Raw genomic sequence first — 144,179 nt, forward strand, 5'->3', positions numbered from 1 at the left:
TGACCGGTAAGTGAAATTATTGAAAAGGATTAAAACATAAGAGTGGTCAAAAAAATGTGTGAATGTGTTGGATGAGTTTATTTTTTAATAGTAATCACCAATTACTTTGAGATTCTCACCATTTACAAAAATGTATATTTCTCTTTGAAATGGCTCATTTTTTTCCAATTTTTTTTTAATGATCTTGAAAATTGCTTATATGAGACTTTATTCTCAAATAATTGCAAATTAATTTTTTTGAATTTACATCACACACGAGTTAGAAAATATAAAAAATAATATTTATAAATAAAATGTAATCAATCAATGTATTATAATTTATGAAAATCCAAAAATTAAAAGCTTTTCTTTTTTGAAAAATAACAACCTACTTTTAAGAATTGGTATAAAGCTAGAAAGGTCAAATATTGTTTACGATCATCAACCATGTTTTTTATGTCCACAATGTTATCTTTCATTTTGGGCTTATTCACTTTGAAATGCTTAATCTTATCCTATATTCAACCTTTTGATGCTCTTGCCAAATTTAGATGAAAAGAAGAGTAATTTGAAAAAAACTGGGCTCCATCAAACTTTCTTCCATCATGATTTTTTTCTTGCAAAAACTTTAGGACCTTTTTTTTTTTTACCTATAAGGAGCGCTTTTTATTCATTAAATGATGGGATGTTATGAAAATACATGAATGGCATGATGTTTCCATGAAGAATTTGTGAATGTATGTACAATAAAGATGAGGCAGACCTCACTGGAATGCAGTTCATACACCATTAAAGTTTGATGGGAATCATATTTTTTTCACGTATTTTCACTAAGTAAAAAGATATATTTGCATGAAATGAAGTGTATCTATAAGGTGAATACAATGGGAATCATATCATTTTTTGAATATATGTAATGACCCAGTATATGAGTGATAAGACATATATATATGAAATGCATTATATGCATAATAGAAACCATGTGAATGTATATGCATGTAATGCAATGTCCTATTTTATGAGAGACGGTGTGCTTGCATGGAATGCTATTTGTACAATGCACATTTTCTAGAATCATATCATTTATGAATTTGCATGTATGAAATACAATGATATACTACATGAGTAATGGAAAGCATGCATATGATTGATGAAACATACTTATATGAGATGCGCTAACATAATTTATGCATTAGATACAAAGCATGTACAATGCTAATCCAATGAAATTGACACAAACATTTGGGTATGAGATTGAGTGCATGTACTACATCATTATTTTCAAATGTGAAACATGATGGAAATAATCACAAAAAGAATTAAATGAACTACAAATGATAAAATTCAAAATCACAACTCTCTTTTTTATAAATTCCTATAAATGCAAAATTTGAACAAACATTGAACCAATAATATGCCCAAAAAAAAATTATTGGATGTATTTTTTCATTTTAGGTTCCATTGTCGAGACATTTTTGTGAGGCCCACCAGATCACTTGATCAATTTTAAAACTTCTCTTTTTATTTTTATTTTTTTAAAATTTGAGAACATAAAACCAAAATGAATATGTAAAAACTTGATTCTACATTCAAAAGAAAGTTTGAGTTGGAGCAAAAAGGGTAAAATCTTTTTTTTTTCATGTTTTTATGTTTTTATTTATTTAACAAAGAAATTAAGAAAACCTCTTTCTGTTTGCTTCTTCTTTTTTTTTTTGAAAATTTTTTTTTGTATCATTTTTTTGGCTTTGTTGTAAAAAGAAATGATAATTTAAGAAATTTTTTTCTTTTTTTTTTTTTTTCATGTTTTTGCTTTTTATTTGGTTAACAAAAAAGCTTTTTTTTTTTTAATTTCATTTGTGTTTTGTTTGTTTGCTAAAAAAGATCTTTTTTTTTCTTAGAAATTATTTTTTGAAAATGCAAAATTTGGAGAAGTATTAGATGAATCGAACCAAATGTCAAAACAAAAATTTTATTAAAAGAATGTTCCTCTTTTATTTCTCTTTTTTCCTTTTTTTTTTTAAAAAATTAGTTTTATTTATACTAATCTGCATCTAAATAAAGATTGTATTGGATGCTCCTCTTATGCCCTAATCCGGGTAATTTCTACGAAATAGTGGCATGGTTTTACCTAGGATTAGCCCTTATGGTTTACTATATGCTTAGTTTGGATTTAACCATGTTTAAAAAGCTCATAAATTGTTTTTCACTGACATCCATGTAGGATTAGTAAGGCACCTTGATCCTCACCTATTATAAGTTACGAATAGAAATGGTTTAATTTAAGTGAGAGTATTTCACTTACCATTATGGATGCTATCATTTCACAAGAGCATAGATACTCTACTCCTTCCTAAAAGGGACTAAGCTCGAGTATAAAGCTCATGCATGATAAAAAAATGTATCATCATGTGTGTGAGAGAAAGTGACATCGCAATTTCTATCTTACATACCCTACAATTTATTAATAATAATATATATATAAAATAAATAATGGTCAAATGACATAATTTAAATGAAATGCATGCGAATGTTTTATTATTATCATTATTTTAAAAAATTAAAAAAAAAAATTTAAAGTTAAATACCAATTAAGACCATTAAATCAAAATTAAGGATAACATATAATTAATTTTTGGCTTGACTTTCTAAAAAAATTCAATCCCTAGTTAAGTTGCTAAGTTGTCATAACGACAAATTTGAAAATAAAAAAAGAGTATTCACCAATCTTTTTTTAGCTAAGTACAATTTGCTACCTATTAAAACTTATCTTTTTAATAAAATTTTAAAATTAATTAAAATTTATTAAAAAAATAATTTTTGAGTCTGCAAAATAGTTTGGGTTTCAAAATCGATTATGTGTAGGGAAAGATTAACATTCTCACAGCACCCGTTTAAAATAGTACCAATTATTTATGTTTTATCCTTTAATTACGAATAAGATGATTTTAATTTTGGTATTTAAAATTTAATTTTTTTAATGTTTTTATTGTAAAAAAAATATTTTTATTTCATATTTTTAGTTTTTTTTTATTGTTGAAAAAAATAAATAAGAACCTTGCATATTGAAAAGTTCTTAAAAATATTCTTATACTTTGGCATTATTAATAGGAACTTTCTCACTTAAAGAATTCTTAAGAATTTTTACTCGAAATTCTAAAAAATTATATCATCAATGGTCTATATTTATCATCAAAATTTATATTTAATAAGCAAATTGTAGAATATGATATAATATTATTTTCTAAAATTTATTTTTATACTAAAACAAGAAATCGTTATAAAAAATTATTCTAAATACACTAACATATTAACGATATCTTAGATAAATTTTTTTACTTAGAGATTTCAAAATAATAACTACTTTGACTTTTTAAAATCTCATATTTGGAAGCTCGTGTTTACCTATTTTTTATAATTATTAATATTTAAAAGTTATGTAATAATATAATTGTACATAAATAAATTTATTTTCTCAAAAAATGCATACTCTTATAAATATTTTATATATATTTTTATTTTTTTAAAAAAAATTATTCAAATTAAAGAAAAAAATAAAAATTTTTATACTGAAAAGAGTTTCTAAATATTCCAATATTTTGATAATTTTTAAAATTTTTTTTTATCTAAAAAATTTTTAAGAATCGTTACTCCGACTTTCTAAAAATCTATCATCATGATTTTTTTTTTAAATTTTTTTAGCATTCTTTTTTTAAGTTACACTATTTAAAATTTCTTAAACAAACAAATAACTTAATAATAATATAAAAAAGTAAAAGAAATAAAAAAATTACCATAAAAAAATCGATCAAAACTGGTCAACAGTTCGAAGGTAGTTTAACCCGATTCAAGCGAGGTTTAGGTGGCCTAGATACAGTTCACTCGATTTAGAAGTGGTTCAAGAGTTGCTCATGAGATGCAGACCGGTTTAGGAGCGGTTCATAGCTAGAAGCGATTCGTCAGGATTAGCTCAATGGTGGATAAGTTACTGCCAGGGGATGGTTCAAGCGTGTAGACCCTGGTTGAGTTAGGTCCAAGCACGAGTCTCTATTTTTTTTTTCAACTATAAAAGACTACGTTTGTTTTTTCTCATTTCATTTCAAACCTATCTTCTTAAAAAAAAAAAAAAACCTCCGAAGGCTTTCAAAAGCCAAGAGTGTTGGTTACCCAGAAATCGGCCAGACATCTCTAACGATCAATGGTGACAAGCATCCGCTGCTTGTCACTATCAGTCACTGTCATTGGCATCCTTTTTTACCCCAAATCTTTATTGAATGTCCTCCTCAACGCGTTGTTCATCGATCTAAACTCAAATTTCCACAAAAATGCTTATAAACCATTAGATCTGAGGTTAAAGCCCAAACTTTCAAGTCGTTAAAACCATTTTTGCTGCTGTTCGATTTCCCTCAACTTTATTGTTGTTCTCTTCCTTCAGTTCCTTTTCAATGTTTCTGATCTTCCCGAAATCACGCCAAACCCAAGTTTTTTTTTTTTATTTTGCTGAATCTGATAATTTTTTTTACAGGGTGGCTTTGGGCGCTAAGGTTCCTCCATTCAGGGAGGACTATGATATATTTTTTATTTTTTTTCTTTTTTTTGGGTTGTGGCCAGTTACAGAAGGGCAAAACTGAGGCTGTTTGGTTTGACTGTTTGGTGATTGGTCAAGTAGGAGGCTATTTGGGTTATGTTAGGGTGGTGATAGAGGGCTTGTTGTTAGGTTTTATGTAGCGTTAGGGTGTGGTGCGCACGGTGCTCGAGTCTAGGTGTTTGGTGCTTGTGTGTCGAAGTGTAGTCTAGTGCTTTTGAAAAAGGGTGGCTACTAGAAAAATGGTGAGGTTTAGATGTGGTGGAGCCGTTGTTGATGAAAGGCTGAGTTTGGTGTTAGGTTTGGTGTGGTGGATGGGTTTGGTGTATGCTGGTGGCATGTCGCTAAGGTTGGTTCTCCAAGGGTTATGAGTGGCTTAGTGTTTGGGTTGGTAACTTGGTTCTTAGTTGAGGTGGATGGTGACAGAGAATGGGGTGTTTGTGCAATGGCTGTGCCGAGATGGTGAGTCTGTGCTGGGTGGAGCTAGGGCTCATTGAATGGGTCTTTAAGGGTTTGGGTCAAGCAAGGATTGGGTCATTTGAGGATAGGTTGGGGACTCCTTTGGTAGGATGATCCGGTTAGGTAAGGAAGGGTGATGGGGTCGTGCCAGGAAAGAGGGGCTTTGCTAGGCTGTTGAGGGGCTTGATCTCGGGTCTATGAAGGTATAGTAGGAGTTTGGGTAGTTGCCAAGTGTCATGAGCCAACCTTGTATAAAGCCATGACCGGGACTTAGGTTACCATGAGGCACCCATGTATAGGGCCATGGCCGGGTAGACTCCTTGTGTTAGGAAAAGTGTCCCCATTTCAAACATTGTAACGGTTACTGGTAGCATAGCTCTAAAATCTCTAAGGCTCTTTAGGGGGGGTGAGCCGACAGGGTATTGTTGGGCTGTCTCACCGGGTGCTATGCGAGCTTATGCCACCCACCATGGGCTGCCCCCTTGGCCCTGGTGATGGTGGGAGGTCCCGATGTATGATTCCCGATTTTAATGAAATTCACCTCTATTGAATGCCCGATTGTTGCCTCGATGTGTTTCTTTTCTTTCTTGATGTGAATGTGCCTTGTTGTGTGTATGGATGAGATTGACCTTGATATATTGTGCCTTATTGTGAATGCTTGAGACTAACCATGGTTTATGGTTATTTGTTCAGATCTCGATCTATTGAAGGCTGACTTGGGTGGAAGCGTCCATTCAAGTGCCACGCGGGCTAGTGCTTGTTGAGAGAAAGCTTAGTCCGTGACACGTGGTATCAAAGCACGGTTGAGAAGTGCTAGAGAAATGGATGAGATGGCCACAAGTGATGGACCGGATCATCAGCAGAGAATTGAGGAACTTGAGGCCGTGGTGGCCGCAATGAAAACTCATATGGTGACAAAAGATCGAGTGAGGGAGATCGAGACAACCCAGCGGGAGTTGTCCGATACTCTCCACAATGTGAGCGAAGAGGCTAGAGATGCCTTGAACATTCTCCAAAAGGAGTTTGAGGAGCTCAGGGCCTAGATGAGCATCCTACAAATGACGGTGGCCAGTTCGGGTTCGAGCTCGATGGATAGGGGACAAAGGCCCAAAGTGCCAGAGCCTCGGTGCTATGAGGGGGCAAGGGATGCTAAGGAACTTGAGAATTTCCTGTTTGACATGGAACAATACTTCCGAGCTGTACACACAAGTTCTGAGGAAGACAAGGCGACAATGGCATCGATGTACCTCGTAGGGGATGCCAAGTTGTGGTGACGCTCCAAGTTTGTCGATGACGAGTGCCCGATTAAGACTTGGACGGATCTGAAGAGAGAACTGAAAAACCAGTTTTTTTCGAAGAATGTGGATTATATGGCTCGAAAGAGACTTCGAGAGTTGGTGCAAACCGAAACGGTGCGAGAGTTTGTGAGAAACTTTTCTACCCTGATGCTGGATATTTGGGACATGTCCAAAAAGGACAAGTTATTCCATTTTATTGAGGGCCTCAAGCCGTGGGCGAGGACAGAGCTACAGAGGCAAAGAGTGCAAGATGTGGCGACGGCCATGGTTGCAGCGGAACGTCTTCATGATTTTAATGATGGCTCGTTAAAAAGGAAGAACCCTCCACCAACTGGCAGTAGCTCTAATCTTGGGAGTGGGGGAAAGATAACTAGGTTGGACCGACCCTTCAATTGGAGATCAGACAGGAGGTCCTTTGGGCGAGATAGCACCCAGCCTAGGACAAACAACGCAGGGATTTTCAAGCCTAGGCAACCGCTAGCTTGCTTTCTTTGCAAGGGGCCGCATCGAGTGGCTGAGTGCCCGCACCGAGGAGCCTTTAATGCCTTAAGGACCTCATACCAAGAGTCTGCAAAAGCGCCAGAGAGCGTTGAAGAAGCTGAAGAGGAGCCAGCCAGGATGGGCTCAATAAGGTTCCTCAGTGCCCTTCGTACCCAATTGAACACTATAAAGAAAGAGCAAAGCAGAGGCTTGATGTACGTGAACTTGACGATCAATGGAAAAACCACCAAGGCCATGGTGGATACGGGTGCAACCGACACTTTCATCACACCAGAAGAAGCAAAAAGGTATGGTCTTCAGATTAGTAAAGACTGTGGGCGAATGAAGACGGTCAATTCGCCAGCCTTTGCAATCAGTGGAAGCTCGAAAAGTGTGACAACCCGATTGGGGCCATGGGAAGGGAAGGTAGACTTCACAGTCTCCCCCATGGATGACTTTGATGTCGTTCTGGGATTGGACTTCATGACGTTGGCTCAGGTGATCCCTATCCCCGCTGCTAGCTGCTTGTTGTTCTTAGGAGAACACCCATGTGTGGTGCCAGTCAATATCTTACCAAAGAGTGGGAAGAAAATGATTTCGGCTTTGCAATTCAAGAAAAGGGTAAAAAGAGGGGAACCCTCTTTTGTGGCCATGCCGATCTACAAAGAAGGGTCGAAAGTAGAACCAATACCCAATGGCGTGAAGAAAGTGTTAGAAGAATTCAGAAAGGTGATGCCAGAGATGTTGCCCAAGGTTCTACCCCCTCGACGAGCAGTAGACCACGAAATTGAGCTCCTCCCAGGGGCAAAACCCCCTGCTAGAGCTCCCTATCGCATGGCCCCGCCAGAGTTGGCCGAGCTGAGAAAACAGTTAGATGAGTTTCTACAAGCCGAGTTCATCCGACCATCAAAGGCTCCTTTCGGAGCGCCAGTGCTATTCCAGAAAAAGCATGATGGGAGTTTGCGCTTATGTGTTGACTACAGGGCTTTGAACAAAGTCACCGTAAGAAACAAATATCCTATCCCGCTCATAGCAGACTTGTTTGATCAATTGAACGGGGCCAAGTACTTCTCCAAACTGGACCTGAGATCGGGATACCATCAGGTCAGAATCCTCGAGGGAGATGAGCCGAAGACCACTTGTGTAACACGGTATGGTGCATTGGAATTCCTTGTTATGCCTTTTGGACTAACCAATGCTCCTGCCACATTTTGTACACTGATGAATCAGGTGTTTCATGACTACCTAGACAAGTTTGTAGTCATTTATTTAGACGATATAGTGGTATATAGCTCCACGTTGGAAGAACATCAAGAACACCTGCGCCAGGTATTTCAAAGGTTACAGGACCACCAGTTATATGTAAAAAGGGAGAAGTGTGCATTCGCTCAGACCCAAATCCATTTTCTCGATCACATTGTCAAACGTGGCCACATCCGAATGGACATGGAAAAGGTCAGGGCCATCAAAGAGTGGACGATACCGAAGAATGTTAGTGAGCTCCGCTCCTTTTTGGGACTAGCCAACTATTATAGAAGGTTTGTGGAAGGGTACTCTCGTAAGACCACGGCCCTCACGGAGCTATTGAAGAAGGAACATAAATGGTGTTGGACGAACGAATGCCAAGAGGCCTTTGAGGGATTGAATGATGCTATTATGAAGGATCCCATCTTAGCTCTCCCTGATATTGAAAAGCCTTTTGAAGTCCAGAAGGATGCATCAGATTTTGCTATTAGAGGTATGCTTTTACAACAACATCACCCGGTAGCATTCGAAAGTAGGAAGCTAAATGAAGCTGAAAGGAAATATACAGCCCAGGAGAAAGAGCTCCTTGCGGTGGTTCATTGCTTGAGGACTTGGCAGCATTACTTATTGGGTTCGCACTTTGTCGTGAAGACAGACAACACAGCCGTTAGCCACTTTCTCACCCAACCAAGACTCACGACGAAACAAGCTAGGTGGCAGGAATTTTTAGCTGAGTTCAACTTTTGTTTTGAGCATACCGCGGGAAAGACTAATCAAGTGGCGGATGCCTTGAGCAGGCGGCCAGAGTTAGCGGCCCTCAGAAGAATGGCCCCAATGGCGGCTAGCAGAGCCACTACAGGCATCCATAAGTTGATTGGAGATCATTTAGGGAAAGACCTGCAAGCCTGTGCCATTTTGAAGCTAGTGGAAGAAGGGAAGTCCAAACATTTCTGGAAAGAAAATGGGGTCTTGTGGATCAAGGGACCTCGAGTCTTTGTGCCAAGAGCAGGAGGTCTGAGACAGATGCTGATGAGGGAGTGTCATGACACCCCATGGGTGGGACATCCGGGCTGGCAGCGCACATTGGCGTTATTGAAACAAGGATATTATTGGCCTCAAATGCGACAAGATGTGATGGAATATACGAAGACGTGCCTCATTTGCCAACAAGATAAAGTCGAGAAGAGGAAACCTGCAGGTATGCTTGAACCATTATCGGTACCTACCAAACCGTGGGAAAACATCTCCCTCGATTTCATCTCGAGCCTACCCAAGGTTGGCGATCTTGGAGCTATCTTGGTGGTGATTGATCGGTTCTCTAAGTATGCCACATTCATTCCCGCTCCCAAGTACTGTACAGCGGAGGACACAGCTCGACTATTGTTCAAACATGTGGTCAAGTATTGGGGCCTCCCCCAAAACATTGTCAGCGATAGAGATCCTAGATTCACGGGGTCCTTTTGGAGAGAACTTTTCAAGATTTTGGGGTCCCAACTCAACATCTCCTCGAGCTATCACCCTCAAACTGATGGCCAAACAGAGTGGTTCAATGGATTGTTAGAGGAATACTTGAGGCATTTTGTCCACGCCAACCAAAAGAACTGGCCCTCATTATTAGACGTTGCTCAACTCTGTTTTAATTCCAACAAAAGCTCTTTCACTAACAAGAGCCCATTTGAGGTGGTCACCGGACAATTACCAAGGCTACCCCACACTTCCTTGGAACAATATGGAGGAAAGAATCCCAGAGCATTCAACCTCAGCAAGGAGTGGAAACAAAACACGGAGATTGCACAAGCCTACTTAGAGAAAGCGTCGAAACGGATGAAGAAATGGGCAGACAAGGGTCGTAGAGCTCAGCAATTTCAAGTTGGAGATTTGGTTCTTGTTCGATTAGTCCCTGAACAAACCAGGTTCTTGAAGAAGAGAGATCGTAGATTGGTGCGCAAATACGAAGGTCCAGTAAGGGTCCTTTCCAAGGTGGGGAATGCTTCTTACAAAATTGACCCTCCAAAGTGGATGAAGGTGCACCCAGTATTTCATGTGAGCAACTTGAAGCCATTCCATGCAGATCCTACAGATGCTAGTCGAAGAGAGCCAACCAGAGCCGCCATCACCATGAAGCCACCCTCAGAGCGTCGAGTCCAAGAGATCTTAGCTGACAGGGAAACCAAGATATCTCGAAGACTAGTTCGGGAGTACTTAGTAAAGTGGGAGGGACTAGGCCTAGAAGAAACCAGCTGGGAGAGAGAGCACGACCTCCAGAGATTTCAAAGGAAGATTGAAGAATTTCAAGCCAACAAGTCGACGAGGACGTTGATAGAATAGGTGGGGGAGGATGTCATGAGCCAACCTTGTATAAGGCCATGACCGGGACTTAGGTTGCCATGAGCCACCCATGTATAGGGCCATGGCCGGGTAGACTCCTTGTGTTAGGAAAAGTGTCCCCATTTCAAATATTGTAACGGTTACTGGTAGCATAGCTCTAAAATCTCTAAGGCTCTTTAGGGGGGGTGAGCCGGCAGCGTATTGTTGGGCTGTCTCACCGGGTGCTATGCGAGCTTATGCCACCCACCATGGGCTGCCCCCCTGGCCCTGGTGATGGTGGGAGATCCCGATGTATGATTCTCGATTTTAATGAAATTCACCTCGATTGAATGCCCGATTGTTGCCTCGATGTGTTTCTTTTCTTTCTCGATGTGAATGTGCCTTGTTGTGTGTATGGATGAGATTGACCTTGATATATTGTGCTTTATTGTGAATGCTTGAGACTAACCATGGTTTATGGTTATTTGTTCAGATCTCGATCTATTGAAGGCTGACTTGGGTGGAAGCGTCCATTCAAGTGCCACGCGGGCTAGTGCTTGTTGAGAGAAAGCTTAGTCCGTGACACCAAGGCTGTGCTAGAATGGAGGGGCTGTGCTGGGACTGGGGCTAGGCTAGTGACGGGCTTGGTGCTTAGAATTGGGGTTGTTTGGGTGTGAGGCGTGCAAAGGTGTGGTGCTACGAAAGATGTTGGAAATGGGTGCTAGAAGGGTCTGGCCTGGTGCGTGTAAAACATTGGTGAAATGCATGCACTTAGGGCCTCCCTTCCCAAAATTGTTGTTTCCCTCGATCTTTTAATTTGTCCTTTTGTAAGGTAGTGGGGCAGGTGTTAGGGCTGAGTGTACAGAGATTAGAACTTGTCTTCTTGTCCATTTTTTGTTGTTTTAATTGATTTTCATTTCATTTTTTTTGTTATTCAATTTTCAATTAATTAATAAAAAAATAAAAATAAAATTGAGATTTAAAAATTAATTTAAGCCTAAAATTGGAGCTTGAGGCTCGAAAAATTGATTTGGGACCTTTTGGGCCATCAGATCAGAATGATTGAATTTTGATCCAAGATTGAGTCTAATTGGATTTTAGGATTTAAATTTTAAATTGGATTAAATTTTAATTTATATAAATTATTCAAAAACAATTAATATAAGATAAGTTCGAAACTTATTAATTTAATTATTACACTCAAATTAGTTCAAATTAAATTATTTGAATCAAATGTAAAAATCATAATAAAAATTGAATTGATTCGAATTAAATTAAGTTAAATTTTAAATTATGTAATTGATTCGAAAATTATTAATCCGAAACAAACTTAAATGAATTTAATTTAATTATATTCAATTACATTAGCCCAAATTGAAATATTAATTTTAAATTTAAAAATTGAACAAATTTAAGTTGGGTTAGATAAAATTAAATGTTTACAACTCAATTTTTTTTCAAAGCATACTCGTTCTGATTCCTCTTCCATTCTCTAATATCAGTTTTTTTTTTTTTTTTAACATTTATGAATAGGCCTAGATCTAAAAATGAAAACCGTAACTTAAAACTAGAATCAACCTCCTTCCGCATATCTTAAGTTTTCAGTTCTTAGTATGTCTCTCCTTTTCATTTAGCCTTCCTACTCAACAAATACCTAGTCCTAAAACTATACTAAAATATCAATGATTCGCCTTTAAATTATAAATTAAAAAAAATTATACTAAAATATGTAGTTAATAAAATTGCTATTATAAAAATAAAACATAACAATTGCACAAATAAAAACAATAAGTAAAACCTCACTGAACTTACAAAATAAATAGTAAACAATACTACAAAATAAATTTCTTATAAGATAATAAAGATAAAATTATAGTAAAACAAAGTTGGAGTAATAAAAATATTACTATACAGAATAAAAAAATATTTTAAATAAATAAAATACATTTATTAAAAAACACATGGTGATTTTTAAACCCATCCACGTGTCAAAAATATAAGCTATCAATATTGGACTATTTTTTTTTTTATCAAAAGGTTTGGCTTTTATATATTTACTAGTTTTAAGCTTGTGTTATGCATGGAGTAATAGCATTGGATAAGCAAACAACTATAATTTTTGTTATATATAACATTATTAGTTTTAAAAGAATTGCAAGAGTAAAATATTGGAAAGTCTGTATTGACATTACAAGTATATGGCTACATTTAACATACCCACTTTTTTTTACAACGTTGGAAAGTTAAATTTTGATTTCTATCAAATATTTAAGAATATTTTGTAATTTCAAAATTTTAAGGTCAAGAAAATTGCTATTTTTTTCAATTTAAAAAATTAATTGTCAAATACTACTTATTTGAACATTTAAAGTTTTATATTTGTGTTATGCACGAGGCAAGTATATCTATAATAATTTTTGTAATATAACATAATTTCAAATTTTAATATAATTACAATTTTAGAGAACAATGTACATTTTATTTTCATGATTACAAAAATATTAATAATGGTTGATAAAAATAAGTCACCCTAAATACTTTTTTTATCTCATTTTATTTACAATTTAATGAATAACCTTAATTTGATTATTTAAAATAAAACTATAAAAGTACAAAATAAAAAAAGTGTAATATAGATTTTTTTTTCTCATTCAAAAAGATAATTTCATTCATAAAATAAAAGGATTACCAAACTTAAAGAATTTCACCAAAAAAAGGCTCTAATGCATAAATAAAAAACTAATTGTAACAACAACTAATAATACATTCAATCTAATTTGTCAAATATATATACACACAAACAATCTAATTAAACTACCATCTTTGTTAAAGAATTAGTAATATGGTTTGCTACTTTGCTTCTCTGCAGGTATATAGGTAAAATCAACAATTCTAATTTTACATATAACAATTAAAAAAGTATTCTGCTCTTTCTAAGGTCATGAATGTGTGTTGAAATCTAGGATATATTTGTCACTTTAAATCTAATATCATATATATTTACCTATTTTTAAGGGGACATAGAAATAATTAATTAAATAAAGTTATTTAAAAAAAATCAATGTGAAAAAAATTTTGATATTAATTGTTGTAGTATTAATATATTAAATTTAAAACTTAATTGTACATATAGTTTCTTCTAATGGGTGAAAGGGTTGTGTGTGTGTCTATATATATATATATATGAAGGAGTTGAATTATATTAAAACCAAACTATTGGCATTTTTATTTCAACATTGTGTGTGTTTTTGTTATGAATTGGTGGCATATCAATATGTTATCTTACAATATCTATCTATCTATCTAAAAAAAAAAATCAAGATGTTTATCTAAAAAAGAAATATAGAAGAATATAAGAGATTGGGTATAAAAGTTTCAATTATATAGTTTTAGTATTTCTAAAATTTTAGGACTTGTTAAATAAAATAAGTGACAAATTTCACAAAATTGAGGAATTTGTTTCATTTTATCAGATTTTTAAAAATTACAAACTAATCCCCCTTACATCATTTAAAACTTTATTCATTGAGAACTTCTAAAATAATTTTTTCATTTTTAATTGAAAACAAGACATATTTAGCCGGATTATAATTAACTATATCATTTTGAGTCAATTTTACTTACAATACAATATATGAGATTCTTTATGATTTGACTTTCAACCAATATATAGTCGTCCAACATGATAGTATCCAAATTAATTAATCGTCCTTAGCATTTGATAGTAAAACCTTACAAATCAACATAATTTTATCGAGTAACCTCCTAAAATAAACCAAAATTATCAAGTCTATACTAATTAATACATCACAAAAGAAAAGAATTTTTTAAAAATATCACATTCACACGTATGTATAAAAAAATCAAAGATTCACCTTTAAATTATAAATTAAAAAAGAAAAGAAAAAACTAAAATACACAGTTGATAAAATTATTATTTTAAAAATAAAACTTAACAATTGCACAAATAAAAAAAAAAAAAAGTAAAACCTCAATAAACTTACAAAAGAATAGCAAGTAAGACTACAAAATAAAATTTTCATAAGATAATAAAGATAAAATTGTAGGAAAACAAAGTTGAAGAATGGTCAAATTTGATTTGCTTAATATTCGTATTTGAAAAAAATTTGTATTTATAATACTTTCAAGAAACATTATTATAAATGTATTAAAAAGTTATTCGTTTTAGCCGTCTAATGTAATATAGTTATAGATTTAATTATTCCTTAAAAGATAAAAATTTTTTGTGGTTCTTTTTTATATAGATTTTTTTTGGTGTTGATTTTGCTAATTTTTTTTATTTTTTATGAAACTTTTGAATTATTTTTATTTTTATTATGATTAATAACTAAAATAAAATAATAATAATTATTATTAAATAAAAACGAAAACAATTTTAAAAAATACTTTCACACGACAAAATAGCTCCTCCAAAGAGCTAACTTTTAATAATCACATTTAAAAATTTTTAAAAATTCAAAATCTTACGCTCATTTTTGTTACCAGAATCTAGTGATCTGTAGAAAGACAAAAGAATTATTTGATTGCAGCTCACTAAACCTATACCTCATCCCCACGTAGCTCATCAAAGTTTAGGTTGTACAAAAAAAAAAAAAAAAAAGTCACACTATTAAGATTCTTAGATGTATAATGAGATTAATTGTAGTTAATTGTAGTAAAATTAAAATAATAATAAAATTTATTCGGTTATGATTAAAAAAAATTATTATAATTATGATTTAAAAAAAATTTAATGAAAATTTTATATTAAATAAAATTTATTAAAATTAATATTTACATTCAATTAATGATACAATAATTTCAGCCCTCGGTGCAATAAATTCTAAATAGGCATTGAAAAGTAGTATAAAATATAATCAGTCAAGGATTATTAAAATTTAAAGACAAAATGCTGACGTGGATCCATATTTTTGCTTTCTCCTTTTCGTTATTCTCTAATTTCTTTGTTTCTTTTTTCTTCTTTGTCTATTTCATTTTTGAAAAATTATTTATAATTGATATTGGAGTATTTGATTTTACAAGTGAAATTAAAATAATAAAATAAATATTATTTTTTTAATTAATTTTTTTAATTTTTAAATATATATTAAAAAATATATGTCACAATTTTCATATGTGAAATTAAAAAATTTCATTATCAATATATTTGATAATTCTCTTTATTTTCAAGCTGTTCCTTTTGTTTTTCTCCCCATTGTTTCTTCTTTCTTCACAACTCTGTTTTGCTGTGCTTTTTTAAACTTTGCCAATGCATGTCTCTCTCCCTTTCCGTCACCTTCTTGATAGTTGTTTTTGACATCATTCACCCCCATAAAGCATCAAAAGTCCCGTAAACCCAAAACCTCACGGACAATTTTAGCTGATATTTTAGAATCTAATTTACAAGGTTTTATTTTGTTGTTAAGAAACAAGGATCAGTGTCAATGCCGGCAATCTAGCATGAGAAGAAGAATGGGAAGTTAGTGAAGAGTCTAAAAATGGAGTGTGTGTGCATTCTGGAAAAGTAGAACAAGAAAAAACAAAATAAATGTGGTAGAAAAAAGAAAATTTTGGCAAAAAAAAAAAAAAAGGAAAATGGGTCCAATTAGTCATACGATCAGCATTTAGTCCTTGGAATTTTTAGGGATCTTTTTGATGGAATGACTAGATTTGATACAATTTCTTAGTTAGGTGACTTATGTGGCACAAATTAAACTTGAATGACCTGTAATCAGTTATTAACCTGTTGTGAAATTTATTTACCCAAGCGATAGAATAAAACTGAAACCAAAAGACATTGCCTTAAGTCTGGCCGAAGCACTTCCAATTAAATACCAAAAAAAAAAAAAAGGAAAAAACTCACTTTGAAACCAAAAAGGTTGTTGCAACAAAGCTTGCCATCTCTCTCTCTCTCTGGCAGTCAGTCTTCTCTTCTTCCCTTCATGATTTTCGCCTTTCCAACAGGTAATCATCCCTTTTCTTTGTGTTCCTTTGTAATATGAGAGTTTCTTCCTTTTCTTTGTATTCAAGAGATAAACATAGATCTCTTTGTCACCATTTCCTCTTTGTATCACTGTTTATTTCTTATATATATATATATATATATATATATATATATATATATATTTCATAACAAAGTCAAGGGTGGGAAAAAATGAAATGGGTATCTCCTTTGTTTTATTTTTTTTAAACTAAATCTAAAAGGCTTGATTTTTGTGTAATTTTGTTTCATGTAGGACATTGGTTTTGTGCATGAACAAGTAAGGATGGAGAAAAATGAAGTGGGTATTTCCTGGTTTTGAAGAAAAAGGGGAAATTTTTGGTTGAAAGGCCTGATTTTTTGTGTAATTTTGGTTCACGTAGGAGCTTGTTTTTGTGCATAAACAAGTTAAGGTGGGATAGAACTGCAGTGGATATCTCTTGGTTTTGAAGAAAAAAAAAGGAACTTCGGTTGAAAGGCTTGATTTTTGTTTGTAATGGAAGGAGGGCTAGGTGGAAACACTGTTCCACCAAATTCATGTGATAAATCTAAAGTTTTGGATGTAAAACCACTACGTACCTTGATTCCTATATTCCCGGAGGCGTCTGATGGTCCTCCTTTTGTTTGTGTGCCTCCTAATGGCCCTTTCCCATCTGGGTTTTCGCCATTTTTCCCGTTTAGTGGACCACAAGGATCCCGATCTACACCTGACATTAACCAAAATGGCTTCAATTCAACTCCTCAGCCGATTCGGTCATTTAGAGCAGAACCATCAACTTCTAATGGCCAAAATGTGTCATATGGCAGTCATAAACTCAAATCAACTAGGTCAAGATCCGTTAAAAAGAAAGCCAAGAGGAGCAAATATTCCGAGTTTGCGTTAACTGCTCTTACTAATTTCAATCCTGGAATTAGTTTATCTGAACGAGATGATGGTAACAGGGAATTGGTTGAAAATGTGCTTTTGAAGTTTGATGCACTTAGGAGAAAGCTTAGCCAAATGGAAGATGCGAAGGAATCACATTCTGGGATTGTTAAGCGTGCAAACTTAAAAGCTGGCAACATAATGTTGAGCAAAGGGGTGCGGACTAATATGAAAAAGAGAATTGGGGTTGTTCCTGGTGTTGAAATTGGGGACATTTTCTTCTTCCGGATGGAGTTGTGTTTAGTGGGCTTGCATTCTCAGACCATGGCTGGGATTGACTACATGGTTATCAAGGATGATTTAGAGGGAGAGCGATTGGCTTTAAGCATTGTTTCATCTGGAAGGTATGATGATGATGCTGAAGATCCTGATGTTTTGGTATATAGTGGTCAAGGTGGGAATGCCAGTAGAGATAAAGAAGCATCTGATCAGAAGCTTGTGAGGGGCAATCTTGCTTTGGAAAGGAGCTTGCAACGAGCCAATGAAGTTAGAGTCATTCGGGGTGTGAAGGATGATCTCCATCAATCATGTAAGGTCTATGTATATGATGGGCTTTACAAGATCCAAGAGTCATGGATGGAGAAAGGGAAATCAGGTTGTAATATGTTCAAGTATAAATTGGTAAGGATCCCTGGGCAGACAGATGCTTTTGCTACTTGGAAATCCATTCAGAAGTGGAAAGAAGGTCTGTCTTCAAGGGCTGTACTTATTCTTCCTGACCTCACTTCAGGTGCGGAAAGCACACCTGTTTCACTTGTAAATGAGGTTGATGATGAAAAGGGGCCTCCTCATTTCACATATTCCTCTACTGTCAAATATCCAAAATCATTCAAATTAGTGCAACCTTCTTTTGGCTGCAATTGCCGTGATGCGTGCCAAGCAGGAAATTCTAACTGCTCCTGCATTCAAAAAAATGGAGGTGATTTCCCTTACACTGCCAATGGGATTCTAGTTTGTGGAAAACCCATGATATATGAATGTGGTCCCTCATGCCTTTGCTTTCGTAACTGCAAAAACAGAGTTCTACAGACTGGTTTTAAAGTTCACTTTGAAGTTTTTAAGACCAAAGATAGGGGTTGGGGTCTGCGGTCATGGGACCCTATTCGTGCAGGTACATTTATTTGTGAATACGCAGGTGAAGTTATTGACAAAATTAAGGCCAGGCAGGATGGGGGAGATGGTGAAAACAATGAGTATGCTTTTCATACAAACCGTCTGTATGAATCCTTCAAGTGGAATTGTGAAACTGAGGTACTAGGAGAGGGAAGTTCTGACACTACTGAATGTTTTGATATTCCATCTCCCCTAATTATAAGTTCAGAGAACAGTGGAAATGTAGCTCGATTTATGAATCATAGTTGCTCACCAAATGTTTTCTGGCAGCCAATCACGTATGAACATAATAATGAAGCTTTTCTCCATATTGCTTTCTTTGCAAAGCGACATATTCCTCCAATGACAGAGTTGACATACGATTATGGTATTCGACGCTCGGATGAGACTGAAAGTAACAATGTGGAATATGGAAGAAAGAAATGCTTATGTGGATCACCAAAATGCCGAGGTTATTTTTATTGAGGTTTAGGTTGAGTACCTGTATTCGGTAGAGAAGCAGAACTTTTGGCTTTCTGAACGAGGTATGGGATCTTGCTCATCTTTGTCTAATCATGTAACTATATATGCATTTCCTTTAGTGTTTACAGCTTCTACTAGGGATGCAGATTATTCTTATGCCATTACATGCAGAAGAACTGGCAACGAATGCAGACCATGTCTGATGGTGTTTTTTGTAGTCTACATTGCAGGAAGTCTGTTTATGATTCAGTAAAATACTTGGTATTTCTCTTTATTGTTGTTTAACTGTCTTTGACTCTTTGCCAATGAAGGGGCTGTTTCAAGTTTTTGTTCTCTCAAGTAAAATGATTTTGTCATACTCAAAAAATTTCTAGATGAAAAGTATGTTCCCATTTTGTGCATTTCACATTCACATCAAAGGTGCATTCAAGGTAAGGTTAGAGGGGAATAACTTTTTGGGTGAAGTTTAATTAAAATTTTTTAAAAATTTTTTAATTAAAAATGATTTAATAAAAATTTTAATAAAAAATCCAAATTGATAAATTAATAAAATTTAATGAAAAGTTCAATAATATGTAAAAAAAATTATTAAAATTATCGTTTATAATTAAATTTAATCAGAGTTTACTGAACAGCAAAAATTTTAAAATTTTTACTAAGAATGTTTATTTAAAAAATATATCAAAATGTATTAAATTTTTTTAAAAAAATTTGCATACTTAATTTATATAATAAAAATTTTAAAATTTTTTATTTTAATATTTAATTTTAGTTTTTATTTAATAAATTTTAATAAAAAACTTCACGAGTTTCATTTAATAAATTTCATGCAAGTCTTTCTCACTTTAGAGGGATGAAACTTTATGATCAAGTTTGAGGCTAGAAATTAGCCTTTGGGTCATATATATATATTATATATGCGCGGGGGATAAGATCAATTTATATAAAACAATTTTTTACGTTTTCTTATATTTTATATAGTCATTAATTTTAATAGATTTAAAAAATAAAAAAGATAAATTAAAAAAATAAAAAAAAATTGATCTCATTTTTTAGATCTATTAAAATTAATAATTAAAAAAAAGTGTTAAAATGTTCATTAATTTGAAAAATGGACAAATAGCCTCAAAATTTTCAATTTTGCAGGACAAGTAAATCTTTTTGTTATTAATCCAGTAGTTATTCGTTAAAATTCTCATATAAATGCCATTTTATTGTTGAAAAGTCAATGTTCGCAAATAAATCACTTGAAATAATATTTTATAATAATAAATTATTTTTATTTTTCTCAAAACATATCAAATTTATTAATAATAGAAAAACTTTTAGATGCAATATATAAAAAGATTTACAATTATAAGCCTGCTAATAAGTAAATATATGTATGACAAAATGAATCTATTAAGTATGTAATATTATTTTGACATGTAATAATTTGATAAAAAAAGAAACATTAAGGATGTAATATGAAAAAAAATTAGTTAAAAAAAATCACAATTAGATATTTATCAATTTGATTTTAATTATTGTAATATTTGTAATTATTATTATATATTCAATCGATATATAGAATAAAAAATAATATATATAAATACAATAAATTTAGATTTGAGAGATAGTTTTGTAGTTGTTTAAATTTTATTAACAGTTTAAGGTAAGTTATTAATTTTTCAAATAAAGAAACTTAAGTTGAATTATCTGAATGGAATTTATCATATATTATATATGTAGAAAGTTTCGCTTACGTAAATGTAAAGCTAATAAGTTTTACACTCTTTTTAAATCATTATATCAAAATTAAATTTATAGATGAGATTAAAACGTTAGTATTTTTCATTCATCCTTTTTTTTTTTTTATGGCTTTCACGTTTTCCTTATCCTCTGCATATTATCAATGCCTTTTCTTTAAAAACTTAATTATGGAAGTTTAAGTCCTATATGTTCATTATCTTTACTTCTTTCTCTCCCTTCCCATCAAAGTAATGATTTCATTCCAACTTTACTGCTTTCATTAATTTTTCCTTTCTTTATAATGTTAATTTGATATTATTGTTGAAAGTAATTTATACGTTTAAAAAGTTGTTTATCATTCAACTTCACTACTAAACAACAAAAATTATGCTTTTTTTAAAAAAAATTTAAAAACTTAGTTTATAAACTAGAACAAAAAAAAAATGTTTTTACATTTAAAAAGTACACTTGAATATTATCTTTATATTTTTAATATTTTATTTATATATATATATAGATAGATATTTTATTTATTCACAGAGCTTTTATTTAAATGCTTATTATTATTTCAGCAGTAATAATAATGCAAGCTAAATCAATCTTAAATTTTATTATTTGTGTACAAAATTATCATTAAATTTATCAAAAACAACAAAGCATCTAAGTTAATAAACACGAAAAAATGAGAGAAAACAAGAGATCTGAATTTCCTTTCATTGGAGGCTATGCTGACAGCCAAACACAATCCATTAGTATAGCTAGAGATGTAAATGATACATTAATATTCGTAAGCTATTCGGATTCGATTAGAAGAAAATTCAAATTCGATTCGATTATTATCGAATCGAGCTCAAGCTCAAGTAGCTCAATTTATCGATCGAATCGAATTCGAGTATTTTTATATCCAATTCGAATAACTCACGAACTTAATCAAATTTTTATATTTAAATATGTTTTTATTATTTTAATTAATAAAATATTTCGAATCCGAATTCAAACATAAATAATTAAACTTTTATTGAGTATACGAATCGAGCCTATTTTTATATATTAATCGAGTTTAATTGATCGAACTCGAGTAACTTGAATTCGATTACGAATCGAGCTTGAGCTTAAAAAATAAAACTCGATCGAGCTCGAGTCGAGTATCGAACCCCGAATTATGAGTTAAACTCGAACTCAAATTTCTCACTGTATGGACTCGATTACACCTCTAAATATAGCTAGTGCTAATGCTAACAGAAAAAAAAAAAACCATCAAAAATAGGATTATAGTACACTTAGAAGAGCGGAAGACGTGGATATATGTCTAATGTATTTTGGCGAAAATTTAATCCGCATCTTTAGTAGCTGACTTTTTCGGTTGGTATATGGAATTCTTTTAGTGCTAGTAGCAATAACAGGAAAAGGAGAACCCATTGGTGGTGGGTGCATTTAATTGATATGGATTCATCTGCTTTAAAATCTTTTATTCAACATTAAATGCATCTCCTTTAGTTTATGATTTCAAGCAACAAGTTTATTAGCCCCTATTGTTTCCAAAACCAAACTGAGATAATGAGATGCTAGAAAGGGTTCTTTTGAACAGTAGATAAGATTAAATGCCATCAATATAAAACATGTTATATACATTATCATCAACTACTCAATCCAAACAATACCAATATTTCTTGTCATTAAATTTAAACCCAAAAAGACCTATTATTAAAAACATATTTTTTCTTATCCAAGCTATCCTCCTGGCAACCAAACTGAGGCTAGGGTGAAAATACTTCTCACTACTTGCTTCATCAGATAGCAGCTAACAGTACCTAGAATATATTTAAGAAGAAACAACCAAGTCAAACGGAAATGAGAGAAGGAAGCCGGAAGGCAAAAAGCATACACCAAAGAACATTCAATTTCCATCACATGCAGAAAATGGTCACATAAAGCCTTAAAACCATTCCAAGTGGTTGCATTTCATACTTTCAACCTTCACAGAGCAAGAAAAAGAAAAAGGAAACAAAAAACAAGGTCAGCTCTTAATATAAGTCGTCAGCCAGGCAAACACAAAAATAAAAACCAAGAATAGAGACCAATGTTGTTAAGGCATGCAAAGGCTCAGCCCCAAACATCAATAGAGCCTCATAACCCCTTAGGTGATGCCTCTTTGATGAGACGCGAGCTTTCTGTGATTAAGCACACTTCTTTCTGAAGCAGAAGGCGCTAAAAAAGATTGTCTCACTGAAGTACCTTTTATATTTCTGCATTTTAAAATGATCTTACTAGTTTTTATTTTAAAAGTCAGAAAAGGACCCACATATAATCTCCATAAATGAAAAAAAAAAAAAGGATAGTACAGTCTATCCAAAGCTTTTTTGATGAAATTAAAGCCACAGCACTAAATATTTTACTAGGGTAAAAAAAAAAAAAAAAAGTGTCCCAGAAAGCTGTTGTACAACATTGTATATTAAGAGAAAATTGGGAACACTATCAGAAGTCTCAGCTTTCAGGGTTAGAACCAGTATCTTTTGAAAAAGGTATGTCATCTTTTATTTTGTATTATTACTTAAAGTTTTGTTTTCTTGTTCTCTCTACGTTCTTCTCTTTTTCTTTTTTGGGGTCCTTCTTCTATTTTTTGCTATTATAATGCAGAGGAATTGTCTCTGTTTTTAGCTCCAATAAGTCATAACAAGGTACTATACCTTTGTTTCCTCTTGAGAAACAGAGTATAAGCTGCTCTGTTATGAAAGAAAAAAAGAGAGCAAGAGTTAAAGGAATGTAGGAAGAGGTTTCCACCACAATGGAGTGCCGTTTTGGCATTGAACCATGCCAAAATGGCACTCCAACGGTGAAAATACCTTCCTACCATGCTACCACTAAAAGCTTATCTTGTTTTGTAAGACAAAAACAGAGAAACCTAGATCTGGTCTTTTCATTCATATCAAAAACATACTTTCTAACTTTCTCTCCCAAAGCCCAAACCCTAGTGTATATTTTTTTTAATAGGCAAACCATTGTAAAACTTCCAGCTATCTTTTTATATAGTTCTAACAATTGTTTTTTTTTTTTCTTTAAATTGGTGTAGGAAGTTTAAAATGTCGATTAATATTGCTGCTTCAAGTGAAAATAATAAAAAGGATCCAAGGTGGAAGTACAACATTTTAAATGATCCCAAGGACCCAGATTCTGTCACTTGCATGTTTTGTGGTAAAAGCTGCAATATATCAAGCCAGTTGGTAATCACAGAAATGCTAAATCATGTTTGAAGTGTCAAGTGAAAGTTACAGAGGACCTTCTGGAAACTTTAAACATCATTGATTAAGGGTCACAGTAATAACTTGTCATTTTTGAACCCTAAATACTATAATAAATCATGTTTGAAGTGTGCAACATGCGCCTTACCTCACTCTGGCAACTGCTTTTATTGCACCTTGTGCCTCAGGCAATATCAAAGTCCTAGTGCCTAGAGTGCACCAGAGATCAAGACAAAAATTAAGAATTTTACAACCAAATATCAGAACTGAAAATCCCTAGTTTTGTCATGGATAAAGCAATCAATGAATAAACACAAACATATGAATTGTCACGAAAAGTAAACCATAACATATTTGAGTCAAACTATCTATGACAAATATATTTTAGAAACAAAGCAATTTAATCTAATCAAGAAACAAAACTTGTCCGAGGTTTTCATGGTAGTTGCAATTCAAAAGTAACAGATAACAGAATATAACAAGTTATAGAACTCACCAGGTATGATCTGACTACCATCATCCTCGGTCATCTCTACGCAATTTTCTCTCACTAGACCGAGCATCATCATATGCCATTTTCTCATAATGATCCAATTGTCTATTGCGCACATGACCTTTATTTCCTCGGTTGTCTTCGTCCCCTTTTCTCTGCCTACGGCTTCCATGGTGCTCATCCTCATCCCTTTCATGACTTCTATATTTATGGTCCATCTTATCTCTTTCATGTTCTTTCCCTCGAGGTTCCTCTTCATCCCTGCCGTGCCTTCGACCACCTCTCTGGTCTTCATAATCCCAATCATTCCTCCTAGATCCATAATGTGGTTTGCTGATCTTACTCTTAATTCTGCCATCCTGTCTACCATTGTCACCATCAAGCTCTACTCCAGACCTAAGTGACCTCGAATAATCATCCCTCCTACGATCATCTTTTTCCCACCTAGAAAAATCATCCCTCCTACGATCATTCTCCCTATAAGCTCTGGCATTTGGTTCAAAATCAAACTTAGCATCCTTTGGATTATCCCTTTTATGCTCCACCTCTCTTCCTAAGTTTCGACTTCTTGACTTTGATTCTGGCTGGTCGTCATGGAATTCATCATCAAGCTTCCTCTTGCCCTTCATCATTTCCCTATTACTCTCTGATTCCCGCAATCTCTCTTTTCTGTCATCCTCATTTAGGGTTCTTCCCTTTCTATCATCATTCTGGACTGGACCGGATACAAACCCCTTTTCTTCTTGACTAGATTGATGACTACCTCTAACACCATGATTGTCATCATCACATCTATGTCCTCTTCTGTCTTTGTCAGCGGCGTTCTTCTTGCCTTTTATTTGAATCTTTAGACCACTGCTGTCAGAGTTATCATCACTAGAACTTGTATCACTATCAGTCAAAGAGACTGATCTCCTTCTAGCAGCCGTTTCTCTTGGTGCTGTAGCCTTGCCACTTTTCCTACCATAGGAGGAACTAGAATCATCATCATCAGAATCATGTCTTCTACCTCTTCCCCTACCCTTTTCTACTTTTTCATCACTTGCTATATCAGGATCACTGTCATCTTCTGTATCATACCTATGACGACCTTTCTTTGCTGTGTCCTTTCTACGATATCTTGCTCTCTCTGAATCAGAATCAGATTCACTACCCATGTTGTCCTTCCCTATTATCCGGCTCCCAGTCAGCTCAATCTTTCGACTTTGAACTTCACCTCCATTCTTTTCCCTCCCACCATCAGTGTCAGAGTCATCCATACTGGATTCACGCCTATGACTACCTTTCTTAACTGTTTCCCTTCTACGATCTCTTTCTCTATATGCATCAGCATCAGATTCACTACCCCTGTTGTACCTCGCCTTCCTCTGGCTACGAGTCAACTCAATCTTTCGTCTTTGAACTTCATCTTTCTTCTTTTCCTTCCCACCATCAGTGTCAGAGTCATCCTCACTGGAGTCATGCCTCCTACGAGATGATTTGTTCTTGTGAACATCTCTTTTACTAGTGTCATCATTGTCCACATCAGAATCAGAATCATCACCATCAAGTGGTCTGCGTCTATCATGCTTCTTAGCTGATTTTTTCTGCTTCCTGCCAGTAGCAAATTCATCATGGTCGCTTTCACTATCATAACCCCTACGACTCTTCTTGCGCGTAGCTTTCTTCGAATGCTCTACACTACTATCTGTATCAGTATCAGAGTCATGATGCCTAGACCTCTTCTGCACCTTTCTCTTTTTCCGGTGTCTTGACTCATCAATTTCATCTCCAACTGCTTTTCCCTTTTTCTTGTCTGCCTTCAGCTTAAGGTCATCCACACCCACAGCAGCGGCAACAGGAGGATCTCTATCCAGAAAGGCATGCTCACGCTTATCATCATCATTATTCTTTCGATTATTCATCAAAGGAGGAGCAGCAGATTCAGAAAGTCCAATCCCGAGTGCAGCCCTGAAGGTCTCCATCTGCTTCTCCTTCCTCGCAGCAACTTGGTGAGTCTGCGTGTCCGAAACCCTAACAAAAAAACGAATAAATAAATTAAATTCATAATCAATTAATAATCAAAGAAAAAGAAAATAAAATTAATGAATGATTTACTTTTTCTGATGAGTAGGGGTGGGTATAACTTCTCCTTCTTCTTCATCTTTCTCGTGCTGAGCCTCGAGAGCCTTCCTAGCCTCGAAGAGCTTATCAGCGATCTCAGACTCAGTGTAGCCTTGCTCAGTGAGTTTATCTTCTAAAATCACAAGCTTGAGCTCGATCTGACGTTTACGATCGTGCTCGAGGATGTCCTTGTTGGGCTTCTTGGTGGTGAGGCCGGCCGTGCCTTGATCAGCCTCGAAAGGCCTGGTGGCGTCGGTTACCCGATTCGTCTTGGGCTTTACAAAGAACTTGTTGCTTTGAATGTAGCCGTTAGTGCCCGAACCCCGAGCGGTGGTCAGTCCGATTCCGTTGTACATTTAGGGAAATTTTCAAAACCCTAACTCTCTTTCTGCGATTTTTTTTTTTTTGTTTTTAATGATTAAGATGATATATAATTGCTAGAAAATTGAAAAGAAAAAGAGAGTGAGGAGGAGAAAAGTAAAAAGAAACTCAGGCTTTGGAATTGTTTCTTTCTTGCTCCGCCCTGCTGACTTCGAAATCAATTTCTGGAAATAACCCTAATCAAATCCGAAGATAAATCCAGAGTTTCGAAAGAAACCCTTACCTATTCAGAATCAGACAATTGATACGACGACGTTAACCCTATCACACCTGTTTGGGTTTTTGGCCGAGTTTTTTTTTTTTTTTTAACGAAAAAATTAAGAGTTAATGTTTTCCAAATATATATATATATATATAAAGGCAAAAAAAAAAATCTTCATATATATATATATATATAAAAATATATAAGAAATAGAGTAATTTCTAAACCTCATGTGGTTTCAACTCATATTTATGATTTTTTCAATAAGACTGATTAAATTTTGTTCGAGAATGGATTATTTTGTTAATTCTATCTTACAAGATAATTAAAATCTTTTTTAGTTTAATTTTTTTTATCATTATTAGATAGGAAATAGAAATAGGTAGGATTCAAGCTTTTATCTTAAATGTTTTTTTTCAAGCATTCTAATCATTAGCTTAAGACACTGAAATTTTAAATTTTATTTTATTTGTTTTTGTAAATTTTTTTGTAAAATTTAAAATGTTTTTTCTTGTAAATATATATTTTTAAAATTTATAAGATGAAATTAACTATTAACTTTTATGAGAAAAAACTTAAATAAAAAATGCTAATTAAAAATAAAAATGATGAGTGTTACATAAAATTTAAAAGTGATTCTAAATACATCCCATTTTTTATTCACATTCTTCTTTTTCAAAATAATTTTAAATGAAATTAATTAATTGTTCTTCTTTTTTTTAATCTCTCCACAACCATTTCTCTTTTTTCTTCATACCTTTCGGAATTTACAAATTTGAAATTTTTAAAAAAATTTTAGAATCTCATGTCCAAAAACTTAAAAATTTCTATCTAATAACATTGAAACCAAAAAAAAAAAAATCTAAAAGCCCACATAAATAAATTTTTTTATCAATTTGTAAACAAATTTATAATTATTTAAAATAATTCATGCTTTTTTTTTTTGTAAAATTTTAAAATTTCTTCAAAATATTTTTTCTCGACTGACTTTGTTAAATCTTAAATGTAATTTTTTTTTAATTTGATAAATATACACAATTCGATAAGTTATATAACTTTTTAAATATGCATTTTCAATAAATTTTATAATATTAATAAATTTTATAATTTATTGAAATATTATAAAATTTATTGAAAATGTATATTCAAAAGCTTTAAAATTAAGATTAAAAAATAATTAAATAATTTTACCTAAAAATAATTTTGAACAAAAAAGAACTTTAGAGAAAAAAAAATGAAGATATATTTAGAACCACTCAAAAATTGAACTCACAAGGATTGCAGTTGATATTACCTAAAAGTCTACGACTAAATTCTTGATTTAAAAAAAAAAAAAAAACTACTAACTTAATTCGTGTATGATCCTGATAATTTATTTATTAGGCAAAAGTCAAGAGTTATGCATTTTTTTTTATGTAGAATTTCTATCAGCAAACCCAATATAATTAAATATAATAACATAAATTTTATAAAAAAATAAATATAAATGTATAAAAAGAATTAAGTTATATCAATTTAAAATAAAGTGTTTTATATTTTTTATAATTTTATGTATGATTAATATTTTTACAAATCAACCAATAAATTTAAAGACTCGATCATATCCATGACATATAAAATTTAATTTTTAATCGATTTGATATTCTAAAAATTTTGATCGAGAATAGTACATTTTCAATGCATATTAATGGTTGAAATTTAATTATTATTATCAAACAAATAAATATTTTTGATTAACGACATGAATAAAGTATAAAATTCAACAATCAAATTAATAAAATATAAATCGTAAAAATATTGACACAAATATAAACGAATCCCTCTTTTACATAAATATAGATATTATAAAGTTTATAGGGAAAACTGAATCTAAGTTTCAATTCTTGTCAATAAATGCATAACAAGAAAGTGCAGGAACGAATGATGACCACTCGGAAGCATTACGAAAAATCAACACCAAATCTTACTTTAAATAATCAAAGAATGACGACAACAAGAACAACAATTGCATCTATGACAAAATGACAGCATTATTACTTAAATCTGGTTGCTAATTTGTTATGCTATTATACGATACTGTTCACGTATAAGATTCGAATACCATCCTTATTCATAATACTTCATATAAAAAGAAGTGGGAATAAAACAAAACAATATTGAATTCTGATAAAAAGGCGGTGCTGTCGCCTCTTATTTTAAGGTTACATATAGCTATTGAAGTGAACAAAGCTCGAGTGGTTACCAACTCAAGTAGAAAGTAACAACATTTAGCAGATAAACATATGCATGATTACTTGTCACTTGTGCTCCGGGGACCAACCAAAATATTCACTACTCCGGCAAATCTCACCGGCCAAACTCGAGCTTTGTGTATGTACAGAAACAGGCTCCTTTGTTTTAGTTCATAGTTTCTGATTACGGGGACACGGAACTAACAGTTGCCTCGGATTGTTTCTCTGCAAGTTGAGTTTTGAGGAATGCCAGCACTGAAAGGCGCTGCAGGTGAAAAGAAAATGAGATATCACTTTCCAATAATTAAGTAGCCCCAAAGCTACAGCTAAGGAAACCTACCCGAGGCTCAAGACCAGCTTCTTCAGATTTCAATGTCAAAGAATCTAACAATTTTATGGCTTCTTGAAATCCATCAACAGCCACATCCTCTTTTCCAAGAGTTCTGTCTACATCAGCAACTTTTGCAAGGGACACTGCTACATCCAGAATCTGCAATACAAAAGCAATAAGACAAAAACAACGCTACAATTTTCAATGCCAACGAAAGCATCTACAACAGAAAAAGGGAAGAGTTTCTCCAGCACGACAATGGATTTCAATTGTAAATCCACTACTGAAAACGAAAGGCAAAAAATAAATAAACATTATATCGCCTAATTTGAAGCAACCAAACAAAAGGGAAACTTGTAATTTTATCGAGCAAATGAAACAAAGTCAAGTGTGATGCACAGGAAGGAACCTATATTTAAAAATTTGAAACTTAAAGATTGGGTTTCTGCATAAATTTTTCAGATGAGTTCACTTATTTCAGCATTTAACAATATAGAAAACTATATATAAATAACCATTTAAATCATTTCAAGTAAACATTTTTTTTGCCACTGGCATCTAATCAATGAAACAAACTAGCAAGTCATCCAGAAGAGAGAAACACATGATAAGTGGCATTAGTAAGCCCTATACCATTCTGAACTAGTTTCACAATCTACTCTATTTTGTTTCATAAGCATTGGTTTTCAAAAAAAAAAAAAACACTTTAACAAAGTTTCACGTTTAATTTAGAACAGCCAGAAAGGGAACGGTAAGGGGACAACCCTCAGCCAAGCCTGTGTTATTCCTTACATAGAGTGATACTACTTGTGATCTTTTACCAATAAACTGCCAAGGCTGGACTAATTTGGAAACATACGGCAATTTACTTTATACTTACTAGTCCATCTAGTTTTTGGTCCCTATTCTGATTTTATTAGTAGTCATTATTAGGGCTATAGCAATGACCACGCATAGAACCACTAAGATGAAAAGACAGGATGCTCATACTTTAAAAACTATTAGCATGCATTCTCTGCTATAAATACAGCTGTACTTGAAATACTGCTTCCTGAATAAAGTTTATAGTCATTGAAAGAAGGGCTTAGTGTAATAGTTGCATTAAAGTTTGATCAGTAGGAATCCAATCGCAGAAAAGTAGCTGAAACTGAATGATGTGAGAAGTTTCTGCATGGCACCAAAAAGTAAGGTTTTAAAGAGGCTGGAGGATTTGATTGACAGGAACTGACAGAAACTAGGGAGGATCCAGGATTTGGTGTTACCACGTGAATGGTAAATTTACGGGTTTGCTAAGTAAGTCATGATATTAGAGCTTGGAAAATGAAAATCAAATAAATTGCGACCAGAAAGCATGAGATATTGTTTATAAATAAGAAATAAGAAAAATAAAAAGGAAGCAATACAAAACAAGATCTAGGCATTTGCATCTAAAATAACCAAGTAACTCAGAATTTCATTCATCAAAGCTAACAAATTATGAAGAGTGTATAAGCTATATGGTGATTACAGAGAAACATGAAATAAAGCTAAATCCACCAGATTTGGAATCTGAATATGTAAATAAGTAACACTAAACAAAGTTCAACTGGAAGGATACACATACAATAAACTTGTAGAAACATCAAACCCACCCAAAAAGGAAACCATAACTCATAAAAATAGCAAGATTTTACAAAGCTGTCCCTCTAAATGGAAATTTCCTCAAATTGCTAATGGCAGAAAAAAAAAATATATATATATATATATATGGACTCCAATTAAACAAAATAAAAGAAAAATACATGCTATTTTTTTGGTACACAATTGCAAATATATATTTAAAAAAGAATAAAAATACCTAATCCTCTATGGCTGCAATATGATGTCCTTACCACTCAGGAAACATCCATAAGAATATCATAAGAATATCTACGGGCCATAGTTTTCCATATATCAGCATGTAAGCAAAACCTTCAAGAAACAAATTTCCTTAACCAATGTAATTGATCCACTTAACTAATTGTCACTTAAAAGTGCTGATTTAGATCCATAACAAATACTGCAAGTCACAGGCATCTCATTTTACACCATTTTGATAATGCTAAAATGCCAAGATAAAGCCATAGATCCAGCAACATCACTGGATAAACTTGAGAGCATCCAGAAGAGATCAGGAAAGAACACTTGTTCCTATCAATGTCTTTGATTCAATGAATTTGTACATATTCAAACGCAACGTTTCAGATCAATAAAACAGATTAAGTTTTAGTCGGTTTTAAAAATAATGAAAGCTGACACTTAATATGACATGATAAAATATAAATGTCATCAGAAGACATGAAACAATTCACAAATAACCACAAATACATAGGGACTATGATAATAATATCAAGCTAAGCTCAACAGAAAGAAAAAAAAAATACAGGAAGGAAGCGAACAAACAAGTTGCTAACCTGAGAAGCAACGCCAGGATGATTCTTGATGACATCGCGTCGGACACCCAATGAGCGGAAGTAGTAAGACCTTGCAGCTTGCAGATCACCATCATAATACTTAAGATCTCCAATTTTGTTAAGTGAAACTGAGAGTGTATGTGTTATCTGTAGAAAATAGGTTCAAAATGATCACGGATACCTCATTAATGAAGAATATAAGGGCAGTATGAGAAGCAAAGTTTATGGTGCTATAACCTCCAGATCATCTGTTGGCAATTTTGTAAGGAACTCAACACTCTCCTCAAAATAATTGACTGCAGCAGCAGCATCTCCCATTGCTCGACTGCAAGAAACTTGGATGTTCATATTTACTCAAACAATTGCATTACAAATACAAAGATGTCTCATCCAGTTGTTCCCAATGAGAGTTTTTAGACATTTGGCTTTGCCTAAAATAAAGCTCTCATCAGGCTATTTCATGATTCTTCTCTAAGTTTTCCACATCATGTTTTAAATGAGGCCAATCTTCACACCAGAATTCTGTTTCTCCTCATAAACAAGATTTTTATGAAAATAACAAATAAATCTAACTCCAATTACTTCTTTCAAGAATATGATAACAACTTAAAACTTACACAATCCAAAAACCCTTCCAGGTAATTAATACAGTACGAAGAAAAACATAGCACAGATGACATTTCAAACTCATAGAAGCTCAAACACTTCAACCAACTTGTCCACTACGTTATCGGTTTTTTAGAGCTTAATCCAATACTCAAGACAAGAACAATACTCTGCAGTCTAGATCAAGGACTTTTCTGTGCTATTAATTTTTTAGTACTATCTCTTTATTTAGTTGTAAATGAAAAGGTTGTTTTTGATAGAAATGAGTGGTGCAAGAAGATTCAAAACTACAACCTAACATTATTCCTTTTATTGGCCTTTCATATGGCCGACCCCAAAGTTATGAGATATAAAGCTTAGTTTGTTGTTGTATTTCTTTATTAGTTCTTTGATTATGTTTCTAAAAGAGCAAAGCTCAACAATAGAAAAGCAGTAATAGAAAATAAAGAACAGTATCCTAAAGTGATTTGAACAGTAGCACTACAAATATGTAACATTACTACTAAATAGTGACAAAACCATAGGTTGATTGATAGCACGTCACCAAAAGAAGAGATCTCAAGTTCAAATATCTCTTCTCTCAATCTACTAGAGGCATATAATTCTAAATTAAAATCTTTAAAACTTCTCTAAAGTGCTGTTGAACAGTACTCTAGAGTGGTCTGAACAGCAGCACTACAAATTTGTAATATACTACGAAACTGTGGCCAAACCATAGGTTGATTAATAGCACGTCACCAAAAGATGCAATATCAAGTTCAAATCTCTCTTTCCTCAATATAAGAGAGAAACAGACAAACACAGCAATGCTGCTAGAGCACTCTAAATTGGAACTTTCAAAAATTAACAACTCTCAAGAGAAGCATCAGCATTACTCCTCTTTCCATATCTCCTCAAACAAATCTAAAACCCTCAAAACAAACCTTCGCTAGCTTGTGCACTGCATTAACTTTTTCGTAGAATCCAATCTAGAACATGCTGCCCAAAAGTCTCAACTGCAAATCTCTGATTTAGAAAAATCATCTGGCAAAACTCTATCCAATACTTAATCTTAAAACAACCACAAAAACAAGTTACCAATTTTTTTCATCCATTGGCAATATTTCCATACAAAACATCCTCACCATTTGAGTGAAACAAATCTCTTGGCTTGTTGGGCACCCCATCCATGGTACCTATGCCATTGGATTGTTCAAACCCAAATTCGTTGGCAGGGCCCATCACAAGAAGCACACCTCATAAAGGACATCCAATCTTAAAGAACCGAAAATTCCAACTTCCAAGCACTTAAGGCCCAAACTAACAAGCAGATTAGCTGATTGAGATCATTTAAGCTTTTCAATGCACAAGAAGCACACCTTCTAAAGGACATCCAATCTTAAAGAACCGAAAGTTCCCACATCCAAGCATTTAAGTCCCAAACTAACAAGCAGATTAGCTGATGGAGATCATTTCAGCTTTTCAATAACTAATGCATATAAGAGATTAACATATCTTTTCCATCATTTACTAACTCATCTCCCAACCCATAATCTGGTATGGTAGTAGAAATGAGCCTATAACTAATAGGCCTCTTATCCTTTGAAAAATAATCTTAGTCCCCAAACCAAAGCCAAGTTTACTCAGTTCTCACAAGCTCAACAAAATTAAAACAACTAGGTTTTAAAGAAGCAAAATAGAAATGTTCTACCAAACTAAGCCATCACTTGAACTAGAATGAACGTGCATGTCTAACTTGGAGGTTCGACCCAAACCACAATCCTCTAGCCCACTTTATTCAAAACTTGGAATAGCAGTCTCACCCATCAACATTTTCAGCCACAAATTGCAAAGTCATACCTGCATGTGCATTGTCTGCCACCTCATATAACCTTTATAAAAACCTATTATCCACCCTTTTCCTCTAAAAGTAGGGTATTATCTTTTTCCCCCTAGAAGGAACAACTCTTCATACGCACAACTGCAACTCAAATAAGATGTTGATACTCTCCTAGCCAACATGATTGGAAACAATTTCATCTGCTTGGAGTCTGCCCCCATATGAAACACACCCAAACTCTTTTCTTTCAATGTAGACCACCTACCCCAAACAAAGAACCCCACAAACCTAAAGCACCTACTCCTTGGAACACCAATGACATAGAACCACCTCCTTTAATCTCCTAAAAAGTAACAAAACTTCCAAACTTGTTTGAATTCAACTTCAAAACCAATACCCTTTAGCTAAATCAATCTTTTTTGACCAGTCTCACATTTTTCACATCCAAACTTTTTAAACATCCTCAACCACCATTCCATCTCTGCCACATTAAAGTAGATGAAGATACTCCTTCATGATCCTGAAAAGATCCTCTCTCAACCTTTAAGGCCACGAAATAGGATGTTCAATCAATCATATCAGAGATTTAAAGTCACTTTTGCATGCTTCAACTTTCATTAGTTAAATTTTGGATTGATCTAGGCTCCAACAGGTTATGCAACTTTTAAGGAAGAGGTTAGAGACCCTAGGTGACAGTCTGAAACTCTTTAAGTGTTTGATTTCAACATAGAATCATTAGGAAGTTGGATATTCTTCCATACAAGTGCTACAGTAAAAGCACCTCATAACAACTATGTAAAAAATACATGGGCTTAACAAAGCATTCGTAAGAGATACAAAATAATCAAAGTACTCAAGCAAAGATGGGCACATATCTCATATTTGAGTTTACATCAAGCCTTGAGGTTTAGAATGAAAATCACAGTTTTAAATCACATTGGTACAGCTCCAACATCTTAAAATCTCAAATGTAAATTTACCAATGGATACTTTAGCTAAGCATTAAACACATAATAAAACCTAATTGTGCTCTTCTTATCTCTCAAAATAAAAAAAATCTATAGTCCAAGCAGACTAAATCGTAGACATAACTGTGCATGACATGTGCATACATTCAGGCATCTGCAGATAAATATACACAAAAAGAGACAAGAGGAGTGTGTGTGTGGGAACATACCAGCAATCGCCAAGCATACCCAGTACTGCACCAAGCTGTGAGCACAACTCTGATGTGTTGCCCATTTTCTCTAGTTGATCTCTGATGTCTTCCTCACACATGGTAAGTCTAGATTTAGCGCTTTCTATATTCTGAGAACGAAAAGCCTATACAAAGCAAGCAGAAACTAATTTCACATAAGCAGAAATAAAGAAAGCACCTGAGAGGACCAAGCATTAAACAATGAGCAAGGACTTACCCTCATGGCCTGTTGCACTAAGAAAGCACCTCTGTCCAACGAGACATCCTCGTAAATTACCTTTTTATCCTCGTTAGGAACTTGCTCTCCTTCCCCATTGGTGTCAAAATGAGCCCTCTTGATCCTAGCATGGCCGTCAATAAATCGATCAACCATGCTTTGAAGACTGGTGTCAGCTTCCAACTTCTCTATGTCAGCTCCACATAATGGACAATCCTTGAACCGAGAAATACATACTCTAGAAAAAATAAAAATTTATCATTAAAAAAAGCAAAAAATGGCCAATTACGAAATAAACATAAAATGATTTATCATCATAAAAAAAAATTGTCAAATAAGAAAAAACCAAGAAAAAGAATATCACAGAAAAGCAGCAAAAACAGTCGAATAAGAAAAAAAAAAGCATCAATGAATTAACATAACAAAGGGGGAAAAAAATCAAACAAGAAAAACCCATCAAGGAATTATCATAAAAAAGAAGCAAAAACAGTCGAATAAGAAAACCCTATTAAAGAATTGTCATCAAAAATAGCAAAAAAAAAAGTGAAATAAGAAAAATCCAGAAAGCAACGATGGGATAATTGATTATTACTTGCAAAAAAGATGAGAACAAGGGATACATTTGGTGGAGTCAAAGAGAAGAGCTTGGCAGATCATACAACTGAGAGGACCAAGCTTGAAATTATTGGAATCGTAACCGAAGGGGCATTTGGGAGACACGGTGGCGGAGTCGACTTTTTTGGCTGAACCGGTGTCGTCCGGACGAGCCGCTTTCACGAATGGGCAAACGGGGGTGCTCATCTTGTTTCTATAAAACGTAAAAACCGATAATGGGAGGAGAAATATATATCGGATCGCTGATGAGAACGACGTCGTTTGGATATTTAATTTTATTTTACATTTTGCTCAAATTGATTTCGTTTCTATGGGGACCTTTTTCTTCCGCAACGCGTGTTTTCACCATTCACCTCCTGTCCTAAGTGAACTCATCCTCTTTGGAAAGGGAAACAGAAACCATGTATCGGGTTACTCAAATATTTTTGGTCTCCTTTAAAAGCTGTTAATCGAATTTTTAATTGTTTAAAATTATCTTGCTCCTCTCATTTATAAAACTATTTAAATTAACAATACATGTAAGTTGGTGTGATAGATTTTTCTATACGATTTAAGAAATTAAATAAAAATTTCATATCATTTTATATTATGTAAAAACTTTCATATCATTTAAAAAAATGGATTTATTAATTTATTCAAAAATATATTTTTATCTAAAAAATCTAATTTAAATTTATTTTTTGTTAAAAAATTTATATTCATATAAAATAAAAAATATAATTTAAAACATTTTTTATAAAACATATTTTATAAAATATTTTTAAAAAGGAAAAATAAAATATAGGTAATATTTTAAAAAATAAAATTTTTGGATAGAAAATAATATTTTTTATGACTTATGAGTAAAATAATATTTTATTAAAATGTATTGAATTTTTTAAAAAAAAAAATATGTATAAAATATGTAAAATTTTGATATAATTTTTTGTTGTCACATAAATATCAACTATCAATTGATATTATCATATAATGTCAACTATTTTTTTTTACTCATGCCGTGCATAGAGTTTTTTATTATATTTTTTTATAATTTAAAATTTTAATTTATATTAATTTTATATTATATATAAATAAATAAAAATAATCATAACCATTTATAATTTGGAGTTTAAAATTAAAAATTTTGTCTATATACAAATTATTATGAAAGATATTATGAAAATTTTAAATTATGAAAGTAAAATTATATACAAATATCAATGAAAAAATTAATATCTTATTCACAATTACATAAATTTTTAAAAGTATATATTCTTTTACTATAAATTAAAATTTACATACGTGATATATCATAAAAAAAATTTTCATATTTAATTTTAAAACTTTATTTTGTCATACTTTTATGACGAAAAGAATAAAAGATTGATTGTGAGAAAAAATCATAAATATTTATTTGATAATTATCTAATTTAAAAATTTTTAAAATTTTTAAAATTTAGTTTATCCAAGTTTAATTTTAAATTAAGATAAAAAAGAGTTAGTATAATTTTAAATTTAGATATGTGTGTAATTTTAAATTGAAATAATTTTTTTTAATTTTAAATTTTAAAAAAATAAAGGTAAAAAATTGATAAATAATAGTGATTTAACCATAAATTTTATTTATTTAAATTTATATAAATATTAATTTAGACAGTGTATAATTTTTTATAATTCCTAAAATTTAAGGATTTAACTTTTAAAAACTATTTGAATTAGGTAAGAGTGAAATATGAGAAGATATATTTTATTAGATTTAAAGTAAGATAAATCTTATTTTGAAAGATTTTGATAAATGTAAATTTTAAAACTTTAAAATTTTTAAAAATTAAATAATTGATTGAATAAAGTTATTTAAAAATATCTTACGTGTCAATAATATAAGTTGTTCACCTAAATTTTTATGTAAGTAAAATTTATCAGATTTTTATATATGTTGTAATATAATATTATATATAATTGATATTTATTGTCAATTTAGACAATTTTATAACTTAAAATAATTTTAGACAATTAAAATTTTAATTAAAACTTTTTAAAAATTAGATACCAAACTAAAATTTACGTTTTAAGCAAGTTTTGTTAACCCATAATTATATTATTATATACAATTTCTTTTATTAAAACAAAAAGTATACCTATCACTTTTCTATTCGGCTCCTCCGAAGGAATTTAAGTGCAGTGAGCGGGAGTATTTAAGGTCAAATTAAGTTTGAGTCAATTTGAGATAGAATGGTGCTAAATGCATCCCTATTTTTTTTTCTTCACACCTTAATTTTTTTTGTTAAAATATTTTGTAAATAAAATTATTTAATTATTTTTCTTACAATTTTCTGAAAATGAATTTTCAATATGTTATAAATCTTCCCAAAAATGAATTTTCAAAAAATTATAAATCTTTTCAAAAATTTTACATTTTAGAAATTCATTTTCGGAAAAATTTATAATTTTCTAAAAATTCATTTTCAAAAAATTATAGATTTTGAAAAATTCATTTCTGAAAATTTATGTGAAAGAAAAATGATAATTAAATAATTTTACTTGCAAAAAATTAAAAAACAAAAAACTGAAATGTGAAAAGAAAAAGCTGAAATACATTTAGCAGCACTTATTAGAATATTTACCACCTATTTGTGAGGGTGTCCAAAAAACAAACGGTTATTTATATGCTTCCTACTAAAAAAAATAAATTATATATTTTAAATAAGTTTATATTTAATACACTATTTATATATATATTATCGATAAATTAGATGATGTAATTTTAATAAAATGAATCAAATAATAATACCTTTTTAATGAATAAATATTTTTTAAAAATATTAATTTTTATATATTTATTTTAAAAATTATTATTTACTAATTAAATAAATTATTATCATTTGATTCACTGACAATGTATAAAATGTATACATGAACCACGCATCAAATATAATATCTTTTCAAATTTAGGCTTTACAAACTAAAGCTAACAAAGAATCCACATTAGCAACTAAGTACAGCAAACACAATTGTTGTGGTTTTAGTATTGATCAAGAAACTACACAATATGGACCTCATCTGATGGCTAACAAAATATATCTTACAAACAAAATAAATTCCCCCTGAAAAATTTGCATAGGAAGAAGAGATATGCTGCAAAATAGCTACCAGAATCTAACAAGAAAAGACTTCCAAACTTACTGAATTTCTTTTTCTTCTTTATGCTATCCACAAGTACAAAAGAATATGGCGATGTTAATGTACAAAAATATCAACTTCATACTACACTTATTTTCCTTTTCCTCACCTCTTTCTTGGGGTCCCACAAACAATCCACCTCTCAAACGCAAAACCCCAATGATTCACATTATATGCTGTAAAAGAATTATCTACGAGATGTGAAATCGCCAGTAACCAACCATATGTATGTCAGACTTGCTACATGCTTATGCAGACCTTGGCAAATCCTTGGTGACACTCCAAAATGTTTCTGGTATGGGAAACTATACAAGACCACCATAACTGTTTCATGCAGAACTTTCCCATCAACTTCGGAAAGTGTCTGCTCTTCTAGTTCAGGCATGCTCTTCTAGTTCAGGCAACAAAACCAACACAATGCAGCAAAAAGATGCTTGGCTCCCACATTCATACTGTTCATGATGACAAGTCAAGCGTTTCACCATATGGACATCTTTTATAAAATATATAAAAAAAAAAAAAAAAGCGTTGCTCAAAATAGAGTGAATGCACATTATTTGAGCTATTTGACACGAAATTCGAGTCTGAATATGGTTAGATTCTGGGTGTACTTGTCCCTGTTCTTTGAATCTAAGCTTCGAGTAACATCTGTCATTAGCTTGTCAAAACAAAGGGAGAGCCTCTGATGTTGATCTACAGGCTGCAAAATAAGGCATGTATCACATGATGGACAGTAAAGGACAGGAGTAAAAAAGTGAAGATGAAGACAAAGATAAGAGAGAGATGCCAAGGATAAGCTATTAGTCCTAAATAAATTTTTCACTAGCATTAATCTTGTGGCCGTTCACAACATGAAACCAACAGTTTACACGAGTATTGCAGAGAATAATAAAATTGTAATACATACAACTTACAGTTAGGACAGCATCAATTCCCTCATCACAAAAGAACCATCCAGTATAATTTGATTTTCATCAAGCATAAAAGAAAAAAAAATTGCATAGGATAATAACACCAGAAACAGCTGTATCCTCTCTGTTCGAGGGTTTGAGACTTCAAGTAATTTTATGTATGTCAATATTTCTAATAGTAATTCTTCATGTCTAACATAATAGACCACTATCAAAATTCACCAGTTTATCAGAATTTATAAATTGATGTGACCATAATTGGCACTTTTCTGCAATAGTACTGATTTTTTAAGGGATAAGCCAATGCATCTACAATGATAATGAAATTAAAGATACATACATGTTAGGTTTAGTCGATGCACGGAAAAGTTTTCTTAAATGCAAGAATTAAACTGCACTATGGCCATAGAGGTGGAAAAGTTACTAGCATCCTTTATTTTTTGAAAAATTTTAATTTTGACCTCAATCTAAGAAATTGAGCTAGAAAATTTAGAATAAGGGAAATCTAAAGTTTAAGAATCTATGAACTATTCAGGTTTCATCCATGAAAGATGCTATTCCAGAAGTGTCCCTAAAAGCCATTCCAAGAATGGTTCTACAGCTGTGCAAGGTCAAAGCAAGTCAAAGTTTGGTCATTTGTATTTATTGCCAAAGTCTAATTTGAAGTATGATTATTTCTAGTTTGCTGTATGGATTTAGTAGCCTTTTTATCTAACACTTGGTTTACACTGTCATAGATCCTTCACGTGATTGACACTGCATGTGGTTTCGTCTCTGGTCTGATGGTTTGGAGACTATTAATTTTGATCCTGAGACACAGTCCTATTTGAATTAAAAACGCCTAAAAACTTAGATGCTTCCAAATGTAAAACCTTTCCATCATTTTGTATGAAGTTCTATGAAAATTGTCCAGGTATGATGTAACGGGAATCATATTGCTTTAATTGTAATGCTGACTAAACAATTTATGCTGAGGAGATGTTTAATTGCCAAGTAGCGAGGAAGCCAAAGCAAATAAGTGTCAGCCATAGAACGTCAACATGTTCTTTAACATAGCAACATTAATGAAAAAGGGGTATGACTTTGCCTGATACTACGTCTTGGAATCAGCATTAAGAAAATATGTCGCTAATCCAAATGTAAGCAAATAAACCTATCGGCAAAATACTGTTCACACATGAAGTTTGTTGCAACAATTAAGAAAATATGTTGCTCATTCAATTGTAAGCAATATATATATATATATATATATATATATATATATTGGCAATTTTGTTTACATATGATGTTTGTTAAAACACAATAACATCAGAAAAACACAAAATAATGCCAAAAAAAAAAAAAAATCACCTGTGAAACCAATATTTGAGCTTTCACATCAGCAAATATCTGCAGGACAATAGCAGGTCCATTAGCTAAATATAGAAGAAGGCTTGCATGATTGTTAAGATTCTAAAAGTTCAACAAGCTATCAAAACTCAAATCAGATATCTTGTAGTTTAATGTGCCAATGAAAAAATAAAGAAAACTCAAATGGATACAAAAAAGTTTCAAATCTATGAATTTTATAACAGATCCGTCAAAGATTTACTATGCTGCTGGCTTGGGCAAAGACATAAAAGGAGGAAGAAAAAAAGGAAAGAGCTAAACAGAGTTGATAGTGATGACGAGAAAATGGATTACAAGAAAAATGATAAGAAAGAAAAATAGCTAAAAGGAATTAATAACAGAAAAGAGAAAGAAAAATGACGAAAAACGAACAGAAGTTGGTAGTTGTAATGTTAAGCCTGCTTTGAAATCTCTAAAAGTTTGAATTACTGTGAAAAGATGAAAAGAACAAGGATATTGGTCAAATGGAGGGAGCAGGAAGCACTAACACCACATACATATATGGAAATAATTAAAGGTGAGCTGTCAAGGCATGAAAAGTTGTATGGTAATTAACATTGACACCCTTTAGATTGGGCAGTGCAATCAAACTGGTCAAACTGGTTCTCTTACCTGTCTGCTAATGAAAACACTGCCCATTGTAATATTTTTCTATCATTTTTCTTTGCATTAGTAATGCTAAAATTTTACAAACAAGACCAAGGATTTAAGCCATGTGGAATGAGAATGCTAACACAAATTTTAATCATGTTTTATCACCAATCTCGCAATACAGTTTAGTGACAATATTCAAAATACATAATTTTCAGGAAAAAAAAAAAACTGTTGTACCCAAAATTGAAAGAAGAATTACCAAAGAAATTTAAGGAAAGAAATTGCAAATCATCACCTGCTCACTGATAAGAATTAAGCTCAACATAGGCCTGCTAAGACTCCATTGGTTGCCACAATCCTCAAATAAAACTATCTCAAATAGGGTCTTTAATATCTGTAATAAAGGAACAGAAAGTAATTGGACTGTCTAAAAAGAAAGATTGGGAAGAAACCATCAAATTAGGATTAAGACAATAAGCAAAAAATGTAAAAAGCACCTTGATTCTCGTATCACAAATAGTAATGGTTCTAACTTCTAAACACAAGTGCAGGATTGATGCCTTACAACAGTCATTGACATTAGTCTTCAAAGTTCAACTTTCAAATATTAATTAGAGCTAACATTATGAGCTATTAAGCAGGAGTTAATCTCTTAATTTTGATGATATATTTTTTTTACTATATTATGACTAATTGCACGCATCTCTGCTTGCTTTGAGCAGGTAACTTCACATCTAATCCAAATCTAAATATTATATGAAAAGGAAAGGTCATTATTTCTTAATTATATTAACAAGTTACCAACATTACCAATTTCAAGACCTACATTAGGCATGCATAGCACAATCTAAGTGCACAAAGAAAGGCCTTTCTAACTTATTTATTTGTAGACAACCAGAATGAACATGTACATTTTGATGCATAAAAGCCTCATGAAATTCCTTGTCAAACTCATGTTTTTAACATCATACTTCAGTTTGAAGTCTGTCGAGCATAAGCATCATGAATTGGAAGTCATCTTAGGTGAATTCTGAACACAATGTTCACCCAATGTTTAACATCCCCTATTCCTTTCTTCTTTTCTTGACCATATATAGCAAAGACTTTAGTTTTTCTAGGCATGTTGTAAGATACGTAATCAAACAACTAAGAATGATGAATTTTCATTTTCATTCACTTCAATAAAAAAGTAAAAATTCGATTCACAATACATCCATTTTAGAGTTTACGCTATCACACATTGCCATATTTTGACCATCAATTAACTTTCTAAAATCATTTGTCACCAAAATGATGGTGTGGTATGACCTTCATATGGCTATTCGAAAAAGTGATTCCAACCATTTGACTATCATCTTAAATTCGCATGTCAAAAGCTAACATTTTGCTTGGTTAAGGGAATGGAAAAGGGCACATAGGTTTTTTAAAAGAAAAAAAATAAGAATTTAATATGAATATCACTTGTGATTTTATTAAACTCTTTCAGCATCTATTCTAACAAAATACAATAAATACAATAAGTCAATCTCATATGATGTATGTATGTTATGATAGATAGATAGATAAATATTTCATAGGATGCAATGCAATACCATATTTCACAACACACTCAAAAAAGTTCTGAAACAATATGACTGTGTATGTTGTACTGGAACCAACTTTACATGATACATTAAGCTAATGTCATGAATATCCTTGGTTCTAAATAGCCGGTGAATAAGACTAAAAGGAAAATCACACTGTAAAAAGAATTTAAGCAATTGCAAGGGACAGAAAGTGTAGAAGGCTGCTATATCTTAAGTTATATGGTGTTATACATCAAATCAGGAAGATGCATTAGTGTATAGAGGACATAGAAAGGAGAATGAGGTAACTCATGGCCTTATTAACACAAGTGCAAATAATAACAAAGGAAACATAATAGGCCAGAAAGTCCATCACTCACCTGTGGAAACAAACTAGGACAGTCTGCAATATGCTTGGCAAGTTTGACAGCAGCAGGTGAAGTGGGTGCCTCCCCCATAGTAATGTTGTTGAAGTAGAAAGCAGCCAAATTATCAACAGCAGAAGCACACTGAAATGAAATGCTCATACTCTGAGATTGAGTTTTAAAAGGAATATAGCGTTTTGGGCTTGCAAGGAAAGGAAGGTAGTCAGGGATATCAGACATGTAAAGATTCGATAAAGAACTCAGTTAAATGCTACTTATGTGATAATAAAATAGCTTGAAATATATTAAAATAAACAGTTCTAGCAACAAAAGAACAGGTAAAGATCCATGCGATTCACAGCAAGATACAAACCTGTGATGAGATATTTGTATCCAGGCCTTTAAGACCAGATTCAAGGGAACCAACAATATGCATAAAGGTTGCCGCATCCAAATTTAATATAAAACTAATGTGGCTGTTGAATAGAACCTCTAAGAAGGAGAAATAGGCCCTCGTTAGCTGCAAAAGAATAAGTAAACAACATGATATTGCCATTCATTCTAGTAATAATACAAGACATTTACATAACTGGATAAAAAAGTTGACATCATACCTACATAGAAATATTTGGTACAATTCCTAAAAGTGCTAATAGAGGCTCAGTACTGATCTTTTTTATTATTGATTTGTAGGGGGAGCTAAGCTGACCTACATTTAGGTCTACATTTGGCACTGACAACATCATTAAGGAGGACCAAAGAAGTCTTTGAAGTGAAAAGTACAAGAGATGTGGTTGAATCTGAAAGTGATGTAGTACACCAGTTGTTCGGGAGTTTACATCATAGAGTTGCTTGAATGGTGATGAAAATTTTAGCTATCTTCCCTTTACAAATATTGTTTGTTTCTGCTCCTAAAATTTGGTGACTAGTTGATGCTAATATTGATATATACATGCTGTGCATATATATAATTCTTTCCAAATATAAGAATCCCAGAAATGTAAGCATCCAACAAGTCAACCAGCAAAATTACCTGTGTTACGCATTTTTTATTCATTGAGATCCTTAAAGAATTAGAATTTTCAAGTAATAACTATACAAAGTTCAAGTTCTTTAGATGTAGGTTTCCCATAAGATTTGGAACCGATTAGAAAGACCCTTCCAATACTAGATTGGTAAAAGATAGTTTCAGTAGAAACTTCTAAAGAAATTGCAGTCAAAATCTTGCATACCTTACGAAATGCCAATATATCAGCCAAAGGAATTGACAATGTCATCTTTAGAGCAATGTCAAGCGCATCAGAGAGTGCTCTATCACCATAAAGTTCAAACACACCAAAGTTTACATAGTTTCCAGCAAGACCTGCCAGTTAGTGGAAATTGACAAGTTAATTTGTGATTTGGTCAAATCTTAACAAATACAACTTTGATGGTACCAGAGAGGATAAGGTCGGAATTAGACTACTGAAGTAAAAGAATACTTTGATGTTGGTAATAATAAAAGAATACTTCCATGACATAACAGAAAACCAGTAAAAGGAAACTTTGCACCTAAATTATCTAATTTCCAGTGCCTATTTTGCTGATAAATGTTTGTATAAGCTAGTTTTAATATCATCCCACTTCCATTCTATAGAACAAATTTAAAGAGTTCAGAAACATCTAAGGGAACCATGGACAATATTGGATAATGAGATGATGGTATGATACAAACAAAAGAATCTTTTTAGGCAATATGTGGTATCTCAGCCTTAAACATCTTTCTAGCTGTCACTTGAAACTATTCCTTCAACTAGTTTATTATTTCAAATTCAACTAGCAACCCCAATCCCAGAAAATTTGGAAAGCAAAAACAAGTCAAAACCAACACATCACGGAAGAAGAAACAAAATCCAATTTTAAAACTTTCAGCTTTGAATGGAAATAAAATTGTATGAAGAAATTCAATTCAATGAATATAAACAGAAACTCAAAAATAACAGTTATCCTAAACCAAAAGAGGAAAGAGAAAATAGAAGGAAATGGAGAAATGCTTGAGGTTAAGGACAAAAAAAAAAAAAAAAAGAAATGCATGCTGCTCCTGGACTTGTATTTTGAAGAGAGGGGATTTTGAGGATGGAAGAGGCTGGAGGCTGGTTCATGCTTTAAAAAGAGAGATGGAGGCAGCAGTGGCATGTGGGACTGTAAATGTAAGTACTGTAACAAATTATATAATTAGTAAAAGTTATTCAAGCTAAGCCAAGACTTCAATTCTAATGTCTAAACACAGTGCAAAATTCTTCAGCCCTGATTTTCTTACCAGTAGCCTCCTCAAGAATTGGACTGGACTAATGGGAAGGTGGGTTGCTGAGCTTGTGGATAGCTTGACACTACATGCTTTTGAATCTTTAAATACTACAAAACTTCCCAAAAAGATCAACCCTACATGCTTGACATGTCAAAACTTCTTAAAAAGCTAGATCATCACAACAAGTAAATGTATAAACTAATGAATGTCTCTATCAAAAGAGAGTGGACGCACAGAAAGAAAAGGAAGAAAAAAATAAAAGAATAAATTTACTCTGACTAAAACCAAAAAGTGCCTTAGACTTTATTGATCTTCTAGACCTAAGAATTTAGTTTTACAGGGTTTAACACCCTCAGTTCAATTCAGTGCTTGGTGTCTTCATTTATAAAAAAAAAAAATAAAAAAATAATTAAATATAATAATTGCATGTTCATATTCTGACCTCTTGCAAGAATAGTTAGCGAAATCCATATTCCCTTGTACTTGAAGGCATATATATCAGCAGGATTAGGCAGAGATAAAATCCTTGTCCCATATGCTACAAGTAGTTTGCTGACTTCACGGAAAAGAAGAATTCCATTGGGAGAAGATGAGTCAAAAGTCAAGCGTTGTGCTTTGTTCAAGACAAACTCAGCCATGAATTTTAACAATGAAGTGGTAACCTGCAGTGTTAAATCAAACAATTACATACCCAGGATTAGAGTTTATTGGCCGATACTTATGCAGAAAAGGCACCACATACAATAACTTAATGTTTAAATGGCTACAAGTAAAAATGACTACAAAAGACATGCAGAAGTCACAAGTAACCTCAGTTCACAATATCTTCCACTCATCCATGAGGTGAAAGAATTGTGGAACAACTGTAACAACCAAATTAAACAAGAAAGAAGCAAAAATCTTTCCTGAGTATTACCAGAAAGACATTGTACGCACAACATATACTCATGCTTTTAATCTTAAGTACTAATCATAAAAATGAAAAGAGTGGTAAAATTTTTTCGGTTGCCATAGGACATACCAAGCTTTAATTTTGAATACTCTCACAAAAAGAGTACAGCTAGATAAAGTGTCAACAAGACAAGACTACAACAAATAACAAAAACAGGACATCAGCAACTGAGAAAAAATTGGGAGAGGCCAAGAATAGCAAAGATGGTTGGGTCATCTACAACAAGGACTCACTAATATGAGAGTAAAATTGTTCTAATTAATGGTAACACATGAAATGTGGGATTGAAAATATGTATCTGACCTATTAGTAGAACAAAACAACTTGATAGAAGGATATTCTGTCCAAATGCTTAAATGTGTAAACAAGACTTGCCAAGTTAAGACCCTTGCTATAACAAGTTATGAATGTACCTCTGGTGTGTCAGTCCAGTGAGTAATGCCTTTCAAGATAAGTGGCATGTGCGCAGGGTATAGCCAATCAAATAGAAGACCATATGTTCTACGACTGAAGGAATTCAATAAATGAAAAATAAATTATTTGAGGAATTGTCTACATTTAAAAGAACTCAAATTTTGCAGATATACGAACCTGTTTGTGGCCATTGCAATACCTCTAAGATCCCTCATTAATCCAATTAAAGCATACTTAACTGCTTCAGTACGAAATACTGAATCAGGTGTTGACTCCAGGCTGAGAAAGACCTAAAGCACCATGAAACATTATTTTAATGACTAAAGTTGAAATGAAAAGATAAATAATGGAAAAGCAACAGAACAATGTCAGTGGAAAAACCATCAAAACGGAGAAGAGGCATTTATGCACATTAACTCATAAAATAACAATAATTATGTTGACAAAACTTATGATACTGATAATAGTACCTGAAACCATACATAAAAGAGCTTATTTTACATGTCACTTAGTGTTTGTGTGTGTGTGTGTGTGTGTGTGTGTGTGTGTGTGTGTGAGAGAGAGAGAGAGAGAGAGAGAGATAATACTTGCAAAAGTGGTTCCATCGAAGACTTGAATTTCACAGGGCTATCCTCCATGAATATCAACCAACCAATGGTGTAATAAAAAGTTGTCCTGCTACGAGAGCATCTATATTCTTCTAGGAAAGGAAAATGCTCTCTCTGAAACAAAGTTCAAGAAACAATTTCATTCTTGAGAATGTGTAAATTCAGACAAACAGATTAAAGTGATTGGGCAAAAAAGAAATATTTTGTGAGTGGAATTACAGTATGATTTGCAATTATAAATTTAACTGTCTCCAGCTTCAGAAGCAACTTTCCAGTCATGTATCTGCCAAAATTATGCATTGGTCAAACAAGCAGATTATGGTATGGGGAAGCGTACAAATTTGTCAGACATACAAATAGCTTTAATTCAAAAAGACAAAGACTGAGAAGAGGTTACCCAGATGCCAGCTCCAAGAACAAACTTAGTGTGTGATCAATGACTTCCTCACTCTGAAATAAAAAACAATTACCTAAAGTATGGGCCACCAGCATGATATAACCAAGACAATGCAAAATCAAAACACTCACCTCTGTGTAGCACTTCAGGTTTCTAGCTATCTTTCCAACAATCACATTTAATATTAATAGGTGATCATGCAGTCCAAGCAGCTCAGATAAACGGGCATATAACTGCTGTAACAGAAAGTGATAGGCTCAACTAACATACAGACCTTTAAATTTTACAAAGAACAAAAAAATATTCGTTTTACCTTAGATGAATGCATTGCTTGATCACCAACATAGGACTTGCGAAAATGCTGAAAGAAGGTGAGAATTGCTCGATCAAGTCTTTGTTTACTTAACTCACCATACCTCTGCCAAATGCCAATTTGATGGAATCAATGACAAATAAATTTGTAAAATTTGTGAAATGTTGTCTGTAGATTAATAACAATGCTTCAATGCATAAAAAGAGTAAGGCCCAAACATCTTCAATATGTGTTAAGGATCTTACCCTCGGAGGTGGGCGATCGTGAACATGATTAATGGACTATCAGGAGAAAAGATAAGCAAATGTTCTATACTAGGCAAGAATCTTTCAAGCTTAGTATAGAATGAATGAGAGTGCATTTGGTGCACAGAAAAATGGAGAGGATAGATAAAATAAGGTAAGTGCATTGGTTTAGATAATATCATCCTATCCTGTTTGGCTGTGAAGGATCAAGAGTACACCTATACCTCTCATAGGGTCAAAATAATCCTCCCCTTTTCCAAAGGATTGAGTCATCCTGAGGCACCACAAGGATGACATTCCAAGGCTGTATATCAGAAGATGTTCAGCCCTCAAACTTCCAGCAAATAATATTGACATGATAAACTTCCAGCTAAATAACCAAAAACAATGGGAAAAAAACTAACATGTCAAAATGAAAACATTGAGCTACATCTAACAATAACAATCAAACCACTTCTATTCATACAACAAATTAACCTTAACCTCCACAATCAACAGAATTTGCATGTCGAACCATGGAATAAAACTAAAAATTGTGATCCCATACACGTCAATAGAGCCTCAATTTTAATCCAACCATCCACCCAACAGAAACCAAGAATCTACTGATTAACAAACCATACATCTTATCCTTCAAACAAATAATACCCCCATTTTCTAAAAATAAGCTAATGCTAATAATATTTTTTCTACTAATGTTGAACCTAGGTCTTCCCATTTTAAAACATGCCAGAATTTAACACTATACTCCAAATAGTTGCAATTATAGATTCAAAGGGACAAAAACTACACGTCTTATTATGCATCATCCTTAAACTAATTAGCAATAGGTTAACCTGAATATAAGGATTCAACAAATTGTCAAATTAAACTGACGTGCAGTAATCACACTTAATACTTCTCAAATGTAGGCGCAATACTAACAACCGAAACAAATAACCCTACCACATGAACAACTAATAACAAATAACAAAAACCAAATGGTGCAAAAAATCAACTTGGGCTGCCATGATAAGAATTCGATCTAAAACCAATCTTAAAGAGGCTCAAGTTGAATATCAGGCCACAACAAACACTAAAATACTGTGAGATAACACCACTTAACACATTTGCTCTTGACAAAAGCTAAACATGCACCTTACACCACTCAAATGCACCTTATCATTATGGATTACCAGTGAAATTTCATCTCAAAACTTTGGGAAGGCATGCTTGGTGCATTAGAGATCAAATGTCACCCCTAAGATTCATAAAGACCATCTTCCACTCATCAACAATCCTTAGCATGGTTGGTAATCACTTCTTAGAACAAATTCAGAGAACACCATAGAATCAGTAATTAACTGAACATGTCTCTTAAACAAGGTAAGGAAAACTATGGAACCACATACTCCATGAACCATCCCTTGTAGGAGCAAGGCTAGACAAGCAAAACAGATTTTGCTTTCTATCAACTTGTTTTTCTTCTAATTTCATGAAATTGGCATCTTCCAAGCTGACAGGTAGGCTGATGCAGCTCTAGAACCAAATCACATGTTAGACAATCATGTTTTTAGTAAAACAGATGGCAAATCATTGCTAACCGACTATTGAGATTCTTCTAATAATTGATGATTTTCAAGACTTTCCTCCAGTAATTAACCATCTGGTCATTCTACAAAAAATCACAAACTTACAAACCATAAGATAAAAAAACTCTACACCCACTACTCTCAACTTCAAACTCCTCCACAGATCAAAAAAACATTTATATTGCTGCTAAAAAAGACTGAACATAACAACTTCCTTTTGTGGATTGTCACCTCTAGAAAATGCATAAGCATTAAGCTGAGCATGAAGTTCCATATCATGATCATATTACCAAGGTTTGCCCAAGAAAATATAAGCAGCATCCATGAGCAAAAGTTCACAGAAAGCATTATCATCAATATTACCACTCAGTAAAATTCTATGATGCTCCTGCATCACAAAGTTAGCCTATACTCTAATGGAGAAATTGGCAAAGCAAGTATTGCTATGTGAAACTAGTCCATTTTATTTATATAAGGCACAAGCCATTTAAAAACTAAATACAAAGAATATTATTAGCCCACACTCATTATAGCCAACATATCAAAGTTATAAAAAAAAAAGGTTTAAAAGAAACCCATAGAACCAATTAGACCCTGAATTATTATTTCAAGATTGAGTCCCACAACCAAGGTATCATGTTAAACCTTATTTATTTACCCCTCCCCATTTATAACACACAAGAACACCAGCTCCCACTCATTGTTCAACATCTGTATGACAGCAGCGGGGCTGCCAAGATGGAATCATTGATCATGCCACTTCATCTTTCTTCCTCCCGTTTTAACTTTTCATTTTGTTTTCCTCTCTCATTGGAATACTTAAACCTTTTCTATCATTATCCACTATGGCACCAACAATCTAGAGATCCTGTCTATTGCCAACAAGGTCGTTGTCATGCCACGAAGACATGCCTTGGGTTTTTCACTATGTCAAATATAGATCCCAAATCCTTGTGTAAACAGAGGTAATTAATTTTTGACAAGTCCGAGTGACATAGTTATACAATTATAATGATGTGAAAACATTAGGAAATCATCATTGAAATCATATAACTGCTTTTATATATTTTATTAAATATAAATATCATTTAAACTAAGTTTCCACCCCTGGTATACCTGACTGTGCAATCCACTATCAGTAACATTTATTAACTGCAGAACACGAGCTGAGAGTTCTGCATCAAGAACTTCTTGTGACTCCACGCTGCATGAAATAAATGTAACAAACATATTCATAACTTCAAAGGAAGCAGGCCAGGTAAAACCAAAAGTTTGAACCCTATGACTAAAAGTAAGTACAATTTCACATTTAACAATCAAGTGACAAGAATTTTTAAGGAAGATCAATTAACTCGTTCAGTTAGTTCATATTACCACTAATATTAAATGTACCATATCAAAAACCTAACATTTTCATTTTTGCTTCCATTTGCATTTTCTATCTTTTATTTTTTATTTTTCACCAATACTCCAGCTCATAGAATCTTAGAGGTATTGACAAATCTCTCCCTTTGAAGATCATTTCCACAGGGAAACTTAATTATTGAATTACTTTGTATTTAATTGAATTTTTAAAGTTATAACCAGAAATTTGTTGATTAAGAGGACAACAGAAGAAACAAAGAACCGTGCACAAGAGCTTCATAACTACAAGAAGAAAAAAGAGAGAGAGAGAGAGAGAGAACCCTCCAACTGTGTAACGGCCTAAGTCAACAGCCAGGCTGCTAAGAATTTGGTTATAGTCATTCCTAATCCCACCCTCCAACAGTGTAACAGCCTAAGTCGAAGGCCAGGCTGCTAAGAAATTGTTTCTAGTCATTCCAAATCCCACAATTTTCTAGAGAGGCTATAAGTTATAACAGTGGTAAAAGCAAGATCCCATGATATGTCCTCATGTTGCACCACACTCCCAACAATTAGAACTTATGACTCCAACTTGGAGGTCATGAGTTTGAATCCTCAAAAGGGTGGGGTTAGATATAAACGATGGGAGAGAGCTATCTCCCATTGTGTAGCCAAGATAACAAGTACCATTAAAACCAATGCCTAATTACATGACAACAGTTACAAGATCTAAAAAGGAAAAAAAAAAAAAAACTCATCTAGTTTTGGGGCAGATTCAAGGCTCCTGCCACTGACAATAGAGTTCTTCTCCGATAAAGAGGTTTGAGGAAATTGAGTTCAAATCTTTTTTTCTTTTATTTCTCAGTGAAATGAGCAGCAGGAATCTATCAAATTTCACCTACGGATATTTAGGTAGATTCAATTTTAAAATTAGGTTGTCTTTTTTTCTTTTAACATATAACATGAGATATTTTTACTTTCATTTCCTTCTGATAGGTGTTGTATTTTATGACGATCTTTGGTCAGCTAAACAAAATTGTTATTTGGTTTCCTTTTTCTTTTTGTTTTGGATAAGCTGCTATTTGGTTTCATTAAATTGCAAACTAAATCAATATTTCAATTATTATTAGCTAACATTTTCATTTTTAATCAAATTTTATTAAATTTTTATCTAGCAAAAAAATATTATTTTTGCATTAGAATGCCATGTAAGATGATGTCTAGTGTTCATGTTAACATGTGGCAACTAAAGTGAAAAAATTTTATGCCCATTCTAAAAGAAAATTATCATTATTTCTTAAAAGTATTGTCACTTGATTGCTAAAATTAGAATGTTTTGGGACGGCTTAGTTATTCGGTCCAACTTTAAGGAATAATGTAATTTTAAAGTTAATAAAACTAAAATAAAAAGGAAAGTAGTTTTTTTACCTACAACCAGTACATTGTTTTATCTTAAGAATGGCGCCAATAACATGAACAGTCCAAGTAAGTTTAGCTTCAATAACAGAGAGTTCGGTTTGATCACAGGTCCGTAACTGTGCTTTTTCCTGCAAAAGTGAATTAAAAGTATTGATTAGGGTTGAAACATGAAGTAAAATATCTATCAATATGACAACTCCAAAACAAGGCCTTGCCCATAAATTACATACCGTGTATGACTGCAGAATAGGCTCCATCATGTTTATTATATACAAAGCACTGCTTTCATACTACAACTCGAGGAAATAAAGGAATCAGGAAGCAACTAAAATTTCATATTTATGGCAAATAGTATAAAAGCACACTTCAAAGGATCAGGCACTAAAAGTATCAGTCCCTCTGCTCATTTTACATATCACAGTTGACCAGCATAACTTTTGTATCATGTAATAAATGCCCTTTGACTTTTTTCTCTTGAATTGAAATTCTGGAACTTTTTCCAAACTACTGAAGCTTAGAGCTAGTTTAACATTGAAGTTGAAAATAGATTTTGAGTTCAAAAGCTGCTTTTGACCCAATCTCAATGTTAAATAATAAAAAATGTGGCTTTCAGTTTAAAAATCTGGTTTCCAAACCCAAACCAAAAGCTAGTAGGGAGGTGCTTTTGCGTTCAACCACAATTTTTCTGAGTAAAATGACTTCATTATACTCATATCTCTAAACTTTTATTATTTTATACATATCTTTTTGGACATTTCAATTCATCACAGCAATGCCAAACACTTAAAATTCTTAAATCATATTTTTTTAACCACACTTTTAAACACACTTTTTCCAAACCAAACTTTTTTTAACTGCAACAACAATGTTAAACTAGGCCTTAATGATTTTAAATAGTTAAAAAAAGAAAGCTGAAAAAATTAAGAAAAGTCATAAATTCTAAATATAAAATTCATTTGGGGACTCCAAAAAGGAAAGACATGCAAACCTAGCAGAATTGAGTTAAAGAAAAGTTCAAAAAATCTGGACCATCTTCAAACAACATGGGTGCAACTAGAAGAAATAGCAATTAAACCTGGAATCTGCAAAGGTAAGGAAAGCAATCCAGCTGATCCTGAAGCAATTCAACATTATCTAATGGATTCTCAGAAAGATCATCAGTGAATCCAGCCTACAGAACAAAAAGAAAAGGAGAAATCATATATTCAAGTTGTATTAATCAATCCCAAAGGATAAGCAAGTGACAAGATACCTGCACGGAGTTGAATCTTGAAGTGAGAAAACTCTCGGTGATCTTAGGAACAAATTCGTCCAGTAAACTTGGAGCATCACCCTTCAAATATGGAACAGATGACACCAATCTGGACCACAGCCCTAATAGGTAGTATACACTGCTACTTGCCCACTAGTATGAAAGCATAAACTCAATTAAGGTTCTATTGAAGAAGGAATTATGGATCACATGTAAATGGTTAAGGACCTTAAGGTTCTCCAACAAATAGTTCACAAGTAATGACTCAAGGTCCTAGAAAATTAGTTTACAGGCAGTTGGAGCCCTCTTTAAGCCATATAAAATCATAAATTAATTTCTTGAATACTTATAGTTATAAACATCAATCAACCGGTTTACAGGCAGTTGGAGCCCTCTTTAAGCCATATAAAATCATAAATTAATTTCTCGAATACTTATAGTTATAAACGTCAATCAACCTGCCAGGATTGCAAAGACTTTAAAGTGAACTCAGCCACCAAACGTATCCAATCACTGTAGCCCTCCACATTCACTAGCTCTGACAACTGTGTACAATTTTACAAATTTTCTTAACATTAGCAGTAATTCTTGGTATTGGAAAGCAAGGAATCAAATTCATTCACAAGTGTCATTAAGTAATAAAAATTTATGATCTGTGAGTATCCTAACTAAGGTGATAAAATCAGCTAACAATTCAATGGTTCAAAATCAGAAATAGAAGAATAAAGCAAAATAAATAAATAAGGCAACACAGCAAACTATTGCATATATCTAAATCATCAACCATAAAAACAAGAGGGTTGCATTGCATCAAAACTGTTTACAAAAATTTCTGCAACTGTATGGCACATAGCAACCACCCGTGTGCCTTGGTGCCAAACAATATGCACGAAGGCTACCACAGAGAGACATATATGGTCTGGCATAGAATCAGACAAGAACAAAAATCAAACTAAAGGAGATCAGATGAGTTGGTTTCAAATGATTAGTCAAAGCCACTTTTAGCATTAACTTCAAAAACTTTTACCTGTCATTTAGCTTCTACAAATCAACAAAATATGAAATTGAATTTTACACCAGTGCTAACAATAAATGGCATAACCAATTGCATAGTAAAAAAAAGAAGAATTTTATTGTCAACTATTTACCAAAGCTTAGCTCGTTCAGTGAGTTAGCTTCAAGACATTCCGCACTTAAACCTACATCACCAGCCATACGAACTGAAAAATATAATCCCTAATAACGATTCTAACAAGACTTCCCCAGAAATGAGTAAGTGGGTGTTTGGCCCAGCTTATGGAAGAGCTTTTATGATACAAAAGTAGAAGTAAGAAGTTCGGCTCACAATTTTTCAATTTTTAACATATGCAGGAAGTCCATTTTGGTTTTTAGACAAAGCTACAAATTGAAGCTTTTTCAAAACGCACTATTGTGTAGTAACAAATATTTAATGGGATTTTTTACATTCTCACTTTACCCTTCAATAATTCATACAACTTTAAGGAGATTATATTATTTCACATTCATCTCTTTTATTTGTTTCAATTTTTCACTTGATTTCTTGTGTTTTCATTTTATTGGTTGTTTATTTTATTTTGTTTTTTGCTTTAAAATTTATGACTTGGTTTAATAGAGTAAAAAATACTATCAAATAGTTTTCTGCATCCTACAATGCTTCTCCATAAAGTTTTCCAAATGCTAGCGTAGCTTCTCTGTACAGCAGTTTTAGAGCAACTCTACTCTCATGGCAGTTCCTAGAGAAGTTGCAGCCAGGCCAAAAAGGCTCTAAATTTGTGAGATTTATAAGGATTATATTACTGAGGCACACAGCTGGACAAAAAATGCCTATTAAGTTATATGAACTAAAATGTTTGAACCATAGAGATGACATGCAAAGATACAGTCCATTAACATACAAAGTGACATGATAACTTGCAGTTGTCAGACATTTATAAGCTAAAAAAATGCATGTCCACTTATACACAGCTTAAAGATTAACGGCAAGAACAAACATGAAAAAGGAAGAAAATATATATATATATATATCCTATATAATTACCTGATAATTCACCCTAAAACGTCCAAGCAGGCGACAATACTCATGGTAATTATCATGATCAGCAAGACCTGATATCCAGTTCATACATGATTTATAAGTGATAAATGTTGAGGGAAAAATAATAAGTTTAAAGTAAATAACCCTAAACATAATGAATAGAAAACACTGTGCAAGAACCCAATTCCTTTTCAGAGGACAGTACAGTCAAGCCATTACTGTAAACTTCTCAACAATTAATATATCAATTAGCCATTATTAGTTGATTAATTGATTTTCCATGAAGCATATTAAAGTTAAGTAACATAATACATGATTAATAACAAATTTCACCAGATAACAAACAAATAACACTAGAAAAATTCCATGCATGAAAAGGCTTACAAAAGTTTTTTTTTTTTTTTTTTTTAAGAGTTGTTGCCCAAATACATGAGTAGATAAATCCAACCTCATTCACGTACTTTTCCCAAATTGATGACTTATACCAACAACAAATAGAGGGATCAATTATTCAGGTCTTCGTAGAAACATTTCATCCATCCAGATTGAAACATAAAAGTAAATAGGTCCAAACAGTTTTATAAGCATTTCTTTGAGAGCTACGCCTATAGATGTACTTTCCCTTAAATTGACACCAATAGCCACAATAGAACCCAGGAAAATAGATGAATGCGTCTGATTTCCCACTTTATAGTAACATCATAATGTGACGAAAGAACATATATATTCTACTAATCCAGGAATAAATATATAGAGAAGAAAACTTTGAATTATCTAGGAAGGTATAAAACAAAGGATTCAAATAAAACAGAAACAAACTATTCTTTATGTTCAAGTAAGTACCATTAAGACAACTAAGTAATTAAAAATTTAATACAAATAGCATATAAGCCAATGCTACCTTGTCCTGATTGGAGAATTTCTTTGGTTCCTGTCATTAAATGGGCCAAAAACATGGAACGTGCTGCATCATTTGCAAATAAAGAACGTCTTACAGATGCTAGTCTTACTAAGCATTCCAGTGCCTAAAAAATGGTTAACAGTAAGAATATAAGTTTGAGTACAGGAAACCCCTGAACAATCAGCAAGGAAAAATCAATTTAAAGAAGAGATAATTAGTTGAATTTACAACTTCAATAGAAAAAATAGTTATGGTTTAAAACCACACATCCAACACCACTACACCAAGCAATATGAAAAAATTGCCATCACTGACTAAAACATATGCTAATACAAAAGATCTAGTCAAAATTTTAGGAATAGTCAGCAAGAGTTTTTTTTCGTTTTTGTTAGAAGACCTAACAAATGCAATTACATATGCAGAGGAGCATATCATGCAAATCCAATTGGGTTAGACAACGAATTACGGTAAAGTTATAATTTAGCTAAAAATAGTGGGCTAGTAATTACAGTACACATACAAACACATATCTTAATCTAATTTCTTTAATGCCACTATCCCAACAGCCACTAACACTGCAGCCTGCAACACTGCCTGAATCACCTTCAAACTGATACTCTACAAATCACACTCTAACTACTTCTACACTATTGCTATTTGTTGGACAGTGACAGTCACCCTAATTGTTACCATAACCAACATTTCTTGGCCAAGGATGACAATCTAAAACAAATTCAGGACCCAAACTGCATTCAAGCCCTTAAATACACACAATCACACATACAAATATGCATACATCTAAACATAGATACCTATATAAGCATGTACTTGATTATTTTCACAAGACAAACTATAGCTAGCACCATGCTATTCAAAGGAGACTAATCTTGCAAAGACTTTTCGAGCCTATCTACTTACCTCAAAAAGGGGTTCCTTTAAATGCTTTAAATAAATCAATGGTTCAAATTTCACCTCCCTAAAGCCTTCTCTTTGCTTGAACCAACCTTGCAATCTAATTCATTCCCCACCAGTTGACTTTTATTTCTACCATTGTAAGTGTCTGATATTCCTCTGGCACTAGTGATGGAAACAAAACAACCTATATCATGCATTATCACACTAATTCTAAACACAATACTAATTTGTGACAACCACCATATGCTTGTATTCATCTCTCACTTATAAAATAAAATACACATATCAACTGCATTCATGTTTGTCCACATGCACAAGCACAGGACAGATTTATATATTAACCTAAGAAACTAGTCATAAGGTGGGCAGTGAACATATTCTAAAACAGGTCCATTAAAATGATTAACACTGTGAACTACAAGTTCCAATGTTCTGTATTTTCTTCATTCACAGCAACACACAAGTACATTATTTTGTGCTGTTTGCCTCCTTTCCCTAACTACATGGTCTGGAAATATGTAAAACAAAGAAATATAAATTTCAAATTGAGAAAAAAAAGCTTGTTGTAGATTACACTTTGTTTAGAGTTTCATATTCTGTTCGTGAAGCAAAGGACTCTTGCAACACCTTAAAATATTCTATTTTTAGCACAATCTTCAATATTCCTGATGTAGAACAAGTAATCCAAAACTCAAAACACTCAAATAATCCAAATTCTCAAATATCCAGAAAATAGCAATAATTCATAAATCCCAGCCTTCACGAAACTAAAGTAACATAAGTATTTATCACTAGACCTGAAACACTAATAAAATGCAAAATAGCAAATATAATCGTAAAGCCCTAATACTTGGAAAGAAGTAAACCACTAATTAATATAAAATAACCTAAATATTATAAAATAGCCTGTAAAGATTACAATCAAACCCGTAAAATATCAAATAAAGTCCTAAATAACTTAATCCCTCAACTAGCATATCCCCATCCTCCCTCAATTCCACTGCATCTCCAGAACTCCAGTCCCACCTCAATATGATTTATACCAAATCATATTTATCAGCTTCATGTTTTGCTACATTTTAGAGGATTCTGACCCCCACCTTACTATATACTATTTTACTTAAATGTTTGTATTCTGCCAAATTTTCAGGAACTACAGCAGTTCGGCCCCACCTCCATAGATTTTATATTTATTTAAATCTTCAAGTTTTGCTGCATTTTCATGAACTCCAGCCCCACCTCAATATTTTTTACACTTTGCCCCACCCAGACTAAACCCTTGCTATCTCCAGATAAAGATAGAGACAATGCTTTTCACATGGGATTTAGGCAAAGCCTGCCTCAGCTACAGTACCATTTTTATTCCTCAACAGAATCAACATTAGTACCACCCCAACAGTTCTATTTCAAACTTCTTCTATCTTATTAAAAACAGAACTAAGACAATCACCAAGCATGGATAGTAAGAATTCCTAAAGAAAAATGAAGCATCATACATATATATAATACTCATGCATTACATTCTAAACAATATGCTAATTTAAAAGTTTAATGCTATCCAGATACCAATATCTAGTTTACAAAGGATTCAGATCCTAAATTAGAACCTAACAAATTAAAAGAAGTTCCGAACATTAAGGCATAGTTGCTTCCAAAAATTTGGAAAAAAATATATGGTTAAAAAGTAAGGAAACCATTAAAACAATATAAACTAACCTCCTTTGAAAGAGGTGCTTTATTAATTGAATAATAATCAAAAAATATCTGAAGTGTTGAAGAATCCTCCAATACTGGCCTCCAAGATGATGGAATCTGTAAGGTTACCACCATATACTTGGTTATTTGCAAATGATGCCCAATGAGAGACTTTCAAGCAACTAAAAGTGAAATGAAGTGCACAGTTGAAAAAACGTTACATGGATACCTGAACAGTACCAAACTCTTCTGAACTTTCATCAATTGATGTTCCAACAAAATCAAAGGATAAACATTTAAGTGCAAGAGAAAGTCCCAGCTCTTGCAATCGACTTGCATCTGCATATTTCATATCACACAAGAATCACCAAAAAAAAATCACATGAAAATACGTAATGGACAAGAATAAGGAGACGGGGAGAAGGGAAGGAATCCAAATTAAAAAATAGTAAATATAGCATGTTACCATCAGTTTTCAGGTGATGCAGTGATGTTAAAGATATTTGGAATATTTGAAAAAGTGACTGATCCCTGAAGGAACAGGCTACTCTTCGATGATGTGTTGGCAGCAACCCTGGATTAGGCTGAGAATTAAGGTGTCAAGAAATGCACAGGCACATGGAAAAAAATCCATTGCAAGTAGATTAGTAATGATTGTAATTGAAAAGAAAAAGGAAAATCAGAGTACAAATCAGAAACGGTACCTAGTTCTGGATCATAAGTGAAGTTAAATAATCTAGGGATCACTAAGGAGGATCCAAAAAAAGTAACAGCCTTTATTATTGTATTTAAGGAAGGAGCAGAATACTGGATGTTAAGCTTATCTTAAGTTTCTTCTAATGCTATTTCCGCACATTCACACATTACATAAACAGCAAATTACACCATTGTAAAATGAACTGGGGGCTGTTGCATACTATAAAGTGCAGATCAATGACCTTCCTCAGTACCTAACAAAAAGATAGCACCAGATTTTTTAAACATATCAAAGAATAGCCAACTACAAATGCTTTATGGCACATACAGATGCTTCATCTCAAAATTCCTGGTCATTGTCTGATGTTTGATTCAAGGTTTAATAACTGTCCCTAAACTTCCAATGCAAACTCAGAATGGCCCAAGAAAATATCTTTGGAAGAGTTATTCACTCATTGCAACTTCATTGGGATGGACATGAGAAAATTACAGGATAACTGGCCAACAAATACAACCCTGCTTACAGTTTTCATCTATAAACAAGATAAGTACATAAAATTTATATAAGGTGTCCACCCTATTAATAATATGGAGGTCAAGGACATGCAGCATATTCCATCCCATAAATTAAGATAGTTAAAAGAATATTCTTTCACAGAAATCCCATCACAGTGACATATTCACGTAACAAGTTTCAGACCTTCTGATACTAGTTAGCAATCATCTGGCATCAAAAGGATAAACTAGGAAATGAGTACAAAACTAACCTGGTTCATCTCAGAGACAAGTTGATTTAGTATCTTCAAACCAATGGCATAATGTTCTGAAGTTCCCTGGTAAACCAAAATGCCAATAAGCAAGAAATGTTAGCAAACTTACAAACTAACAGTGAAAACAGCAAGCAATAAAAGCTTCAGAAGCAAGTGATTCATCAATCTGCAAAAAAACAACAGCAAGCATTTACAGGAAATATCAATAAAAATGAAATTGAGGATGCTAATATGAATAAGCAGCGATGTTTGCAAAGATTAAACAAGATAAAAACATGTATTTTGACTACAATAGAGCATACCACATTAAGAAAATTATCCAAGACAGTTTTGCCAAGCACAAAGAAAGCACATATAGTGGTTTAGAGAAGTGATTCAATATTGGAATTCACATTTCAGGAACAAGAAGGAAGACTATAAACTATGAAACCGAAGACTTGTCGATCAAACATATCACACATACAGGTGTGTATCTTTGTGCCAGTACAATCCACAGAATTAAACAAAATGACCAACTTTAAACACATATGCTGCAACATATACTCATGCACATGCAATTCGGCAGGTTTGATTGTTACTCCTACTACATTGCTCTTTGCTTCCAGAAGAATTTAATGTTTATAACAAAATGCATGATTTTCCTTTTTACAATATAAAACAATTACATTAACAACAGTGTGACATTATAATCACTTATCAAGATCTTGATTTATAGCAATCTAGCACTAAAAGGAACAACCGAGAGCCTAAAACAACAAGGAAATATCACCTGGCTCAAGAAGTTGGTTGACTCTTTAACTACGTCGCGGAATCTTTCGTCATCAAACCATCCAAACTTCGTCAGCCGACATAACAATTGAATTAAAGATGCAGTGACAAATGGCTGCAGTTTCGGTCCTCTCGTCGCCAAATAGTTGAAAATATAACTCCCTGAAAATTTTTAAAGAAATAAATTATATCTCGTGAGAAACGAAAAAGCAAAATGTTAAAAAGAAAGTGAAAGAAAATACTCCACATACAGATATCGAGGCGAAGGGTCAAAGCGAGGCTATGATCAGTGACTTGTTTCAAAAGACTAGAACTAGCAAGCATCAAAGCATAAGGAGTCAAAGCATTTTCAAGAATGTATCGGCATTCCGAAATGTAATCAGTGTTAACCGAAAAGCATTTCAAAGTGTTCTCAGCATGAGCTCTCTCCGCTGAGTCCTGCGAATTATATAGCTTTTCGCATAATGCTTCTAACTGCGCCAAGTTCTCCATTTTCGATTACCTGGAGAAAAAATCAGAAAACGAAAAAAAAAACGAATATAAATCGATTTGATCGTTTAAAAAAAAGAGAGGCGATGATGTTTGTTTACCTTGTTTGGATCGTAAGAGAAAGATCTAGAAAGCGGCGGTTATAATGGAATGAAGAAGAAGAAGAATGAAATAACTCAGAAAGTATCGAAGAGGGAAAGGGAGGGTTTGGTTTTTAATACGATGGGAAGAAGGAATCGGCAATGCTCTGCTTAAGTTTCCTTTTTCTTTGTTTTTACTTGCTTGTTTGCGTTTTGGTTTTGGGTTTGTGGATTTTATCATGTGCGGTACAAGTGTAGGTTTTCCTTACCATTTGACCTCAAGATTCAATTATTCCCCTCTAGATCAACGTCAGATTCCTTTCTAGCCAACAAAATGCTGCTTTCAAAAAAATGGAGCATACCGGGAAGAGCATACGGACATGTCTATTTGTATACATATATTATACACGATAGAATTTGGATTTTGCGTGAAAGCAGCTATTCTATGGACTTTCAATTATCATTCATTTTCAACTTTCGAAAAATTGCATAATGCCCCAAAGTTTCAGTGAAAAATAGATATGTTTCCATATAAATTTCAAAGACTAGTGAGACCTTAAAGCCATATATTTCAAACAAAAGAAAAAGAAAACCAAATTCAAACTAAAGCACAGACTAAATTACAAGAAACCCCTAACCAAATATGGTATGCATATGCACAAACAGGATTCATGGGCCTCTTCTGGAGGGAAGAAAGGGTTCAATCATAAAATGTAGACTCGGCATGGTGAGAGGGCTCCCACCATACATCCAAATCAGGCACTAGTCAATGATTTCTCCCTCTTCTTCATCATTCTTCACAATTTCTTCTCCAATATCAGCTTTCTCCCCAACAAATTTAGCCTCGTCGTTTTTGTCACCATCACCACCAACACTGTTATTGTTGTTGTTTTGAATATCATCATCATTCTCATAGTGATTGCCATGATCATGACCAGCATTACCATCTTTAGTCTTATGATCACTATCACCATCAACAATACTTTGGATCATTGTCTTGTTGCAGACTTCAATATTATCTTTCCCAACAGGCAGGGGTTTCTCTTGAACTATCTCACCCTCAGACACACCATCTTTAACAGCTACCAAAGGAAATTTCAAGGGCTTCTCAGGCCAATCCTTAAAGAAAGAATTTATAACCATGAATCTAAAAACTTGCAACAAACGGCTTTTATCTTTCCTTATATCAGCACTAAGAAGTTTCTGCAAAAGGGTTGGGCTCCTCTTGTTGAAAGAAGTGCCACCAAATGATTCCTCGTTAATTGATCTTTGTTTCTTGGAAAAACGGTCTCTCTTATCAAATCGGCCTCTTTTATCATGTCTCATTTCAAATCTCCCCCTCTTGGTTGCTGGCCTACTGTTCTCTTCCCTTCTATTTACCTTTTTCTCTGAACCCAACAGATAGTGTGATGGAATTTCTGCAACTTCAACTCCTAATTCAGCTTGCTTTGCCAAAATCTCCTTGAGTTGCTGCAACAAAGGTTTTAATATATTAAAGAAAAGAAGTCATCAAAAAAACCCCTTTACTTGTACAGATCAGTGACAATGAAGCATCACTCCGACAACCTCGCACTACTGTTAGTCACAAACTGCCTGTTTTTGGTTTGAACAAGTCTATATAGAAGAACCAAAAACTTTAGCAATTTTTTCATGATTATTATGCTAAGATCTATTGGGCAACACCAATTTTCTCACATCTTGGATAGCAATAGTATTACAATAACATATATGCTTAGGAAGAGAAACTAAACCTGTTTACAGGTGCAAATCACATGGTTATTGATCAGATGGCTTCCTTTTAAGATGAGATAGGTCTTATGCTAAAGTCGATGCAATAATTGCAAGTTCTTAATAGATGAGGAAAAATTAAGAAATGTACCTCACTACGCAATTTAGTCACCTCAGAGTCTGCTACTTTTCCACTCAGTTTCTGCAGCCAGCAAAATTGATTATTATTGGACATATTTCCACCCAAAAAAATTGAAAGAGGCTTCGGAGGCTTAATCCAACCTTCTTTATGTTGTCTTTTGTTGGATAGTACTTCTTACGTTGTTCACGCCACTGTTGTATTTCTTGCTCCGTGTAGGTCAAAGCAAAAGATCTTCTAATTTACCAAAGGATTGTGCCAAAGGATTGTGGACACATCCGAGTAGAGATTAGTAAGAAAGAGGCATATAAGAGAGAGAGAGAGTATATGACAAACTACAGCAGGACATTGATAAAATTGATCACCAGCAGAGGCTGAATCTTTTTCATGCTATATGGTACAAAATAATCACCAGCAACAAGTATATAAAAAAAAAGGTTCTCAAGGATAAAAAGTGCTCGGACAAGATTGACCAAAATGTCAATTAGCCTCCCAGTTGGTACTTATCAAGGAAAAACACCAAATATTTCATACAAGCATTCAAAAAGAAAAAGAAAATAAAAAACTCTTTAATATGACTGTTTACAAGGCAGTCAGTAAATGAATTGAAAACCACGCCTGGCTAAAACTCGTCAAACCAGAATCTAAGGTCATTGAATTATGAGACAATTGCAACTTGCAAATTATAGCTGAGAGATAAAGAGCAACTCACAATCATGGATTCAATTATCAATATTATATATTTATATATTTTCAATACCAAAGCAAACAACTAAATTCACAGCACTTTTAAACACTCAGAAATGTTGTCAAAATTTTAAAATTCTAGCATCTATACTGAATGAAAACAAGTAAAGGAATGGAGTATGACCATTCCTTTTTTTTTTTTTTGTGCAAGAAAAATGGATGTCATTCTCATTACATGGTCTTTTTGACACTGCAAGTATTGAAAGTGGACATTTAGGGCCTAGATTAACTGATATGTTACACACCTATCATCAATGATTTCAACATGATTCACGATTGATTTACTCCAGCAAGAATTTAAGCACAACATGGAAGGCTAAGGGCAAACCAGTGGTTTTTAACATGATTGCATAGAAATGAGTCCCACCATAACCACCATTATAATATTCAACGATTCAAGTTTCTGAATTAACCACATAAAGCCCTTCATTTTAAACTCGATGCAATGCATGTCCACTCAGACCAATCCTATCATTTAAATCTTCTATTTTATGTGATTCATGTAGCCACCCCACAGACACCACTGCTCCATAGTCTATACCACTATGGAAGAAGATTCATATAAGATATGCTCTTAAGATTTAAAAGAAAAAAGGCCCAATATACATTCATTTGGTATGTTGATATGGTCTGGACTAGAAATTATCATAAATGGGTAAGAGCAAGCAGAAGTTACCTTCTCTTTTCCTTTTCTGAGTTTGCAGAAATAGAAGGCGGAAATTTAGATGCCCTCTCATTAGTCTGCCCTGTTGTTTTTAATCAAGAGGAGCAGAAATTAGAAATTATTTCAAAAGAAAGGAACAAAAGAATCTAGCAACAAGTAAATAAATAAAAACAAATGAGTTACAAAAAGAAAAGGTTAGGCAGAAGGGAAACCAACATCCATTTCAGGTTGTAGTCATCAAATTCACAGTTATACATGGGAAACTGTTTGGCTAGTTTCTTTAGGAGCCTAATTAAACAAAATAAATAAATAAATAGTGACAAATCAGTCCTTCAGCTCAAACATAAATCCTAAATTTTGGCATTCACATGTGGATTCAAATAAATCAAAGGGTTAATGTCATGAATGGCCCCTAAGCTACAGTAAAATGTTCAATGTGATACCTAAACTTCAAAAATCTCTAATGTGGTACATAAACTATAAATCTGTTAACTAATGTAATACTTGGAGGTTGTTTGTTAGCCACGTGTCATCATTTGAAGCTGGCCACATTAGAAGTGAGTACCACTTTAGTTAACAAATTCATAGTTCAAACACCACATTAGAGATTTTTAAAGCTCAAGTATCACATTGAACATTTTACTATAGTTTAGAGGTCATTCATGAAATTAACCTTAAATCAAACAAACAATATTTCCCATTTCCCCTTTCTCATTCTTTTAGTTTCCAATCAATAGCAACGAATTTAACCTTCACAACAGCTTTAGCTCTCTCCATCTCACCCCAGTGATCTGAAATCCAGTCATGAGCTGCTTATATAAGAAACACCATTGAAGAATTCAAGCAATATGGTTCTGCAGTAGTCGCATTATATGTTTCTAAATAATTCAAGAATTCAAAATCCCTTACTCTTTGTACCCACCATTTACATGAAGAGAAAAGGCAAGGAGAGAAAGGATAGGGTTTTTCTGCTTGCAAATGTCCACGAAAGAGGTGAAAGCAACATTCAAGGTCAAGGGTTCCTGATCACAACTCTGATCCAACCATGGGAGAGCCACTTTTTAAACCTGTAACTAGTTGAGATTTCCCACCTAAATCCTATTCCACTATTCCTAGAAATACTTGTTCCACCCAGTCCCAGCAGTTTATTTTCAATCAGACCATGGAATTACTAGTTAGGAAACAAATGGCATATCATTTTCTTTAGACCATAGAAGATCAAAAGCAAGATTTAGAAATCAGGATTCTAAATTTTGTTTTCCAGAGATATAGAGAGTAAATTTCAACAGACTCCTTCCTACTTTTGTCACTGAACTCTAATTTGTCCTAGTTAAGCCTCCAAATTTTTTAAGTGTGGTAAATCAAGTCATTCTATCCGCTGCTGTTAAATTAGAGACACAAAGATGATGTGACAATGTACTAATAGTGCAACGTATCTCTTTTAGTTTAATGTTTTCTTACCAAATAAAAATTAGTAAAAGATATAAATGATAACTTTTATGACGGTTAGCACAAGCCAATTAATCCAAGAAAAGCCCATTTAAGGGCACATGAATTTGTTCAGGGTGAGGGAGCAAAAGGAAAGCTTATCTACGCACAAAGCACATCATGCATTCAAATATATATTATGTATATTTATCTAGAACACAAAATTAGAAGTTATATGCATTTCATAAAAAGGTGTACCTTTTTTCTTAGGTCCATTAGAAGACGCAAACTTTCTCTTTTCATTATCTGCTTGATGAAATCGAGACTGCTGAAACTTAGACTTCTGAAATCTATAAAAATTGAATTTCAGCTGTATCACAAGCCAAAAGTCGAAGTCTTTCACAAAAAGAAGCTAGAAACCAAAGATATTTAAGATAACACACCCCCATTTTGAATCCCTTTTAACATTTCTGCCCGGAAAATTGTTCAAATTCTGACTATTTTTACCAGGACCGCCCTACAAGAATTTGAAAGACTTCAATTAATTGCAGCAGCCAAAACTAAAAGAGACACACCATAAATATTGTAGCAAGGAACATTTCACACCATATAAAAAGCAATTATTTCCAGCTTAACAATTTTAGGAAAGTTTCATATTAAAATTACATGTCAGCAAAGCAGCTTGAGAAATTGTGATTTTAGTAATAAGTAGAATAAGCTAATAAGAACATGTTTGCAAATAAAAGAGTATCTATTAGCAAATAAAGCTTTCCAAATTCTCAAAAGTCATTGAAGGACAACTCATCCAAATTCTCGAAAGTAATTCTAAAGCTGGTTGAATCCCCAATGTTAACCCTACCAGACTTGTTTAACCCATTCTCATACATCAAATAAGAGGAACATCTGCACTTTACAAAGAATAGGATTGCTACAATAGCTGCTTTAATCCACCAATGGCAATCAGAATTTCTTGATCTCGAAACAATTTAAGAGCAACGTAAACAACAATGGGACTAATTTCGAAGTTAAAATCGTAAAGGAAAAAATAGATACCATTGGCCTTCTGGAAGATGGGTTTCCTAGTCCTTGTGGAGCTGCCACAGAAGACATCGGAGTGGATGCATTAACATCTGCTAAATTTTGCTGACTCTGGTCGGCTTGCTGCTGCATCTGGTTAGGCTGCATAAAACCAAACTGCATATTGGGAAAGACGGTATGATTGAGGAATCCCATTGTTTGACCACCAGAAACAAACTGAGGGAGGTTTGGGATTTGGACATTCAAAAGTTGGCCCATATTCTGCAATTGATTCTGCAAAAAAAGTTGCTGTTGTGGCCGCTGCTGCCCATTTGTCAGACCCATGTTGCTTTGTTGAAGTAAATTCAACCAATTGGGCTGATTTGGGCTCTGCAAAGGGTTATTGAATTGGCCAGGAAGTTGTTGGAACATTGAAACATTGTTCAAGTTTGGGAAAATGGGGCCAAATTGAGGAAAACCCAGATGGTTATTTTGTGTGGGAAGAAGTGGGTTAGTTCCATTCATGAAACCAACATTATTTAGCAATGGCAGTTGAGGATTTAAAATACCCATCTGCGGTTGCGTCATTAACATGTTAATGTTATTACTGCATTGGTTTTCCACTGCAGAGCTTGATTGGAACTGCTGTTGAAACAAAATCAAATCAGAAAAGAGAGAGAGAGAGAGAATAAAGTACACAAAAAAGGAAGAAAGAGAAAGAGGTACCTGCTTGGGTTGCTGGGGAAAGGAATTGAAAAGAGGTCTCATTGGGCTGAGCTTGTTCAATTTTGAGGTAGTTAGTATGAGTTTTATCCAAACATGATCGGTGTTGTCGATTGAGCAGAGGGATTTGGAGAGTGAGGTTTCAGGGTTTTGGTTTTGAACACCTCTCTAGCTAGGGGTTTATGCTAGAATTAAAGAACAATTCCAAAACAACCAAAAGAAACTCAAGCGTTTGAAACTTGAATATCGTTCTACCATAAAGATCAAGCCAAAAACTCAGTAAAAAAACCTAAAAATACAAAATCACCCAAAAAAAACCAACAGGAAAAACTCAAAAAGAAACAACAAAAAGATCCTGGGAAAAATTGACAGAAAAATTACTGATTGGACTTAGAAAAAACAAAAAGGGAAAAAAAAAGAAACTCAAGCGTTTGAAACTTGAATATCGTTCTACCATAAAGATCAAGCCAAAAACTCAGTAAAAAAACCTAAAAATACAAAATCACCCAAAAAAAACCAACAGGAAAAACTCAAAAACAAAAAACAAAAAGATCCTGGGAAAAATTCACAGAAAAATAACTGATTGGACTTAGAAAAAACAAAAAGGAAAAAAAAAAGGAAGAGGGAAACAAAGAGAGAACTTGCCAGTGTAAAAGGCAGCTTTCGCAACGACCGAAACAGAAAACAGAGAGAAGAAAGAATGAGAAGGAGAAAAAAAGAGAGAAGAAGGAAGAGAAAGAATGAGAACGGCTAACCCGCGCCGGCAGTAGCGATGGTGCAAGGGACAAGACAGACAGCTCGGACGAAAGAGAAGGAGAAAATGATAACTAGGGGTTTTTCTTTTAGGCCTTTATAGTTTGTACTTTATACCATATTAAACGTCGGCGTTTTAAAGAGAAAATTTAAAAAAAAAAAAAAAAAAATCGAAGAAGAAGAAGTCGGGAGAGGCCGAAGGGAAAGGAGAAGCGGGGCTGTTACCGAATTCAACCCAAATTCTTGCCCAGTCCGAACGCCTTGGTGAAGATCCATTCCAGAAAATTAAACCTGGGAACAAAGTCCCAGTCTAATTAAAAAAGTGATTTTATATTTTGTAAAGCATATTCTAACACATATATTCACTAAGATTATTTTGATAGTATTATTTATATAAGTTTAATGTTAAAATCAAGATTAATGATTTTATTCGTATACATGAAAACTCAATAAAATAAAAATAATTATTCTAAAATTCCTAAATATATAATATAAAAAATTTAGAGTATGTTTGAATAGGAAATTTAAAAGTAGAATTTTATTCGTATAAAAATTTTTAAAACTCTAAAAATAAATTTTATTAGAGGAATTTAAATTAAAATCTTTTTAAGAAGAGACTCGCACATTTATCTAAAAAAGCTCAAATAATTTATATTATTTTAAAATAAAAATAATTATTGCTTGATATAATTGTGAAAACTTTTTAAGCTTTAAGCTATACCTAATAATTTATATATTTATATAGTGTAAAATATTAAATTGATGTGTTTTATATCATATTTTATATAAAATTTGTATGTCACAATTTATATCAATATAAAAATATTAAATGAATTTTTTTTTATTTTGTTAAACCTATATATAGTTATTACTAAAATTTTAAACTATGTCATATTCATATCTTTTTTTCATATCATATTCGTATTGTATCATCATGTTGTATTTTAAAATAGCAAGTCTGCTTTAAGATCAATTTGAATAGATGATAAAATTGGTTCCGGTGTGATTGCAAATACAATGGAAGTAAGATTAATTGTACTGATGAAATTAAAATCAATTATAGAATATCTATTTGAATATAAAAACAACGTGACAGTGAGATGAATTATAGTAGGAAGAGAAAATAATTATTAAGGATATTAGACTAAAAATTATAAATAATAAAAATTTTAAATCATTTAATATTTATAAAATTAATAATTAATTAAAAATTACAAAATTATTTTTACGTTGAATAATAATTTTGAAAATAAATAATTAAAATTTATTTATTAATTAATTTATCATATAATAATAATTTATTTATTATTTAGTAATTTTTAAATAAAAAATTAAAATAAGAATAAAAAATAAAAGTTAAGTTGTAAATATAATTTTGTCTCTACAACTTAATGGACAAAAAAAAAAAAAAAAAAAGACAACAACAACAACTGTGAGAGTTCATCGAATAAAAAACAATTGATGGTTGGCTTGGGGCAACTATGCCGTACCCAAAATCTATTTTGATCTTAACTGAGCAGTTGACACAAAAATATGTGACACATACTATAATAGTAAACAATGGTAAACTTTATAATTAGTTGTATATTTTTTTTTGAAATATAGTTATGTTGTGAAATGTAATAGAATCTTAAATATATCATATCAATATTAAAAATTATATTTCTAAGATTGTTTAACAATCATATTAAAGTAGGTACAATTTTGAGATATCCTTACCTACATAATAAAAAAAATTAGTATTAACTATTAAGTATAAAATATTTGTAAACACGACATGTTTAATAATTTGCACAAGTAGTCTGTGAAAGTTAATAAATTTCAATTTCACCCATTTAGAGCACCAGCCATCAAGAAAAGAACTCTAATCCTAAAATAGTAAAAGCACAAATCAAACAAAAAATATTTCTCCACTACATCATCGTTATCTTCTTTATGCCTTACAAAATGGGAAATTTAAACCTTTTTCACAGGGTTGTTTCGTGTAGTATAATAAGATATACTAAGAATACAAGAAAGAAATAAGAACTAGAAGAATATTGTTTCTTTTGCAAATATGGTGATTGCTCAAGGTTCTTATTTTTATTAGGTATGAAATTACTGCAAAAGATTTTTTTTTTGTTGGGTTTAATTTTATGGGTTTTGATTTTCTGAGTTTTTGAAAAATGAGAATTAGTCTTTTTTTTTATGGGTTTGTTTATTTGGGTCTCTTTTAATTTCTTTCATGCAATGGTATTTTTTGGGTAATTTTCATTTGTTTATGTTTATATTTTAAATTGTTTCATCGAATTTATGTCTTTTAATTACTTTATTTTATCTCAAGTTCTGTTGTTTGCTTAATGTTTTTCTTTTTATTGGTATGAGACTACTGTGAAATATTTTCTTTTGGGTTTGATTTTATGGATTTTAATTTTCTAAGTTTTACTTATTTTGTTGTTGCATGTAAAATATACGATTTTATTTTTTATATTTTAGGGTGAACAATGAAACCTAACTTGGATTTCTTACCATAATTAACAAATAAATGCTCTAAAAAAATTAGAACCAAGACCAAATCCAATGCTTCCACTAATAGCATTAAAAGCAAGGAACCCTTGAAGACCGATTCAATTATCAACAAGCTTCCTGATGTGGTCCAAGCACAAGTCAACAATTTCCTTGCCAACTAAAACAAGTAAATAACATATTGTTACTTCCTGTGAAACAAATAAACAAATCATAGGTAAATAAATGATGAAATAAGGTTAAAAAAATTTACAGGTGTAGTGGCCACAAGCAAAGTTGTGTTTGATACATTTTTTAACAATATTTATTACTTAAAAATAAAATAGAATCTATCTTTCCCTACTTCATATGAATAGAAGAGAGGGTGGAGATGAAATAGATGAATATGAGATTTTTTTATTTTTATGGGGAGAAGTGGTCTTTGATTTCTTCTTAGAACATAAGCTCTATTAACTTTATAGTTAGAACCTATTGTTAGACTAGATAATACTTTATTAGGTAACTAGAAGAAAAAATCCTAGTAATAAATCTTTTAAAGTCTAGAATGAGTACCTTTACTACATGGAGAAAACATTGGCACCAGATCCAAGTATCTTTTAACAATGAACATGTGTTCACATATGAAGTAGGGTAAAATACACAACCCACAACCAGTGTCTATGTATACATGTTGTTCACTTAATTGTTTTTATTTCTTTTACATTATATAGGTTGTTTCTTTTGCATTATACACCTTGAAGATGAAGCAAAACTTGGTTAATTAAAGTTCGACTCATAATAGAAGAAATTTGCTTTAAAGCTTAAAACAAAAAAAAAGAAAGAAAAAAGAATAATCCCCATAACACTAGCTTGTATGGTGAACTACCTCAATTCCTAAAATATAGTACAAAATTGAAACTTCTAAATCTAAGAGAGAATAAATTAATTAGAATCATTCCACTATGATTGGGGGAAAAACTTAAAAGTTTGATTGCTTTTCATCTACGATCAAATGGGTTTCATAGCAATACATCTTTAACTTTATGTCGTTAACAATTTCTTCAAATATTGAATCTTTATGTAAATAAGAAAAAAAATAACACCACAAAAAGTGATAGTGCTAACGGGGGCAGTAAAACTTTGGAACACTTTGAAAGTGTGAAATGAAAAAAAAGGTGGAGGAAAAAAATGATGAAAAATAGGATCATTTGGAACAAATGAGGTAGGATTTTTTAACCATTGAAATTGCAGGTCTTCTTTGTAGATCTAAGGAATTTTCAAGTGTTTATTGAAAAATCCATGCAGATAACATGAATAAAAAGGCCAAATGGATCAGTGAATGAATTTTAGACACATTCATTCCAATGATGAAAGTCAATGGTCAATGGTCAATAGTGGCTATAGTGGTGGTTGATTATTAGTTCTAGTTTTGGGTTTATGAAGGGCTTTTTATTTTAAAAAGAGAGAAAAAAAGTTTATGTTTTAATAAGAGAAAATGAAGAGTGAAAAATTAAAGATTTGAAAATTTTTTTTATTTTATAGTAAGCATTTAATTTAATAAAAAAAGAAAATTTGAATTAAGGCTTAGACAAGAAAACATAAAGCTAATTTGATATCAATTTTAGGTGTTGCAGGGGTGTTAAAACCTTATTTACACGTAATCAATTTCCAAAATTAGTTCTATTAATGTAAACCATAACCTATTTTTTTTAGAGACCTTTAGTCAAGCTTAGAATAACCTTAAAAAAGATAGATTCATATAAGTAGCTATTTACACCTAAATAAAAAATATTGACAGTGAAAGGATGGGTTCCTACTAGCTCTTTTTATAGGAAGGTAAGTCTATCAATTATGCATGTTCCTACTCAAACCTTTTTCTTAGAAGGTGAAATTAGATCTAAGCTTTTTTATCAACCTTTCAGATATTACAAATACCTTTCAAGTTAGTTGCACATTATTTCATTCAAACTCAAAGTGAGCAAACCAATTTTTCGTTTATTTAGTTTTTTTGTGTATAGTAAAATGTGTTACCTATATTCTTAAATTAATTTATAATATGTTTTTCATAGTGTAGCATGGTTTGTTTTCTTATTGGTTTACAATTTTTAATGAAACCTAAAATGCATTATATTGAAGAGGATTGTCTTGTTCCACTTCCAAGTAGTTTCCCAAAAAAAGATGAATTCAATTTTGGGATTAAGTTGATAGATTTCTCTAAAGCCAAGGGAAGAATGCTATAAATCCTATAGTTGTTTTTTTGTTATAACATTTTGGCATAAACCAATTTTGGTTCCTTTATACAATGTGTATTCAATGTTTTATAAATGTTTTCATAGTAATGTCTATAGTATTCATTAGAATTCTTTTTTATGTTTGAAGTGCTGATGATATCTAATTGTTATTAATTAATTTGTATGTCACTTCTTTTTAGGTCTAATGTCATGTTATTTTATGCCTATTTTTAGGTTGTTTGCAATGATCTGGGAGTTTTGATTAAGGTACAGTGCCACATTATTGCTTAATTTGACTAGAGTTTGGTAGTAGTTTGAAAATTGAAAGTATGTAAAAAGGATTGGGAAATTCACACCTTATTGTGAATATGCAAACTAATTTTTAATACTTTTGCTACATGAATCACTATCATCATAATTCTTTTTGTTTGCTCTACTCTATTGCTACATTGACTTTTATTCTCTCTTCCATATTTGTACCAAATTTGTTTGTCTAAAAAATGTTCGTAATTAATACTTATATAATATTGGTAAGTAATAAATGAATACCAGGGTTGGGAGTTACCTAGGGAACCATACGAAGTAAAAGTTTGTAAACTTATTCTCAAGCCTTTTGGCATATTCTTTTTTGTGCATTGCACTAAATTTCAAGAATGTTGTTGATCATTTGTCAAATGTATTATATAGGAATCTTTCAAGATTTTTGCTAAAATGGGTGATAAAAAGTTGATTTTGCCACACACGGCAGTAGAGCTATATTTTTTTACTTTTGGTAAATCTGAGGTAGGTGATTTGTATTATTTATAATGTTCTATTTTTAATTAGTTATCGTGGTTTTCTTTATTTAATAATGTGCTTAATCTACCTTACTTTATGTTGTCATGCTTAAGCTTCTTTTGATATAGATTCTGTACTTGATCTCATAAAATTTATGTACCTAAAGGTCTTGAGATAGGAATAGGAACAATCAACCTGAGCACATACTTGACAATACAGAAAATCTTTGGGAAGTTCTTAATGGTGGTCGAATTGAAAACTTTTCTTATGTGGTGAGTTTAGACTCTAAGATTATTTTTTTATATCTGTTGGTATTCAATGATTGACAGAATTATTTGTTTGCAGTTTAAAATAAATGTGCAATATTATATGTCGTAAAATTATTGATAAGAAAACTATAAAGGCATATAATGCATGATTTTCTTATAGTTGTTGTCTAATGGAGGTTAACTTTATAAAAATGCCATTTCTTAACAATAGCTTAGATCTACTAAGAGAACTCTCAACTCTTTTCTTTCTATCTTTCAAGTTGACTTCCTTTAATCTTTTATCCCCTTTATGTTCTTTCATTAATTTTGCTTTCAAATCAAATTTGAAACCAAAATCTAAGTAATCTTTCTCAAATATGATCTTATCATTTTCACTAATTTTTGAAAATTTTTAATTTTTTCCTCTCTAGTTTCAACTCGATCCTTGTCATCTTATCCGTTAGCATCGTTTCCTAACTAGGTACTTTTACCAAAATCAATCTCACTCCTCTTTTTATTTTAATTTTGTAATAATGGCTAACTATTTAAAGGATTACGTACATACTTTCGCCAAAATTGATTGGTTACATATTTTAAAAATCTCTAATTTTGATTGCGTACGTACTTTCGCCAAAATAATCCTTAATTTTGAAAATCTTTTGGAATTGACAATCCAAAAGATATAGCAATGAACTTGTTGTTAGATCGTTGTTAGTAATTCCATTCATGAGATTGTAGCTAGCGGTTAGGTTGTATACATATGAAGAATTCACGACAAATTCATAAGCCATAACTTATGTGCTATAGGAGCTAAAGGAGTTATCAACAACTACCTATGTCACATATGCTCTGGGTTTGTGCTCTCTATCCACTATTAGCCTTCTAGAATAAATGTCTTTTTATATAGCCATATATAAAACATCTTTGCTATAATGAGGTATGATACCCTTTGGAGGAGCAGTTAAAGTGATACCTTCATTCTTTAAATACAGTTATAAAAATGACTATATATATATATATATATATACATACTGCATATAGCTGCTTGTACGACATGAGAGTTAGCAAATTTAGGGACTGATTTTATTACTTCTGTTATAAATGGAGTAGATTTAGTGCCTATATTCTCGATTGCATCTATGGATGATTTATATGTGTAGATATCCCATTTTGTTCGAGAATTTTTTTGATCGAAAATAGGCCTTCAACTATAAATTGGATCCGATTAGGAAGCTTCAAGCCTAATAAAAAAATTTTAATTTTAATTTGATTTATTTATTTATTTGTTTAATTTTACTTGCTTTAAAAAAAAAGTCAACAAAGTCAAAAGTCACAAAAAAGTTAAAAAAAAGAAAGAAATTAAAAATAAAAAAAAACATGGATTCAGCTTGAATTTGATTTTGGGAATCAATCAAATCAAATCACATGCATAAAATCAAATAAAATAATAATCTCATATTCAATTTACTTTCCAAAATGAAAGGGATTCAATCCTTATAAATGAACAAAATCAAACATAACAAAAAAAAAAGGCAAATGGCTTATTAATTTGGGTGTTAAAAAATTTGGGGTATTGAATTCTGGAATGCTGGAATTTGAGAGGGGGTTTATACAAAATTTTTGAAGATTTGGATCTTATTTGAGGGAATTCATTCTTTCTGAAATTAGGTTTTGATCTCTAAAATTTTTAAAATTTGAGGAAATTGGGATTACTGATCTTGTCAGAGTTTTCTAAAAGTTAGTGCTTTGATTTTCAGTTTGGATTATGGAATTCTAGGATTTGGAGTTTTAATTTCTAGGTTTAGGTTTGGAATTTTCTCATTGGATTTTGGTTTTCATATTTGATTTTAGAATTGTTTTGATTTTAGGCTAGTTTTGAACATTTTTTGTTTGAATTTCTAGAGTTGATTTGAAAATTTGGGTTTTCTTGGGTTTTTTGTATGAATTTAAGTTGAATCTTTGAATTTTTTGATTAAAACTTTTAAATTTTTCAATGATTTCACAATGGTTGTAAAGATATCAAAGTGGTCATTTTCTGGGTTTGTGAACTGTTTCTAGAAAGCTTGAATTTTTTGATGACTAGTTGAATTTTTTAACATTAGAATTTGAAAAAATGGCCAGTGTTCATCTATTATTTAGAAAAAGGTCAAAAGGAAATTAGGCTAGATAGAGAGAGAGAGAGAGGAAAGTGAAAAACTGAGAAAAAGGTTTAAACTTTATCTTTTATACCCACATCAAAACAGTGTTGTTTTACGCAACCTAACTTGCATCTCAACTCACATGGATCCATGCGTGAACCTGGTGAGGACCTGACTTGATCACAAGATTTGGCTTTTTTTTCCTTTTATTTTCATTTTCATTTTTATTTTTATTTTTTAATTTTCTTTTTATGTTTTATTTTATTTATCAATTTATTTTATTATATATTTATTATAGATGAGTTAATTAAGATGAGGAAAAAAGAAAACTTTGATATTAACTATAATTTTTTTTGCATGATTTTATATTATTTGCATGATATGATTATACTTAATTTCATTACATGATAATTAATATATTTAATTGCATGATTATTATATTTATTTGTGTGATTATATTTGATTGCATAATTATATATTTTTTATTTGTTTGATTTATATTTGCATGATTAATTAATATATGCATGGTATTTTATATTGTTGCATGATATTTATATTAATGCATGATATTATTTGTATGATAATTTCTGTCAAATTTAATCAATTCTTTTCTTTTAAAGTAAAGAAAATGATGTTTTCAAAAAAAAATATTTTTCAATCCTATAAAACTATTAGAAGATTTAAATCTTAAATTAAATCTTACCAAATTATTGGAGGACTTAATGAATTTTCTTAAAAAATATTTTTTAAAAATCCTACCAATAGATTATAAGATAATTCTTGATAGAATATCTTACTAATATATTAAAAGATATTTATGAAAATAAATTATTTTTAAAAACAAATAAATTTTCAATCCTACCAACAGATTGGAGAATAATTCTTGATAGAAAGTCTTACAAACATATTGAAAGATATTTCTTAAAATAAATTGTTATCACAAATAAAAAAAAAATTTACAACCGAAAAAATTAAATGAATCCGACGGCAGAGCCTATTCAAAATGGGACACTAATCTTCATAAATACTCTTGAAGTGAAAAAATTATCTTACAGTGTTACCAAATTATTGGAGTAATTTTAAAATTAATTTTCAATAGTTAAATTATTTGATAAAATTACAAAAAAAAAACCTTTTTGGCTTGGATAATTTGAAATCAAACTAGTACCATCTTTGGAATGGGTGTGGTAAGGGTGTTATAACCTTTTTTATGCGTGATCATACTTTAAAATCTAAAATCTAATTTTGTAGACTAAAATCTACCATTTAAAGATACCCGAATCAAGTTTGGGACCACTTTTTAAAGTAAGACAAATTCAATTAGGTGACCAATCGCACCTAAATAAAAAAAGATTAGTGGTGACTCATTCAATTCATGTCTAGTGGTAAATTCATTGATCTATACGTTATAATAGTGTGTTGCGTTAACATTCCTGATTTGTGTTATTTAGGAATTATATTACTTTATCATTTTTAAGAGACAAGGAAGACAAAATATTTTAACTGTTAGCAGAATTCATTAATACCTTACTTAATATGCTTCTAGAGTTAGTTAAGTTAGTATATCTATTCTTCTTAAGCTTTTGTTGCCTTTCCTTTAAATAAGAATAATAATTTGTAATGGAATGATTATAAGTGTGTGAACAGATAAAGATAGCATAATGATTTTAGAGCCCTTTATAGCAAATTAGCAATTAGCTTGCTAACTCTTATTGGCCTCACCAAGTCACCATCAGTTGTCTGCCACTCTCTTTATTTCTTTCTCTTCTATCCCTTTTTTTGTATGTGGTTTAATGGTCCTTTTCCTCGACAAAATTGTTTGATGGTCCCTTTTAGAAAATCAAACAAATAACATTAACATTTGCACTAAACATTCACTTTAACTTGGCTAACATGGCTTGTGGCTTTTGGTAGTTGACAAGTTTTAGGAGTTTGGCACAACAGATTTTATTGAAACATTGTTTTAGAGAATGCTAATTTAATTTGCTTACACTGAGATCTCTGTAAAGTAAATTACAACTTTCCCAAACCATGATTAGTGATCATATCATGCCTATTTACAAAAAACAGATAGAAAAGCTAATAAAAAGGTTTAAGGCTCTTAATGGATATACTCAAAAGGTAATCCCATAGGTAACAATTTATTTTCTCTTCCGCTTTTATTTTTTTGGCTGAGAACAAATTATTTTGGAAATGTTTTTATATATGTTAAAATATCAACTTTAAAAGTATTAAAAGTAAATTCTTTAAATATAGTTTTAAAAAATAAAATTAATAATTTTTATCTTTATAGAATCCTTATAACTAGTGAGGAACTAATCCTAATATCGTTATCTTCATATGATTTGTATTCAAATTTTTTTAGTATCATAATACTAAGTTTATTAATACGTTGCAAACAACTGCTTGAGATTTTGATATGCTATATACACATATTCTTTTAACTACCAATGAACTCATGCTTAAGCGGCTACCAAAATTTATATTTGAGCCATAACAAACTAAGGGCACAGATGATCTTACTCTCTTTAATCTTCAAAATCCTGGTGATGAGCCGATGCAGAGTTTTTTGGACTTGTATGAATCTATCAAAAATTTTTTTAAGCATTCATGTTCTTTTTTTCTCTATGGTATGATGTGTTGTTGTTTATTAATAAGTTCTTTTTATTTTATTTTTTATAAAGAAGCCAAGTAAATTCAAGCATTATTTTGAAGGTAAGTTGAAAGGAAAATATTATGAATGCTTGTGTTTTTATATTCAAGATTTGGAAATTGCTTATATTGGTCTTGTCATTATGCAGAGTTGTTAAAAAGTGACAAATATATTGATGAAAGATCCTTATTCTCAAGCATACCTAAAAACTTTATTTACCCTCTGATGGGGAATTGTTTGAAGACCCAGTAAGCTTGGAGACTGGTCAAACCTTTGAAAGAGTGGCCATCACCAACTTTATTTTGAAATGTGTTATTGATAGTTGAAAATTTGAGAATTGTAGGCATACCTTGGCATTGGCCTTTCTAATAATTGGAAATTCAAGGGAACATGGGTCACCAAGCATGGGTGAAACAACTACATTCATAATAAAGCAATGTATTATAACTTTAAGTAAAGAAAAAAGAATAACAAACACCAAACACTTTAAAATGAGTAGATTTTCTCTTGAAAGAGTTTCAAGGACACTGAAAGTGAATAAAAATGAATTGTTTTTTAATTTTATTAGGTACAAAGATTATAAATATGGAAATTATTTAAAAAAAAAGTAAAAACTTTTAAGGGCGATTTTAAGTGTCAATATAGGTCACTCAATAAATACAAAAATTTTAAACAAAATGTGACTTTTATTGGCACTTTAAAATGCCTTTAAAAGTTTTTTAATTATAACGGTAACTTAAAATATCGAATAAAGTCATGTGGTCAAATACATGTGTAACTACGACACCAGTGGCTTAACCATCGAAAAGTTGTTACCGACACTCACCTAACTAACGATCAATCGACGGTTAAAAAATTACCAGTAATTATTATGGTGACACTTTTTTTAATCTTTTACTGACGCTTATAAATGTTGGTAAAATTGATTTTTCTTATTTTGAGGGTTCAAGATTTTCTAGAGAAGGTTACAGAAAGGTTGGTTGAAGGTGGCCGATTAGTTAGAAGTGTTATTTCTCCATGATTTCTTCTACATGTTGGTTTACCTAACTTTGATCTCTATCTTGCCTATCCATGCTTTCTCCTCTATCAAGTCTCTTTTTTTTCTCTTTCTTTTTTGGGATTTTTTTACGTATAAAGTATTAAATGATCGTTCTTTTTTTATTTTGTTTTGTTTTGCAGGGATTGGTTTTTTGCCAAAAAAGAGAACTGAAATTGTTGGAATGGTATTGTTGGCATCTGTTGTATCGAACTCAACCTCTTCAGTTTTGGATAATAAGAAAAAAAAAACCAGAATCCCATTATTGTCATTGACAATTATGATAGTTTCACCTACAATCTTTGCCTGGTTTTGATTTCATGTTCAAATTTTTGTGTTCTTTGTCCAATTTTTTGCCTTTTCTGAATTTTTCTTATGGTTTAAGGCTTGATTCTGAAATGTTGTTTGATTGCCTACAAATCTTGAGAAAAAAAACAAAAAACAGAAATACTAGTTGCTAGCTCATTGAAATTTATTGTACTTTGTATCTAAAAGAATATATTTGGATTGTTAGTGAAGACTTGATCATTTAATTAAAGTTAAGAAATCCAATTAAAACTAGTATAATAGGAAGACAATGTATTGGTTAGATTGGTTTTTTTTTATAAGAATTCAGATAAAATACATACACATATAAGTATAATAGAAAACTTATTATTGCATGATTATTAGTTTTTAGTGTTTCATTTCATTTTCGTTTTTGATTGCTTGTGATTTTCGGTGGTTCAATTAGAGAATAATGAAATATGTATAATAATGTGCAAGGAGGCATCCTTGACAAATATCAACAAAATGGGATTAAAATTGGAGTATAATTTCATAAATGCTTCTATTTGATTGAATGAATTTATTTCTACACACTGGCCGCATCTATAATCATTTTACTGTATTTTTTTGTGTAACTTTTAAAAGGTTTTTGTAATTTCCCTTTAAACTAATGGTGCTAGGAAAAAAAGATTTTGATAGTGATGGATCTGCCTTTCATTTTATTTTATTTAGCCTACTTAAAATCTGATCATTGATTTTTTTTTTATTGAAAACCTTGCACTTTTGGATGGAGCTTTACTAGTTTAGTGGTGCCAAGACATACCCAAGCAAAAGCAACAGATTTGTTGGCTTTAATTCTTAGATAAATTTTTATCCAGTTAAGATTTGAAGCTATTGATGTTATATTGACTGTCAAATGATAATGCATAAATTCAATTCTATATCTTCTCAAAAACTTTTTATCTTATTGCATAAATTTAATTCTACATAAAAAAAACTTCTTATCTTATTGCATGTTAGCATAAAAAGATAAAATAATAAATTTAAAAAATATAAAAATTTGTACCCTTAGTAAAGTGAGAGCAACCCTCAAATAATAAATTAAATGTTATCATTTTGCTAAAGTATGATTCATTAAATAATTACAAAAAAAATTACTTTGTAGTTAAGATCAAAATAAGTATTTTTTTTTTAAGGAAGGAACTAGTTCTTTTATCAAAATTTTCATTAATTTTACATTATGTTTGGATAAACATTAATAAAAAAGAAAAGTAAAGGAAGGTTAAGTTTTTTAAAGAAAAGGAAATAATATATGTACTATTTATTTGGATAGCTAAAATTAATAAAGGAAAAGAAAGTTACGGAATTATAACAATTATTGTTTGGTTAAATAATGAAAAGGAAAGGAAATGATTTATTATATTATTTTTTTTATTATAACATTTGATAGTTTTTTGTTTTTATTATAACATTTACATGTTTATGTTAATATATTCCATGTTTTCAATTTTCCTTTATTTCTTCATAAAAATAGTCACAAATGAAATTTATGGAATTCATAAAAATAAGAGAAAAAATTGGAGACAATAAATTTATTCGTAAATAATGTATTGTATTCTCAATCTAATTTTAAAGTTCAAAATCGTACACTTTTAATTTAAATAAATTAATAATGATATAATAATCGTTTTATATTTTAAAAATTTTATTCTTTTCCTTCCCTTCATTTTCCCTTAATTTGGGATAATTAAAATATGAAAAAAGATGGGGGAAACGAATGGGAGCTAAGCATACATTCATTTCCTTTATTTTTATTTATGTTATATACAAACAAGGGAAATGATTCCTCATTTTCTTTTGTTTCTTGTTCTTTCTCACTTCATACCTCAATCCAAACACACTATTAAAGTTAAATGCTTACTAAACAACATGTATAACATGTGTAATACATTTGTCTCATGATGTGTATATAATTATTTTATTAAAATTTTTAGTTTAATATTAAATTTTAAAATTCTATTTTTATTAAAAAAAGAAAAAATATTATTAATAATCCATATGACAATAAAATAAATAAATACTAACATTTTTAATATTATAAATGAAATTAATTGCTTTGTTTAATTAGTTAAAAATTATTTCTATTTAAAAAAGAAAAATATTTTACTAACAAATCATACTATAATAAATAATTTTAAGATTATAAAGTAAAGTAATTGTGTTATTGGAATTTTAAATTTAATTTGAAGTTCTAAAAAAATTTTGTTTGCTATTTAAAGCAATAATGTATATATATATATATATATATATATACACTAATGTCACATCTCGCGTACCACTGTGAATTTTTTTTAAAATTATTTTACCATTGAAATGTAAGAAAACAGGTTAAACTATAACAACAAATCCTAATTTCTAAATTGATAGTATAAGAAATTATATTCAAATAAGTATTATAATTTAAAAAAAAAAGTTTAGTATATTATTGACTTATAGTTTACCTTGTTCATTTTTCTTTTTTGGGAATTTCTCCACAAAATAATCTGAAGGCTATGTAACTTGTGTAATTGAGTTAGGTAAGCTATCATCAACATAATTTGATTCATGTGTATTTATACTATTTAATAAATATGTTAAACTTAAATTATATACATTTATTCATAATTAATTTAAATTCATGAATATCATAGATTTATAAATGATTAAGGTTGTAGTTAGATTTATTCATTTTGGATTTGATTCATAATTAATTAATAATAAATATAAATCTACACTTAAAATTTTAAATGATATAAAACACAAAGTATATTTATCCACTATTAATTGAATTTATGAATTTCTAAATTCATGAATAGCTAAAGTATAGATTAATGTTAGGTTAGATGTTATTAAGTAAACCTTGATAACATAACAAAAAAAAAAAAAAGAAAGAAAAAAGTGACTTGGCAATTAAAAGGATCCAAATGTGGCAAAAATGAAGTTGACAAGGTTGCGTCCATGTGTCAATTAGATAGACAACATGAAATAAAAATATATGTATGTTAGATATAACTCAAAAATTAAAATAAAAAAAATACTAATGACTTTTAATATTATAAATTAAATTAATTATTTATTAACAAATAAATATGTGTAAAAGTAAAACTATAATATTTTATAAAATATATTTAAAAGATAAAAATTTAAAAACTTTCTTTAATTTTTTTAATTATTTTTATTTTCCTTTTTTCCTTTTTATTTTCCTTTTTTGATTCTCTTCCCTATTAGCTAGGGCCTAGTTGGCACCAAGGAAGGTCGAATTTGACCCAATATACACCACAATAGTTGGTTAGAGCTAAATTAGCCCTTACTTACCAGTGATTTGCCGAATAAGGAAGGGATTGGGCTTTACTAGCCAATTCTCTACCCTTTTGTCACATCAATGACAACATTTGTCAATATAGCCCCAATTGATCTTCATGGTATTGTTCGGGCCAAACTTGGTCCTCGTCAGTGTTTGTTTTTGACTAATGAGAGAATGAGTGAAAAAACAGAGAAAATAAAGGTCAAATTATACTAGAGATTTTTATACTCTATTGAAATTTAGAATTTAGTCACTTTATTATTATCCATATAAATTTAATTCTCCTATTATTTTGTATTATTTTGATTTAATAATCTTAGACCAATCATTAATGTTCTAGTATTTTCATTTTTCAAATATTTTTGAGCTTTGCCACTTGAACTCTTATATTTTTATTGCAATTAATAAAATTCTCATACAAATTTATATTTACACCAAATTAAGCTCTTATGATGAAAAAAAAAAACACTTTCATTAGCTACATGTTGCCATGTTGGAATGAAAATTTTTTGCCCAATGATAAAGCTGGTTTAGGAAAATTGGTTGCGTGACATGTTAACATCGAATTCAATAACATATTTTTTTGAGTTAATAGTATCTATAATTTTTAATCTTTGAATCAAATTTTATTTTAGTCTTTAATTTTTAAAAGTTTTAATCAAATCTACCAACGAGTGTTGGCAAAAGTGGTCAAAGGCGAATGCTTGGTGCTAATGCACCCAGGTTTGAATCCTCTCACAGTCCCTTGTTAATGGGTGATCTATAAGTCCAAAAAATCATTAGGTGAAAGTCCAATAAATCCCAATTAGGTTGGAAGTTTGTTCCTAAAGTTTTTTTGTTACCGGTTAACATTATGACAACATTAGTTAATATTTTATGTAACAGATGAAATATTAAAATAAATTTTGTTTTAAATTTAAAAATAAAAATATAAAACTATTTAAAAAAAAAACCTTAGAGATAGGGTCACTTCTTATGCTTTTAAACATTTTTTGTTACCAATTAATTTAATTTGACGACATCAGTTAATATTTCACTTGATAAATGAAATATTAAAATATAATTTTATCAAAATTTAAAATTTTAAAAATAAAATTTATTTTAAAATAAAATAAATTAATATCGTATGATGATATTTAAGAAAATAAAATAAAATTATTTCAAAATGAGAAACCAAAATAAAATTATTTCAAAATTTAAGAAAAAAAAAACTACTTTAAAATAAAATAACGAAACGATCAATATCAAATTGGTTGATGTAGTTGGCGCCGAGCAGTGGCAAGATTTTGACAAGGACAAAAAAGGGTAGTTAAGACATTGGCATGGCATGGCGTGTGCTACTAAATTTAAATTACAGTAGCGCCAGTGTGATTTTATGAAGATGATAAAACCGATGATACAATTGTAGAAATTTGAGATTGGTTTCTATTTTCTTTTTGTCTCTTTGTGGAAGGACAGCTTAAGAATTTTTGCTTCTTCAACCTCCCGAATCCCAGTTCCTTCCATTCTTACTTTTATTTCTTCAAGGAATTAAAGATGGTGGCATCATCGACGTTTGAATCCTCTTTAAGAAGAGGGAGTCAAACAACGACGACGACCTCAAGAAAGACAACACCATCATCTTCGGACTCTTCGAGAAGAGCAGCAACAGCTCCTCTTCGGAGATCCAGAAGCGTTAGCGCCTTTTCAAGAGCCTCTCATTCAGACTTTTCCGAATTCTCCATAAAAACAGACAACCCTCTCTTTGACAACAACAGCAACGACGACGACAACGAGGACGCTTTGTTCCCAAATTCCATCCTTAAATCCGACCAAATTACTTCCAAAACCAAACTCAAAGCAGTTGCCGCCGATGATTATGGTAATAGGAGAGGCAGATCTATTTCCAGAGTTGGTCCTGATGGAAGACACGTGTCGGGTTCGGGGAATAGCAAGGAGTCGTCTCGGAGCTTGTCGATTGTGGATACAAGGAGACGTGGCCGCTCTGTCTCCCGCACTCCACTTTCAAGAACCCGTTTCGCTGCTTCTGAGGTTTCTCCAAATTTCTCTCTCTCTCTCTCTCTCTCTCTCTCTCTCTCTCTCTTATAAAAAAGTAAGATTTTTGTTCAATTTAATTTCAAATGGAAATTAGTTTTTGCTTTTGCTTTCTTATTGAAATAGAAAACTAATTGGTAAAAGAACAAAATTACGTTTGAGCAATTAGTTCTATTGTAAAACTGATTCTTTTGGGAAGACAAATTAAAATATATGCATTATTTGTCTTATCTAGAATAATTATGTTCGAATTGGTGTTATTGTATTTCTTAACAACTTTCAGGAAGCAGAAAGAAAGTGGCAAAAGTAATAACCTAACAAATTCTAAGAGACTTATTGTTCTTTTCTGTTTAATTGGTTAATTCTTTTTCATTCATATTTGTTGATTTTGGGCAGACTGAGATGGAGCAAGAAGGTAATTTATGGATGAAATCCAGGGATAAAGGTAATTTAAGTGCTACTTCGGGTAATGGTTCAAAGGGTAATTTAGTTAGGAGCAGTTCTAGTTTGACACGGTCAAGTCAGAGGAAGCCTATTGATCCGTTGGATGCTTCTCCTAAAAGTTTGGTATTAGCTCCATGGACCCTTTTTTTCAAATAATTTTTTTGAAAGATTTGTTTGATATTGCTTGCACATAGGGAGGGATTTGCTTCGTAATGATGTGCTAACATTTCATGTTTTTTTGTTTAGTCCCGTTTAAAAACTGCAAAATTGGATGGTCCAATCTCAACAAGTTCTTTTTCCGAAGATGAACTGATGGATGTAAGATTCTGGGTCATTGGTTTATTGTATATAGAGCTTTAAAGTCAGGCTAGATGCTTAAATGCTAGTTTCCCAAGTGCTTAGTATTTAAATTTCAACGCCCTTCAATTTTATTGTTTTACATGTCAAATCTTCTGATACGCTTTGTTATCATGCTTTATTTTGAAGTCGTTCCAAGGGGATAATCTGGTGGGAGATGCTACTGCTGCCAGTGACATATACAGAACTGTTAAATCAGAAGTGAGGCGGGCTATTTCTGATATCCAAAATGAGCTGGAGAATGTAAGTTAATTTGGCTTCTTGGATTCAAAATTTTCCTTTGGGTCTCTAAATGAGTTGAGTGCAATTAAGTTAAATGACATCATAAAGTTTTATGAATAATCAGTGCGATTTGTTCTAAAATTTTATTTCTTAATTCTGTATTTTCTGTTATTTCTTTTAAAATTTAAGTTGGTCACTTTGCCAAAAGAAAAAAAAAAATTTGGTCAACATTAAACACAAGGATACCTTTGTCTTCATAGCTTTGTTTCTACATGTACTTGTAAAATGTAAATCTTCCAGAGAAGAGTATTCTGATAGTTTTACTCAGTAACTGGAAAATTTTATTTTGCTTTCATGTTAGAAAATTTTGGTTACATGTTTATTTTCTTCTTGCCCCAGTTTTTGAAACGCAATATCAGTTTTTGCACATATTATTGAAGCCATTGTATGACTTGAGTGAGTTATTAATAATTATTTGACTTTTGATCAGTAGTCTCTGCACAGTCAAAATAAAGGGAAATATAATTGTTGCTGAAGAGTTTTTTTATAATAAATATTATAAATGTAGATTTACAAGCATCTGAAGATGAATTAATTAGCAATTTTAGATGTTTAATTAGCAATAGCAAATGTTACTATTTGTCACATAGAAAGTTATGTAAGGTCTCAAAGTAAAGGAAAGTAATTTACTCTCCTCACTTTTCCACCTATTACTTGCTTTAACCTTTGAACTTCCATACACAGTGTAAGAGTTCCTCCACTTAGTTCACAGTTGTCTTCCCCTTTGCTTCAGCTGGGGAGATATGCAACTTCATTAATGCTTCCACTATGCTTAGAGGCACCAACTTGTTCAGTTATTTGGCTATGAACATTTTGCTTTTCTGTGTCTGTTATTCTTGAATAATTTTTGAATGAAGGCCTTCAGACGAGTTAAGCAATTGGAGCATGATCCACTATCTTAGAGCTAGAGTCAGGTAAATGGTCAACATTTTTGTTCATGTATAAAGAGAAGTGTACTGATTCTATTATATATAAGATCGGAGAGATTCTATGAGTGCATTGGCTGAAAAAATTTGAATGAGATGCGTTGTGCTGGAGATGTTTGTCGTGTGTAGGACACATGCCTGCCTGCAACATAAAGAAAACAAATATTTATATGAGATCAGCAAATACTCAGTAGTAGCTAGTATGCCTTAGATAAACAGATACTCGATAATAGTCGTCATAAGACAGATCTAATCTTCTTTGCCTTTTTGGTGAGGGCTGACGGACAGTCAAGAAGAATATGCATATAAATTGATGGTGGTACTTCACTAACTTGGTCATATCAATTTTGTCAAAGGCGCATGGTGCAAAAAAAAGCGCTCGCTCGAGTGAAGTAAGGCGCAAAAAAAGAAGAGTTTTTGACTCCTACTTCATGTGTTTTATTCTTTTTTGTCTATGTTATAATATCAAGCTGAATTGAGATTGAAGTGCACACAAGAACTAGTTTTAACTGCCCCTACCAACCTTTTCAATAAGAAAACTTCTAAGCATAGAAAGTTTGATGTGCTGGATAAATGTGCAATAAAAGGATCATAAACTAATTTGCAAACTCCTAAACTTTCTTTTTCTTCATTGAAACTTGATTTATCATTTAAATAGCCAAAGGATGTTACTGGTTTGACATAGTCATCAATGAATTCAAATATTGTAATTGTATCTTAGATTTACCTTTGAAGATTAATTAATTTAAAACCACTAGATAGGTTGTCAATAAGTTCAAGAAAGCCTAAAATGACAACTACTTTATTGGTGAAACACAGCAAGATTCCTTGTTGTTCTTCTGCTACTTATCTAATCATAACTCAGAAATAGTCATTACTCTTTGTGATGTAATGCTGAAACATAGAAGAGGTGAGCGCAAAATGCATGCCAAATTAACCTTAAATTGGTAAAACTTGGATTGTTTGATTTCTTTCTCTATATAGTTGGTTTTTGATTGGATGGATTTTAATTATGTGTTATGTGATGAAACACAGCGATCATCTTGTTGGTTCTAGTGTTTATTATTAGTGACATTGGAGAATCTATTCCCATAATACATGCACTCTTATGCATACATATTTTTGAGTTCCTTGTGCTAATAGAATTTTAAGGTTCTTATATTCTTAGTTTTTGACCTCACCTTTAAAATTTGTTTACTTGTTGAAATACTTGATTTTGGTGTTAGAGATTTTGCTCACAGCTCCTCTGACTGCATCCTTAAGATTTTCCTTGCAGAGAAGTCAAACTTATGCCAGTAAATGATTTGTTATTGCTTCTTATGGTTTCAGGCAATCAGGAGTAATGCAACTACCGGTGTTGCTGATATTCCTCCTGACTTGGTGAACCCAGGTGCAGTTGAGTTAGTTTCGGACATACAACGAGAATATGCCACAAAGCTAGAGCAGGTAATTTTTGTTCTCTGCAAGTGTCTTCTACGTGTGAGTGAAACACATTTTTCCATTATGCTACTTACACAGACACATGTACACGTGTGTTAGTGAGATAAAGTCTGCAAATGGCTTGAACAGTCAGCTTCTTTTTTGTTGGTCAGTTACTTTTATTGTTGTTAGAATAGGAATTATGATATGATTATATAGCATTTAGAGAGATGCAGATGAAATTTGAGTTAAACTGATGTGTTAGAGAAGGAGAAGGGGGTGTCCTGATTGGAGTAAGGGGATTCCTAATAAATGTATGATGCAGAAAATGATTGAATGGAATGATCAGGGTAAGAATGGATATAGAGAATGTAAAGAAACAAAGTAATGAAGAAACATTGAAGTGTTTAAACATCCCTAAAAAGGTTAGGGAGAATTTAAATTTATTCTTTTCAAATATTCTGATAGTTGTGAATTGTGATTAGACTGTGATCTTGTCACAAGTCTAAAATTCCATGTATAGAACCTTGATAGGTTGATCTTTCTAAATTTGCAATCATAGCAACATGCTATGCTAAATTGAGCATCTCTTTTATGGCTATGTTAGCAGCCTTATATTAAATGCAAGGTCAAGGGGCACATCATAGAAAATAACCAAAATATTCAATATTTTGAACTATCAAGTGCTTAATGCTTAGGGCATGAGTTTCGAATAAGTATAATTTCTCATGTGTCTATCATATGGATTGCTTAATCTAGTAAGAAAAGACATTTGTAATTTTCTTGTTACCTAGTTTCTATCTAAAAGATAAGTCAATATTGCTGGCATGTGTGTGATGTCATATCTTTTGAACTCTTATCTTCGTTTCTTGGTAAAAACTATTTTACCTTCTTAATTAAATAAGGCCTTCTAGAGTTTATATTTTCCTATTTCCTTTTACTTGCAGTCCCAAGAACGTGCCAGACAACTTCGAACTGACCTCGCTGTAGAGGAATACCGTGGTATGGAGCTTAGTAGGATCCTGAAGGAAGTGCTTCCAGATGCCAAAACTCCTAGCACAAAGAAATCCCGTTCAGGAAGAAAAGTAGGCATATATAGTTTTCAGACTAAATTTTCTTACATGATTTTTCACACTTCACCTATAGGAAGGCAATCTGTGTGCTTATTCATGCCTATGATTGTTCAGATGAAGGTTATACTGAATAAACCAGTAATATTGGAAGAAAAACATTTTCCAGATTTTTATTTTCATTTCAGATAAGCTTTTCTCAATTTATTGGGTTTGTTAACCAAGAGAAATCATTTCATTTTGTTCTATAAGTATGCACTTTCATTTATATAAATCTCATTTTTAGTTGGAGCAAGTTTCACTGCAGGTTACACATATTGCATCATTTAGGAATTTTAGATAATGATTCATTGGGATATTCCTATTTTTTTAAATGTTACTTCTAAAGATTCAATGATGAGTGATTGCATAGTATTAGTGTGTGCGAAAGATATGCGTGCAAAATACTTGCATTAGTTCATTGATCCTTATAGTTGAAAATTTCCAGATAATTTACATATATGTTAGTGTTTTAAGTTTGCTTCTTTGCTTGCTCTCTTATCAAAATGAATTCTATCTAAATATGGTGACAGTCCAGTATTGAGAGAAGGAAGATCTCAAAATGTCTAACCGAAGATGCCCTCGCCTATTTTGATGAGTGTGTCTCACTTTCAACATTTGATGGCTCTGACTTCTCATCACTAGAAGATCCACCACCAAAATTAGTTGGAGTTGGCAACCTAGATGGTGACGGCATATCTTTGCTGCATGCAAATTCAAACATTCCAGGCAGCAATTGCCCTAGCAATTATCTCCATGACAAACAGGTTAGTTTTTCATAGATTGGTATTTTGCTTTTATGTTTTTTCTTACATTATTTTTAAAACTAGATGGTTGGACTGATCAACAAATCAAATAGCTTTGAGGCTTGTGTTTGTCAAAACTCATTTTCTCCAGCCCTTCTCTTTCCTCTTTTTATTTTTTAAGATAAGTATCATGTATCTTGTGTTTGGTATGGCCTTTTGACAAAATAACAAATGTGAAAGCCACAGAATCTCATAAAGAACATAGTTGTGTGCAAAAGGGGGCATCCTTAAGTGTTCCCATTTGATCTCACTCTATATCTCATGTGGGATGCTAACAGGGACCCAACACATCGACGGAAATTCCATGATTCAGATAAAATGTTAAAAATTGGTTTGCCTAGAAATTTAGTACACTGAATTCACCCAAAATTCATATTGGGTCAGAAAAAATGGTTAAGATAAGCTGCCATAGGATTGCAACACCGTTAAGGACTCAGTTTATTATTAAGTTTCCTTATAGGTTTTTATTAAGATATATTTTTGACAATCTTCATATTTAAAAGACATTGATGCAGAATATTTTTCAAGTTGCATTTTGACCTGTACCTTTTGTTTCCTGTTTTTTACTGCTTTACAATCAACTAGTTAAAAGTTCCTGTCCTACGCATTTGTGTTTGATTGGGGTGTGCTGAACCATATGACATCATATTGTTAACAAATAATTGGCCTAGTAAAATTGCATTTGGGATTACCTTTTTGAGAAACGAAGTGGTGGGCATCTGTTGCATTCTTAATCTTCTAACTTCTTTTCCTGTCTTCTTTCTTTGGGATATCTTAAATAAGATTTTGGTTGTTTGGACTAGAGTAGAAAGTCTTCTAAACCTTTTCTGTATTTTTTTTTTACTGAATTAATTTTAAAAAAAAAACTAGAATAGGTTTTATAACATGATTCCCCTGATTAGTTTTGCTTTCTTTGCACTGGCCGAAATGTTGAAATCAGACTATTTTGACAGTCTTACTTGCCTGTGTTTTTACTTTTGCTCTTGTACTTTTATATTGATCCTTCTAGAGGCTTTGAAAGTTTAAGGAGAAGAAAATATGAAAAAACATAAATTTGTACTTGAGGACAACAATTTTAAAAATCATGTAGGTGTGATCATGCATGATTGAAATGTTATCCATATTGTCAAAAAATCAAAATCTCTCTATGTATGCAGGAATGTCAATTCACATACAACCATGATCCTTTCGATTTAACAGCCAGTAATGGTTGCATGGAGCAGAGTCGAGATCAACTCAGTCTGAACAGTACCGACGGAGAATGGAATCAAAACTTCAAGTTTTCGTTTTCTTCCAAGCCAGGTCAGATATGTGAGCTCCAACAAGACATTAAAAAGTATGTCAAAGGTTTTGAGAAGGACAAACGGAAGATTGACATTGATTCACAGATTACATCAAGAAGTAGCTATGATCCGGCGGAATACAAATTCCAGGCCTCACAACAAAGTTTGTTGTTTGATCATGTGTTCCTTAAAAACAGGTTAGAATCTGGCAGTTTGCTACTCTGCAATGGTGGATGTATTGCAACTTCATTTTTGCCTTTTGCTTCTGTAATTTAAATGTCAAGTGTTTTCATTTTCATGCTTGAAATATCAACATAGGACTCTAAGCATAAATAACTTAGTGCCATATAATTGGTGAGCATTAATTAGCATGACCATATATTGTTTTTTTCTTCTTTGTAAAAGTTAAGAAAGCATTTTAACTTTTTGATAATTGGATCTTTTACAAAAAAAAAAGAAAAGAAAAGGTTGTTGTTTTAATTATATATATATTTATTTATATTTATATTTATAATAAGAAGCATTGTAACTGAAAACTTGCTCTTATTGATTGATAGTACATTATTCTTATGTTGGGGTTGCCATTTCTGAGCAAATACTGTATCAATATACATTTAACCTCAGAGTATTTAAGTAGTGTTGGTGGGGATACCCATAATGGTTATGTACTCCGAATACTTATCTAATTAAAGGTGCAATAACACTATGATGGACTAATAACTTGATGATAGTGTAAATCATTATCATTTCTTTAATAAAAATGGTATTTTTGCTTTGCATTTAAATGTCAGTTTTCGGATTGATACAAATACATACGAATATTTAGATGTTCATATTTTGTAAAATTCTTGACAGAAAGAGTGTAGAGTTTTGGGTATTCATACTTCCAAGAAGTTTTTTTATTAAATGTAAAATTTAGGTCATAAAAATCGAATAATTTTTGAATACGTGATTTTGTTTTAAATGTAAATCATATTTAAGATTTCAATTCTATAGGCATTGGTAAATTTTAATTTATTTCTGTAATTTTTATTTTACATATATACTTTTATGTAAATATATGTTTTCTTCCGGTAAGGTATTGGTTAATAAATTAAGATCTCATTTTTGATAAAAGAGAAAATTATGTTATACTTTTTCAGCTTGTTACGTATCTATAAAGTTATATTATACGAATTTGTAAATTAAAGTAAATATTAAATTGACATGAAACAATCTTATAAATTCATTTCTTGGGTTTAAAAATCTATTATCACTGTATATATAGAATAATACTATAATAAAAATATATTACTACAAGCAATTAAAAGATACATAAAAATGAAATCTTGATCCAAATTCATATATAATCTGAAAACATCTAAATTTATATACAAGTTTGGATCCATTTGTTACATGTTTAAATCTAAATTCAAAAAATTAATTTGTGATGGTGAAAGTCATATTAATATATATTCGATGTAGGATTTAATTTATACATATGTTATTTAACATATTTATAATTTAAATAATAATAATAATATTATTATTATTGTTATATCGTATTTTACTTTTTACATTAAAAAAGAATTAAATTATAGAATAAAAAGTTTCAAAATTTTGGACTTCAATATTTCCTTAAGAAGTTAGAAAGGATTACTACTAATGGTAGAGCAAACCTTGGATGCCCTCATCCTTTTTTTTTTTGGGTTTCCTTGCAATGTAATTTAGGTGAACTTTGAGGGCATTGACCATGCTGCCCCCGTTCTCCACAGACAGACCAGAACAGAACTCCAGTTTGATTCAGTCACAAACGAAACCCATAAAAGTAACTGACATGCACGAGTGTGATTAGAAAAGTTTAAGTGCTTTTAAGCCAGTTTGATTCATAAATATGATTATATGAAAAGATTTGGAGATGGGGATGGATTGGACAGACGCACAGATTCTTCAAAACATAATAAAATTGCCAGCCAAAGTGACCAACCCCTATTGGCAGCATGGCTGGACACTCGAGCCAAGTGTTAGTGCCCTTCTTTTTTCCTAAATTAACTCATATGGTTAACTTTTAACCCCACTCAATGGTTTACTACATTTCTTTTTGCACTTTCCATTTTTTTCCTTCTCTCTCTCCTTGTTTTGGTAAACAACTTTTGGTTCCCCACAACCCAAATCATCATCATCATCAATATATATATATATAAGTAGAGTCTCAGCAGAGAAACAGACAATTAAGACTTGAGAATAGAAAAAAGAAAAAAACCCTCTTCTTATTGTGTTGCCAAAGCCAATCTCTTACGTTTATACATCACATTGTTTATAAAAGAGAAGAAATGAAGAGGTCTCCAACTTGTTCTTCTTTTAATTCTTCCTCTGCCTTATCTCCTTCTTCCTCATCTTCTTCCTCATCATCTGACTCTCCTCATAATATTCTACCAGAGGAACCAAAGCCTAAAAGGGCTAGAAAACATCAAAACTCTGTTCAGAAATGCAGCTTGGATGCTAACAGTCCAAACTCTAGCAGAAGAAGCTCCGTTTATAGAGGAGTCACCAGGTTTATTATTTATTATTACATAAAAATTTAAAGGCAAAATATTGGTTTTGGTTTGATTTGCATGTCTGGTATTTTGATTGATGTCTCCTGTAACATTCAACATTTCAACATTCAAACAGGCATAGATGGACTGGGAGGTTTGAGGCTCACCTTTGGGACAAGAGTTCATGGAATAACATTCAAAACAAGAAAGGAAGACAAGGTAAATTCAACTTTGTTCTAGAAAAAGAAATAGTAAAAAAACAAAAAAGAGATATTCAAGGAGATCTATAATCTCTGTTTATTATCTTACTTTTAAAAGTATTTTATGGGTTTTTTTTAGTTCAGTTCAGAGTACTGACTTTATTGTTTTTTTGTTCCTTTTTTATATCTGCAACGTGCATTTTACGATTCTGTCGCCTCCTCAGTTTATCTGGGCAAGTCCTTCACTCTCTCTTTCACTTTAAAAATTTTTATAATCAGTAATATATTATATTCTTATTTTTATTCCTTTTTATTTAATTTAAAGGAGTTTTTTTTTTTTTTTTTTGTAAAATTGTGACATTGGCAGGGGCTTATGACAGTGAGGAGGCCGCAGCTCGAACGTATGATCTCGCCGCACTCAAGTATTGGGGCCCCGATACCACCTTGAATTTTCCGGTATTTAATTAATAAAAAAATAATAATATAAATTACTTTTTTTTTCCATTAATTGACGACGAATAAAAAGGTGCAATTGTGAAGATATGTGATGACTAATGAATGCAGATAGATAGATATGAGAAAGAGATTGAAGAAATGAAGAAGGTATCAAAGGAAGAGTACTTGGCATCCCTTCGGCGGCGGAGCAGTGGATTTTCAAGAGGAGTTTCTAAATACCGTGGGGTGGCTAGGTTGTTTAATTGATGCCTCTCATTTTTCTTTTTTCTTTTACCATTGCATTGCATCTGCTATAATGAAAGTAGGTTTTCTTTTTTATGGATTAAAGTGTGTTAGGGTTGAATCTAATTGTGTGAGTTAATAACAGGCATCACCACAATGGAAGGTGGGAAGCTCGAATTGGCCGAGTCTTTGGGAACAAATATCTCTATTTAGGAACTTATGGTAAGCCCCCAATTTTTACTTGAATTTATCAGCGGCCCCATTCTTTTTCTTTAATTACCTTTCGACCATAGAAATAATACTATTAGTATACATGTGTTACGAGACACATTTCAAAACTCCTCCACATAAACCAGGCTTCTGCAATTAAATTCCCAACAGTAGATAGATCGTGTGAGTTAGGATGGATCTGGCTAACAATGTTTAGAGCGTCTTCTTCCAGTCCCATATTTTTTGCAAACACTATTGCTTTGACTGCAGCAGTTGCTCCAATCACCAGAGGATCCATGACTCCAGTTCGGCCTAGTTTGAAGAGCTTCTCCCAGCTGGTCAACCTCCATAAATAGGTTCTGTTTCACTAAGTGTTCTCTTATTGGAAGCTGAAATTGCTTCTACGTTCCCTTTCCTTGCAAGCAAGCCTTCCTTTTCCTACTCTGCTTTCTACTAACCTTCCTCTCTTCAACTGCTGCCACTAACGTGCTTGTGCTGTAACTTTGATACACCGCTATCACTAGCGCTTCGCTGTCAATCCTTCATTCGCACCTGGCACCAAATCCATTTCTCCCCAAAATCATACTTACATGGTATCTATTTTATTATCCTGAAGGAATTCTCTTAACATTTTATGTATAGTGTTTGCATTTCGGTTTTAATTAAATTAATCGGTTGAATTTAATTAATTAAAATTTTAATCGAAATATAAGAATCTTAAATATAAAACTAAACATAATGAAATGGACCCTTTTTTTATAATTGAGGTTCATTTCCTGATTGCATATAAAACTGCCAAACTGAAATTGCTGAAAAATATCAAAAAAGGGCATTGATAAAAAAAATTGATAAAAGTTTTGAACTAAAGAATTAAATATATTTTAACTTTTATTGGTGAATGGAAAGTTTAATTTTTAACTATTTACTTATATTTTTAATCAAACACAATTTGGTTGGTTTTTGGGCATTTATTTTTCTTTGAAAACAACTTTAAAAAACAAAAGTAAATCTGGGCAGAAAAATACAAAATCAAATAAAAAGATATTTGAGTAGGTCCAATTTTGAAGGTGATTAGATGCCAACTCAAACCCATCTGCATCAGTCATTCATGAATTATGATAACAGCTGGTTTACATAAAAAAAAAATATTGGTTAAAAGTCAAAGTTTTGTAGAATGGCATTTCTGTAATTAAACAAAATATATGTGTCTTAATTTACACCCATTTTTCTATCTGGATAAAGTAGTGGCAGAATGGCACGTGACCTCACTCTCCCTACAGGAGATTCATTTGCAGTAGTCAGAGGCAGCAGAGATCACGTGCCTTAGGGGAAGGTTGGGTTTGGCTTTAGGTGAGCTGAATGCCTAATTCCATTATCTTAAGCTTAGCTGGCCTATAGTGATTAGTATAATTGTGAAGGTTTGGGGACTAGTTTTTATTGGCCTAGAATCTTTCTTTGCTAGTCAAATTCATGGATTTTGTTTTAATTTTTATTTTTATCTGTCATTTTGGTTAAAAACTCAATCAAATTTTATTTTTTATTTTTATCTAGCATTTTAGTTGATAATTTTAGATTTGAAAATTTATATAGTTGTGCTGAGTTTTTTTTTTTTTTTTTTTTTTTATGTAAAATGTGTAAAATGTAAAAATTATTGTCATAATTTTTAAAAATATATTAAATACGAAATATTTTTTTATTTTTGTTAAATTCATAATTTTTGTTAAAATTTTAAATTTTATCACTTTTATATATTTTTTTATATCACGTGATTGTGTTGTGCTTAAAATAATTAGGTTTAGATAATTTAGATTGCTAGATTTAGATTGGTTGAGGTTTAGTTCACTAATAATAAAGCTTTATTATTTTTTCTCCTCATTTCCTTCCAATTTCCGAAGAACATTGTCAATTGAATACGGACTCTTTATCAACTTTTCAACTGCTTTAGGATAGAAGGAAACACAAGAAAGCTACGGGGCCTTTTTTTTTTTTTTTTTCTTCATTAATAAAATTTAGTCAATCAGGGCAGTAACTAATTAAGAATTAGTGTCGGCATGTGAACCCGTAATTGTATCTTTACCTATTATACTTAAAGTTTGATCCATTTTAATTTCTTGTTAAATATCATAGTAAAGTTTTATTTTCCTAATTTGTTTATTTGTGTCTGATTTTATTGATTAATTATACATTTATTTGTTTTTTTATACTTTTTGTTTTGAAGACACACAAGAGGAAGCAGCAGCAGCATATGATATGGCAGCACTGGAGTACAGGGGGACCAATGCCGTGACCAACTTTGATGTTAGCCATTACATTGAACGTTTGAAGCAGAAAGGAATTTCATTTCTAGATCAACCGCAAGAACAAATTCCAGACACGGCAGCAGAAGTCGAACAACCACAGCAGCAGCAGCAGCAACAACAACAAGAACAACAACAGCAACAAAGAGAAGAAGCTCACAAACCTCAACATTTCCAGTACATGCCAATGCATCTCCCTCTATGTGTCGACAATGCGACAATAGCTGGTATGGAGACAACTGGTAGCAACGAGCTAGCATGGAGTTTCTGCATGGATTCAGGGTTGACATCATTTTTGGTTCCGGACTTCCCTCTCTTAAAAACCGATGAATTACCAAACTTGTTCGATGATACAGGGTTTGAGGATAACATTGACTTAATATTCGAGGTAGGGCCTAACCAAAATGAGGCCAACCGGGAATGCGTGTCGGGTTATGCAAGTTCTGGTGCCATGAACATAGAAGAAGATAATGGGAAGGAAAGGTTGTTGTCTTCTTCTTCTTCTTCTTTGGCTGATTCTCCATATTCCTTAACAACCTCAGTTTCTTGTAACTCCTCTGTCTAATGTTTTTGCATTTTGGATTAAGAGTTGGGAGTTTGTTGTTGGAAATCTGTTGTGGGTGGGTGGTGGATGGATGCCAAAGATTCAAAATGCCTTTGTTTTTTTATGCATTTCCTTCCTTTAATTAAATTAAAAGGAAAAGAGAAAGAGGGACAAAGGGGGTGAACTTGAGACTTGAGAGTTCTTCACCTGTTTTTTTTTTTTTTTAATCCCAACCAATCAAATATTACATGTGAGCAATGTTAAGAACAGTCATATTAAGAACGGCAAAAAAAAAAAAAACCTTAGTAGATCTTCGGAAAATTTTCTTTCTAGACTGGTTTTTTTTTTTTTTTTTTTAAATCAAATTGCATATCATTTATTCATGAATAAAAAATGTATGAACGATTAGCTTGTTACAACCGTACAACTTTAATTTTATCCTAATCTCTATATTATAGTTTGTAATGATATAAATTAACATACTTTGTAATTGTTGTAATATTGTGAATTTTTTTCGTTAAAATTCTTGTAAAATTATAAATAGATCATTAATTTACTTTTAAAAAAATTACTATACCAACAAATGTTAAAATAAATTACTATAACAAAAGACATAATTTTATAAAAATCAAGTTAACAGTTAAGATTTTCAATTCTAATACGCAACTGCGTTATTACTGATAAGACATCTCCTTCTGATACAATTTCGTTAAAGCACATCTCTTTAGCAAAGTTCAGCGTTCGAATTACAGCAGTTGCTTCAACAGTAAATGAGTTTGCAATCCACGATACTCTGTCACTGTCTGCACCCATGCTTTGGCCCTTTGCATCCGTGATTATCGCTCCAATTCCTTCCAGTTTTCGATCCTTGTCCACTGCGTCATCAAAATTCACCACGTAGGAACCATTAGCTGGAGTTTTCCATCTCTGATCATGCCATGTGTCCACCCTACACGGCTGCTGTGCTCTGCTGTCCTTCTAAACTTAAAAACTTTCTTGTTTATATTTTTAAATTAACTAAAATAACAAAAACCACGTAAAAAAATGTAACTGAAATTTTTAACAATTTTATCAATTAAATGGAATTTAAAAAATGTACGGAACCCTAGACTTGAAATAAAGTAAGAGAGCACTCATTAATGAACTTAAAATTAAAAAAAAAAAGAAAAGAAAAAAAGGTTAATCAATTTTCGAAAAAATTAAATCCTGAAAATTAAAAAAATAAAAATAAAAAATATTTTGATGGGCAGAGCTTTAGGGCTTTTTGTTTTTTAATATAAAATAGAATCTTGGTAGAAATTTTTTTTAAGTATATTTTATTTTATTATTATTTTTTATCCACGAAAAAAATACCCAAAACACTCGAGAAATCAGTAACCTGTTAGGACGTCGCTTTATTTTATTTTAAGTATACAGAGTTGCCGGTTCTAAACCCAAAACGTGATAGGACATGGCTTCATAACAATTCAAGTGTCCAAATGCGTGTGCCTTTGTCACTGCTGTTAGCATTCGTCATTACATTTTGATAAGGTTAAAGTATTAAAAAAAATATTTAAATTATTTCATTTTTTAAAAAATAAATTTTTATATTTCTATATTTATTTAAATTAATTTTTATTTAAAAAATTAATTTATATTAAAAATTTATTTGTATGCAAATAAAAATAAAACATTTATTTGAATATAATAAAATATAAAAATTTATTGAAATAAAATAATAAAACAATAAAATAAAAGAATTTTTTTTGTTATTTTAGCTTTTTTATAACTGTGCAATGTGCATTACCCTGTTAAATGAATTAAATATTCCATAAGGAAAAAAGAAAGCGATCAAAATCCCTCTTATTCAAGACTTGGATTTTCTTGATTAACTAAAGTTTCTTTTGTTTCGTAAAAAATAGTTTTTAAAAAATAATTTTTAGAAAATGTTTATATTTTTTGAATTAAAAAAAATTTTATGTTATTTGAATAAAATAAATAAATTTTTTTTTTTGTTATTTGGTTTTTTTATGAAAAATTTACTTTTTTTCAAATAATATTAATATAATTATTATAATATTAAAAATTATTTATTATTAAAATATATTAAAATTATTTATTATTAAAACTATTAATATTAAAAAATAATTATATTTTAATAATATTATTTAATATTAAAATATTATGTTAATATAAAAATACTTAAAATAAAACTATTTATTATTCTTTTATTATTTAATAATATATTATAATATTATTTATTAATAATATTAATAATATATTATTGATTAATAATAAATTATTTAATAATATAATATTATTTATTAATATATTATACTATTATTTCTTATTTATTACTAATATATTATTTATTGATATATTATAATATTATTAATAATATATTATTTATTAATATATTATAATATAGTTTATTAATATAAAATTATTTATTTATTAATATAACATTATTTATAAGTAAAATTATACTAAAAAATATTAATAAATAATTTTCTTCATAAACATTTTTTTCAAAAAATGTCTTATTCTTTTTAGATCCATAAGATGATTTTTAAAAAAATGACTTCATTTTTTATTGATTAATAAATTATTTTTCATTGAATAGTCAATTTTTTTATCAAATAAATACTTAAAAATATAAAAAATATTTTTTCATTAAAATAGACGGAACCAAAATGATTTACAAGCTTATTGCTTCCCAAAAATGATAGACATGATATATAGTTTAATAATTATTTTTAAAAACACTCTCTTTTATTTATTATAAAATTTAGGAATGTGAACCTCTCCTAAAACCGACGAAAAACTCGATTTTCAAACTTGATGGAATCTCGATTCTTCATTTCGATGGGAGCGGATATGGGGATTAAAAATTTGGGGTATGTCACTGTCTGCACCCATGATTTTGGGCCTTTGCATCCGTGATTATCGCTCCTATTCCTTCCAGTTTTCGACCCTTGTCTACTGCGTCATCAAAATTCACCACGTAGGAACCATTAGTTGGAGGTTTCCATCTCTGATCATGTCATGTGTCCACCCTATACTGCAGCTGCGCTGTGCTGTCCTTCTAAACTTTCTTGCTCACTTCAGGGACAATTTTTTATATTTTTAAATTCACTAAAATAACAAAAACCGCATAAAAAATTTAACTGAAAATTTCAACAATTTTATCAATTAAATGGTATAAAAAAACTATCGGAACTTTAGACTTGAAATAAAGTAGTAGAGCACCCATTAATGAACTTAAAATAATAAAAAAAAAAAAACAGGTCAATCAAGTTTCAAAAAAATAAAAATAAAAAATATTTTGATGGGTTGAGCTAAGCTTTTTGTTTTTTAGTATAAAATCGAATCGGAAAGATTTTCTTAAATATATTTTATTTTATTTTATTTTTTATCAAAAAAATCCAAAACACTCGAGAAATCAGTAACCTGCGAGGTCGTGTCTTTATTTTATTATTATTATTTATTTTATTTTAAGCATATGGAGTTGCCGGTTCTAAACCCAAAACGTGATGGGACGTGGCTTTATAACAATTCAAGTTTCCAAATGCGTGTGCCTTCGTCATTGCTGTTAGCATTTGTCATTACATTTTGATGAGGTTAAAGCATTAAAAAAATCTTTAAATTATTTCATTTTTAAAAATAAATTTTTATATTTTTATTGTATTTAATAAATTTTTATTTTTTATTTGTATTTAAATAAACTTTTATTTTAAATAAAAAATAATTTATGTTAAAAATTTATTTAAATATAAATTAAAGATTAAAAATTTTTTAATATAAATTAAAATTTAAAAATTTATTTGTATGTAAATAAAAAATAAAAAATAAAAATTATTTAAATAAAATAATAAAATTAAAGAATTTTTTTGTTATTTTAGCTTTTTTTATAATTATGCAATGTGCATTATCCTGTTAAATGAATTAAATATTCCATAAGGAAAAAGGAAGCGGACAAAAAGGCCACCTGTTCGGGACTTGATTTCCTTGATTAACTAAATGTTTTGGTCTAAATCTAAGCACAATTACAAGCTTTTTGCTTCCCAAAAATGATTGACATGCTATCCATATCAATAATTATTTTCAAAATAATTTTTTTAAAATTTAAGAACGAGAATCTCCCCTAAACCCGACGGAAAACTCGATTTTGATGAAATCTGGATTCTTCATTTCGATGGGAGTGGGTTTTGGGATTAAAAATTGGGCACGAAATGAGAGAGAATCTTTGACAGAGACAAAAGTTAATTTATTGGATGGAGACGAAGACAAGGAACATAATTCTTGTCGATATGTACATGAGTGCTCCTAAAACCAATTTCATTTTTCTTCGTATTTTAATTTTTTTTTTATTTTAAAATGAAATTATTTATTTATTTATTTATAATATTTTGAAATTTTATAGCATTTTAAAAATAAACTTTCGAAAAAATATAAAATTTTTCAAAAAAAAATTAAGTAAAATTATAAATCTTTGTAAAAATAGATTTAGAAAAAGTTATAAATCTTTTCAAAAATGTAACTTTTTGAAATGTCTATAATTTATTTTCAAGAAATTATATGATTTTTTTTTAAAAAATCCATTTATGGAAAGATTTATGATTTTTCAAAATTTCATTTATGAAAACTTGTGTGAAAGAAAAAGGATAATTAAATAATTTTATTTATAAAAAATTTTGGAAAAAAAAAACTGTGGTATGGAGAGAAAATGTTAGGATACATTTAATAGCACTCTATATATATATATATATATTTATAATTAAACAAGATATTTTGTATATTTTATTTTAGACTATTGTATTTATGAAATGAAAAAATAACACATTAAAATTATCTAATATAAAATTGAAACAAGTATAATTTGATAAAAATAAAATTAGAATTTTATTTGTTGAATTTTTATAATTTGGATTTCTATTTTAGGACTAACCCCAATATTCACCATCTCAACGAGCAACGTCTCCGCTCCTTGAGCCTCCCACGCGACCAATGACACTTGATTTACTGACGTGTAAGCAGCCATACCTTTCTTCTTCATATACTTCAACGTATCGAATGTTAACTCAGGCTTGTGCGCCCTGCCGTATACACGTAAAATGATTGAAATGCTGGTTATATCAGGTTCAATCCCTCGTTGTCGCATTTCGTCGAACTGTTTCTCGGCGTTCCTTATTTTTCTGTTAAACCGCTCATCGAGATGCAAACTAACTCTTCTACAAATACCGTTTAACATCACATTGTAAGTGACAACATTGGCTTCCATTCTTCTTTCCATCACATCCTTACAAAACCTCTCTGCCTTAACGGTTCGGCCAATCTTGCACCATCCGGTTATGAAGACACTGTACATTTTTTAATCAACCCGAAACCTAGATTTCCTTTTGTTAAAAATCTCAACAGCCACCTTGACGTAGCCGTACTTGCAGAGTGTGTCGACTGTCAAGCAAGAAACAGAAGCAAAAAGAACTGTTTTGATAAAGCTGTCAGTGTCGTTGTCAGCAGTAAAGAAACGATCCCATATCATAGTAGGCGCGAAGGGCATGACGGATAAGGCGCGCGGCAATTAAGCGACGGGTCAAAATCATGAAAGTGGAGGAATCGTGAGGAATGTTTGATTGATCCATTTCAAGAGTGAGCTGCCAAACAACATCGAATTGGAGGACTTTGCAGAGAAAGTCACTGATGAGGTTGTAGGTGGTGGAGAGGAGGGCGGGATTTGGAATAAAGGAAGAAGGAGAGGGCAATTTTGGAAGAGTGTTGGTGACGGGGGAGAGTCAGTCTGGTCGAGAAGGAAAGGAGAGAGGGAGATTCCTCTGTCATCAATTGATGCCATGCATCCAAAGTTGACTTGCTCTAGTCTCCAAGAATTACACGAGATCGATTTCTTAAAAAGTTTATCTGCATCACAGCTTCCACAACTCCACTTTTACATGAAACTAAAGTGTCTAGCATACAAGAACTTGCATCCACCACTCCACTACTCCATGTTGCCGTTCCTTGTATGACATGATCAAAGATGCAGATCTTATTCTACCTTTTGATAATCTTCAACTCATACCTGTTCAAGATTTTAAACAGCAAGAGAATCTCATGCTCATCCAACTCAATATGATATTGAGAAAAATGACAGACAGCCGATCACAATCTCTTTTGTCCAGCAAGGAATGCAAGAACTTCATGAGATTTAACCATGTTTTCTCAGCTTCAAAAATGAAAAGGAGTCAAGGAGCTCATCGGCATCATTGACACTTCCAATGTGCTACTATACATCATCATTGATCATAGGTTAGAATCTCTACTCTCTTGTACTTAATAAACCAACTGATATTGGTAGTTCTTTAAAAAAAGATTCAGAATTAAAGCAAATTTAAACAGCCCCGTATGTTATAGCTAGAACATGCAAATTCAGACAAGCAAGAATGGACAACAAAAAGTGGCAATCAAACTGTATTCATTGATATTTTTGTGTATGGTTCTCTTTGCTAATGCTAATTTACATTAAATGATTTGATAAGATACAACAGCATAACTACAAACCTAATGTGTACTAATTCTATCCTTCAGATAGCAAACGATGAAAATCCGGAAATAAAGAATAATACTCTGCAGAAGCCTAAAGAACATGATACCTTACAAAAAGAAATACGGGTGAAGGAGCAAAATCACCTTTTCAACTCCTTGGAGGGTCCAAGATTGGATTCATTTCTATTTCTACAGCTCCAGACTCAATTTGAGTCTGAAACTTTTCTGCTTCCCTTGCAATCTGAGCATCGCAAGGTGTGTACAACTGATAAAGAACTTTCACAACAAAACGAGGAATTAGTGCGGCTACAATGATGGCAAGCAAACACAACCAAAACAATCTTGTCTTTGCAATTTTGAAGATGGCCCTGTCAAATCAAATTGGTTGCCAGAGGTCAGACAAAAAAATACAACGAAAATTACAAAAATTCTCAAATTTCAGTGAATCAGTTACTCTAAATGCATACTTGGAGTAACAATTTTTATGGCAACTCATTAGCAGCGTAGAATCAACTGAGAACATTTTATACCTTAAATAATTATTGCCATTTTCCTAAGATTAACAGGACATAGCTGGGATATTCTAACCTAAGGACAACTACTAAGTGCATGGAAATTCCCAAAACTTCGGGATGACCATGCATACATGCATGCTTGTGTACATATTCTCATGCGCATGTTCATACACTCACAAACAGAAGCATATCTATATATATAGAGGTGGCAAAATAAACACACCCTGAAAATGCCTGAACACAATCTGATCCTAGTTGACTAAAAAGTCAAAGACAACCAAACCTAAAGAAACTCGAATCTGAAACAAACCAAATCCGGGGTAACCTAAACCCAAAATTATCCAAACCTAAGGAAATCCAAACCTGAAGTCTCAAACAAGCCCGAACCCGTCTGTTTGCCACCTCTATATGATGTTTAACATAAATAGTTGTAGAACATACGGTTGCTGTGTTAGCAAGCAAGGAAAAAACCTAATGTTTTAAGGAACACTATGGTGAAAGTGTCATAAAAATTTATCTCAACATGTTTCATCACGTTCAACAAAAATCTACATGCTCACTTAAAGTAAATAAAACTACAGAAAGTAAATAAAACTACAGAAAGTAAATCTGATAATAAAAGGGCTTACCAGTAACCAATTAAAGATGGTATAGCATCAATAATCATGACGCAAATGAAAGTTGCAATTATAGATCCCCATATGGCTGCATGAGTTATCCAATTCCACCGGATGACATCCATAGCCAAATGTAAATTAACCAATATAACAACAGCAAGAGTCCAAAGATCTCCTATACTTGATGCATCAATGGTGCTGCCCCAGTATGCAAGAAGAGGAATAAAAAAGGTAACTGCACTTTGCCAGAAAGCATCAATCATTGTTATCCAAAAAAGTTTTTTGTTGTAGCATTCTTGTTTGTGGCCGGCACCATACAGCTGAGGATACTTCAAAAGAGTCCTTCTACTTAGGTCCTTGTCAAGAACAGCAACAACAATCGTAGGAACTGATGTGTAGATTACAGAATACAACACACCGCTCCATTCATTGATTGCAGTGGTCAAAGTGAAACATGTAAAGAGAACATACCTGCAAAGAACATGGTGAAGTTAATAGTACTCACCCATAGACTAAAATTTGTTTTAATTGACCAAAATTTGATTCAACTTCCATTCTGAATCAGGAGCAAGTTATTATTTTGAACCAACTGAGATCAAAATTCAATTATCTTTATCCTAATTGAACAAAGGAAGAATTTTAATTTGTTATGTTTTAGGGGAGACAGGGTAGTTTAAATCACTAATACAAGAAGAGCGTACAAGTAAGAGATCAATCGGGTATATTTATAAATATGTAATGATGACATTTTATTGCCCCTTTTGGCCCAATTAGTAAGTACCAAAAGATACACTCAATCTCAAGTGAAAATCAAGGTTTGCTTAAACCACCAACATGCTCAACCACTGAATGTAGGTTGACTATCTGCATTTAGTAAATGCACAAGAATAAATTATAGATTTGTGCAATAAGCAACCACCCCATCAAAAAATAACTCACCAAAACGAAACAAGGACAAACACTGCATTCCTGTAAAAATTGTATAGTATCATGTAGCCCATCCGCTGGTAATTCCAGTGGCCATGGACCAACAAAAGAGGAACTAAGAATCTGAACTGCCCCATCGCAAAATCTGATGCCATTACGGCTTGCCTACCCTCTTGGCCACTGATGCCAACTCCCACATCCGCCATTTGGATCATTGAAACATCATTAGCACCTGTCAAGTATCAACTAGTATTTCTTAAATCAGCCCAAACCACCAATAAAGAAAAAAGTAGATAAAATTTGACAACATTACACTCTTTTCCCCCTTATTGATCATAAGATGATGATTACAAAATTAAGAGAATAATGATTACCATCCCCAATGGCAAGTGTCATGTCCAAAGTCCTGTTCTTTACAAGGGCAACGATACCAGCTTTTTGTAACGGGGCCACTCGACAACACAAAACCACAGAACAATTACAGGATAACTGGAAGAGCTGCAACCAAAGATGAAAAGATAAGTCACGTCAGCAAGCAGGATATCAGAAAGAGAAACAAGAAACAAAGGCTCGTCTACAACTCCTTACCCTTTCTTCAAGTTCACTGTCAAGAATATATACAAGGCTGGTACCATCAATAATCAAAGCTACTGGAGTTAAACCAGCTCTTGAAGTTCTTCCAGTGTTATTTGTAGTGCCTGATATAGTCGTGAATTTCTTACACATGATGATGGCATCTTCTAAACTCTTTCTGCATGACTCCTTAGAGTTGCTGTTAATTATAATTTGTGTCATTTTACTCGTCAAGAGCTTCGAGGAGTACCCAATTGATATGGCGGTTTCTTGCTTGTCCCCAGTCAACACCCAAACTTTGATCCCCGCTGTTCTAAGAGACTCAATAGCCTCTGGCACTCCTTGTTGAAGTTTATCTTCGATGCCTGAGGCACCCAGTAAATAGAGATTGTTTTCTATATTGTTTGCAACCTTCCGAAGCAAAGTGGCTCTACCCATTAGAGCAGCGCTTGCTGCCTCATACGCAGAGTGCCAATCCTCAAATTCTGAAGTACTCAGTTCTTTCATCCCAACAACAAGTGTTCTCAAACCCAATGAGGAATAGGAGTAAAGATGGGTTTCAGTTGTGTGTATAACATTTATTTTCAAAGATCTGTCTATGACACTAAACATGGACGTGTCAGCGCCTTTTACAAACACTTTAACAGATTTGTCAGGGAACCCCAATATAACAGACATCCTCTTCCGATCACTATCAAACTCGTGCAAACCCAAAACACTGAACCTGCATGGCCAGAAACATTTTTTTCAACAATGAAAAATAAATATAATTAAAGTCCAGGAGTACAACACCGGCGCAACTATCAGCACATCTTTAACAGGTATTAATCATAGTAACAAAGTTATAATGGCATCTTACCCCCCCCCCCCCCTCTCTTTTCTACAAAACCAAGAGAAATTTCAATGTCAATTCTTTAATCTTACAATATCTCAACCTTCAATGTCTCAAAATTTCAACAATAAAAGGAAAATAAAAGCATTGATATTATTTTTTTAGCTGAAAAAAAAAGAAAGAAGAAAAACACTGACACTAAAATAAGACAGGTATCACAGACTTTTCCCAAACTTAGTACTTGGTAAATGTACGAAGTCTTTAAGTAACACCAAATAATCCTAATAACCTCAAATAATAAAAAAATTATAATTGAGCCATAGCAAATAAAGTTCATAAAAGTTCAATAAATAATACTATATTTCTAAGGATCATGCTTCCCTACCATGAAATATAAGTTATTTTCACTTGTACAGGTTACAGACTTGTACAAACCATCATTCTTTTGGTGAAAAAGTAGTAGATGAAACTTCTAAATCGAAAGAAACTCACATATCTACTTTTTGGGATAATATGTCCCATAAAATTTTGACCCTCTAGAAATTCCTGTAATAATTGAAGCACCCTGTTCAAGCATGTACACTAAATACCAACACCAAAAACTCTTATTCAGTAGCAATCAAGGTGCTGATGCAAGCAGAGGTCATCATAACATAATAATATCACAGAATTGGTGGAAATGAATTCAAGAAAACATAAGTCAGCAGTTCATATTACCTTTGCCTTTCTCCTTGAATGCCAATAACAATATGGCCAGAGGTTCGTTCTATCAGCATAAATCCATATGCTGCAGCAGCATAAACCAATGCCTGTTCATCCGGAGACTCCCCTTGGTAATCTATCAACTTCACAGTAGGATCAGGTGTATCTAGGATTAGAGGCACAATTGTATTGCAAGCTGCGAGTGCAAGGAAGAAATCATGGATATGACCGCATTCTTTCATTTCCTTTCCACTCCTAGCAAATTGGAGAAGCTCTGGGTCAGTCTTTACCTTCATCTTAGGCCTCAAAACCTTCCCATCGACTGAGTTGAAAAAAAAAAAAAAGTTAGTGTCAGAATAATGCTAAATAAACCGCAAAAAGGTTCCTTTCTAATACAGAAGTACTTGAAATATATTTGTTGTTTACCTTGGACAAAGTAACCATCTTCCTGATCTTGAGACATGGCCTTTCCGCCACTGTAATCTTTCCCCCAAATGCTTGCACACTGAAATTCCATCTTGTTCTCAGTAAGTGTACCAGTTTTGTCAGAGAAAACATATTTTATTTGTCCTAGGTCCTCATTTATATTCAAAGCCCTACACTGAAATCTTGATTGTGAAGACTCATCATACGTCTGGGTATCTCCAATCATGAAGTAAGCCTGACCAACCCGGACTAACTCCATGGAAATATACAATGAGATGGGAATCATTGTCTGGAACACAATTACTGACATGAGGAATGTAAAAAATATTTCCAATCCCCATCCATAATAATTATAGTTATCTTCTTGCCCCCCAGAGAAGTGCTTTCTTCTGTAAAACGGCAAGTAATCCAACTTGTCCCTGTGGCGCCTCAACCAAACAGCAGCGCAGACAGAGACAACAGTACACAGAGCAATAAGAAACAGAGAGAGGAAGATGATCTCAAAGTTCATATGAGTCTCAAGCCGACTCCTCTTAGATGGAGCTCCTGAGCTGTTAAGCATTGCTTTGGTCTCACGGCCAGCATAGACAGCAACCCCAACTGCCCAAGCAGTAATTTTGAGATCACAGCCACGAAGAATAATATTAGAGGGACCAAGTGATAGTCGTTTCCCATCAACTTCCATGTTAGCCTGAAACCCATAAATGTTCCTGTTAGGTTTCTCACACTTAATCAACCCAGTAACCTTCTCCTTTTCGGGAATCTTCAGAAGGGTCTCCTGTTTTGCATATCGTGTCTTCAAGTTGGACTCTCCATCCAAATTAATAGTCTGCACATATGCAACCCCAGTTGGATCACTAGTTGAGAGCAGCACCATATCACAAGGAATAGTTTCATTTGCCTGGATCTTGATTATCTCACCAACCTGAATGTTCTTCCATTTCTTTTGTTGAAATTGATCATTTACCAAAACTGATGCTAGCGTATTATTCTCAATCCTATCTGATCTATGCCGCCTGAAGTCCTCATATGCATCCTTAACTGCTGTAACCAGAAGGACAAATGTCAATGGCATAAATGAAGCTTCACGGCTAAATACTGCAAGCTGAGGCAGCTGATTAAGCACGACAATCACAAGGAAGTATGTATAGGCAACTCTATGAAACTGCTCAAACAAGTTCCTAGGCAAAAATGTTAGGATTGAGTACTTTCCAGTCTGAATGGAATTCCCAGCAAACTCAAGCCTCTCATTTGTCTTGACAGGATCATTTATATGTACCAACCTAGCATCTTCATCATTGATCTCTTTCTGTGACGTGCTATACGTATCTGAATCAGCACCACGAGATCCATATCTCACAGGCTTTGATCCCAAATCACTAAAATTCACTTCCCTAATCGAATTTCCACCGGAAGCTTTGGATGGAATAGAAAAGTTGCTCCTTCTTGACGAGGAATTTAAGGCAGGTTCAACACTATACAAATTCTCAACTGGCGTTTTTGAATCCATCCCAAAAACAAATCGAGGATCCCCTTCAACTTTCTTCTCTTAGATGAGAGGAATATAAAAATACAGTAATAAAATCTACAGAAACCACTTTTGAGGCCATGATCTATGGATCAAAGATATCTGCAACAGCTCAAAGTCAACAAGTCAACAAAATTCATTAACTACCCAGATTATGATTTCAACCAAATTTGCTAAAAAACCAAACTTCAGAAACAGATACTAAAGAAGAAAAAAAAAAAAACAACCCAGAATTCCAATCAGCAGAGTAAAGAACTAAGTATACATATAAATATATGGTACAAATACAAATACAAGTACCAAGAAGAAAGAAAGAAAGAACCTTCTGTTTATGATCGTTGGTATATAATATTGAGCAGCTTCCAGCCCATGCTATTGAAAGGAGATGTGTGAATGCTGGTGCTTGGGGTTGGGGGGGTTTTCTTCTTTTCTGTTGTTGTTGTAATGGCGTGTTTGAGAGAGTGAAATGTCCAAAGTAAAAGGAATTATAATATAAAGAGAAAAGGCGAACTTTACAACAAAAACTGAGGAAGGGTCTTAACGGGGTGGCGACAGGGAAGGATCAAATTCAAATCTTATTTGACAAGGAAAATGAAGTCCTGGAATTTGGCGACAAGGGAGAAAAAGGTTCTTGGACAGTCACGTTTTATTTTTTTTATTTTTCTATTAATGTTTCTGGAAGGTGTTGAGCAACTAAAATTAAAAAAGAGAATTTATTTGTTGAATGTTATTATTATTGCTATCAATGTAAGTTAAAGGTGTCATAAAATGAGGTCTTCCTCTAAGGAAAATAGGGAAAGCAACAAGGATCCGCCTCGTCACCGGATCTAAAGAAAGATTTATTTGAAATTTATTAGATGAATTTTATAAAATTTTTTATTAAAATTAATTAAATAAAAAATTAAAAGTGATAGATTCAAAATTTTTATTATATAAATTAGATAGATAACCATTTTTTTATAATTTTTTTTGAATGTATTACTGATTTTTTGCTAAATCAGGCAATAATTCCTATTGATAATTACCCACATGTTGAACGCATGCACTACAATGTCGATCGGTAGTCCTTACTTGTTGCTTAAGTAAAATTTTGGCACGTGTATTTGACTACTAGCCCTAGACACTTGATTAGTACATGTGTGCACGTGTTTAATTCCTAAAATTTTGTGATTTTTTTATTTCATTTGAGATGATTTCTTTAAAAAGATTTGCAGATTGGTCCTCTCATCCTCAAACCTAGCTCAATTTGCCCTAATTTTAACTTTAAATACCTTATTTCACAACACACACCAATCATCATCAATTACACATCGATTCCTAATTACCAATTTTCTTTATAATTCTCACAATTTCTCTTTGTGTTTAGAAGTTCGCTTTGCCTCCCACCGCTACTACTAAGGGTGAAAAAAAATCCAAAAATTGATTTAATGTTGTAGTATTCAATTCAGATTGGATTAATTTTTTTATTTGATTTTTAGATCAAATTTAAATATTAAATGTATATATTAAGTATGAATTAAATTTTAGATTGAAAAATAAAAAATAAAAAAAATCAAATTAAACTATATATTTTTATTAATTTTTATATATATTTTAGATTTTTATAAAATAAAAATAATAATTTTATATCAAAATTTACTTAAATATATTAAAATTTTATATTAAAATAATATATAAAAATTAAAAATCGATAAACTAAATTAAACTGATGAAATTTGATTCAATTCGATTTAAATCAAATGAAAATTTAATTTAAATTCAGATCGAATTTTAATTTTTTATAATATTATATAATATTTAAAAAAATTGAACTAAATTCAATTCGATTTGAACCATTATCACCTCTAGCTACCACTAATCTCTATATAATTAGTAGCCACGTCAATAGTCTCAAAAAACCCACCTCTAGTTCATGCAAAACTCATTATTATTTTGCCAAATCTAACCTGAAGTACTGGTCGGCACTACCGGTTGTTGATAGGGAAGGTGACACCTAGTTCTTTTAAATGGGTTGAAGCAGCTTCTTATAAAGTTCCAGGCAAGTGCCTAAGTTCATCATGATCATAGGATCATCAGTAGATTCAGTGTGCCTTTTGAATTGATTTCAGAGAATGTCCAACATTTCCAAACAAAAGCTTCAGGATTATTGGAAAAGTTTGGAATTTATAAGCACAAATCATCGCCATACCGGTCACGGTACAATGGAAAAGTGAAAAAACTAACAATAATGTTAAAGCCATTTTGAGTATGACATCAGACACTTACTGGATTGGCATGATAAGTTGGCACAACACTTTGGACATGCCGAGCTTCAATTTGAACACCCATTAATTGGAGGTACACCATTTTCCTTGATTTATGTCTTGCCAGTCAAACTCGAGGTAGACAGGGTTTGGAATCTTAAGTCAGGAAAGAAGATTGGATCAGTACGAGGAATTTAATGGCTTGGATGAAAAACGACTGCGAGCCTTGTATCATATACAAGATATCATAGAAAGTTAGCTTGAACTTTCGACAAAAAGTGAAGAATTGGAACATAAAAGAAGGAGATTACATGCTTAAAAATGCTCATAGAGGTCCCTCTTGAACCAAGCAGAAAGTTAAGGCTGAACTGGGAAGGCTCGTATATCATGAAGAAGATTTTTAATGGTTGGACTGCAAAATTAGCTTATTTGGGTGCAGTAACGAGATCACTGAACCTGTCAACCTGGACAGATTGAAGAGGTACTTTGTCTGAATTCTCGTTAAACAGAAAATCCAAAAGGATAGTTTAAGCAAAAAATTAAGGAATGGATTGCAAGGTTGAAAACCAGAAATTGTGATCTTGGAAAAAAAAAAGGATCAATGATAAAATAAATAACGAAAAAAAGGAGAAATGAATAAAAGGGTCATTGCCAACCAGCCAGCACCACTGCCGGTTCAACAACGAGAAGGTTTCGATCAACTATAGATCCGCCCTGTTAAGTTCCAACCAACGTTTTGATTTTGCTTTAGTGATTCTTTATTTGTAAAATTTAATTGTTTAAATAGTCCAATTAAGGAAAGGAGGAAACTTTGCATTCTAGATATATTTCATTTTAACATGGAAATTTGCCCTTTTTTATTCATTGCACTTAGAAATGATTGAACTACAAATTGATGGGTTTAAAGCAAAATCAAAAGTAAACTAAAAGGGTAGCATTATCACTTCCTACAAATAATGAAATGCCTACTCCTAAATTCTTAATTCTAAAAAAAAAAAAAAAACAAAACAAAGGAAAATTTCTCGCAAAACTAAAATTATTTTTCTTCTGCAAAGGAAATAAACTAAAAACCGTCAATTTCCCATCCTCCTCCTAGTCTCTTCACTGTAAATCTTAGCCGATGAAACTTACATAGAATTATTTAGGTAAAATTTATAAAAAAAATTCAAAAAAAAATTTAATAAAAATTTTAATAAAAATTTAAAATCAATAGATAAATAAAGTTTAATGTAAAAATTAATAATATATAAAAAAATTATTAAAAATATTAATTATAATTTAAATTTGATCGATACTTATTTAACAATAAAAATTTTATCAATATTTTTACTAAAAATATATATTTAAAAAATATATCAAAATTTATTAATTTTTAAAAAAATATTTTACGTATATAATCCGCTCTACGTGGTTAGATATTTACCTATGCAAGAATCTTTCCTGACCTTATCAAACCTTAAAAAGTCCTATCCATAAATACTACTGGCACAAGTCAATAGAGAGTTTCAACTCTTAGCTAAGGGTGTTAGATGATACGGGAAAGATGAAATATATTTTATAAAATATTATAATTTAAAATATTTTTTAATTTTTATTATGGTATTATTTATCAATAAAATGATATTTTAAATAGAAAATAAATTTTTTAAAAAATTAAAATTAAGGTTAAAAATTCAAAATATATTTTTTAAATTACACATCATTTAAAAAATTAAGTAAAAATTTCTATATTGATTTAAAAAAATTAAAGAAAAACTCCATATTATTGTAAAATATTATGTAAAAATTTTCATATCATTTTAAAAGATGGATTTAGTAATCTATTCAAAAATTTATTTTCCATCCAAAGAATCTAATTTGAATTTTTTTTTGGTTAAAAACTTTATATTCATATAAAATAAAAACATAATTTAAAACATTTTTATTTTTATTTTCTATAAAACATATTTTGCAAAATATATTAAAAAAAGAAAAATTAAATATATTTAATATTTAAAAAATAAATTTTTTGGATAGTAAATAATATATTATGATTTATGAGTACAATAATATTTTAATACAAATTATTTTTTTTTTTTAAAATGTATTGAATTTTTAAGAAAAGGAGTTTGAAAATTTTAACTTTATTTTAAGTTTTGAATATTTATTTACTAATTAAAACAAAAAAAAATCTAACTAATAGGTTATATTACAACAAAAAATAAAAAAATATATTTTTAAATTTAATATTTTTATAAAATATGTATAAAATATATAAAATTTTAAGATAATTTTATCCTTAATCCTTACTACTTAAGTGTCAACTAACATTATCACATAATACCAATTTAAAGTCAATTTAGACGGTTTCATATAAAGAAGAATCAAAGTAGGATAATTTTGAATAATTGAATATTTAATTAAAATTTTTTAAAAATTAAAAATCAAAATAAAATTTAGATTAAGAGACTATAAATTCTATTAACCTTAACATTTAATGCTAAACATTAACAAATGTGAGTATTTGTTTAAAATTGCATTGATTTTTTTAAGAAATTCGTTTGCCTCTGTTTGAAGAGGGAAAATAGGTTGGCCTTTTAAATTAACAAAGAAATGTGAAAATTATTTTCCTTTTCTTGGACCTAATATAAATTTCGTAGAGATAAAAACTCGTTCTTGTTTCATTTTTAGCAAATCCAAGAATAATTCCGAATTAATTTTTTTTTCTATCTTAATTCTTTTATTTTTCGTCGATAACCCATGTCTTCCTTCAATTTCATTCTTCATTTCTTTTTTCTTTAAATTTTCACAACATTTTTGTACTCCAAAGACCCAAAAATTACCAGAACTTTGAATTTGCTTCCACCATTTTCAACCCTCTTTCAACCCCTTCTTTTCTTTCAATATGCATCATCATCTTTATATTAGCTATTGTAATGTTCACTAAATTTTGCGTCATTGAATAATTCTGGCTAAAATAATTAAAAAATTGTTTAACTTTATTAATTTACTTAAATAAACTTTTATATTTTTATATCACCTAAATAAATTCTTAAAATTTAATTTTCATTTAAATAAACTCTTAATCCTTAGATTATATCTAAATAAGCCTTTAATTTTTTAATTTATATATAAATAAGTCCTTAATATGTATCAATCTTTTATTTGAAGTAAGAATTTATATGGATACAAATAAAAAAAAATAAGGATTGATTTGGATATAGTAAAAATATATGAGCTTATTTTTTAAAAAATTAAATAGTTTAAGGGCATTTTAGTATTTTAGCCAATAATTTTCACACACGTATACTCTCATCTTTCTCTATAAGCCCACCCACGAGTCACTCCCAACTCTTTTCCTTTTCCGTCACAAATAACCACATTGTAAACAATCTTCGTTTTTCTTCATTTTATTTTGTAGAAGAGAATCAAGGCTTAGGCTTTTTCATATAATATATAAATATTCTTTCATTTTATTTTGCAGGTACCATGTTAGTGCTACCATTAAACATGAGGTTTGATTTTTTTTCAAAATTTCATTGTGATTATTTGAATATCCATGTTTGAAAAAAGTATCCGTAACTTTCATTTTTTAAAGGCTTTAGATTATTCTTCCCTGCAATTGATGCTAAATTTATCCTCCAACTAACCATTCTCTTCATAGGCAAGAATCTATGTTTTTTTTTTTTTTTTTTTAATTTTATTGGCTGGTGTTTGATTTCAACTTTGATTTAAGATAATTCAATTTCGAGAAAAATGATAGATTTTTAATAGTAACCAAAATTTTTGAATAAAAAATTTATCTTTTCTTGAGATATTTTAAGATTTAGAAGGAAAAAATTACATTATTTTTAAATTTGATTTAAATAAAAAAATTATAAAATAATCATTACTATTTTAAAAAATATGTTTGAAAGTAACTATAAATTAGTTGTAAGTTTCTGCTACTAAATTTTTTTTATATTACAATTAATGATGTTTGACATAAAAAACGTCTTAAATAATTTTGTTCAATTTTTTTTATGATTGTTTAAAGATTTTTTAGTCAAAAATACCTTAAATAATCCTTTAAAAAATTGACTAACATTATTTAAAGTATTTTTTACTAAAAATATCATAAATAATCCTTAAAAAAAATCTTATAAGTAATCTTAAAAAATAAATGTTAGAAGGAGTAGAAAAACCTATAATCTTATACTCAATAATCATATACTTTAATCGATTGAACTATTCTGATTTTTTTATATTTTATTTTTTAAATCTTATAAATAATAAAAGAGATTATTTAATCTTCTCATATTTTTTAAATGATATTTATTTAAGATATTTTTAAACAAAAAATATCTTAAATAATTTTTAAAAAAAATAAAAAAAATTATTTTAAACATTTTTCAATAAAAACACTTTAAATAATTTCTAATATTTTTTTATTGATGATATTTTATAAATAAAAACAAAAATCAAATAAAATATTTATTTTTTTTTGTTAAAAGTATCATTTATCATTTGAGTATTTATTATTAATAAAAAATTAAAAAATTATGATTATTTGAGTATTTATCTTTATGAAAAATTAAAAAATTATGATGATTTAAAAATCAAAATTAAAACATTTTAAAAATATAAAAAAATAACTAAATTCAAAGTCTGTAAATTCTAAAAAAATTAAATTTTGAAAAAAAAATTTTAAAAATTAAAAAAAAAAAAAAGAGAAGAACTCAAGGAGAGAAAAAGGAAGAGACAACTAAGGGATAAGAAGGTGATGATCGGGTACGATCGGTCGATCTACATCAAATCAAGGTCTATCTACCTTGGACCAAGCAATTCAGTGTCGATCTGGTTGGAAACATCTATCTACCTGATCTATAACAAATCAATCCCAATCCGCACAACCAGATCGACGTCTATCTACCCGATTCAGGATAGATTAATCCCTATCCACCTTGTGCCGGTTGATGGACTGTCAACCCCTCCCCTCCCCTCTATTCTCTTCCCCTTCGTTTCCTCTTTATCCCTAATTTTATTCTCCTGATTTTTTTTTCACGTTCTTCCATTTTATCGTTTTTTAATAAAAAAATGATATAATATTTTTACCACATGTCATAATTTAATTAAATATTCTTTCCACATGGACTACTTGACTAATAATTATAAATTTTTAATTAAAAGGGCCAAAGGTGTGATATAAATAAAGTTTGAATAACCGATTGCAGATTTTAATGAAGTACCGATAAATTAATTATAATTTACTTAAAAGATAAATGTTACAAATATTTTATAAATTATTACTAATAATTAGTTATAAATTGATTATTTTGATAATTTATAGAAAATGAGATTTGATTATTATCATGAAATACCAACCACAATAGTTGTAAGATCACCACTCCGCATGAATCTTAAAAATGACAAAACTGTTTACAGTCATTCAAAACTACAATTTTCAGATTATGACAACTAGAAACAGGGCAATGGAATTGTAACTCCAATTGGACTTTAATCATTTCTGTGAAACTATCACTTTAATCAAATAATCAGATTACAAAAATGGATCACACTTGGTAAAGCATTGAATAATGGATATGGTCAATAATAATCATATAGTAACAAATTCTGAGATCACCGAGTGCGAAAAGGGGGGACAACCCTCAAGTTCACATGCCAAAGCAAAAGGTTAACTATGAAACAAAAACCCTTTAATGCACCATTGCCGGCACCTAAGGGGTCCATGCTCCCTTAGGATGACGGTGGAATCTGATTGACTATAGAGATCTTCTAGCATCAATTCCGTCCGATTCACGACGTAAAACACCTCTGAAAAACTAAGCTAAATGGCTTTAACAACTGTATCGCGAGTTTGACTTGAATCAAACAGTAATATTAACAGACAGTGTACCAATTAATTATTGTAAGCTATGCAGCAGAAATTGCAGTATAGCCTTTCTCCTCAAGGACTTCAGCTAAGGAGCTATCTCCTGTCTTTATGATTCTTCCATCCTCCTGAAAATCTCAAATTAAAACATATTCTGAATGGGAACAAAGACATTTTTTTTATCATAGGACAACAAATTCCTTAAGTAATATGCCAAATAGACAGGCACTAGAATACTGTAGAGAACAGAAGATGAAATCTGAAATATATAAAAGTTAGAAATGGTGACTAAAAAAACAGCAAAGAACAAAGGATATTAGGACATCCAGAAATCTGGTTAAAGCAAAAAAAGCAATGAACTCTGTTAAGCTGAGCAAAACAAAGTACTCACTTTGTTTTGTTTGATACTGCTTCAAAATGCTCCTAATGCCTAATTAAAGCTTACAAAGATGATTAATGGTACATAACCTATAAATCAAAACCAGATAGACTAATCCATTAGGACATACTTTATTAACAGCAATTAGAAACAGAAGAGAAAGGTGGAACCATGAAACATAAGTTAACTTGCTGATCCCTTGAAATCATGAATGTGGACCAATGTACACATAGTTTATAGTTCAGCCAAGATCTCTGTTGCTTACTATTAGTTAGTTACTGCATGTTAGAGTCCAATATCTTTCTAAAACTTTAAAGGATGTCAAAAAGGACCAACCATACATGTGACCAGGAAAAGGGCTTTATGATTCAATTGGGGGGGGGTTTCCCAGGGTGAAGCTACATTCTCTATTTTTCCACGGAAAAGGAAATTAATAATGCACAGAATATCCACATGATCAATGTTTTGAAAATTTTAAATGACTCACCATAATATGGATGCATGTTGGTTTTATAACCTCCAACAGCCGTCGATAATGCGTGATCATCAAAACGGAGTTCTTTGGAGTCAAAAGTCCATTCACTGCTTTTGCTACATCTCGAAGGGCGTCAACATCTAAGCCAGAATCAATTTCATCTAGCATAGCCAAGTCTGCCCCAAGAACCTATAACATTATAGAAGTTAATATAGAGATGAGAAAAAAAATTAATTTTCTTAGCTTCTATGCATTGATAAAACCCACAAAGCAAACACTCTCAACCCCCACCTTTCCCCACTTCTTCTAATAAACCAAAAATATTTAGAAAAAAAAAATGCAAGTCAAAAGAAAGATCATAATCAAGTTACAGCTCATCCCATTTTAAAATACGGTATTTAAAAATTTCTCAGACTGAGCATCAAACGATGACTGGAGAAGCCAAATACAGATCATCTTGATTAAAATGCATGTCAACTAAATGCAGTCCCATAAGAAACTTAAAACCACATTTTCTGTTGAAGCACTAAATGTTGAATTTTTTTTCCCTCCAATTACAATTTATGACTATGCCAATTTTTTGTTCCCCCACTGACTAGCAGCTTGGGAATTCCTATATATGACTCTTAGAAACAAATAAAAATCATAAAGAAATTAGAAGTCCTTTTTTTTTTTTTTGAGAAATTAGGGACCACAAAATTTGAAGATTCGAACTGAAGGATAGAATGTTCCCTAGATTTCATGATTATAACCCACTATCTCTCTCTTAGGGGAGAGGGGCAGCATGTACTTGAACAGGGCATGTTGTCTATCACAAGAGGTTGGTGACCACTGATCCAAAAGGAGTTAGCCTATATTCTATGTTCTTGGTATGTAAACATCAATGACATGTAAGCTGCGAGCAAAAATTCTAAGTTCTAACAATAACTGCCTTTGCAACTAGCAAATGAAGACAAAGACACCTTTCCATTGATTGACATAAAGATATTCTATTAGAAAATACATGAAATACACAAAACTATTCCACAATGAATTACCGAGAAGAATTTATATCAAATTACCGCAAGCTGCAAAATCTCATTGCGCTTCCTTTCGCCACCACTAAACCCTTCATTGACATTTCTGTTAAGGAAGTCAGTCTTCATGTTCACAAGATCGAGTTTAGGATATATGTAAGCATAAAACTGCAAGAGTAAAATGACGTAAATATTATAATCAATAACAAAATGAGCATGACTATTGTGCTTTCCTTATACTTAAGAGCTTCTAAATTAGAAGAGATAACCACATAGAAGTAGCCTAGCCATAGCAAATTTTGATCTTTTTATAAAAAATATTATTATTGTTTAAAGAGGGAGAAGATGAGGAAGATCTAAACAATGCACTAGCAAGTTCTTTCATAAGAGATGATGTGGAGAGCAGTTCATATACCTCAAGTGGACCAAGCTCTGGCTCACCAAGTTTTTTCCTTCGAGCATTATAAGCCATTTGCAAAAAGTCAATATTATTCACACCCGGGATCTCAACTGGGGTCTGGAAACTCATAAAAAGTCCGGCAAGAGACCTTTCCTCTGGCTCCATGTCAAGCAAATTCTCTCCCTTAAACACAACACTACCCCCAGTCACCTCATAATCAGGGTGCCCAACAAGAACCTACAATACATAAGTTTTACCAAGACCTTCCAATAAACAATTCATAAAACAGTCTGATTTCACCAAACTATCTCGACCAATTTAAACGAATATAAGTAGAATTAGTTTTTAAGAAGACATAATTTAATTTAATGAACAAAAGGCACGCTTTTAGATAGATTTGGCAATCTTAAATACAATACGAAAACAATAAAAAGCAACCCAACCATACAAAAAAGATACAAAAGCAACAAAATTTAAAATATTAGCAAAATCCAAATATGGGTTTGGTAAAAACCAAAATATATGTTTTATGTTCGGCGTGTTGACACAATTTTCGTGTTTTACATTAAATGTACACACACAAGAATACAAGAATTATAAGTCTATTTTTATATATCAATTTGCGGTGTTTTTAAATTCCAACAACAGTATTCCATATTAGTAAATATTTACACAAGATAAGGAAAAAGATTAAAATTTAAATACATGTGCAAAAAAAATACAAACCTTAGAAAACGTACTCTTCCCAGAGCCATTCTTCCCCATTATAGCATGAATCTAATCAACATAAACAAACCATTTTTTTTTTTAAATTCTGGGTCTAATATAAGAAACTTCATTCATACGAATTAAAGTATTAGGGAACAAATTAATATGTTGACCTCTCCATGGTGAACAACGAGGTCGACGCCTTTGAGGATTTCCTGTTTGGTTTCAGCAATCACGGCAGTTAAACCTTTGACTTCGAGAAGAGGGGTCTTCGAATCGCCAAGACCGTTGGTAGAGGTGGGAGATTCGACGGCGGATAAAGAAGCGGCGACGGGCCTGGGAGACGGCACGTGAGTAGAGCGGAGACAGGAAGAGAGAATAAGAGGGAAAGGAAAAAACAGAGAAGAGGAAGGCAAAGGTTTTGGGGTAAGGGTCGGAAGAGAAGGGAGTGGTGGTGAAGCAGTGCACTGAATTTGGCAAGCCATTGGCAGATATAAAATTATTGTTTCCTTTTCGTTTTCCTTCTATTTGATTTTGTTTTTAAAGAGAGAAAGAAGCCGGTGGATTTGGATATGGGCTTGGACTTTTCCAATGACGAGGATTTACTCTTGTCCCGCGGTGATTGTAGCTGCTACAACTCGGATTTCTACCGCTTAGACTTCTAATAATAACTTTGGTGACTAGATTTGTAATCTACCATTTATCTTTTCGTTTTTGGGTATTTATAACCTATCATGTAATTATGCAATCCTGATTCATAGTCTAAAATACCCAAAAATACCCACATATATATATAAATCAAAGGCCCCCGAAAATGAAACAAATTAAACAAAAATTAACAAAGAAACAGTGAAAATATTACAAATAGAATATTAGTTCAAATGGCATCATCAAACAATATTCACATACAATAAGTAGTCGCCTGACCAATACAATTCCTTCCACATCTTAGCAGTGCGTACAAATAAATTAAAGCAGTTGAACATAATAAATTACCATTTGTAGCCACCAAGATCGAAGGTTTCACAGTAGACCTTCTTGACCTTTGAGTCCCGGGAAATTATCACCCAAACGAGCACACAGAAAAGAGAAGAAAAGGAAAACAAAAGAAAAGGAATATTATGTAATTTGTTGGCTTTAAATCTTTCCTTTTATAGAAGAGATGAAGTCTTTCATTCTAAACCATTCTCCCTCAACGGTCTTCTCCTCCTCCTCAGCAACCTTGGCCTTGGTCTCATACTCTGGCCATTGCTTTCCCAGTGCTTCCAGCTCCATTTTCAAATCCTTGGAAATTCTAAAAATTTGCTTCTGCTCAGCCAAGATATTCTCCTTATTCTTTTGTGCCTCATCAACTTGCTCATGGAGGGCAGCAATTTTTTGCTCCACCTGTTTCACCTCTGCCTTGGCCTCTTTGAATTTGATTAAACTACGCTCCAGATCACGGGTAAGGGTCAGCTTGACAGATTCCTTCTCAGTAAGGAGATTTCTGTCCTGCACTGCTTTTGCTGCTCGGTCTGGTAGTTCTTTAAAGTTTTCCTCCATGGCCAACAACTCATTTTTTTGCTCGATTGTAAGGGTAGAGGAACAATCAAAACTAGATAGGATCTTGAATGCTTGATTAAGTGGATAAAATTCCTCTGAATCATAAAAATTAGCAGGGGCCATATTCAAGGCTTCCTCTATTTTGGCCAGAGCTTCCTTTGCTTCTTCTTGAGAAGGCACAGTGTTAGAGCGTGCAAGCTCAGACTCTAAGCTAGTAAAGAATGTGTCCATATCTTCCCCACTAGAGTCTTCAGGTTCAATGGTCTGAAATGGAGGAAAAGAAAGTAATAATCGAGATACATATATGCGTAAATATTAACAACATGGATGATTTACCTCACTCTGGGAAGCAGTTGGCAAGTTTTGGTTGCTAGAATTTGCCTTATCTTGCCCTGGAGGAGATAGAACAGCAGGAGCTGCAAGAATAGCTGGTGAAGGAGTTGTGGTTTCTTCTGGTTTTGTTCCTAACGTTTTCTGGTTGTCTATGGCTGCCTTGCACTTGAGTTTGTCGGAATCAGCTTCAACCATAAATTCGTGTGACCCCCAATAAATAGTCCTATTCCTATCAGTGGAAATATCGGCTTCAATTAAGCATGCATCATCCACGAGGTAGCCTCTTTTAGGGTCGTGCAAGTCTCTGAGAGGTAAGAATGAAGTGAAGCCCCAATCATTCTCCCTGGCGTTAAACTCATGCTGAGTGTCTGCCAAAAGCAGGAGTGTCAGTAAATACTAACCACTTTGAGTTGATAATAAAATTCTAAGAAAGAAAAAGGCATGGATAATTTATTTGGCATGTGGTAATTGCCCGTTTTGACCGTGCCAAAGCCTCAAAAAGAAACCCAGCCTTCATGCATTTACCAGTTACCACCTAAGCCAGGGCCTAGGGGCACATAAAAAATATATATTCATCCCCAAACAGGAAGTACAAAATGGCCAAAATAGAATAAGATAGGAACCATTAGCCAAGGAATACGAATTACAAAAGCAAAAAGAAGTTGAACAAAGAATGAAAAGAAATTTAATCAGGAAAACCTAGTAATGCAAAATGAGAAAAAACAGGACACAGCACAGAATGGCTCCTCTTTCCAAAATTAGAAGACGCGCATATTCATTACAACGATATATGATCAAAGTAAAAAGGCCTCAAGTAAAGTAATGTACTATAAAGCCCATATTTAATATAAGATCAAGGGAAACATACTGTGGAAGACAAACAACAGGCAAAATATTTTTTTCCCCTTAGTGAAACCTTTCATTTCTAGTTTTCTAGCTATCCGTATCTATATATATACTACGATCATGTCTTATATATAAGATTATTGATAGGATAAAATGATAATTATTTTATATTATATTTGATTTATATCTAAAGAGAAATATATGAATTGTAAGAAGAATTAATATCCTCATGGCATAGAATTATTCAATCCTCCCTAAATGGAAAAGATTATTTTTAATTTATATAATTAAACTTACATATTCAATTGTACCCTTAAAAATTATATTAGTAATTTAAATTATATAAACTTTGAGGAAAGATAATTTTGACAAATAAATAAATGATTTTATCTTAATCTTTATATACATCAAACACAAAATAAGATGATATCATTTAATCTAATCCTATTCATAATATTATCTTATCATATTTTATCATAATCTTATATACCAAACATGACTTATATGTAAAAGTTTCAATTGAGTGGATAGGCACATAGAGTAGAATTTGAGTTAGATCATTTCAGATCATGTCATTTTGGATTTGAATCTTTTGAATTTGACACTCATTATTTAAGTTTAGGTAATTGGTTTTGGGTTATTTCGAGTCCAAATTATTAAGTTTTAAAATTAAATTTATTTAATTTTGAGTTAGGCTTCGAGTTGTTTGATTTCAATTATTTTATAATCATGTTTTATTTGAATTCAAATCATTTCACTTTTGAGTTAGATGGATTTGAATTATTAATTTTTTTTTTCAAAACAAGTTTGAGTTTGAGTTTGGGCAAATTGTAGGGGTTTTTCAAATTCAGTTCAGTTTTGATAGCTCTAACCGTATGTAAATGTGGATTAAAGGTTGTGAAACTTAAAAAAAAAAAAAAAAAAAAAAAAAAAAAAAAAAAAAAAAAAAAAACCTAAACTATCTTTTGCTTTCATTCAAATTTAAACTATGTCCATTTTTATATCATTGGAAATAAAATTTATAATATTTTATTTATTCATAGAGGTTTTATCCTCAATAATAGGGATGGCAATAAATTCGATCCATTTATGTTGAATTCGAATTGTTATAAATGGATAATAACAGATTTAATAAAAGTTTATTATCTGTGACGAATTAAAGCGGACAAGAATAATATATCATAAATATTCAATATCCGAATCTGTTTAAATTTTAATAAATAATAATAAATATCTGAATTTATTACTCATTCATATATATATAATATATAAAATTTTATACTTGTAGAAAGTTTTGGATTTTAAAAAATAATTTTATTTATTATTAATTAAAAATGAATTTGAATTTTAAATTAAATTTTTATTTATTTTATATTTTAATAAAAAAATTAAATAAATATATATTTTGATGCATTCAAATATTTAAATGGATAGTACTTATTTAATTGAATTCAATTTGAATAATGATATTAAACTTAAATGGATATTTAAACGGATTCAAATATTATAAATATTAAATAGATTCAGATATGAATATCTCAAACATAATAAGATATCAATTCCGTTACCATTTCTACTCAATAAATAGCATCCAAAAATTAAAAGTTATTAAAAACACATATAAAAAGTAATTAACTTAAAAATTAGTAAATCTCATTAAATAATTAGTTAAAAGATTTTAACTAAAAATATCTCTCCTATTATTTCAATTGGATGTTGCAAAATAATATTCATTTTCCAAAACAAAAACAATTTTTCAATATTATATTTGTTGAAATACTAAAATAGTACTTGGTTTTGGAAAACAAAGATAGTTTCTATTTTTATTTTATTGAAACATGAAAAGTAAAAGTAAATATGTATTTGGTAATGAAAAATAAAAATATATTTAAAAAAAAAAGAATGAAAATAGAGTCAAATATGAAAACAAAAAAAAAATTAATTATGAAAATAAAAAATTTTTACTTATGTTTCTACTTATGTTTTGAACATTAAGAAGTTGATTGATACTTGAATATTTTTTAAAGTTATTGTTAATAAAGGAGTAGATCAACTTACTCTGCTGTAAATTATTTTAGTCTTATATTTTTTTTAATAGTTGATTTTAATAAATTTAAAAAATTAGAGAAACAAGATAAAAAAAATTTTAATTTCATTTTTTGGATCCATTAAAATCAATGATTAAAAAAAAATATAATTTGTTTTAGTGTAAATTGATTCCTCTCCGTTAATAAATATATATTATATATTTATAATTAAATATCATTAATAATAATTATTTCCGTAATTACTAAGTTTTCTTTCGTATTTTTATAAAACAATTTTTTATTTCATTCACCCAATATATTTTCTAGAAAACGAAAGATAAAAAACAAAAACTATTTTTAAAAAATAAAAAAATAAAACAAAAAAAATATTTTCAACGAAATAGAGTCTAATTTTTGTTTTTACAACTTTTAAAGATAATATTTTAAAATCAAGAACAAAATACCTCATCCCTAAAACTTTGTACCATTTGAAAAATGGACATTGAATTTGGAATGGATAGAGTAATAGATTTCGAAATCTATAGAATGCTCATTTTTTGAGTCAAGAAGAAGTAAGATCATGAGAATATATTTAAGTGGTAGAGTAAAATACCTTTTGCAATCGAACTTTTACGATCAATTTGGTTGACGACAGCTAATCTGAACTGCGCATATCTACTCCATCCGTAAGTCAAAGTTGCTGAATCCGCAACATCTACATAAATTGATAAACAATCCACACGGTTCCCTTTGGGAAAGATAAGAAGTCGCCTGTCAAAATATAATTGCACATCTAATCATTGATAGATAAAAAAAAAAAAAAAAAGGAAAGTAAAATATAACCAACAAAAGAAGATCAAAATTACCATCGAGTGTCACCGACATCGAAATTTTTGGAGTAGAGCTTCTCGTCGGCAATACTCGAGAAATTCTCGATCCTCCATGTCAATTTCCTCGGTTGTCGATTAATATCCATAGACTGACTATCCACTGCACTTGAAAAAGTTTAAAAAGAAAAAGTTAATTCAAAGGCTTAGTTTTCTTTCCATTAACAAGGAAAATGGAAAGGCAAAAGAAAATGGAGCATTAACAAAGGAGGTAAAACGGAGGACAAGGATTAAAAGGTGAAGCTATGTATATGGATACCTTTATCCATTAGCAGATGATCTGTGCTAATAAAAGATGCTATCTAAGTCTTCTCTGACTTGGATATTTCTTGGTCTTTTCTTTCTTTCTTTCTTTTTTTAAAGCATGTTGCTTAAAACTACTTAGCCTTTAAGCTAACTTTTTTTGACTTTTTGCTTTTAAATCGTGTATTAAATTCAGCGATGATAATTTAAAATACATTTAATAACACAACAAGGATAAAAAGTAAATGAAGAGAATATAAATTAAAAGTTTAATAAAAATAAAATATATATTTCATATTTTTTTATTAATATAAATTATAATATATAATTTTTATATAAAATATCATATCAGTATATAAATTATTAATATTTTACATAATATAAATTATTAATATTTTACATAATATAAATTATTAAATTATTAAATTTAATTAAAATATTAGAAGCTTTGAAAAAAAAAAACAAAAGAAAATAACGAGAGGAGAAAATAGCAAAATATGAAAGAGCCTTTTTTTTTTTTGGCCAAGAAGATATGAAAGGGCAATAATAATTCCTTTTATTCCATCAAAATAAGTACCATAAAAATGCTTTAAAAAATGAGTAATTTTCTATTCATTGATATAAAAATTTTAAACTCAGAAAAAAAAATTAAAGAGTTGACAAATATTTTTTTTATGGAATTATAAGTATAAGTTATAAATTACAATCGACTATGATATTAATATATAAATTATTTTTTGAATAATCAAACAAATAAATTAATAAATTAGAATATAACTAAACAAATTTAACATAAAATTGAATCAAATTTACATATAGTACAACTTAAACTTAGGACTTCATAGTTTTAAGGCTTCCTCCTTTCTACTAAGGGGATGTTTAGTTAAAAAATGATAGTAAAAAAAAATGTATAATTCCTAAATTGTGTGATTCATAGGTTTTGTTAACTTAGGGGATGTAAAATTTTTATGTTTAATTCATAAGAATATAAGATTAATTAATAAAGTTTTTTGTTATATTATATTCGATAATAAGTAAATAACATATGATATTTATAATACTAACACGTGAATAATACATGACACATGAATAATGTGTTATTTTTGTTGAAACTAAATAATTCTGATAAATAATTTTTTATATTTTAAACAAATATAATTTTACAATTCTAATTATTTTTCTAACGTTATTTGGCTTTATGGTAAAGTCGACATGAGGATTGAAAGAAGATGGTAATCCCCTTTCTCTCGAGGGTTCCAATGGCTCTATTCTTAGAATAAATTTTGTGTAATAATATTAAGTAAATGTATTTAAATTTTATATGTCATAATTTAAGTAAAATATTTTATAATTTTTTTTTCATATTTTCAATAAAAATTGTATTTTTATCTTAGAAGTGTTGATTTTTTTTATATAAAAATTATATTTTTTTATCTTAAAAACATCATTTTTATTACATTTTGAATTTTTTTTTTTCATATCTTCAACAAATTATGCATTTTTATCTTATAAACATCGCCTTCTCAACAAAAAATGCATTTTTTTATTTTAAAAAACGTCACTTTTGTTGAATTTTAAAAAATATTTTTTTTATATTTTCAACAAATATTACGTTTTTATTTTAGATATATTGTATTTTCAATAAAAACTACATTTTTATATTAAAAACATCATATTTGTTAAATCCTAAAAAAATAGTTTTTTTTTCATTAAAGATCGTATTTTAATCATAATTTTTATGAAGATTTTCAATAATACTGTGTTAAAAACGTAATTTTTATTTTAAATATATTTTATAAAAAAGTATTTTCATAATCTTTTATAAAAAGGTTATTAAATTTATAAGATAAATAACGTTATTTATATAATTTAAAAATATAATTAAGGATATATGGGAAAAATTTTCACTTTTATTTCAAAATCTTAAAAAATCTCAAGGAGATGAGAGTTTTTTTATTTCTTTTTATTTTCTCAGTTTTTGATATCGTTGAAAATCTTTAAAAAATTAAAGAATCACATTTTTATAAATAAAACTAAGGAATCAAATTACAAAAAATAAGATTTTTGAACAAAAGTTACTTCCCCCCGTACCAAACATTCCCTTCAAAATTTTTAACTTTCTCTCCTAGAAGTTTACATAATTTGATTTTTTAGTTTGGTTGAAAATCTTTTCCCGTGTGAAGAATCTTAAATCATATTAGTGTAAAAAAAAAAAGGAAAAAGTAGTAAAAATAAAAACTCTCATTTTCTTTAAGGGTTTTTTAGATTTCAAAGGAAAATTGAATTTTTTTTTTTCATTTGCCTTGATTTAATTATATTTTCATTTTATATTATTCTTTCTAGTCTTTTTAAAAAAATAAATATGACTTTTGTTATTATAATTTCAAAAAAGACAACATTTTAAGATTAAAAACTTAATTTTTGTTAAAACTATATTTTTATAATTCTATAATTTTGATAAGGATTATATTTTTAAAATAAAAAATGTGATTTTTGTTAAAATTGGGGGTGTAAATGAGATATATGTGCTTCTAAGCTAGTAGGCTTGACTTGAAAAAATCAAATTCCGTTCATTTATTGTTAAACTAAGTTCAAATTTAAATAAATAAAATTATTAAGTGAATTGAGTTTATATATTTTAATATTCGATTCTAATAATTCGTAAAATTAATAAAATTTTTAATTTAAATATATTTTTATTATTTTAATTAATAATTTATTGTTTTATTCTTAATATACCTAATGAAGCTTTTTATTTAAATATATTTTATTATTTTAATTATAATTATTATTTTATCCTTAATATATCTAATCTAAAAAACCCTAAATCATTTTAAAACTAGTTTTTCTCTCGTTCCCACATCCCACCAGAACCATCTACAGTGCCTGTAACTCTTATTCTCCCGCGATCCTTTTCGATGCCAGCGTAGCAGCCAGCACACTTCCCACGCCGGCTTAGTCTCTCTCATTACCCTTATCCCACGCCGGCTTTGTCTCTCTCATCGTCGAAGGTCATAACTGACAAAAAATAACAAAAGCAAGGGTAGTTAGTATAAAACAAAGTTCCAAGGATTCCACCTTCTGAAAATTGAAAAGCTATAAAAAAATAAATGCTAGGGAAAGTGTTTTAATCCAAACAAAATCGCTTTCTCCATTGTTTTTTTAATATTCACTGCTCATTTTATTTCTCAAAAAGAATTCGAAAAACAAACACTTTGTTTCTAAGTTTTTCGCTCTGTTTTTCAAATTCTTCTTCTTAATCAAGCTTTGTAGCTCTGACTCGGAGGTAATCTTTGATTAACAGCTGATTTTTTTTTTTTTCTAATAACTCAACTACTGATCCAATGCAGGTGAACTAGCATAGCATAAAGTCCTTGAATGAGATGGGATCCCCAGTTGGTCGCTGATACTGTCAAGTGTACACTATTTTTGTATTTTTCAGTTGTTTTGTGCAATATGATGGTTGAGGTGGTGAGGTGGCTACTGTTGTTTGGTAAGATGAGCTATGGAAATGGAAATGGTGAGAATTAATTTTTTGTTATGTGGGCAATCCCACTTAATAAGGAGCAAAAAAAAAAAAAGAAAAGGAAAATGAAAAAGGCAAGACACCAACAATATGTGGGAATAGTAAAATAAATATATTCCCTTTGCGTTCACCATTTATGATAAAAAAAATTGTAATTATTATTTCCATTTAGTTAATTGGGATTCAAAGTCAATTTAGATTTAAATCATTTCAGAGTATGATCACTTCATGTTTAGATTCTTTTGGTATTATATTATTTTAATTTCGAGTTATTTAAATTTAATCAAATCATTCGAACTTAGATAGTTTGGATTTAGTATTAAGGTTATTTAAGTTTATTTTATTAATTTTTAAATTCAAATAAATATAATTAAATTATATTAATAATTAAAATATTAAAATTAAATGAATTAAAGTCATTGGTTAATAACATAAAATTATATTACATTAAATATAAAATTAATTTTATTCATAATAAAAAATTAATTTTGGTTATGAGGTGTGTCATGTATATTGATTTTATTTTGTGTAATTCTGGAGATATTTTGGGTGTTAAAGAATTTGAGTTAAGTTTTATTTTTTTTAGTTTGTAGATTATAGGCAAGTAATGATAATTTTCTATTTTAATTTGATGGTCTTATGTGTTATAATTAGGTTTATTAACTTATTATTGATTTTTTAAGTTTATGATTTTTTTTAATGTGATTATTTATCTATTTCATTATTTTTATTATATTGTTAGAGTGAAAAAATAAGAATTTTTTTTCAATTTTTCGAACATAATTAAGAAAAATAATTGTAGACAAAAGATTTTGAAAAGATAGTTTAAGTTAGTAAATGAATTAGTATTTACATTATATTTATTATTTTAATTATTTAATAAAATAAAAAAATCTTTAATTTAATATTTAATCACTTCACATAATTTACGTTATTTTAAATTTAAAATAATTTAAATTCAAATTATTTTAAAATTTTGTTTATTCACTTTTAAATTAATTTAAATTTCAACATATGAAATGATTTCGAATTCAAATAAATTTTATCAATTCTATACATATGAATGTTTACATACATTATTTTTGTCACTTATTGTTATATGCTAAGTGGATTAAATTTGATATATTTAACAAATTTAAGTGATTATGTTGAAACAAATTAAATTTTCATGACTAAAATGAGAATTTTGTGAAAATTGAATGATTATCGATGTAATTTAGTCGATATTAGAGCTAAAAACTTTATTAAAGAAAACATGAAAAGCTTTAAAAAAAAAAAATTGCATTATTATCCTAACCATCATGAATCATTGGATGGACAAGAAAAAAGAGAAAGTTGGCCGTCAGATCGAAAGTGATATGAAAGCCCTGTTTCACAAAACCATCTTCTCATTTCATGGCGGCGTAACTCTGTAGTTCTCTGTCCCGCCCCACACTGCGATATCTCTTTACCCGATAACCCCTATCTCCAACCTTACCCCCTCTTTTCCTTTTGCTCTAATTTTATTTTTTTTCCATATAATTTTGATTTATTACGCTTGAACCTTTAGATATGGCCGAGGAAGTTAACAAAACTGTAAGAACGAATTTTTTTTTCTTTTGGATTGTTTTCTGAACAATTCTTTTTTGATTCGATTGCCGGCAAAGTTGAAAAAGTGAAATCTCACAGTGTTAATGACTTATGTTGGATAACAGGCATTTTTAGAGATTCAAGGTCGAATGATTGAGCTCACTGGCAAATTGAAACAGGTAAGTATGATTTTCCTGTAGATTAGTATTATGGCTCTGTAGCCGTTGCTTGGAATCTATGTTTTCTCATCGCCGAAGATTTTATCTGATGGTTTTTTTTTTTAATTTTTAACAAAGGAACTAGTAGAAATAGATTGAAAAAGAGACTTGATTTTTCTCTATCTCTCTGTTGACCTTCTGTTGAGCTAACTTGAAACTTCAACAAAAACTGCTACGAGTTTGATTTAAGTAAGCATATTCTTTGGTTTATGAAGCGTGGAGAATGTCTTCTTGAACTTGAACCTGGGATGACGACAAACACAGTCGAAGTATAGCTTCATATTAAAGAGGTTTTTTATTTTATTTATATTTTTGGCTGGGATAAAGGACAATATGTCCTGTTGAAGCTACATAAGATGTGGTAATAGTTATTGGAGTAGTGGGAAAAAAGTAGATTTTATAATTGAGTGATATTGTTGGAAAAGCATTTGCAAACTTCAAGTAAACCCATGGAGGGGTATACTCGATTGAGCAATCGCATGATTGGGCTATTTGTATGATTCCTATTGTTGTGTGACTTCAAGCAAACTTTATATTTTTGATAATTGATCCTATGTCATTTTTAAGGATGTCCAGCTTGGGGGATGGCTGCTGCCCCCTCAAGCTGGAAAATTTTTGTCTTACAGTTATCCTTGTATGTATGTGCCTAATTCTAGTTCTGAAATACTGTGTTGTGTGATTTTACATCTGAACAGTCTATGTTTCTTTGCATTTTAGAGTGTATGGAAGTTCTTTGAAATATAAATACAATTATTTCACATGCAGTGAAATGTTAATCTGAAATTGAAATTTTTGTTCAACGTCAAACTCGATGGGTTATGCACTTCTCTGGGATATATGGCAAAGAGCTGACCTCCTGACATTTTGTCATATTCTTGCATCCAAGCAATTCTTGGTTGGGTGAATCTCACTGTTGAGTGCATCCTCAATCTTGCATCCGCGTGTGTATTGCTCGATGCTGTGCATTTAAAAAAAGGGCCCTTAAAATAAATTTTCTTTTGGTGTTTTGGTGCAAGAGTGGCTGTTGTAAAATTGATGTCAGTTTTATTGTGATCTTTTACCCCACTATAATTTTCTCTAAAGACTTGTCAAGTATTGTTAACCTCTGGGACAGAAGTGAGTGAATCCTATGACTTCTAGGTGCAAAACCAGATGCGAAACAAGGAAGGAGAAAAGAAGCGTGCTTTCTTAACGTTGGAGGAGCTAGGTCAGCTGTCTCATGATACAAATACATACAAATCCATAGGTATGATATTCAAGCGGTGATTTTGCATTGGCATGAGATATTAGTGTTCTGTTTACTAATTTAAAATGGTTTTAAATTCACACGTAAGGATGCTAGGTTTAGGATTCACTTTAGTTTCAGAACTGGCATTATGTATAGGGCTGTTTCATATGTTGTGACCTATGAGCAGCTATTGTTGCTGTATTATAGATTGATTGTGCCAAATCTGCAGAGCAATAACCTGTTTGTTTACTTTTTTGCAGGGAGAACGTGAGTTCCCGATAACTTAATTAAATGTTAATTATGGTTAATGGCCTGTGAGGAATAATACATGAAATGGACTGATGAACATTTTTGTTTGGCTCTCTTTCATCATCTGTCCAGGTTTGTATTAGAGCCTAAGTCAGTTTTAATGAATGAACAAGAACAGAAGCTGAAAGATAGTGAGTCTGCAATTGCTTCATTACAGGTAGTTTTCTTTGTTTGTCTAAACCTTTTTGGCATGCATTTTCTCCTTTTGAATAATCTGTTTTCATTTGTGTCCATTTTGCTTTTTGAACTGTTATTTTCCTAGTTTATTACTGGTCAGAACCATACCTTTTGTTGGATATTTTACTTATTTATCAAAATAACAAAGTCTGCTAAACTACCATATGTTTAATGGGTCGTCTCACCATGTTTTACTCTTATTGTTTTGTTATATGCTATAACTACCGTATTTTAAGATGTCATGAGATTTTTTAGTGATTTTATGGCTTCTATTAGTCGGATTTATTATGGCTTTTGTTTAATCTTAAAGTTTGTTCCTTAGCTTAATTAGTTTTAAGAACTTTACAAGTTGTAAAAGGCGTTCTGTTGTTTGTGCCCTTTAAGTTTTACCAAAAAGGGAAAGAAAGAAAGAATAATGTAAATGCACATCTTTTGTACATGTAAATGAATTAACCAAATTTCAGTATGACTATTTGTGGAAAAGTTTACGACCTAGTTGTTGATTGGTGGCTAGATTAAAGTGGCTGTAGGCAAGCTTGCAACTTTCTTCAAATGAGAGTGAATTCTTAATTCTGAATGGCGCATTATGTGTTGCATGGTAGTTGGTTTAAGAGCTACAAATGAGCCTGAGTAAGCAAATAGTTACCTGCCTTGGCTTTGCTCTCATTTGCATTCTCATTCTCATTCCTGTCTCGAAGTTGTTATTCAACTCTAAGCGCAGCTTTTACGGAAACATCACCAACAGTTACTGTAATATAATTGACAAAGCAAAATTTAATTTTGTATGGGGTCCATAAAAAAATTCTATAAAACCCATACTTTTAAACGGTGTACAACTTTGAAAGTAACCTAATTTGTTGATTTTCGACAGACCTCGAAGGAGTACTTGGAAAAACAGATAGCCGAGGTGGAGAACAACTTGAGGGAGCTGCTGCAGCAAGATCCAGGTCTCGCTCGTCAGATAATGTCCATGAGTGTAATTTGATACTCTCTCTCTCTCTCTCTCTCGTTGAAAATATGTTGGTTTGTTGTGTTCCTTTAGCACTGTGAGCGAAAGAAAAACGCCTATCATAGCCCATTTTGGGTCTAATTTGCATGGCTGTATTCTGACTTTGCTACATCAGCAACTTCTTGTTCTTAACTCTATCGATCTCCATGTCTTGCTTTTCTGGTGTGAAGTAAAGAAAATCGGAAAAAAAAAATAGGCTTGCTTTCTGGTACGTCAGCCATTAATATGTCCTGATTGCAAATGTGTCAATTGTTTTTTTTTTTTTTTTTTTAATTTTTATGAGATTTTAGGTGGGTTAATTACGTGATTTCAAAGATTAATTATACTTTTTGAGTAATATTAGTGCCAAATAATCTGGCTTTTTTTTTTCATTTATTTATATTTTTACTAAAAAAACCACTAGCTGTAAGATTTAGGATTTTACCTAATTAATTCAAATACGGGTTTGTGATTTAGCATATAAAATAGATAAGAACAATAGCACCCAAAAAAAAAATTCTGTATGAAAAAACATGGATCAGGAAATAATAACACAGATTTCTAAAGCGTATCAATAAATATCAAGGATTTAATTGATGGCTACTGGACCAATAAATAATTTTGTTAAGCAAAAAATAAATAATTAAATAATAAGGTATAAAAGTTTGATTTTAGTTCATGAACTTAATTTTAATGAATTTAATATTTATATATTTTATAAAAGATCAAATTAAGAAACACTTTTATAATTAAATTCAAATTGGTGGCTTTTGGTTGATAACATGACATACTAACATGAATTCTTCCCCACATGTCACATATTAATATGAAAAAAGAAACTTTTATTTTTGAGGAAAAATACTAATTAAAAATATTTTTTTAATTTTAAATATTAATTATTATTTAATTAAAATAAATATGATATTTTTATTAGTATGTGTTATGTAGCCAACAAATTAATCAATTTCAACAGGTAAGTAATCACCAATATGTCATATCATTCAAATTGTTATTGATTATTTTTAAGTCAATTTTTAATAAGAGTGTAAGATTTAAATTCATTAAAATGAAAAAAAAAATTGAAAAGACAAAATTGAAATAGTAAAGATATCAAAATTCAAACTTCAATCTAAAAAACCAATGAATTTGCGAAGATTTATTTCAAATAAAAATATCTAGTATTCCGTTCTAACTCCACTAATAGGATTAGCAAGTAGTTAGATACCGTTAATGGTATTTAAAAAAAAAAAAACTAACCATATATATAATATAAAATTCAAATATTTTACAATAAATGTCAAGTATTTTTTACATAAATTCTAAACATCTCTCTTAATTTTATTATATAAAATTCAAAAGACTTTTGGTTATCCAATATTTATATGAATTCATGTTTTTTTTTTTTTTTAAATTTTCACCTGTTTATATTTTTTAAAATCGTTATTTGTTAAAATTTATTGAAACTTTTAATTTTTTAACATTTATATTTTGACTTTTGATTTTCTTATAACTTATGGTTTTTTATTTTTTTTATAAGATGATTATATAAATGTGCCTAATATTTATATGGATTTATGATTTTCTTTTATTCATGTTCCTTAAAACTGTTATTTGTTAAAATTTATTGAAACCTTTAATTGTTTTAATTTTTTATTTTCTTATAACTTATAGTTTTTTATTTTTTTATGAGATGATTAGACAAGAGTATTTTATGTTTTTTTTTATATGTTTTCCAATCATAAAATTTGTTTTTTTTATTATGTTTACATTTTCATAATTTTTTGAATTTTATAATCATAATCTATGATTTTTTATTTGACATTTCGAGTTTGTTTTTCAATCAATTTGTGTATTTTTAATATTTGCATTTTTATTATTTTTTCAAATATTTTGCAAAAATGCCAAAGCTTTTTTTACATAATTCTAAACATATATCTACTAATTTTATTACATAAAATCCAATAGACTTAGTTGCCTAATATTTATATAGATTCATGACTTTTGATTTTCTCCCTATATTCATATTCTTTAAAATCTTTCTTTGTTAAAATTTATTGAAATCTTTAATTTTTTAACATTTATGTTTTGACTTTTGATTTTCTTATAGCTTATGGTTTTTTTTTTATGGGAAGATTATAAAAGTGTATTTCATGTCTCGCTTTTCTTTTTTTCCAATCATAAGATTTGTTTTTTATTGGATTTGCATTTTTATAGTTTTTGTAATTTTATAATCATAATTTATAATTTTTTATTTGGTATTTAAAGTTTTTTTTTAGACAGTTGGTGTATTTTTTTTAGTGTTTGAATTTTTATTATTTTTTATTTTTCGTCATGATCATTTTTTTTTATTTCAAATTTAATTTTTAGCCAATTGGAATTGATACATTAACTTTTAAAATAAATAATTAAAAAATAAAAATTTGTGTTTATCAATTATGAGATATTTACAATTATAAGACTGGATAACGCGTGAACAGAGAGATGTGTTAATTGATAAAAGGTACTTAAATATGTTTATTTTTTGTATATTTTATTTTTATTTCCATTTATTTAATTATTTTATCATTTTTCTTACTTTTAGAAATTTTTTATTCATACTATTTTTTGGAATTATAATGCATATCAATAGATGAATTAGATTCATGAATGGTATTGCTACAAATAAAGATGATTATAGGATAAATGTTGTAAATGGTAGTATAATTCATTTTGTTATCATCAAAGAGATGCTTGATGAAGGAGTAAATATTTGATAACATTTTTTTTTTTACTTCGTAACTTGTGATTGTTTTGATGAGCATTCAACTAAATACTTATAGATTTTGAGTTTTTGTACTTTTTTTTAAAATAAATTTTTTATTTGAAAATTTTCATAAAATATTATTGGTGTTGTTCTTCACATGAATTTGGCTCATCGTTAAATAATTAGTAACAAGTTCATAAATTATTTTGTGTTACACATATTTAAAGTTTTTTTTTTTGTTTTAATATTTTGTATATTAGCAATATAATAAGAATTAGGGTTTGTTTAAAAAATTTTAAACTTTTTTATTATGTTTTGAATTAAATATCATTTTAATCTTTTTTCTTTAGCGAAGATTTATACAAGTTAGTTTGTGGATAAGTTTCTTTAAGAATTTGAAGAAAAACAATTAATTTTAGGAATCAAACCTTAAAGTATTGTACTTATTTCTTTGATTGTTAAGAGTTTTCGAGCTTGGTCAAAAAATTATGAAATGAATTTCAAGTTGTTTTAGTTATTTCTTTGATTGCTAATAGTTATTATTTTATAACATTTTAACAAAGTATTGGTTCCCAAATTTTTTTCATTGTAGTTATAATTTGATTTATTTAAAACTGTTGTGATTTTTGAATTCATAGTTTCTTTTGTTGATTTTATTTTAATTTTTCTTAAGCTTGTGGTAGATGTTTGGGTTAAATTATGTTTTTCCTACCACAAATTCATTTAAAAGTTTAGTACTTATTCTTTTAAGATTTTTTTAATCTAAAAGTTAAAAGTATAAATTTTTTTGTTCTTCTAAAATCAATATTTTAAATTATTAATCTTATTTATTTTAGTTTTTAAAAAATTTTCAATCTTCAATTTAAAGTTTTTTTTTATTGTTTTAATCTTTTAGAAAAATTAGGAATCAGTAATTTAATCCTTTCTATGAAAAAGTTTTAAAGAAATCTTGAAGGTGGATCCTTTATAAAAACCCTATAGGTTAAAAATATTTAATTTATTTTTTATTGTTTTTATAAATTCATGTTTTAATTTATACTTTTAAAGATTTTTTAAAGTGATTTTAGGATGTTTACCTTTTTATGGGTGAAAAGGTAAGAAAGGTTAAATATTTTAATTTGCTTCTTGGTTCCTTATAAGATTCATGTTTTATTATTTTTGTTATGATTTTAAAGAATTTTTAGAGTGATTGAAACTTTTAATTTTCACACTTTTTGATAATAAATTTTATTTATTTGTAGTAATGATAAAATATAAAATTCATTTTTATTTTGATAATTGTATCATTATTATTATCAATTTGTTAAATTGTAATTATTGTTTTTTACATTCTAAAAATTATTTGTTTGTTAGATATATTAATTTATTATTGATTGTTTGAATAGTGTTACATTTTAAAGGTGCATAAGATTTGGTTTCTAACCACTTTATTTACAAGTCAATTTAGTTATTTATAGAAATTAGATGTTAGTTTAATATATTTTCTTACTTATTATTTAATAATTTCATTGAAAAAAAATATAATATATACTTTACCGAGCCATTTCTAAAATAAATATAAAGGGTATGTTATAAATTACATTATATTAGAATATATATAGTATAAAATAATAACCTTTTAATTGTATTTTGTCAAATTTCATGTAGATATGAAAATAAAAAAAAAGATCTACTTATTATCGTTTTTAGTAAAGTTTTTAATTTAATCATTTATTTGACACAAAAAATGATTTAATTTTATGAAGAAGTAATGATTTTTCAATTTTATTGTGCAAACTTTGATAATGCCAAAAGAAAATATTTCATTATCATAATAATTTATGATTAATATTATATATATTTAAAAAATTAAAGTAAATAGTTGACATTTATTCAAATAAAGATATTACAAAATGAAAACTTAAATAATAGGTATTACTCATGTAAATAACTCATATTTTTATAGTCGACTTTTGTATAATTTTTTTACAAAAAAAAAAAAAAAGTTGAGCACGAGTAATTTTGAATTAGTAGTAAATAATATAACACTCAAAACTATTATTTTTTTTCTTTTCTTTAAAAACTCTACAAAATATATAAGTTACATTTAATAATGAGTTATAACTAAAATACATTTTATTTTTATATGTTCATGTAGCCTATTATTAAAATATAAATATTCTATGAAAATTGAAGAAATAATAATATTTTATGATTCTTTAATATTTGCTTGTCATTTTATTGAATTTCACTAAACTTCTAATTTTTTCAAATAATAACATTAAAATATTAATGGAAATAAATAAATATTATAATTGAAAAGTTATTTTAATAAATACTTCTAAAAGTTTTCATTTGAAACTCCTTCATTTCACATTTATACATATCTACATGATTGTTTTGTGATAATTAAGTGATTTTGAATAATTAATTTTTTTATTTACCATTTTTAATTCAAATACGATTAATTTTTTAAAATTTTTTCTTTAAACTTTATTTTTTAAAATAAAATATACATATATTTTGGTATCTAGTGTATTAATAACCACATAAGTTTTTTCATTGTTGATTGTAATTAAAATTAGTTTATTTAAATTCCAAAAAGAACAAAATTGAGTTAAAACCTTCATTATACTTTTCAAGTTTTTATTCATCAAATGAATAGAAAATATAATTAACTTCATACACAATAAATCTTATCACGATTGGTTTCTCAAGTTAGCATATTAGATTTTAATAAAATTGTGTGACATTCAATAATCTTGTACAATTCCAAAAAGTTTCAATTC

The 144,179-nt window shown here is 30.8% G+C and overlaps 10 protein-coding genes and 1 pseudogene across 34 annotated transcripts; 4 read left to right on the plus strand and 7 right to left on the minus strand.

Annotated features, from left to right (window-relative positions):
• The first annotated feature begins 16,154 nt into the window (after positions 1-16,154).
• LOC111295356 (histone-lysine N-methyltransferase, H3 lysine-9 specific SUVH1 pseudogene) lies at positions 16,155-19,175 on the plus strand (annotated as a pseudogene). Its single transcript, XR_016327466.1, has 2 exons — positions 16,155-16,314; positions 16,587-19,175. The product of XR_016327466.1 is annotated as a histone-lysine N-methyltransferase, H3 lysine-9 specific SUVH1 pseudogene (transcript).
• Positions 19,176-22,136: 2,961 nt separating this feature from the next.
• On the minus strand, positions 22,137-26,971 carry LOC111293828 (uncharacterized). 3 transcript variants are annotated; one of them, XM_022886807.2, is made up of 3 exons: positions 26,391-26,971; positions 24,297-26,306; positions 22,137-22,372 (listed from the first exon to the last, which is right to left on the minus strand). In XM_022886807.2, the coding sequence occupies exons 1-2, from the start codon at positions 26,750-26,752 to the stop codon at positions 24,317-24,319; spliced, it is 2,352 nt and encodes a 783-aa protein (XP_022742542.2). In that variant the 5' UTR covers positions 26,753-26,971; the 3' UTR covers positions 22,137-22,372; positions 24,297-24,316. The 3 variants fall into 3 exon arrangements, with proteins under 3 accessions (XP_022742542.2, XP_089599482.1, XP_089599483.1); XM_089743356.1 differs by lacking the exon at positions 22,137-22,372 and adding an exon at positions 22,379-22,536; XM_089743357.1 differs by lacking the exon at positions 22,137-22,372 and adding an exon at positions 23,840-24,009.
• Positions 26,972-29,066: 2,095 nt separating this feature from the next.
• Positions 29,067-36,632, minus strand: LOC111293795 (zinc ion binding protein). Its single transcript, XM_022886749.2, has 7 exons — positions 36,406-36,632; positions 35,814-36,051; positions 35,576-35,721; positions 32,211-32,298; positions 31,974-32,120; positions 29,551-29,700; positions 29,067-29,475 (listed from the first exon to the last, which is right to left on the minus strand). Exons 1-7 carry the CDS (start codon positions 36,612-36,614, stop codon positions 29,395-29,397), a joined length of 1,059 nt encoding a protein of 352 aa, XP_022742484.1. The 5' UTR covers positions 36,615-36,632; the 3' UTR covers positions 29,067-29,394.
• Positions 36,633-39,586: 2,954 nt separating this feature from the next.
• On the minus strand, positions 39,587-63,752 carry LOC111295765 (uncharacterized). Of its 9 annotated transcripts, none has more exons than XM_089743363.1 (30): positions 63,605-63,752; positions 63,266-63,516; positions 63,016-63,176; positions 62,244-62,309; positions 61,247-61,364; positions 61,010-61,119; positions 60,802-60,897; positions 58,171-58,294; positions 57,273-57,340; positions 55,672-55,758; positions 55,214-55,366; positions 55,037-55,132; positions 54,192-54,251; positions 53,971-54,089; positions 52,315-52,402; positions 49,383-49,487; positions 49,201-49,302; positions 49,070-49,122; positions 48,892-48,955; positions 48,652-48,786; positions 48,242-48,354; positions 48,064-48,157; positions 47,141-47,360; positions 45,644-45,774; positions 44,785-44,931; positions 44,427-44,555; positions 42,777-42,875; positions 41,849-41,887; positions 40,199-40,280; positions 39,587-40,039 (listed from the first exon to the last, which is right to left on the minus strand). In XM_089743363.1, the coding sequence occupies exons 2-29, from the start codon at positions 63,504-63,506 to the stop codon at positions 40,242-40,244; spliced, it is 3,057 nt and encodes a 1,018-aa protein (XP_089599489.1). In that variant the 5' UTR covers positions 63,507-63,516; positions 63,605-63,752; the 3' UTR covers positions 39,587-40,039; positions 40,199-40,241. The 9 variants fall into 9 exon arrangements, 8 of the variants coding, with proteins under 8 accessions (XP_089599489.1, XP_089599485.1, XP_089599484.1 ...); XM_089743359.1 differs by having other exon boundaries at positions 40,199-40,287; XM_089743358.1 differs by having other exon boundaries at positions 40,199-40,287; positions 49,201-49,305.
• Positions 63,753-64,086: 334 nt separating this feature from the next.
• Positions 64,087-71,146, minus strand: NUFIP (GATA zinc finger protein). Of its 6 annotated transcripts, none has more exons than XM_089743364.1 (9): positions 70,518-71,146; positions 70,033-70,318; positions 69,343-69,951; positions 68,733-68,806; positions 68,548-68,639; positions 66,874-66,943; positions 65,594-65,687; positions 65,463-65,513; positions 64,087-65,053 (listed from the first exon to the last, which is right to left on the minus strand). In XM_089743364.1, the coding sequence occupies exons 2-9, from the start codon at positions 70,072-70,074 to the stop codon at positions 64,346-64,348; spliced, it is 1,740 nt and encodes a 579-aa protein (XP_089599490.1). In that variant the 5' UTR covers positions 70,075-70,318; positions 70,518-71,146; the 3' UTR covers positions 64,087-64,345. The 6 variants fall into 6 exon arrangements, with proteins under 6 accessions (XP_089599490.1, XP_089599492.1, XP_089599491.1 ...); XM_089743366.1 differs by having other exon boundaries at positions 65,594-65,684; positions 70,518-71,142; XM_089743365.1 differs by having other exon boundaries at positions 69,343-69,948; positions 70,518-71,114.
• Positions 71,147-87,328: 16,182 nt separating this feature from the next.
• Positions 87,329-95,052, plus strand: LOC111293626 (uncharacterized). The gene is made up of 8 exons (XM_089743367.1): positions 87,329-87,990; positions 88,390-88,560; positions 88,684-88,755; positions 88,924-89,037; positions 91,332-91,448; positions 92,369-92,506; positions 93,064-93,297; positions 94,494-95,052. The coding sequence occupies exons 1-8, from the start codon at positions 87,496-87,498 to the stop codon at positions 94,893-94,895; spliced, it is 1,743 nt and encodes a 580-aa protein (XP_089599493.1). The 5' UTR covers positions 87,329-87,495; the 3' UTR covers positions 94,896-95,052.
• A 1,777-nt stretch (positions 95,053-96,829) lies between these two features.
• On the plus strand, positions 96,830-101,257 carry WRI1 (Integrase-type DNA-binding superfamily protein). Of its 2 annotated transcripts, XM_089743369.1 has the most exons (7): positions 96,830-97,152; positions 97,272-97,354; positions 97,560-97,568; positions 97,703-97,791; positions 97,900-98,024; positions 98,159-98,235; positions 100,442-101,257. In XM_089743369.1, the coding sequence occupies exons 1-7, from the start codon at positions 96,932-96,934 to the stop codon at positions 101,083-101,085; spliced, it is 1,248 nt and encodes a 415-aa protein (XP_089599495.1). In that variant the 5' UTR covers positions 96,830-96,931; the 3' UTR covers positions 101,086-101,257. The 2 variants fall into 2 exon arrangements, with proteins under 2 accessions (XP_089599495.1, XP_089599494.1); XM_089743368.1 differs by lacking the exon at positions 97,560-97,568.
• Positions 101,258-106,981: 5,724 nt separating this feature from the next.
• On the minus strand, positions 106,982-114,435 carry LOC111293749 (phospholipid-transporting ATPase 1-like). Of its 4 annotated transcripts, none has more exons than XM_022886675.2 (9): positions 114,026-114,390; positions 112,176-113,805; positions 111,765-112,071; positions 110,231-110,939; positions 110,017-110,140; positions 109,655-109,874; positions 108,728-109,186; positions 107,728-107,951; positions 106,982-107,119 (listed from the first exon to the last, which is right to left on the minus strand). In XM_022886675.2, exons 2-8 carry the CDS (start codon positions 113,683-113,685, stop codon positions 107,732-107,734), a joined length of 3,549 nt encoding a protein of 1,182 aa, XP_022742410.2. In that variant the 5' UTR covers positions 113,686-113,805; positions 114,026-114,390; the 3' UTR covers positions 106,982-107,119; positions 107,728-107,731. The 4 variants fall into 4 exon arrangements, with proteins under 4 accessions (XP_022742410.2, XP_022742408.2, XP_022742409.2 ...); XM_022886673.2 differs by lacking the exon at positions 106,982-107,119 and adding an exon at positions 107,187-107,323; XM_022886674.2 differs by lacking the exon at positions 106,982-107,119 and adding an exon at positions 107,302-107,320.
• Positions 114,436-121,428: 6,993 nt separating this feature from the next.
• On the minus strand, positions 121,429-125,402 carry LOC111294228 (ABC transporter I family member 6, chloroplastic-like). 4 transcript variants are annotated; one of them, XM_022887464.2, is made up of 7 exons: positions 124,949-125,400; positions 124,794-124,844; positions 124,083-124,304; positions 123,713-123,835; positions 122,664-122,840; positions 121,822-121,925; positions 121,429-121,739 (listed from the first exon to the last, which is right to left on the minus strand). In XM_022887464.2, exons 1-6 carry the CDS (start codon positions 125,258-125,260, stop codon positions 121,839-121,841), a joined length of 972 nt encoding a protein of 323 aa, XP_022743199.2. In that variant the 5' UTR covers positions 125,261-125,400; the 3' UTR covers positions 121,429-121,739; positions 121,822-121,838. The 4 variants fall into 4 exon arrangements, with proteins under 4 accessions (XP_022743199.2, XP_089599498.1, XP_089599497.1 ...); XM_022887466.2 differs by having other exon boundaries at positions 121,525-121,747; XM_089743372.1 differs by having other exon boundaries at positions 121,429-121,925; positions 124,083-124,250; positions 124,949-125,402.
• Positions 125,403-125,610: 208 nt separating this feature from the next.
• Positions 125,611-130,805, minus strand: LOC111294227 (uncharacterized). Of its 2 annotated transcripts, none has more exons than XM_022887462.2 (5): positions 130,670-130,805; positions 130,390-130,513; positions 130,137-130,294; positions 126,654-127,018; positions 125,611-126,581 (listed from the first exon to the last, which is right to left on the minus strand). In XM_022887462.2, exons 1-5 carry the CDS (start codon positions 130,677-130,679, stop codon positions 125,913-125,915), a joined length of 1,326 nt encoding a protein of 441 aa, XP_022743197.2. In that variant the 5' UTR covers positions 130,680-130,805; the 3' UTR covers positions 125,611-125,912. The 2 variants fall into 2 exon arrangements, with proteins under 2 accessions (XP_022743197.2, XP_089599496.1); XM_089743370.1 differs by having other exon boundaries at positions 130,137-130,316; positions 130,670-130,788.
• Positions 130,806-135,473: 4,668 nt separating this feature from the next.
• Positions 135,474-138,882, plus strand: LOC111295562 (prefoldin subunit 1-like). The gene is made up of 6 exons (XM_022889093.2): positions 135,474-135,754; positions 135,874-135,927; positions 137,107-137,212; positions 137,455-137,461; positions 137,576-137,660; positions 138,552-138,882. Exons 1-6 carry the CDS (start codon positions 135,731-135,733, stop codon positions 138,663-138,665), a joined length of 390 nt encoding a protein of 129 aa, XP_022744828.2. The 5' UTR covers positions 135,474-135,730; the 3' UTR covers positions 138,666-138,882.
• The last annotated feature ends 5,297 nt before the right edge of the window (positions 138,883-144,179 follow it).

Source organism: Durio zibethinus, chromosome 14 (assembly GCF_047325235.1).
Source record: "Durio zibethinus cultivar Kanyao isolate XHJ-2024 chromosome 14, ASM4732523v1, whole genome shotgun sequence".
NCBI classification, from domain to species: domain Eukaryota; kingdom Viridiplantae; phylum Streptophyta; class Magnoliopsida; order Malvales; family Malvaceae; genus Durio; species Durio zibethinus.

Coding starts and splice junctions, on each gene's coding strand:
- LOC111294228 (XM_022887464.2), bottom strand. CDS start 125,260: ATGGCTTGCCAAATTCAGTGCACTGCTTCACCACCACTCCCTTCTCTT. Junction 124,845..124,948: donor TCGTTGTTCACCATGGAGAG/GTCAACATATTA, acceptor TATGTTGATTAG/ATTCATGCTATAATGGGGAA. Junction 124,305..124,793: donor GGAAGAGTACGTTTTCTAAG/GTTTGTATTTTT, acceptor TATGTATTGTAG/GTTCTTGTTGGGCACCCTGA.
- LOC111295765 (XM_089743358.1), bottom strand. CDS start 63,506: ATGGAGAACTTGGCGCAGTTAGAAGCATTATGCGAAAAGCTATATAAT. Junction 61,120..61,246: donor GCATCACCTGAAAACTGATG/GTAACATGCTAT, acceptor TGAAATATGCAG/ATGCAAGTCGATTGCAAGAG. Junction 55,759..57,272: donor GTTTTAGGGTGAATTATCAG/GTAATTATATAG, acceptor AATTGTACACAG/TTGTCAGAGCTAGTGAATGT.
- NUFIP (XM_089743364.1), bottom strand. CDS start 70,074: ATGAGACCTCTTTTCAATTCCTTTCCCCAGCAACCCAAGCAG. Junction 68,807..69,342: donor CATCTTCCAGAAGGCCAATG/GTATCTATTTTT, acceptor AAATTCTTGTAG/GGCGGTCCTGGTAAAAATAG. Junction 68,640..68,732: donor AAAAGGGATTCAAAATGGGG/GTGTGTTATCTT, acceptor CAATTTTTATAG/ATTTCAGAAGTCTAAGTTTC.
- LOC111293749 (XM_022886675.2), bottom strand. CDS start 113,685: ATGGATTCAAAAACGCCAGTTGAGAATTTGTATAGTGTTGAACCTGCC. Junction 110,940..111,764: donor ATTCAAGGAGAAAGGCAAAG/GTAATATGAACT, acceptor CTGGCCATGCAG/GTTCAGTGTTTTGGGTTTGC. Junction 107,952..108,727: donor CCATCTTTAATTGGTTACTG/GTAAGCCCTTTT, acceptor TTGATTTGACAG/GGCCATCTTCAAAATTGCAA.
- LOC111295562 (XM_022889093.2), top strand. CDS start 135,731: ATGGCCGAGGAAGTTAACAAAACT. Junction 135,755..135,873: donor CCGAGGAAGTTAACAAAACT/GTAAGAACGAAT, acceptor GTTGGATAACAG/GCATTTTTAGAGATTCAAGG. Junction 135,928..137,106: donor TCACTGGCAAATTGAAACAG/GTAAGTATGATT, acceptor TATGACTTCTAG/GTGCAAAACCAGATGCGAAA.
- LOC111294227 (XM_022887462.2), bottom strand. Junction 130,295..130,389: donor GATGTCGGTGACACTCGATG/GTAATTTTGATC, acceptor ATATTTTGACAG/GCGACTTCTTATCTTTCCCA. Junction 126,582..126,653: donor CAACTGCTTCCCAGAGTGAG/GTAAATCATCCA, acceptor CCTCCATTTCAG/ACCATTGAACCTGAAGACTC.
- LOC111293626 (XM_089743367.1), top strand. CDS start 87,496: ATGGTGGCATCATCGACGTTTGAATCCTCTTTAAGAAGAGGGAGTCAA. Junction 89,038..91,331: donor TCCAAAATGAGCTGGAGAAT/GTAAGTTAATTT, acceptor TTATGGTTTCAG/GCAATCAGGAGTAATGCAAC. Junction 93,298..94,493: donor ATTATCTCCATGACAAACAG/GTTAGTTTTTCA, acceptor CTATGTATGCAG/GAATGTCAATTCACATACAA.
- WRI1 (XM_089743369.1), top strand. CDS start 96,932: ATGAAGAGGTCTCCAACTTGTTCTTCTTTTAATTCTTCCTCTGCCTTA. Junction 97,153..97,271: donor GTTTATAGAGGAGTCACCAG/GTTTATTATTTA, acceptor ACATTCAAACAG/GCATAGATGGACTGGGAGGT. Junction 98,236..100,441: donor TCTCTATTTAGGAACTTATG/GTAAGCCCCCAA, acceptor TTTGTTTTGAAG/ACACACAAGAGGAAGCAGCA.
- LOC111293828 (XM_022886807.2), bottom strand. CDS start 26,752: ATGTACAACGGAATCGGACTGACCACCGCTCGGGGTTCGGGCACTAAC. Junction 26,307..26,390: donor ACCCCTACTCATCAGAAAAA/GTAAATCATTCA, acceptor TTTTTTTGTTAG/GGTTTCGGACACGCAGACTC.
- LOC111293795 (XM_022886749.2), bottom strand. CDS start 36,614: ATGAGCACCCCCGTTTGCCCATTCGTGAAAGCGGCTCGTCCGGACGAC. Junction 32,121..32,210: donor TGCCAACAGATGATCTGGAG/GTTATAGCACCA, acceptor TATTTTCTACAG/ATAACACATACACTCTCAGT. Junction 29,476..29,550: donor AAGCTGGTCTTGAGCCTCGG/GTAGGTTTCCTT, acceptor TTTCACCTGCAG/CGCCTTTCAGTGCTGGCATT.